Source organism: Anabrus simplex, chromosome 1, assembly GCF_040414725.1.
Source record: "Anabrus simplex isolate iqAnaSimp1 chromosome 1, ASM4041472v1, whole genome shotgun sequence".
NCBI lineage: Eukaryota > Metazoa > Arthropoda > Insecta > Orthoptera > Tettigoniidae > Anabrus > Anabrus simplex.
In genome coordinates this window covers 139,717,378-139,861,556 of record NC_090265.1, presented here as the reverse complement: position 1 = coordinate 139,861,556, position 144,179 = coordinate 139,717,378, and the positions used below count along the sequence as shown (strand labels likewise).

General features: G+C 39.7%; 1 protein-coding gene across 1 annotated transcript; it reads right to left on the bottom strand.

The window, feature by feature from the left end:
- Positions 1-47,409: 47,409 nt before the first annotated feature.
- On the bottom strand, positions 47,410-132,084 carry LOC136863086 (uncharacterized). The gene is made up of 3 exons (XM_067139423.2): positions 131,995-132,084; positions 84,428-84,654; positions 47,410-49,876 (listed from the first exon to the last, which is right to left on the bottom strand). The coding sequence occupies exons 1-3, from the start codon at positions 132,071-132,073 to the stop codon at positions 48,941-48,943; spliced, it is 1,242 nt and encodes a 413-aa protein (XP_066995524.2). The 5' UTR covers positions 132,074-132,084; the 3' UTR covers positions 47,410-48,940.
- Positions 132,085-144,179: the final 12,095 nt, after the last annotated feature.

Here is a 144,179-nt window from a genome sequence, read left to right as displayed (position 1 = left end):
GGCTGTTATCCTGCCGCCCCCATCAATAGGGCATAGTAAACAAAGATTTTGCTAGTCCATCTCAGAGATTTTTAAGAACACATGAAATAAAAAAGTAAAAGGAACAAAGAGGTTATAGTGTGCAAAGGGCTGCGATAGTTGACGCTTTAACTCAATCACTTTCTGCAAAGTAACTTTCTTCTCTCACATTATTTTCACTTCATTTATCCATTTTCACACGTATCTAATTCATAACAAAGAAAATATCAAGTGAGCCTTTTGAACAGGTGGATTAATAGTCGGTTGTAGTCAAGCATTAATCTATCTATCTATCTACTGCGAGGAACAAACCCAAATCAAGAACATATGCAACAGACCGATTCTAACCTCAATCAGCTGACTAATGAACTAATATTATTAGTGACGATATTTTATTAGTCATGTGTAAATCTTTATGAAACAGAATTTGGTTAACTAATAATTATTTTTATGAGTTCTAATATTATTAGTTAGTTTTATGAAACAGGGCCCTGGTCATTCCCCTGTCCACCCATTCACCCCGCCACCTGTGAACCACGGAAACCCCGGGACATGTACACTGACTGACAGAGCAAATGCAACACCAAGAAGGAGTGGTCAGAACTTTATGCCAATTGCAGGGTAGACTGACGTCACTGAGGTATGCTCATGATGTGAAATACGCCGCTGTGCTGCGCACGTAGCGAACGATAAATGGGACACGGCGTTGGCGAATGGCCCACTTCGTACCGTGATTTCTCAGCCGACAGTCATTGTAGAACGTGTTGTCGTGTGCCACAGGACACATGTATAGCTAAGAATGCCAGGCCGCCGTCAACGGAGGCATTTCTAGCAGACAGACGACTTTACGAGGGGTATGGTGATCGGGCTTCTGTTCTGTCAGTGATAGTCACCGCAGACGAGTGTGGCGTCGGCGTGGAGAAAGGTCAAATCCGGCAGTAACTGTGGAGCGCCCTACCGCTAGACAACGCGGCATCATGGTTTGGGGCGCTATTGCGTATGATTCCACGTCACCTCTAGTGCGTATTCAAGGCACGTTAAATGCCCACCGCTACGTGCAGTATGTGCTGCGGCCGGTGGCACGCCCAATGCTCTGTTTCAGCAGGATAATGCCCGCCCACACACTGCTCGCATCTCCCAACAGGCTCTACGAGATGTACAGATGCTTCCGTGGCCAGCGTACTCTCCGGATCTCTCACCAATCGAACACGTGTGGGATCTCATTGGACGCCGTTTGCAAACTCTGCCCCAGCCTCGTACGGACGACCAACTGTGGCAAATGGTTGACAGAGAATGAAGAACCATCCCTCAGGACACCATCCGCACTCTTATTGACTCTGTACCTCGACGTGTTTCTGCGTGCATCGCCGCTCGCGGTGGTCCTACATCCTACTGAGTCGATGCCGTGCGCATTGTGTAACCTGCATATCGGTTTGAAATAAACATCAATTATTCGTCCGTGCCGTCTCTGTTTTTTCCCCAACTTTCATCCCTTTCGAACCACTCCTTCTTGGTGTTGCATTTGCTCTGTCAGTCAGTGTATTATTATGTTCCTTCACGTCCACCTTCGTAGTGTAACGGTTAGCACTACTAGCTGCCTTCCTCGGTGGCCCGGATTTGATTCCCGGTACTGCAAGAAATTTAAGTATGGCAGGAGGGCTGGCATGTGGTTAGAATGGTACATCCAAGCTCATCTCCACTGGGGGTGTGCCTGAAAAAAGCTGCACCACCTCAGGATGAGGACATGAGTTTACTTTATTTTATCGTGAGGACACAAATAAATTGTTCTAAACGTTATTTTGCTAGCTCGTCACGTTTTGTGATGAACTCAAGATACACTTGTGAAACATTGCTCGTCGCAAGTTGAGGAGGAAACCACCTTATCTACACATTTCTTAACATATGACGGCCCCAGGGAGATAACTTGAGGGGAAGGTTTCAAACTTTTTTTCTTAATGTAAAGTCATTTTAAATGTAAATTTTCGGCAAGTGATTTTGAAATGTTGCGTTATTGCACAGTGTGTTTGTATTTTGGCCAAATTAAGTAAATAACATAGGAATTTTAGTGTGTGCTATATTTGTAATCTGATTCTTATATAAATAACGGTTTTAGAACAAAATGACAGGAACTAAAAAGTCAGTGCTAGGCTCCCTCTTAATTTTTTCTAGATCTCCGTCTGTCTGTAGTCAGAAAGAAGTTTCAGAAAGGACACTCCACAAATCATTAACATTTTCACTCCAGTGAAGCAACAAGAAATATTCATTAAGTGAGAAATTGGGTATTTGTGGGTCATTTCCTCGTATTGTAATTGTCAGATTCACAGATTGCTTTAAGAGACTAAGAAGGAAGTGCAGGTTGGGAAGAAATAGAGTTAGAAATGCCCGTGGAAGTAAGGTGAAATTGAAGGAACTTCTATGAAATTGAATCTAGCAAGGAAGTCAGCATGATGGCAAAGACAATTGGCAGCCATAAAATTTTTAGTGAAAATGGAAGTGTATGTATAGGTACTTTAAGGCGGAAACAGATTTCAAGGAGGACATTCCAGGAATCATTAATGAAAAAAGGGAGTGTGTATGCGAGGAACTTCAAAAGTCAGAAGTATTCAGTCAGCAGTATGCAAAGGTTGTTCGTTACAAGGAATGTAGAGATAGAGGAGGTGACTAATGCTAAACATACATACATAAATACATTTTCATCATAGACTGTTATGCCTTTCAGCGTTCAGTCTGCAAGCCTCTGTGAATTTAATAAACGTCGCCACAACCCTCTATTTGTAACTAGTTCTGTGGCCTAATTTAGTTCTATACCTCTTATATTTACATCGTTAGAAAGTGAGTCTAAACATCGTCGTCTTGGTCTACCTCTACTTCTCTTACCCTCCAAACAGAGTCCATTATTCTCCTAGGTAACCTATCCTTCCTTCGCCTCACATGACCCCACCACCGAAGCCGGTTTATGCGTACAGCTTCATCCATCGAGTTCATTCCTAAATTAGCCTTTATCTCCTCATCCGAGTACCCTCCTGCTATTGCTCCCACCTGTTTGTACCAACAATCATTCTCGCTACTTTCATGTCTGTTACTTCTAACTTATGTATAAGATATCCTGAGTCCACCCAGCTTTCGCTCCCGTAAAGCAAAGTTGGTCTGAAAACAGACCAATCTAAAGATAGTTTCGTCTGGGAGTTGACTTCCTTCTTACAACACACTGTTGATCGCAACTGCGAGCTCACTGCATTAGCTTTACTACACCTTGATTCAATCTCACTTATTATATTACCATCCTGGGAGAACACGCAACATAAATACTTGAAATTATCGACCTGTTCTGGCTTTGTATCACCAATCTGACATTCAATTGTGTTGGATTTCTTACCTACTGACATCAATTTGGTCTTCTAAAGGCTAATTTTCATACCATACTCATTGCACCTATTTTCAAATTAAAGATATTAGACTGCAGTCTTTCAGCATTATCTGCCATTAAGACCAAGTCGTCAGCAAAGGCCAAACTGCTTACTACATTTCCACCTAACTCAATCTCTCCCTGCCATTTTATATCATTCAGCAGATGATCCATTAATTAATTTCGTTGGCTATTAGTAGCCGAGTGCAGCCCTTGTAAGGCAGACCCTCCGATGAAGGTGGACGTCATCTGCAATGTGTAGGTAACTCCGTGTTATTGTGGTGGAGCATAGTGTTATGTGTGGTATGTGAGTTGCAGGGATGTTGGGGACAGCACAAGCACCCATCCCCCGGGCCATTGGAACTCACCAATGAAGGTTAAAATCCCCGACCCGGCCGGGAATCGAACCCGGGACCCTCTGAACCGAAGGCCAGTACGCTGACCATTCAGCCAACGAGTCGGACAGATGATCCATGTAAAGTACGAACAGCAAAGGTGAAAGATTACAGCTTTGTCTAAACCCTGTAAGTACCCTGAACCAAGAACTCATTCTACCATCAATTCTCACTGAAGCCCAATTGTCAACATATATGCCTTCGATTGATTTTAATATTCTACCCTTAATCCCATAGTCCCCCAGTATGGTGAACATCTTTTCCCTCGGTACCCTCTCATATGCTTTCTCTAGATCTACGAAACTTAAACACAACTGTCTATTCCTCTTGTAGCATTTTTCAATTACCTGGCCCATAGGCCTACTGAAAATTATATCCTGACAGCCTCTCTGTGGTCTGAAACAACACTGGTTTTCATCCAATTTCCTCTCAACGACTGATCGCACCCTCCCTTCCAATATTCCATTGAATACTTTGCCTGGTACACTAATCAGTGAGATACTTCGATAGGTGTTGCAATCCTTCCTCTTCCCTTGCTTACAGTTAGGTGCAATTACTGCCTTTGTCCAATCTAAAGGTACCTTACCAACACTCCATGCTAATCTTATTATTCTATGAAGTCATTTCATCCCTGCCTTCCCACTATACCTACTTCATCATTTCAGGTCTAATTTGATCTATTCCTGCTGCTTTATGATAATGGTGTTTATTTACCAACCTTTTCAATCCTTCAAGCGTAATTTCACCAACATAATTTTCCTCCTCGCCATGAGCTCCGTTATTCGCTACACCACCATGAATATTTCCTTATACGTTGAGAATGCTAAAGAAGTAATAAAATTTACCTATGATAACAACGGCATCTACAATAAGATACAAAAGTTGAAAACTAGAAAAGCAGTTGGAATTGATAAAATCCTGGGGATATACTAAAGACAATGGGTTGGAATATAGTACCATATCTAAAGTACTTAATTTCGTTGGCTATTAGTAGCCGAGTGCAGCCCTTGTAAGGCAGACCCTCCGATGAAGGTGGACGTCATCTGCAATGTGTAGGTAACTCCGTGTTATTGTAGTGGAGGATAGTGTTATGTGTGGTATGTGAGTTGCAGGGATGTTGGGGACAGCACAAGCACCCATCCCCCGGGCCATTGGTACTTTTTCGAGGAGGCCGGGAAAGTGTTTCTGACAACCCCCGCAGCGGAAGACCGGCGACCGCCGTCAGTGACGAAAACATTGAGAAGGTGAGGACATTAATCACGGACGATCGGCGATGATAGCGGATGAACTGAAGATTAACCGTGAATCCGTGCGACAGATCGTTATCCAGAAGTTGGGGAAGAGGGAAACGTGTTCTCGTCTTGTGCCACATCACCTGACTGACGACCAGAAGCAGGCACGTTTAGAGGCTTCACAGGATTTTGTCGAAACGGCGGATGCGACACCAAATTTCTTGAACTGTATTGTCACTGAGGATGAAACCTGGTGTCTCGGGTATGACCCTGAAACGAAACGGCAAAGCATGGAATGGCGTTCTCCGGGATCCCCTCGTCGGAAAAAGGTCAGAGCCGAAAAGTCATGCATCGAACTCGCTTTGAAAGGAAAAAGACTTGATGATATTCCTGACATCCAACGAAACGTGACAAGGCATTTGAACACCATCCCAAAGGAAGCCTTTTTGCAAAGTTTCCAGGCCATGTACCGCCGATCTCAGCAGTGCATAGTTATGGGGGAGGGGGACTATTTCGAAAGACAGTAAGGTCACTGCCGTGCATTGTTCATCTATATTGATAGTACAGGACTATTCACCGAACTTTATTGTCACAGGTTGTATATAAATGATGTGAGTAAAGAAGTGGAATAATAAATATGGCTTTTTATGGATGATGTTATTTTGTATAGAGTACTAAATAAGTTACAAGATTGTGAGGAACTGCAAAATGACCTCGATAATATTGTGAGATGGACAATAGGCAACAGTATGATGATAAATGGGGTTAAAATTCAGGCTGTGAGTTTCACAAATAGGATAAGTCCTCTCAGTTTCATTTACTGTGTTGATGGGGTGAAAGTTCCTTACAGGAATCATGGTAAGTACTGGAAAAATATATGGTGAAGTTGTCCACCGTTGGGCGTCAAAAAATGCGACAAAATGGTCTTCAAATTTGCCCCGAAGTTGGGCATCAAATATGTAACAAATGTGGTGAAATTGAGCGTCGAAACGTGGCCAAATAATGTTCCACTAATAGTAATTATGCGCAACCAATGTTAATCACACTACGGCTTCCTACCAAACCCGGTTATCATCACAATAAATACTTAGGCCTACATCTTAAATATAATAAAGTCTGAATTATTGTCAAAATAGGAAGTCATCAAACAGCTTTAATTATACAGGTAGTGTTAGCGCATTACCATGTAAATATTATATCATAGCTCCGGCAAAACATAAGATTCATATCTCATAAGGGTAGGTTCTCACGACAGATAATCATCAGAATAATACCTGAGACAGACAGGAGTCTCGTGCAGTGGTATAAATTTAATCTAAATGAATGGATATGAAAGGATTTTCTATCTTCAAATGATAAGATTAAATATGGGATGGCTAGTTTATTTACATTCTTTTGCATTGTTGTCGAGGCGCAACATTACATTGTTGAATAGAAAGAAGATGACGATAATGGCGGTATTGATCTTTAACAATGGCGTACTTTAAACAATGATAATATGTCCGTGAAATACAATGCAATTTATAAATAAATATCCTAGCGTGAGTTCATGTGAAGGTTTCAAATAAATCTTTACATCACATTAAATTCATGAATAATGACAATATTAAAATTGAATATTTAAAAACCTTATAAGAAAAGACTTGAGATGCCATTAGAAATCATGGCTTAAATGTCTATATAAATATACGGCTTGAAACATAAATATATGGGTTGTATGATTTGGTAAATTATTGTTTCCTTCGCCCGCGGTTCTAAAGAGAAATCCTCACGTCAATGTTACTACGCGCCTTCAGGTTGTTTCCACTTAAAACAAATATAAATTAATATTACATCAATGGCAGCAACATCCAGATATTCATTAAAATATGAAAGAGATTTTTCTCTTATACCAAATCACATGATTCAATGAAATGTAGATATCATAAAATTGAAAGGATTCATTTTGAAGGTAAGATATGCAAATATAACATCATCTCAAAGTAAGAAAAGAATTATGCACCAACATGCGAATTCTTCTTCTTCTTCATAGTACCGTATCAGGTCCCCCTGACGTTGGCGATCACTGTGGCGAATGCAGAACGATCTCTAGCTAGGTGGAAAAGTCTTTCAACACTGTGAATTCCAGTCCATTCTTTGATGTTTCAAAGCCATGATGTTCGCCTCCTCCCGACACCTCTTCGACCCTGTATTTTGCCTTGTACAATCCGCTGTAAGATGAGGTAACGGTCATTTCTAAGGATGTGGCCAAGGTAAGAGATCTTCCGGAGTTTTATTGTTTGAACGAGTTCCCGACTTGCTCTTGCCCTTCTGAGTACTTCTTGGTTCGTTAGTCGTGCAACCTACGAAATCCTGAGCATCCTACGGTGGATCCACATTTCAAAGGCTTCCAAGCGTTTCACTGATATGTTCTTGAGAGTCATGTTTCCACACCATATAGCAAGGCTGACCATATATAGCACTTGACCATAATGTGGCATAGGCTCGTTCCTAGAATGTATAAAATATATTCCCAAAATACACTTCAGTCGCATAGCCACACTAGATCGATGATTCTGGATCATTCCATCACGAATGGCTGTAAGAAATTATCATGCACATGCACAATACTAGAATGATGATGATGGTCACAGGTTCAGGTCGGGTTCCCGTAGAAATGTAACCAGGAGAAACAACGAAAGCAGAACTTGACATACGGCTTCTAATACCTATTTTGTTTCATATCGAAGATCGCTATATTCTGTCGCCTTCATATGAATTCATTACTGTAAACGTCCTACTCATTTTCATATGCGAAGATTCTATATTCAACAAATTCCTCTCTATCTCAATAAATACGTAGACTCGTAATAAACACGTAGCTTCACAATGACACGTAGATTCACAATAAACACCCAGCTGACACTGTCTTCGCTCCTCCTATAATAAAATTATCGTACAATTCTACCATAATTCTGTTGCACTACACTGAAATAAAATTCAAGGGGAATAAAATTCCAGTACACAAGTCAAATATGTTCAAATAAACACAGTTTATCTTATTCACGTCACAATTTCTTCTTCCTTCCTAGCGTTTATTCCCTCGTTGGTGCCGGGTCCGCTTTTGAACATGCCATCCTCCACTTTCTGCGATCAAGGGCGTTAGTTTCAATGATGCCCAGAAGAAGCACGTCTTCCTTGATGCAGTCGAGCCATCGCTTCTTGGGACGACCTCGGGATCGGGAACCTCCAAGATCGAATTGGAGGGCTGTATCATTGAGTCAGCAGGGCTTCGTATGACATAAACATACCATCTCTGTCGTGCTTCTCGCATTTTCTCTCATTTCTTCATTTCTGATATGGTCCAGTATTGTAAGACCCGGTGACATACGTAACATTTTCTTCATCTTCTCCTTATTAAGATTATTATCCATATCAGCATACAGGAAGTGTTTACTGGAACAAATTGACCCATCGACAAGAAGTGATGCGCCTCTTATCTTTGTACTACGGTTCCTTCTGATGACAGCACCTCTTCTGATCATGATTGCTGTGAGCTTCAGTGGAATAACCCTTCGTAATCCATAAATGCTTTCTATCGAACCTGTTATTAATTTTGCAAACATGTCCAATATAATAAGAAAGAAGGCTTTCCCAAAGCTTACATACAATCCATGTCAAACTGACTGGCCTGTAATTTTCATCTTTATGTCGGTCACGTTTTCCTTTATACACAGGGGCTACTTTAGCAACTCTCCATACTTTTTGGTATAGCTCCTTCATACAAACAATAATCAAATAAGTATTTCAGATATGGTACTATATCCACACCCATTGTCTTTAGTATATCTCCCAAAACTTCATCAATTCCAGCCGCTTTTCTATTTTCAACTTTTTTATCTTATTGTAAATGTCGTTGTTATCATAGGTAAATTGCAATACTTATTTAGTACTAGTTACCTCCTCTAACTGGACATTATCCTTGTAACCAATAATCTTTACATACTCCTGACTGAATACTTTCTGCCTTCTGAAGATCATCACATACACACTCCCCTTGTTCATTAATGATTCCTGGGAAATCCCTCTTGGAACCAGTTTCTGCCTTAAAGTACCTAGGTATACCCTTCTATTTTTCACTTAAATTTGTATGACTGCCAATTACGCTTGTATCATGTTATCCTTACCTGACTTTTTTGCTAGATTCAATTTCCTAGAGAGTTCCCTCAATTTCTCTTTACTTCCACAGTCATTTATATTTCTTTACAATCTGCACCTCCTTAGTCTATTTACTTCTATTATAATATAGCGGGTCTGTGCCATTCCTTGCGACCTTTAAAGGTACAAACCTGTTTTTACATTCCTCAACAATTGCTTTAAACCAATCCCAGAGTCTGTTTACATCTTTATTTACCGTTTTCCACCGATCATAGTTCGTTTCAAAAACTCCCTCATGCTTGTTTTATCAGCCATATGATACTGCCTTATAGTCCTACTTTTAAGATTTCCTTTCTATCACATTCATTTTTAACTATGACAAAAACAGCTTCGCGGTCGCAAATACCATCTATTACTTCAGTTTCTCTATAGAGCTCATCTGTTATTACGAGCACCACGTCCAGAATATCCTTCCCTCTAGTTAGTTTCATCCCTTTCTGAATCAGCTTTCCTTCCCATAGTAACTTATTTGTCATTTGTTGGTCATGCTTCCTGTCGTTCGCATTACCTTTCGCAATTGACATTTGGTGAATTAAGATCTCCCGCTACAATCACATTCCTTTCGATATCGTTTCCCACATAGCTGATTATCTTACCAATTAATTCTGAATCAGAGTCAGCACAACCCTATCCTGATCTGCACACTCCAAAGATATCAACTTGTCTGTTATCTTTAGAGACGAGTCTTACACCTAGAATTTCATATTTCTCATCTTTAACTTTTTCGTAGCTTACAAATTCTTCATTCACCAGAAAATACTCCCCCTCCTGCCATTCCTGTTCTATCTCTACGATACACACTCCAGTTTCGTGAGAAAATTTTTGCATCCATTATATAATTTCTCAGCTATGATTCAACTCGTGTTACAATATCTGGGAGCCGTGGCTCAGGCGGCAGCGGGCCCGCCTCTTACCGCTGGGTTCCGTGGTTCAAATCCCGGTCACTCCATGTGAGATTTGTGCTGGACAAAGCGGAGGCGGGACAGGATTTTCTCCGGGTACTCCGGTTTTCCCTGTCGTATTTCATTCCAGCAACACTCTCCAATGCCATCTGTCATTCATTAATCATTGCCCCAGAGGAGTGCGACAGGCTTCGGCAGCTGGAACCATTCCTATCCTCGCCGCTAGATGGGGGCTTCATTCATTCCCTTCCCGACCCGGTCGAATGACTGGAAACAGGCTGTGGATTTTCATTTTTTTCATATATAGAGTAGAGTGAATGTGTATATGATTGTACGTTTACTGTGCTTGTTATTTTGTGTCATTCAACTTTTAATTTGTAACGATAGTCTTAAGACAACACTAAGAATATGTATAGTGTTTATGTTATTTGTTTCATATTTTGTTTTTAGTTTGTAATGGTAATTTTAAGATAAGATTCTGAATATTATTCTCTGATATACACTGTTAATGAAGTGTGTTTAAGTGTAAGATAGGACCATGAGTCCTAACTTCGTCACTACAAATAAAGGCAAATATGTATTAAATTACTTAATTCTATTCCTTTCTTTACGATACTTCTGCAATTCAATACTAGCATTATTATGTCATCCCTGCTTGACTTCCCTTATCCCTGTACCCTATCTACGCTCCCTATACCACCCCTTCGCCTGAATATACCTCCCTATAACCCTTCTAAACAAATTTCCTCAGCTCAGTGCCCCGTGTTTGCCACCCCACGCTCCCAAGTTGACAGCCCCTGGGCACCCTTTTAGTTGTCGCTTACGACAGGCAGGGGATACCGCGGATTTTATTCTACCGCCCCTACTAACACGGGGTGATAAACCAAGATGTTGCTAGTCCATCTCAACAGAGATTTTAAGAACACATAAAATAAAAATGTAAAAAGGAAAAGGAGGGTTACAGTGTGCAAAAGTCTGCGAATAGTTGATGCTTTAACTCAATCACTTTCCGCAAAGAAACTTTCTTCTCTCACATCATTTTCACTTCTTTTATCCATTGTCATTATGTATCAAAGTCAGAACAACGAAAATATCAAGTGAGCCTAGCGAACATATGGATTAATAGCCGATTGTAGTCAAGTACTAGCCTCCTGCTAGGAACAAACACAAACCAAGAACATATGCAGGAGACCGATTCTAACCTCCATTTGTATAAGCTGACTAATGAACTAGTATTATGAGTGCAGATATTTTGTTGGTCATGTGTTATTCTTTATGAAACGGAATTTGGTTAACTAATAATTATTTTTATGAGTTCTAATATTATTAGCTAGTTTTATGAAACAGAGCCCTGGTAAGAATTCTTTCAAAAAAGGACATTGAAAAAATCCAGTAACTGGCTACAAGTATCATCATTTAATTTTACTCTAGTGTATCTTAAATTTAGTTATGGATGTTACTTACATTGATAGTTGTAGTTTATTACTAGACTCAAAGGTTTACAATAATTGTGATGAATGGCTACAGATGACAAAGAAACAAGAAAGTTAATTGTGTGTACTTTATATGAATATAAGATCAATCAGAAAAAATTGGGATCAGATGGATATAATATTAAGACACAGCTGGCCACTGGTAGATGTGCTAATATTCGGTGAAGTACCGAGTTCGATAGCTGCAGTCGCTTAAGCACGGCAATTTTCCAGTATTCAGGAGATTGTGGTTTCAAACCCCACTGTCGGCAGCCCTGAAGATGGTTTTACGTAGTTTCCCATTTTCACAACAGGAAAATGCTGGGACTGTACCTTAATTAAGGCCACGGCCGCTCTCTTCCCACTCCTAGCCTTTTCCTGTCCAATCGTCTCCATGAGACCTATCTGTGTCGGTGCGACGTAGAACAACTTGTAAAAAAATTCGGTGAAGTAAGTGTAAATAATGAAATGGAAAACGAGCAGTATGAGTTAGAACAGATTAAGAAGAAGAACTTTCCACAAACACTTCCAGAACAGCTAGAAGAAAACATTATTCAATAAGAAATGTCAATCAATCAATCAATCAAGCAATCAATCAATCAATCAATCAATCAATCAATCAATCAGTCAATCAATCAATCAATCAATCAATCAGTCACTACTGATCTGCACTTAGGGCAGTCGCCCAGGTGGCAGATTCCCCATCTGCTGTTGTCCTAGCCTTTTCTTAAATGATTACAAGAAAACTGGAAATTTATTGAACATCTCCCTTGGTAAGTTATTCCAATCATCAACTCCCCTTCCTATAAATGAATATTTGCCCCAGTTTGTCTTCTTGAATTTCAACTTTATCTTCATATTGTGATATTTCCTACTTTTAAAGACACCCCTCAAACTTATTCGTCTACTGATGTCCTCCCACACCATCTCTCCACTGACAGCTCTGGTGTAGGAATAGTCATTTTTGTTAAGGAAGGGTTCACTTTGAAAGAAGCGAAATTTATATCAAATAATTTTGAAAATTTATCTGGGGAAGTTTGGATTAATGGATCACTATATGGGATCATTATGGCAGTATACAGATCACCTGACTATTATCCAAAAGATTTTGTTGAGGAGTTAGATCTTCATTTACAAAGTAAGAAAGCCAGAAACTTAGTAGTTATTGGGGATATGAACATAGGTATTCTGAAGTACAACAGAGTCATATCCTTGTAAAATAATGTGGTGGCGGGTCATCAGTTAGTTCATTGCATTACAAGCCCACAAGGGAAGAGTATATAAATGGAAATCTAACACAATCCACTATCGACCAAGTATTGATTACGAATGGGAAAAATGTAAAAGATTCTGCTGTAATTCAGACAAAAGTTTCTGATCATTATATAATAAATGTACAGATATCATATGATACTAGGTGTAAAAAGATGTTCCAAATGGAACATACAGGAAAGGGTGCGTAAATCCATGTTAAGAACAGAAATAGAAATTACAGGAAAATAAATAAATGAGAATATAAGTTCAGATAATATGTACATGAAAATTTTCAGTGCAGTTAACAATGCAACTAACAAGACGAAAGACAAAAAAATCCAGTTGCAAAGGAAACATACTCAACCATGGCTAACGGGTGCTATAAGAGAAAAAATCAAAGAAAGGGACAGATTTTTCAAAATATGAAAAAAGCATCAATTTTAAATCCATAAAACGAGGAAAATTTAAGAAGTTTATATGAAAGAATGTGGAATGATATAATAGCTGATATTAATAAAGAAAAAGGAAAGTATTACAGATTGCAATTTGAAAGTTGTAGAGGGGACATGAAGAAAAGTTGGGAAGTATTAAATGATGTGCTAAAGACTTAAAAAGAAACTGACAATATAAAAAATGGTAAAACATTATTTAGGACGGCAAGACTCACTAGAAAATATAGTTTATAACTTTTCAAAAGACCGCCTCGGTGGTGTAGTGGTTAGTGTGATTGACTGCCAACTCCCGAGGTTCGGGTTCGATTCCCGGCTCTGCCACGAAATTTGGAAAGTGGTACGAGGGCTGAAACGGAGTCCACTCAGCCTCGTGAGGTCAACTGGGTAGAGGGGGGTTCGATTCCCTCCTCAGCCATCCTCGAAGTGGTTTTCCGTGGTTTCCCACTCCTCCTCCAGGCAAATGCCGGGATGGTACCATAGTTAAGGTCACGGCCGCTTCCTTCCCTCTTCCTTGTCTATCCCTGCCTATCTTCCCATCCCCGACAGAGCCCCTGTTCAGCATAGCAGGTGAGGCCGCCTGGGCGAGGTATTGGTCATCCACCCCAGTTGTATCCCCTACACAAAGTCTCTCGTTCCAGGACACTGCCCTTGAGGCGGTAGAGGTGGGATCCCTCGGTGAGTCCGAGGGAAAAAGCAACCCTGGAGGATAACAGATTAAGAAGAAGAACTTTTCACAAACATTTCTAGAACAGCTAGAAGAAAATTTTTAAAAAATTAAATAATCGCGTATGAATTTTAGTGCCGGGAGTGTCTGAGGGCAAGTTCGGCTCACCAGATGCAGGTTTTCTGATTTGACTCCCGTAGGCTACCTGCGCATGGTGATGAGGATGAAATGATGGTGAAGACTACACATACACCCAACCCCGTATCAGCGAAATTAACCAATTATGGTTAAAATTCTCGACCCTGCCGTGAATCGAACTCGGGACCCCTGTAACCGAAGGCCATCACACTATACATTTAGCCACGGAGCTGGACAACTAGAAAAGGTAGCACATGAATGTAGGGTACAACGAAAATCAACCTACCACTAGCAACTACAGAAGGTATAGCAAACATAAGTGAAGGAATGGACAAAAATAAATCACCAGGCATGGATAAATTAACAGTTTAACATCTGAAAGATAATATGCACATAATAACACCAATAATACAGTTATTCAATAAAATAATAGAGACAGATATTTTCCCAAAGAATCTGAAGGCTGTCGTAGTGAGACCTATTTACAAGCAAGGTTCACATTTACAGTATGAAAACTATAGACAGATATATATTCCTTAAACTATAGGAAAAGTAATTGAAAGATATATTGCTGATCACCTAATCTTGTATCAAAAAGAATTAAAATTATTTATTAACAGCAATTTGCTTATCAAAAACACAAGGGTACAAGCAATCTTCTCGAGGAATTCTCAAATCTGATCAGTGGGAAGCTAAATCAAGGTATGCAGGTTTTAGATACGTTTATTGGTTTCTCAAAGCCATTTGATTCAACTTAACATGATAAAATTATTGCAGCCTTAAGCAAAATTGGTGTAAGAGGACACCGCTGCAAGGTTTTGAAAGTAATTTGACTGACCGAGCGTATAGGGTAAAAACTGATAATATATATGGAGAAATAAGAGGTGTTCCAGAAGGAATTATCCTAGGAAATATATTATTTTTGTCAATGATATAAACTCATTTTTTTAACTGTAAATAATTAATTTACGCAGATGATAAACTAATTTGTATCAGTACTTGAAAACCCAAAAGTGGCAAAGAAGCATTTACAAGAGGAGTACAACTATTTTCAAGAATGGTGCCATGATAAGAACTTAATAATTAACACTTCAGAAACAAAAGTCTTGTACATTACTACCCCAAAATTTCAGAGAGAAAATATTAGAATAACAGGCCATTCAGTTCGGTGTATTCATGATGGTGAACAGAAACCATGCAATTGTGACTATGTAATAGAGGAAGTAGATAACATGAAATATCTAGGTATAATAATAGACATTTTTCATGGGAACAACATATTAGTAAATTGTGTGAAAGACTGAGGCTAAGCTTGTTTAATATGCAAATCGTTAAGTATATAACACCTCATGATAAAAATGGTTTGTTATTCATTTGTTGACTCACTTATATGATACAGTGTAAGCGTATGGGGATCGGCTTCTGTTACAGATATAAATATAGTACAAATGATACAAAATCGCACTGTCAAGGCGATCTTCTGGTACAAAAAGAGAGGAATACTTAGCTTAAGTGATGATATGTTAACAAGGATGTACCAATTAAAGAAAATTACTGGAAGCCACAATATAGAATTGTAAATGTACATACACATGGAACAAGACTGAGGCATAGAAGTTATTTTCATATCATCATGTACTACGACAAATAAGGATCCAGACCATTACAAGTTGCAGTTCCTAAATATTTGAACAAGTTGCCCTCAGAATTGACACACTTGAAAACAAAGTATCAGCTAAAAAAATGTGAAACTATGGATCATAGAAAAAAAATTACAGTTTAAATATTTGCTCATGTATGAAAAATATACCACACATTTTTCTATTTTGAATGATACCTTCAGGGATTGAAAAAACCCACACCACAGGACAAAATTACCATGATAAGTATGCCAATGTAAATGCGCAAAACCTATTAATGTTGTAAACAGTAAGGATTGCAACAATGTATAAAAATATGAAACAATTTCACTGGCAGATAAGCACATTAAGTGCTTTGATGGTGTAAATAATTCGAAAGATTATGTATAATAACCGACCACACCTTTGCAAATGTATTTTAGATAAGTTACAAATAAATAAATCAATAAATAAATAAATAAATAAATAAATATTACTACAGGCCAGTCCGTTTGACTCGATAGAAGGCAGATCGGCTTTAGGAAAGGTTATTCCACTGAAGCTCAACTTATAGGATTCCAGCGAGATATAGCAGACATCATGAATTCAGGAGGTCAAATGGATTGTATCGCGATTGACCTGTCTAAGGCATTTGCTACGGTGGATCATGGGAGACTACTGGGAAAAATGAATGCAATTGGTCTAAACGAAAGAGTGACTGATTGGGTGGCTACATTTCTAGAAAATATATTTCAGAGAATTAGAGTAGGCGAAGCTTTATCTGACCTTGTAATAATTGGGAATTCCTCAAGGCAGAATTATTGGACCGTTATGTTTCCTTAAATGCGCAAATGATATGAGTAAAGAAGTGCAATCAGAGACAATACTTTTTGAGGGCTATGTTATTCTGTATAGAGTACTAAATATGTTACAGGATTGTGAGAAACTGCAAAATGACCTCGATAATGTTGTGAAATGGACAGTACGAAATGGTATGATGATAAACGGGGTTAAAAGTCAGGTTGTACAGTAAGTTTCACACATAGGAAAAGTCCTCCCAGTTTTAATTACTGCGTTGATGGGGTGAAAGTTCCTTATGGGAATTACTGTAAGTACCGTACTTAGGTGTTACTGTAACTCGTTGGCATACTTTGCCGTCTACTGTACCTGTCGGTCTAGCGCGCCGTGACCATTCATACACAGACGCTTGGCAGGCAGTCTAAGCATAGGCTGCCTTTTGCAACTATTTCAAGGCTTCTGCCCACAGCTGCCCACAGCTGGCACGCCGCAGACAATCAGTCTCAAAGTAGAGTGATTCCCTGCGTGTTAGCTTAACACGTTGACGACGGCGTATTGTTTTCCGAGTTTATTAAGTAGGAACGAAGTGAAAAATCAGAGATACTTGAACTCTAATAGATATATTACATACTATTACACATATTAAGTACAGCCTGTAGGCGTTGGGGTGCACTGTGTGCACTGTGTGCTGAGACCGCCCGGCGGGTCTCATCGTCCACAAGTAACGCACGGGGTTCGCACGTTCTCTGTGACCCACCGGCGACCTCACTGAAATTGGCGGTCTTTACTTGAACTCTGTTAGATATATTACATACTATTACACATCTTAAGTACAGCCTATAGGCGTTAGGGTGCACTGTGTGCACTGTCTGCTGAGACCGCCCGGCGGGTCTCATCGTCCACAAGTAACGCACGGGGTTGGCGCGCACTCTGTGACCCGCCGGCGACCTCACTGAAATTGGCGGTCTTTATGCAGCATTGTTTGTTTTGATCGAACGTAGTGTTGTGAAGCAACATGTTAAGTGTGTGTCTATTCTTATATTTTTGTACATATTTTTTCTTCATATAAAATGATTTGAGTAATGAAACAAGCATATTGAATAATTTCTTAATTATCCTAACTCCTATGTACTCCCTGCATGTCCCACTGTATACGACGTTAGTTTGCGTTATGTAGAGACGAACCAGAAAGGACGAAAGCATAATCTGTGAACGGCGCGCGATACGGCTCCAGTATACATAATGTGTCATGAGACCGCCGGCGAGTCTGACCGTCCAGAAGTAAAGAGTTGGCGTGACCCGCCGGCGGGTCTCATAGTCGCCAAAGTGTTAAATGGCCCGCCGTAGCAAACCTCGTATTACGAGGCATGAAACTGAGCGTATTTTACAGGATAGTGGGAGTGAATCTGGCAGTGAAATAGCTTCATAAAGTGATACAGGTTTATTTACTAGCGGTGAAAGTAATAGCAGCGTGACAAAAAGTTCCATTGAAAGTGAGGTCGTGTTTGAATGTGACAGTGATAATGAAGCCCAGTCTGGAGAAAGGAGACGAACTCTTCGACTGAGTGGTATGTTCTGAGCTGTCAGCGGAGAAATGGCGTGGAATGGAATTAGTAAACGAATAAGTTTGAGCGGTGTCTTTAAAAGTAGAAAAGATCACAATAAGAAGATAAAGTTAGAATTCAAGAGGACAAATTGGGACAAATATTCGTTTATAGGAAGGGGAGTTAGGGATTGGAATAACTTAGCAAGGGAGATGTTCAATACATTTCCAATTCCGTTGAAGTCATTTAAGAAAAGACTAGGTAAACAACAGGTAGGGAATCTGCCACCTGGACGACTGTCCTAAATTCAGATAAGTAGTGATTGATTATATTATTATTATTATTATTATTATTATTATTATTATTATTATTATTATTATCTCATGTTTTTAAAACTATGGCTTGAGTTAGGCAAAGCTTTATCTGTCCCTGTAATAATTAAGAGGGAAATTTCTCAAGGCAGTATTATTGGACCTTTATGTTTTCTTATATACATCAATGATATGTGTAAAGAAGTGGAATCAGAGATAAGGCCTTTTGCAGATTATGATATTCTGTACAGGGTAATAAATAAGTTACAAGATGGTGAGCAACTGCAAAATGGCCTCGATAATGTTGTGAGATGGACAGTAGGCAATGGTATGATGATAAATGGGGTAGAAGTCAGGTTGTGAGTTCCACAAATAGGAAAAGTTCTCTCAGTTTCAATTACCGCCTTGATGGGGTGAAAGTTCCTTTTGGAGATCATTTTAAGTACCTAGGTGTTACTATAAGGAAAGATCTTCATTGGGGTAATCACATAAATGGGATTGTAAATAAAAGATACAGATCTCTGCACATGGTTTATGAGGGTATTTAGGGGTTGTAGTAAGGATGTAAAGGAGTGGCATATAAGTCTCTGGTAAGACCCCAACTAGAGTATGGTTCCAGTGTATCAAACCCTCACCAGGATTACTTGATTCAGGAACTGGAAAAAATTCAAAGAATAGCAGCTCGATTTGTTCTGTGTGATTTGCGACAAAAGAGTAGCGTTACAAAAATGTTGCAAAGTTTGAGCTGGGAAGACTTGGGAGAAAGGATACGAGCTGCTCGACTAAGTGGTATGTTCCAAGGTGTCAGTGGAGAGATGGCGTGGAATGACATCAATAGACGAAAAAGTTTGAGTGGTGTCATTGAAAGTAGAAAAGATCACAATATGAACATAAATTTGGAATTCAAGAGGACAAATTGGGGCAAATATTCGTTTATAGGAAGGAGATTTAGGGATTGGAATAACTTACCAAGGGAGATGTTCAATAAATTTGCAATTTCTTTGCAATCATTTAAGAAAAGGCTAGGAAAACAACAAATAGGAAATCTGCCACCTGGGCGATTGCCCTAAATGCGGATTAGTAGTGACTGATTGATTATACAATCATGTTGGGTTTGTTATTCTTCAGTTCTTTTCATATTCTTAAAATTGATAGTACTGTATGTTTACACTGGTCTCAGTGTCTAATATCTCTACTATGATTCTCAATGCAGGCATACTGTTCAATGATGGAGCTGAATGGTTAGAACAGCGGCGATTTACACTCAGACAACTGAAGGAGTTTGGCTTTGGCAAGACAAGTATGGAAGGTCTCATGGTGGAAGACATACAGGTATTAATAAAAGAGATCAAAGGAGAGACAATGTAGGTTATTTAACTCTAAACTTTTATTACTGGAACTGATTCATCTCTCACTACAACTTTTCAAGGTTTTTAATTAATTCATTTTATTTTTTGTATTTGCATGAACTACCTTTTGGCTAAAAGAGGAGCAATTTTGATATAAAATGATATTTCACGTTCTGGAAATTTCTGATTTTTAAATTTCATGCTGTCATTCATGCTTAATGCCAGTAAGTAACATTGAAGATGAAGTGTTTGGATGTTTGGCCTGCTATAACCATTGCCCTTATTTCTATGCAGCCAACACTGGTGATGCATTAGTGCAGCTAGTGGGGTGGGGGAATCAAAATTCAATTCACAATTGTTTAGGTCCACAAGCATCGCACATATGCACACAACTTTGCAATATAAGTAAATGTAACAATCGCATGGCCTCAACTACCGTGGGCAGGCATTTCAGTTTGACACCATCTAGGCTGCCTCTGTGGTAATTTTGATGTTCTGTTTTACTCCACCAGATAGCAGAGTAGACCGGGTATCTGCTGGGTGGTCTGCAGTATGTCTGAATTTTAATTAATTTTGTTGGGTAAGCACCAAATTTTGTATTAGAGATTTTTAACATGCCAACAATGTACTCTATAACGCGGAGAGCCAAATGGCCTTTTGTTTCATTTCTGTCGTGTCTGAACTGCAATCACGGGGTTCAGACGCCGATACTCTACCATTGACCCACAGAGGGAACATCATTGAAATATGGGAATCTAGTTTCAATGGCCACTTTTGTACTCAACAGACGATAAATTGTTTTGAAAAAAGATACATGATCTGTACATTCAAAGTGGTGGCTGCTTATTGAATGCTACCAGCCTCCAACACGTATTTCAGGACTGTTTGGAAATAACTTTTATCCAATAAAATAGTCATCAATAAAGTCTCGAGGAAAACCATACCATGAGGATGCAGAATACAGTATATCGGAGCACTCTCTGAGAATGCCAAACCTCTGCTTAACTGGTATCAAGATTTCTTTCGTGAATTTTTCCTTTGGCAGGGAACACCATTGAAACCTGGCAAAGATCTGAAGGCTGACTATCACTGAATAATGTCAGATAAAATAGATCAACTTGGTAAAAACCGTGGGTATGAAGAAGAACGTTATGAAGTTCTGGGAAGTCCTGGAAAATCCAAATGGAAATGCTACTTAAACGAAGGATATCATTACAAGCGCCTACAGATCAAGTGACAAATCCAAATTGATTGCTCCTGAATGGCGAAACCCCCAAAAGAAAGACACAGGAGCCTCTGTTGCACAACCTGGGAGGCGAGAACCTCTTTCTCAAGGAACCATATCGCAGATGGAAGTGGATATCTCTAATATGGAGTTAAATAAAGCAGGGGGGGGGTCGATGAACTGAGGGTTTAGAAGGTCAAAAACTCTTGAGGCAATTTTGAACTTGATGAACACATGTCTCCAATATGCAGATTCAGAAGATGTGGCAGGAAACTCATGTCGTAGCGCTGTTCAAAACCAGGAAAATAGTTGAATAATCCCTAATATTTCCATGCAGTGTCTCTGCTTTGCCATTCTTTCAACATCTTTGAACAAATGACATTGATCCAGATCCAAGGCATACTGGAAGGAAACATCATCCCTCATCAAATAGGATTCCAATCTGTCAGGTCATATTTCAGCCAAATTCTCAACCTTACTGATATGAGAAGAAGGAAATCACAGGAGTGGTTTTTATGGAGTTCAGAAGTGTATATAACACCATAATTCACAGGAATCTACTGAAGAAAGTGTACAAGCTGACAAGGGATTACCAATTGACGTTATTTATTGGACCCTCTTTCACCACAGAAGGTTCTACATGTACCTCCAGGGGATGAACAGCAGGTGGAAGATTCAGAAGTATAGTCTGCCCCAAGGATATGTCGTGTCTCCAGCATTATAAAATATTTTTAAAAACTATCAGTCGATTTCATATACTATTAGGCATTTTACCTATACCAATGATAAAGCTGTAGCTGCCCAAGCCTATACATTGTGGAGGTACCGTACAATAGAAGACAAAGTGATCAAGATTCTGGACGAGCTCTCCCTCTACGACAATGCCAACCACTTGAAGGCTAATCTAGGTAAGAGAAAAGTCTGTGCGTTTCATCTGAATAATAGGAAAGCATGTCGAGAACTGGACGTAGCTTGGTGAGGTGACATATTCCCACACTGTCCAACACCGAAATACCTAGGTGTCACATTAGATCTCACTCTCACCTTCAGTCAGCACTATTTCAACACCAAAATAATATCATCAGGAATCTCTTGACAAAGACATAGGGTGCCTGCCCAAAAACACTGAGAACATCAGCCCTGACATTGTGCATCTCTCTCTCAGTGTACATCTCAACAGTATGGAGCACCTCTGTCCATACCAATCAAGCATACACAGCGATTAATGAAAATGCATGGAATGTGGCTGGATACTTAAGACCAACTCCACAGACTGTATATCCTCATTGTGATAATATCTTGCACTGAAGATCGGGAAAGGACTAAGCTGGAAACGAATACCCATCTAATCTACATGGGCACCAGCCTGCAGCGTTACAGGTCCTGGAGGGATCTCCAAAAGAGTACTGTATCACAAGGTCGTGAAGCGAACAGGAGAGCCCAGTTATAGCAGTGAAAGAAAAACTGAATCCCGTAAGTGTCCAAGAGAGTGCACAAGCGCACGAGAGTTGTAGAGGTCAGTCAAATTCTCTCCTCTCCTTTTCTTACTGTACCTTACCCTGTCCTCTAAGTTTTGGCTTAGCTCAGCGGACAAGCTGCGTGGAGCGTTCGATTGAAAAGGGGGTCTCAAAATCTATCTAAAATTAACTTAAATCAATAGGACAAGATCTAGAATACATATTTCGTAAATGATAATCGCGAAATAAAGGGTGGACCAATTCATTTTCAAAAACTCATGATAATTTGGCAAGGTAAAAATTTATAACAATATCAAATTTACAAAAATGTATACAGGAAATTTGACGTCACAAGTGTGAGTCGAAACATGGGTCTCGAACCCAAATCAACACATCGTGAGTGAAAATCACGGTTGTACCTTTGTACTTTTGCGGAATGTACAGATGAGTAAAATCTACGGGGCACGAAGCCTCAAATTAACTATACACTGCAACTGACGTACATGTATACATCTCGCCCCAGTTTAACAAATCCGATCCAGTCGGTAACATATATAAAAAACTGTCTTGGGACTGACACATTTCCCCCAAAAGAACACTGAATTTAATATCACGGGATCCGCCCGGGTAACTGAGAGGACGGAAAACCCGCAACCACAAATCCAGCTCGAGCTGTAATCCCATTATACAACACTGCACACAAATAACAGAGAAAAATGAAATGCACATACATAAAAAACAATATACAATGCAACACATCCTGAAAAAAGAAACACATAAATACAATTGACGTCGTCAACTGACATCCCGGCCACGAACTCGGGATATCGACAGCTGTGTCCTGCACACATTACCAGCTGAGCGGTGAATGTGATTGTGCAACGAAATGGAGCTTTAACTGCGGACGGACCTCCCCTTGCCTCGGTCAGAAACATAACTGTACCGTGTGTACACTCATTCATTTACCACGTGTTGAGTCGCTGACATTGAAACTACGTGAGCTCCTTACAAATATCTATCCTTACGGCTTACAGAAACGAGCTTCACCTGCCACATCGAAAGAAAAGCGATATAAATAAGCCCTCTTCACATTCCAACATTTGTGTCACAATAAACGCCACGTCAGGGCTCACAGTAACCCGTAATCCACACATATATTCATTAGCGCTTCTGGCGTCTCACATCTCGAATATAGAAGTTCGAACCTTGGCTCGCTCTCAGCCCATTATCTAAGCCTTCTCTCGGCTAATCTCAATAACATCTCGGCTTACTCTCCGCCTGTTAACTAAGCCCTCACACGGCTAATTCCACTATTATCTCGTGGCGATATTACACAAATATCCACATCGGCAGAAAAGCGACATAAATAAGCCCTCTTCACACTTCAACATTTGCGTCACAATAAACGCCACGTTAGGGCTCACAGTAACCCGTACTTCACACCTACACTCATTAGCGCTTTTGGCGTCTCGCATCTAGAATATACAGGTTCGAATCTTGGCTCGATCTCGGCCCTTTATCTAAGCCTTCTCTCGGCTAATCTCGATGACATATCGGGTTCGCATCTCACCCTCGGCTATGGATCGGTCTGTTGCATATAATTCTAATGGATCCTCGCTCATCACAACGGTGGACATTGTTTCACTGGTCTGGCTCCAAGCTTAGAAACATACTTCATGCAACTCATGCACATCCTGACATTAACTACACACCGAGCGAGTTGGCCGTGTGATTAGGAGCGCGTAGCTGTGAGCTCGCATCCGGGAGATAGTTGGTTCGAACCCCACTGTCGGCAGCCCTGAAGATGGTTTTCCATGGTTTCCCATTTTCACACCAGGCGAATGCTGGGGCTGCACCTTAATTAATGCCACGGCAACTTCCTCCCCATTCCCAGGCCTTTCCTGTCCATCATCGACATAAGACCTATTTGTGTCGGCGCGACGTAAAGCCACTAGCAATAATAAAAGACATTAACTACATGGTATTCGATACTGGGTTCCCCGCTTGAAACACTAGAGGTGATATTACCTCCGAATCTAATTGAAAACAATGACATCAATAACCCTAGCACCAAAAAATGGCGCTTAAATAAATTACATAAGAAACACATAACAACCACCAAAATAATATCACCCTCAAACCTTCTTAAACAAAGCTAATAAAACACATGGCTGATGCGTATCGTCGGCTCCAAGTTAAATTAATTAAAGTACACTTGAAATGACTATGCTTAAAGCACTGAACTTACGTAATGAAATATTTACATTATTGATAAATTAAAAGGGCCTAAATTGAGTCTATAAGTGTACATCATGCTAAAAATTTGCTGCTTACTCATCTGATATCCTCCGCCATTGCCTCGGGCCATAGTCCGGGGCTCGTGGTAGAATTAAGCCATCCTGGACCTGCGAACGTTAAGTCTGGAAGCCTGGCACTCGACTCCTGGGAACGCCATCACTGCTGCCGTCTGCGTCTTTCTTGTCTTCTCTGTACCTCCTAGTAACTGGCTGCTGCAAGTAAATATTCTTCCTCACTGCCTCGTACGTATATGAGCACAGTGCTGTAACCTAGGCAAGATCGTTTAGCTAAATTCCTACTTATGAAACAGTCCTATCACATGTAGAGCCTATTACGGTAGGAAAACTGGTCACCACAAGTTAATTGGACAGATATAATTCGGCGAACCTCATTAAAAGTGACGAACTTGATCTAGTTCAGCTATCTTCCATTCACAGTACACGCTCAGGCGAGCTAGTTTACATCCTATTAACAACTCTACTATCATTTTGTTTAAGGCACTGTAATTTAGGTAAGCTGTCTCGATGTTTCACACGAGCGATACTCACTTCGCACTGGTCTGTCAGTCACAAGGGCTGAACTCCTCGGCCGGCTTTCCTTTATAGAAAAGGTCTGTTTCCGTTACGGATAGTACATCCCCGTCTTCTCTACAGACTGTCTTTGTGTACTGGCCGTTTGCCATCAACGGTCGTTTGAATTTTGAGTGAGGAAACCCTAAGCTTGCTTGCTTCTCACCGCATTGGTGCAAGTAGCCTTCCATAAATTAAATCAACATGTTCTTGTGTCCTATGAATGATATAACTGGCGCTCATGTGGAAATAGCTTGATGTAATAACATGCTGTCAGGCCTGAAGTGCTCATATTTGGCTATGCGTAGTTGGTATTATTCGCTCCACGTGACAAAGTCAAATATCTCTGTCACTTTCGCGCGCTCTCTTTTCTCTCTCTCCCTGGCTGGATAACGCTATCTTCGGGATATTTACCAGTAAGTTTGAAATAAGGCTTCCTTCCCGTCCGGGGTCTTCACAAGTAATCGCACGGACTGGAAACTGCGCTATGGAGTCACCTCCTCCTAAAGCACGGAGTTCAGGATCTACATTGTGCAATATTTGAATGTAGTGGTTATATAAAATGATGCTTATTGCGCCGTGAACTGGTGATACGGTTCATCCCTCCCGTACTCCGATGAAAAACTTATGAAATGTTTTTCTTTTTCGAAAAGTTGTGAGTAGCCAAAATGTTGTTATGCGCTGCTGTGAAGAATTTCCTCCTTTGAGCGCTCTTTCTGTTGAATAAGCCTGCTGTTCATTTCTAGGAGTTCTTCTTCTTCCTTCCTCGATAACATATGTTCAAAAATGCCATAATTTTTCTCTGGTTGCCGCTGCATTCTTTGCATTCTTCGTCCTTAGCTTTGGGTGCATTTTCATGTTTTTCCACGATTATTTCTTCTTCAAACTCTTCATTTTCTGGAACGACAACCTCATCTTTCGGGTCTTCCTCATCCATGTTGCTACTTCGGCATTCCTATGTACGTTCTTTTGTTTTCATTAGACATGAAATAATACAAACATTCAAAAGGAATTCCTATATGTTTGCAGAATGATATTAAGAGAAAGTATAACAGAGTCCTATCTAAAGGCAGTGTCCTGGAACAGAAGAGTGTCCACTTAAGACAAGTGGACGAGACTAAAGGCGATGTTCACTGTCCGGAATTCAGGGTGTCTCTGCTTAAATGAGGCTTGTTTTACATATGTCTTATGTAAAATAAAATCGGTTCCATGCAAAAATGTCCGTATAGCAGGTTTCTGCTGAAGAAAGGTGTCCTTTAAAGCAGGTTGGACTGTGAAAATATATTATACAGGATTTAATTTCATAGTACGCGTAGGTCGCCTACGGGTGTCAAATAGAAAACCTGAAGGAGTGCACTGAATACAGTCCTAAATTTGGATTCTTCAATAAAGCCTTTGCCTGTTCTACACTGTTGATTCTTCATTGTCTAAGCACCACAAGAACTCTTTAATCTTGTTAAAATTCTCAGTCAGAAAAACAGCCCATGAACCATCTTCCTCATCTGGTTATGGTGGGAAATTTGGGCAGCGGCAAGTCTGTGATCTCTCTGTAATGGTGTGCTCTATTGGGAGCCTTAATCAGAGTCTTCTTGAGTTTGGATATAGAGGAGTTTGATGTTAAGTGTGAACAACACATGTTATAGAGGGAGCATAGTGGTTTCAACTGTCTAAATGCTGAGACCATGTAAGGTGACCGGTCAGTAAAAACTTGCCATAGTTTCTTGTATGCTTTTCCTGAGTGCAGCAGCAGCCATGGCAACTGTAGAGTTGACTATATGCAAATCATACATTGCAAACAACATTGGTTTTTGATTGATTTCCTGACAGGGGCATCACAAGGATATCCAGGACAGCTCTCAAGACAAAATCAAGTGTTCCATCTAAAAAATCAAAGAGGATGCTCTGCTATTATCTCTTTAATATTTTCTACTTTCACTTTGTATATTGTCTGCAAGTAATTCTTTTGCAGAATGTTTTCATTCAGGATAGATCTTTCTGTGTAGGTATTTTTCAAAGAAATGTTTTTGTTAAGAAAAGACATGGCTAACAGAATAATTTTGCAAGTTTTTAATAGCCACAGAATTGCATCATAGTTTTGTTTCTTGAAATAGTAAGCTACTTGCACTGTAGAAATAGTGGAGATTAATGGAATTGATCATACCTTTGAACTAATGCTTAGTTTGTTGGGGTAATTTCTAGCACTAGACGACTTTACCATCAATAAGACTTCTATAAACCAATTGCAGCCATAACCATTACAATGAATAATGAAGTTTCCATTGATGAAGCCATTGTTAAAATAATCAACCCAGCACTAAAAACTCGGGAGGTTAATCGTTATTCTTCGCTCTTAAGTCCGCATGTAACTACTTTTCCGACTGCTTACAAGGAGGTTATCGTGTGGCTGTGTGTACCATTGAGTGCATTGATCGTTATCACAGCTGGCTCACGAGTGAAAGCACATTACTTACATGTCTTGTCACAGCACCTTTTGGCAGTTTTGAGCATTGCAACAAGGTGGACTCACTGTTTGGATAGAGTAACATTTATTTTGTATAATGTATATTAAAGCGATCTATTGTAGGATTACATGCGTAATTTGAGTTTCCTGTCAATAAGCATTGCTTACAGTGTTTAAATACACTCCGTCCCCTTATCTATGATAAAAGCCAAATCTCAGCTTCAATCAACAAAGAGCGTAATTGTTAAAGCGCTAAACAAAAATGCCTTTTCCTATACCTAACTTGCATTTTCCGTACAAGATACACGTTATCTGTTTCATTAACTCGACCATTCTCCATAATGACCTCATAAAAATGGATAATTATATTAATAAAGCAGCATAAAGGAAAACTTACAAATATCCCAGATATTGTACACAATTTTAATATTTACAATTTTATTTTGTATGTGTACAACAAACCCTTCTTCTCTATTTGCAGAAAGTAATTCAGCTACATGAAGAAACGCTTGATGAACAGAATCTCAGAGACTTCATTGATGTATATCTTACAGAAATGCATCATCAACCAAAAGACAGCTCATCATTTTCAGGTACCAGTAGGTACTTATATAGATAAGGTTAGGCCTTTTTTTTATTGAAAATAAGTTTGAGCAAGGCAATGGCATCCTTTTTAAAAAAATTGTATGTCTGTGTTTAGTCAGCCAGAAATAACATATTACTTTCCCTGACTGTGTCTACAGATGAAGATGAAGAGATGAAATTTTAAAATTAGGAATTTCATACTTTAAAAAAATTCCATTTATTTTATTTTGTAAGAACATAATGTCTGACCAGGTTATCCTGCTACATTATGGAGTAGACCGTACAGCTAGCGACTCAACGCCGAGTGTTGGGTGGTGGGAAATAACCTGACACCCTAAAGAAGCCAACGCCTTATGGAGGAGAAGCTCCCTTAGGAGGGTGATGGTCCGTCTACACCAGTGAAGGCAAGGGGAAACAACACTAGTATAAATTCCCAGAAAATCACTATGGCGAGAAATTAGAAAGAAAGGGCCCCTAGTCCCGGGCAGCACTTAAATTGGCGAGGGGTACTATGAATCTCCCGGCTTAAATTAGTGAATTCCGGAATAAGAATGGGGACTTGGAACGTCGGAAGTCTCTATGCAGCTGGCAAGCTTGACAATCTTATCAAGGAAATGGTTAGATTAAGAACACCATTAATGGGAATTAGTGAAGTTCATGATGATGATACATTCTATTACTCTGGTAGTGAAGATAATGATAAAGATCATAGAAATGGAGTCAGAATCTTTATAAAATCTGAACTTACGAAGTATGTCAGCAACTTTGTACCAATTTCTGATTGAATCATGTTAATACAACTTTCATGCTCACTTTTTAGGGTAAACATCTTGCAGATATATGCGCCAACAGCGGACAAAAAGTATGATGACGAAGTAGAAACATTCTATGAACAACTTGGAACTGTTCTTAAAGACCTGAAGAAGGATGAAATAACTGTCATAATAGGCTATTTCAACGCAAAAATTGGTCAAGGACGTTCTGACTTGGTAGGCGAATTTGGGCTTGGTAAATGCAATGACCGGGGAGAAAAGCTGTACGAGTTTGGTGTAGGACATCAAATGATTCTCACCATTACATGGTTCAAACTTCCAAAACATCGTTTATACACATGGAAAGCTCCTAAAAATGATCCTCAGATTCCTGACTCAGCAAGAAACCAAATTGTTTACATTCTGATAAATAAGCGTTTCAGAAATTCCATCAAAAGAGTCTCAGCATATCCAGGTGCAGATATTTCCTCGGATCATAATCCATTGATAGCTAATGTATAGTTGGGCCCACGAGAGTTGAAGTCTGACATATGAGCGGCGAAAACAGTAACTACGAAGTACACTGCGTTATCAGTTACCTCAATCTGCGGCATATCACCCTTTCATACAGGCTGAATATTTAATAAACTATGTTGACCTATAGCAATTCAATGAACTTTGCCCCGTTCCTAAGCTCGTGCTAATAATTCCGACATTGCCGATAAATATAAGATTTCATAATCACTAAACTGACAATAACCTTAACAAATGCACATGTTAAATAGAGAATAGTACAACTAGCCACTGATTAACTTACAAAAAATAGTCTAACAACGAAAATAATATTTAGGAAACAAACCAGTGGCGTATCCTGGAATCTCCACTGAGGCATGCAACTAGTAACCATGCAGTTAACACAATGTATTAAGTAAATTTCAATTCTACTCACCCTAATTACATGTAGGTGAACTCGAGCCAAACAGTTTTACTGTAAGTTTCTGGATTGAACGTGCGTACACAATTCTTGTTTTCTGTTTTTAAATTTACTAGGGTCCGCCTCTGTGGTGTAGTAGTTAGTGTATTTAGCTGCCACCCCCGGAGGCCCGGGTTCGATTCCCGGCTCTGCCACGAAATTTGAAAAGTGGTACGAGGGCTGGAACGGGGTCCACTCAGCCTCGAGAGGTCAACTGAGTAGAGGTGGGTTCGATTCCCACCTCAGCCATCCTCGAAGTGGTTTTCCGTGGTTTCCCACTTCTCCTCCAGGCAAATGCCGCGATGGTACCTAACTTCAGGCCACGGCCACTTCCTTCCCTCTTCCTTGTCTATCCCTTCCAATCTTCCCATCCCCCGCAAGGCCCCTGTTCAGCATAGCAGGTGAGGCAGCCTGGGCGAGGTACTGGTCATCCTCCCCAGTTGTATCCCCCGACCCAGAGTCTGAAGCTCCAGGACACTGCCCTTGAGGCGGTAGAGGAGGGATCCCTCGCTGAGTCCGAGGGAAAGGCCAACCCTGGAGGGTAAGCAGATTAAGAAGAAGAAGAAGAAGAAGAAGTCTACGAGGGAAGGTAGAGGTCTCGCGGCTTTAACTATTTGCATCTTTTCATCAAACGAACGGTCAGTAAATGGATTTTCAAACTGATTTACAATTATATCCGTTTTAGACTCATCCATCGTTAATACCACGTGCGCAAAATATAAAACACCGAAAACGACGAATAGCACAGGAACAGCACACACAGAATGAACTCACTAATCAGCAAAACACACAATGAATTAACTCACTAGTTAGCCACAACTCAAGCACTGGAGGTAAGTCACCCCAATGGCATTGGTCAGTCTCGTCACGTTGGGTTCTCACTGGGGGGTAATCTGTGGGTCCCGTTCGCTGTAAACATGTCGACTTTCTCCAAGTTGCTAACAGATGGCAGAGGGTAGCACGGGTATGGGGTGACAAATTCTGACCAAGTTTCAATTGCAGCGAAATCGTTCGGAGGGTTTCAGAACTACGTCTGCCACTGAATGCAATTTTAAGATTGAATGCCTTACGTCCTTAACTCCTACATTTGCTGTCTCTTTCTTCCGAGAGTGGAGTAGACGGCGAGACTACACCAGCACCACACGTAATCAAGCAACGGAACTAGTACAGTTGCGCGGAACTTTTGAACTTCTGAGAGATGAAATCGTTAATATTTGACCTGAAACAACCTAAAATCGTAAATCAGACAGTTCTTTGTGTTATCATAACGCATGCAATGAATGCCTTCCATTCAAGGAGAATACGCCCCTGAAACAAACACTTAAATTATTACATAAACCAGCAACAACTAACACAGCTAACACAGCACCACTCCGAATAATATCACAAAAGCGACTGAGAGCAAGCCAACTCATGTGGCGATAGCATCCTCAAATGTGGCATCTCTGTTATCGTTGCCATAGCAACAGACCATTTATGTCGAGCAGCGTTAGTCAACTTTTTCTCGCCGGTGGCGCTAAACATCAGAGTTCAACTCTCGTTGGCCCAACTGTAAGAGTTCGTCTGAAAATCATGAAGAATAAGCCTAGAAGAATGATATTTAAATACCGCTAATCTCCAAAATTGTGGAACTCGGCAGAAAATTGCTCAGGATTTGAATAGGGATTTAAAAGAAATCAATACCGTACCAATAACTGTGAAACAGCAAATGATTTGTGGAATCAGTTTAAAAGTCAGGTAGAAGTACTTCTTCAAAACAAAGATCAGAAGATACATCCAATGAAGAAAAAGAAATGGATGACAGATGATATTCTTGAACTAATGGAACAACGAAGATTAGTAAAACAATGGTGCAGAGGAATACAAAAAATTTAATGCCACATAAGGAAAGAAATACGTGCTGCAAAAGAGAACTAGATGAAAGAACAATGTGTGGAAATGGAAATCTTTCAGTCTAAACATGATCTGTTCAATGTACATCGAAAATTAAAGGAAATGGCTGTCATGTACAGAAAATGTAACCTTTCTGTACTGGTTGATGCCACAGACAGGCCTATTATTAATGAACAAGAAGTCTTAAATACTTGGGAAAATTATCTGATGGAACTTTTCTGTGATCAGAGAGGTGAGGAAACTAACCAATGAGCTAATTTTGAAGGTCCTGATTCTTAAATCAGAAGTGCTATATGCTGTGAATGTTTCAAAAAGGAAGAAATCACCAGTTCCAGATAACATCCCTGTAGAACTTCTTAAAATGATTGTCGAAGACAATATCCAATTCTTGGAAAAGTTGTTCAGTACTATATATAATACTGGAGGCATCCCATCTGACTGGCTGTTATCTACGTTCGTCACGTTGCCAAAGAAGCAAAAGGCATGTAAGTGTAATGATTATAGGCTAATAAGCCTCATGAGCCACACACTTAAGATATTCTTTCGTGTAATACATAACAGAATCAAGACTAAGTGTGAACAAGACCTCGACATAACACAGTTTGGGTTCAGAAATTCTTTTGGTACAAGGGAAGCACTGTTTGCGCTAAATATCCTAATTCAGAACAGTCTAGATCAACAGCAAGAAGTGCTTTGCTTGTTTCATTGATTTTGAGTAGGCATTTGACAGAGTACAACATCCAAAACTTGTAGAAGTCCTAAAGGATATAGGAGTTGACAGTAATCCGCATTATTGGAAATGTTTACTGGAGACAAAAGGCCGTTGTCTGAATCGGAAATCAAACTACAAAAGAGATAGCCATCCAAAGAGGAGTTAGACAAGGTTGTATTCTATCTCCACTGTTATTCAACCTTTACTTGGATAAAATTTTCAAAACAGTTTTAGAAAATCACCAATATGGAATAAAAGTAAATGGTGGCATAATTAACAACATACAATATGTGGATGATACAGTCATCTTGTGTAACAATTTTGAATGACTCCAACTCCTGTTCAATAATATTAGTGCAGTTAGTGAGGACATGAGACTAAAAATAAATGTAAACAAGACCAACTTCATGATCTTCAGCAGACGTGCCAATGCTGAGGCAATCTTACAACTAAACAACCAACAGATTGAGAGAGTACCGGTAACCACTTTTAAATATCTGGGTGCCATTGTCACTGAAAAACTCGATCCTGAGAAAGAAGTGAAACAGAGGACAGCAACAGCATGAAGAATATTTACAAAAATGAAATCTTTCTTTTGCAATGACTACCTAAGACAGAGGATGGTCAAATGCTATATATGGTCAGGCTTGCTATATGGTGTGGAAACATGGGCTCTCAAGAACATATCAGTGAAACACTTGGAAGCCTTTGAAATGTGGATCTACCGTAGGATGCTCAGGATTTTGTGGGTTGCACGACTAACGAACCAAGTACTCAGAAGGGCAAGAGCAAGTTGGGAACTTGTTCAAACATTAAAACACTGGAACATCTCTTACCTTGGCCACATCCTTAGAAATGACCGTCAACTCATCTTACAGCTGACTGTACAAGGCAAAATACAGGGTCGAAGAGGTGTCGAGAGGAGGCGAACATCATGGCTTGGAAACATTAAAGAATAGACTGAAATTCACAGTGTTGAAAGACTTTTCCACCTAGCAAGAGATCGTACTGCATTCGCCACAGTGATTGCCAACGTCAGGGGGACCTGATATGGTACTGTGAAGAAGAAGAATAAGAAGAATAGAATGGAATAACACCAAGCAAATTAGTTGCACAGTTTGAGTAACTGTGAGCTTGCATTCAGGAGATGGTAGGTTCGAGGACCACCATTGGCAGCTCTGAAGATGGTTTTCTGTTTTTTCCCAGTATTACATCATGCAAATCCTGGGGCTGCACCTTGCTTAAGGCCACAGATGTTACCTTCCCTTTTCTGTCATTACATTGCCAAAAATCTTCAATGTTTAAGCAAAAATAATAATTTACCATATGCAGACATTTAGATTTGATTCCATTTAGGCTGCTTGCATGTCAATTTTGATGTTCCATTTACATTACCAGATGACAAAGCACTGCAACTCCAAATATGGCCGAGCTTTAATTAATTTTGATGGGAAATCACCGAATATGCCTTCAGACTCCTTTACTCATTATATGATTTGGAGTGCTAATGGATTTTTCCCTTAAAAGATATGACTACCTCTACCACAACTTTGGGATTTGTAGGCTGGTATTCTAGGACTGATCCACAGAAGAACATTTAGCATTTTGCAGCATTTTGTGAAAGAAATGAATGATACATAGTCAACATATCAATTTGAATTTTCTAAATTTGTTAAATTATCTGAAGGACCATACAAAATAAAACTGTAAACATTAAAAAAGTGTGCAAATTGATATGGATCTACAAAAAGTGAGACTTGTTAGACATATGCTGTCAACAGTGTATCATCCTCATCAACTTCATGGTCAGATTCACTGGATGGAGTACCTTCGTGTCCTGTCATACAGCTGTCCCACTCAGTATCGCTGCCATGATCACTTTCATAAACCAAGTCTATATCTGAATTGTCACTTCCATCAACAACATCATCCTTTCTGCCACCAAGTAAATCACCGATAACCTTACCAGTTACTCTGTCCATTGCACAACTTCGGCGAGTCCACGAGAAAATTAGACTTCACTGTAAATTTATGCAAGCATGCATGCTGGATAAAAATTACCCAAGACTGACATCAGCATACAAACGTGTCAATGGTTCGAACAATGCTAGTGATACAAAAATAGCAAGAAATCGGGACAGCATGGGAGAATCCGTTGGTAAAGTAGCAAGGGGTGGAAGGCAGGATACTAGTTACACCAAGAATTATTCACTATTCTGTTTGCCTTGGGTAAAATATACCCTCACACTACCAACTAGAGTAATGATTTTTGAGTCACAAAATACTGTTTTGTAGAATTTATGTGCCTTCTTAAAACCAGTACTGAAGATGACAGAGAAATTTTTCGAAGCTTGCAGAGTTCTACTTGCTCTCACCCAGTATCAATAAATATTCATTCAGAGTTTTGTTTATGGAAATCTAGACCAGTTATAATGAACTTAGTTCCCAGAAGTGCAATTGAGGCCTTTCAGCAGTGTGATCCTGAAATTTATTCCAACATTTCAAAACTACTGCAAATATTGTGCACATTGCCAGGTTCAATTATTATTATTATTATTATTATTATTATTATTATTATTATTATTATTATTATTATTATTATTATTATTATTATTATTATTATTATTATTATTATTATTATTATTATTATTATTATTATTATTATTATTATTATTATTATTATTATTATTATTATTATTATTATTATTATTATTACTTCCTTCAGGCTAGCAACCCGTCGGAAGGACATTTGATTGCTTTCAAGTCTTGCAAAAAGTAAAATGCAAGAGCGTAACGGGTCACATGGCCCAATACTTGGAAGGAAGATGATGATGATGATGATGATTATTATTATTATTATTACCACTGTCACTTGATGGTGTGTGGCGTTTTCAGTGATTTCATCAACATTGTACTTTCCTCAAGTTCAAGAAATCACCAGGTGGGTTGGCCATGCGGTTAGAGGTACACGGCAGTGAGCTTGCATCCGGGAGATAGTGGGTTCGAATCCCACTGTCAGAAGTCCTGAAGATGGTTTTCCATGGTTTCTCCATTTTCACACCAGGCAAATGCTGGGGCTGTACCTTAATTAAGGTCACGGCCGCTTCCTTCCAACTCCTAGGCCTTTCCTATCCCATTGTCGCCATAAGACCTATCTGTGTCGGTGTGACGTAAAGCCACTATCAAAAAAAAAGTTCAAGAAATCAACTTGGTCTCATTCAGAGTGAGATACAATATTTTAAAACCTGTTTAAGTTATATATACTTGTTTTTTCCTTGTAAAAGATAGTCTTGTTGTAATCTGCATGGACCTCTTCACTGCTGGAGCTGAGTCTGTTGGCAACACATTGGGCTTTGCTCTGCTTTACATGGTGCTTTATCCTGAGATGCATGAAGCTATTGACAGTACTACTGGGTGCTCGCATCCTCCACCACTACATGACAGAGCCAGGTATTTGTAAGAGTCCAAACATTATATATGGTCTATGGAAAGGAAAATATACGAGTAGAGAAAACAGCTAATGAGGAAACTGAATAGAGTGAAAAAGGAAGCAAAAGAGAATTATATGAATGGCATACTTCAAGAGGGTAATGACCACAAAGGGAAATGGTAAAAGCTGTATTCATATATCAGGAATCAAAAAGGAAAAGGAATCCAAATTCCTACAACGGTGGGAGAAGGGGGTGAACACTATTTAACAGATACTGAGAAAGCAAATCTATTTAGTAGGGAAATCAGACATTCAGTAGATGATTGTCAGGAGTTGGAAACCGAAACAGAAGACAGAGAGGGAGAGACACAGAGGGAAACAAGAATCTTCTCATTCACAAATGAAGATATTTTCAGAGAAATCCAGCTGCTTCAGCAAGGAAAAGCAGCAGGAAGTGATCAAATTACTGGGGAGGTATTAAAGACAAGGGGGTGGTACATAGTGCCTTATTTAAAATTTCTCTTTGACTGTCATAAATAATAGTGTAATACCAAAGGAATGGAAGGAATCTATAATACCAATTTATAAAAGAAAGGGTGATGAAAGGAAACCAGACAACTACAGACCAATTAGCCTGACCAGTATAGTTTGTAAAATACTAGAGAGTTTAATATCAAAGTACATTAGAGGGATATGTGATGATAAAAATTGGTTCATGAGGAGCCAGTATGGATTTAGAAAGAAATTTTCTTGTGAGGCACAACTGGTGGGATTTCAGCAGGACATATCAGATCAATTGGATTCAGGAGGTCAGTTAGATTGCATAGCCATAGATCTTTCCAAAGCCTTTGAGAGAGTGGACCATGGAATATTATTAAAGAAATTGGAGGGAATAGGTTTGGACATAAGGGTTACATGTTGGATAAAAACATTTCTAAATTCAAGGGTTCAGAAAGTCAAAGTAGGAAATAATGTATCGCAGGAAGAGAAAGTTTGGAAGGGAATTTGCACAGGGCAGTATAATCGGTCCGTTACTTTTCTTAATATACGCAAATGATTTAGGGAACAATATAACATCAAAAATAAGATTGTATGCAGATGACATAATTGTTTATAGGGAAATAAATAACATTGAGGATTGTTCAGAATTACAAAGGGACCTTGAAAGTATCCAACAATGGGTTAAAGAAAATAATATGAAGGTTAATGGAGGCAAATCAACTGTTATAACTTTTACAAACATGAGCTTTAAAACTGAATTTGAATATACTTTGGATGAGGTAGTTATCCCAAAAGATGGCAAGTACAAATACTTAGGTGTGAGTTTTAAAAGTAATTTGCACTGGAAGGATCATGTTCATGACATTGTTGGGAAAGCATATGGACCGTTACATGTCATGAGGCTACTTAAAGGATGCAACAAAGAATTAAAAGAAAAAAGTTACTTAAGTATGGTTCGTCCATTATTGGAATATGCAAACAGTGTTTGGGATCCTCACCAAGAATACCTAATAAAAGAAACAGATAGTGTGCAGAGGAAAGCAGCAAGATTTGTAACAGGGGATTTCAGGAGAAGTAGTGTATCAGAAATGTTAAAGGAACTTGGGGGGAAGGGAGAAAACTAGACTTATAGGATTATACAGAGCCTATACAGGAGAAGAAGCATGGGGAGATATCCGTGAGAGGCTTCAGTTGGAAAATTATTATATCGGCAGGACTGACCATAAATATTAAATTAGAAGGAATTTTAGCAGAAGCGATTGTGGTAAATTTTCATTCATTGAGAAGGGTGTGAAGGAGTGGAATAGTTAATCGGGGTAGTGTTTGATCCTTTTCCAATATCTGTACAGTTATTCAAGAAGAGAATAAAAAGCAACAAAGAAAATAAATGAAGTGTTAGAGGACATTCGACCAGTGCAGGTTATTGTAAATAAAAAATGTGTGTGAATAAATTAATTTCATCCCCTGGTCTAAAGAGTTTGGACAGCCAAAGTAGGGGACTGCCTGTAGGGGTGAAGTACAGTGGGGACTTTGAGGGCCCTGGGACTGCTATGGTAGCTGTGAAGGCCCTTCAGGAACTCCGAAAAGTGGTGGCAAAAGGGGGCTCTGGTTAAGACGCAGCAGGTCATTATGCTACTTAGGTTCCAGAATAGGTAAAAAAAAATTTTTTTAAATAAATGCAATGTAAATTTTAATCTTATACCAGTTGTATAGTATCATTTGAAGTAATTTCACATACTGTATATCAGTTGACTATATTTGTAAGTAGTACAGAAGATATTATAAGTTGAATTTTGTAAACAATATAAATTTATTAAGGATGAGCTGTGTGTTTAATAGAAAAAATTGTTAGCGTAAATTGTATAATATTGTATTATAGGAAAATTTTCTTCTCTTGTTAATTTAATATTTAGTGCTTGACAATTATGTATTTTAGTGTACCATTTGCCACCGAGGTATACACCTCATGTGCAAATAAAGAAATTTGATTTGATTTGATTTGATTTGATTTGATTTGATTTGATTTGATTTGATTTGATTTGATTTGATTTGATTTGATTTGATTTGATTTGATTTGATTTGATTTGATTTGATTTGATTTGATTTGATTTGATTTGATTTGATTTGATTTGATTTGATTTGATTTGATTTGATTTGATTTGATTTGATTTGATTTGATTTGATTTGATTTGATTTGATTTGATTTGATTTGATTTGATTTGATTTGATTTGATTTGATTTGATTTGATTTGATTTGATTTGATTTGATTTGATTTGATTTGATTTGATTTGATTTGATTTGATTTGATTTGATTTGATTTGATTTGATTTGATTTGATTTGATTTGATTTGATTTGATTTGATTTGATTTGATTTGATTTGATTTGATTTGATTTGATTTGATTTGATTTGATTTGATTTGATTTGATTTGATTTGATTTGATTTGATTTGATTTGATTTGATTTGATTTGATTTGATTTGATTTGATTTGATTTGATTTGATTTGATTTGATTTGATTTGATTTGATTTGATTTGATTTGATTTGATTTGATTTGATTTGATTTGATTTGATTTGATTTGATTTGATTTGATTTGATTTGATTTGATTTGATTTGATTTGATTTGATTTGATTTGATTTGATTTGATTTGATTTGATTTGATTTGATTTGATTTGATTTGATTTGATTTGATTTGATTTGATTTGATTTGATTTGATTTGATTTGATTTGATTAAAGAGTTACATCATCGCTTAAGGATTGAGACCTTCTTCTATCTGTAATTTTTCTGAAAACTTTTGTTATTTCATTGTGGCTGTACGAAGTCTCTGAATTGTTCTGTGGGGACCACATTACAATTTTGTTTTAATTGCTTAAAATGAGCCAACACCATGACCCCATATATATTCATTGACATTTGTCTACAGATACTTCATAAGTGCAAAATGAAAATCTTAAAAGAACAAAATGAATTTGTCTTGTAGTAATCAATATATTTCTATCAAATTTAATTCATAATTTGTATTAGCACTGAATATTTTCCATACAACCATGCGATAGCTCTTTCTCTCTCCTGTAAAATCATGCCTTTGTTACACACAAGACCTCATCTTAAGTGACGATGTGTAAAAACAAGGAAAATGAATAGGAACATACAACAGGATGAACATAATGACAAGTCATTGTGAGTATATGGAGCAATGGAAAGAGGAGATAAAAACACACAGGAAAACACAAAACTACAAAGACAAACTCCTCTGTCTTCAAATATAAGGGGCAGTCGAATGAAAACCGAGCATGAAAGGTGGCAACACTGTTCTTACGAATCGATACTGCCATCTCTGTGGTAGGAGAACTGAATAGTGACAACTCACAGGTTCACGCAGTAGTTGAGTTATGTCTTTGTTTGTGCACAGATTGGTCTAGTGTATTCGTCAAGCTGTAGAAATTGAGCCAAGCAAAGAAGAGTAAAGAAGTGTGGTTCGTTTTCTGGTGGTGCAGCACTATGGAAACACTTTGCAGAAACTGTGATGCACCATAAGGTCAAAACACCCTGGAATGCTGTTGGATGAAGTCATCCTGTCGCAAGATAATGTTTATCCGCATACTTTACAATCTGGCGAAGGCCATGCTTCAGCAATTTGGTTGGGAAATGCTTCAACATCCTCCATACAGCTCAGATCTTACACCTTGCAATTTTCATATTTTTGGCGACCCAAAGAAAGACATTCATAGACGTTGGTTTCATTCAGATAAGGAAGTGCAAGAGTGAGTGCAGTTGTAGATCTGTCAGTGACCTACCTCTTTCTATAAAAATGGAATTGATCGTCTTGTCTCCTGGTGGAATAAATGTATTAACACTTTTGTGAACAAAACCATTCCATGATCAAGTTGCAGCAGGTGTTCGGTTTTCATTTGACTGCTCCTTATAGATTGGTTCTCTCCATGTCAGTCCCAATCCTTCTCAGTCTTCCAACAAGCTTGTTTCTGGTTCCCAGCTTCATCCCTACATCTTTACACACTACCATGCTCAAATAGATAGGGTCTCTTCTGATTAATCTCACCACTTCTTCTCAGTCTCTTATGAGCTTGTTTCTGCTTGTCCTTTTGTGATTTTATGTTTGTCCTTGTCTACTTCCCATAATAGCTTGTATTATTAAGAGTAAGGGATATAGTGAACGGGCAGGCCAAGGAAACAATGTGCCATGGTGGTCATCGAGGAGATGTTGGACAATGTGTACCACATACAGTCACAACGGGACACGTACAAGGCCCCAGGCTGGCGATGAAGGTAGGGTAAACCAATAGGCTACAAGACCTCCGTGATGTAATGATTGTTGGTCTGTGTAAAGTGATGCGTACTAATGTGAGCGGGACTGGAATCCTATGGCACCCCATAACTTAACTCTCAATGCCAGGCCAGTATGGCAGTGCACTATGCAGGACTTTTGGTCAGGCATGCACCACAGTGCTACCAGACCCAGAGGCAACCATCATGGAACTGCAAACAGAAGTAGGATTCATCAGAGAAGATTATGATACGTCATTCATCTCCTAGGCCCTATGTTCTATGCACTATTGCAGACACAGGCACTTGTGGTAAGCTGTCATTGGCAACCTCACTAATGTTGTTGTTGTTGTTGTTGTATCTTGTGGCTTGCATTCCAGTATAGTTGAGTGAGACTTCCAGAAGTTCTGGCTGTCACATCAAGTTTGTTGCAATGTAGCATGTGTTCCTTATCCATTTTGCTTCCAGGGCCATGGCAAGGTGTACATTTTTCGGATCTCAGGATGTTGATTCGTTTCTGATGAGCTGCAAGACAGTCGTTGCCAGTGTTGAGTCTGAAGAAGCCTACAGATCCTCTTCTTGGTTTTATTTTATATTGATCCTATTTAGCATAAATAGCCTTCCATAATTTGGCTTCTTCTGTTTTCTTTTCCATTTCTTCACACATGTTTCTAATAGTACTTTTCAGACTCCTTTTTGCTGACATAAAATCAGTCTGACTGACAGTTGTAGTGTGGTACCTTTTATGGCTAATCAGTCAATCACTACTGATCTGCATTTAGGGCAGTCACCCAGGTGGCAGATTCCCTATCTGTTGTTTTCCTAGTCTTACCTTACCTTAAATGACTTCATAAATGGTCCGTTATTGGACATTATAAATTTTCCAACTAACTCATTCCTGGTTGCCAGCGTTTTGCCCCCGTGTACTATGTTGGTATTATAAATTTACTCATTCAGACAAATATTTCAGGTTCCCTATGGGAATCAACATCTATATCATCTAATGGCCAAGCAGGCATCAATTTCTTGGTAATCAGACAAAATCTCTCATAGTACATTGGCAATGCCAGTGGCACCAAGTAGCCTGTGCAGTGGCCTCCACAGTAGGCACTAGCCATGCGTCTTGGTAGGTGTGCTAGGTACCAACTGATGAGCCCAACCTAGCACATGAGGGCGAAATGCTGGCAACCAGGAATGAGTTAGCTGTAAAATTTATAATGTCCAATAACGGACCATTTATATTGGTATTATAAATTTACTCATTTGGGACAAATATTTCAAATTCCCTAAGGGAATCAACATCTATATCATCTGATGGCCAAGCAGGCATCAATTTTTGGTAATGAGACAAAATCTCTCATAGCCCTTTCAGACCTGAAAGAAAATTGGAGGTGTGAATTTTTGTTTGTATGTCAAAAACTGACTAAAATGCTCCTCAATACACATATTGATAGTTTATTTTACAAAATAAAAACTAACATCCGAAAAACAGTACCCACACAATTGTGCATATCAAAATTCAAAACCTCGTTGTATCACATACGATGATGTATCTTCAAAATTTACATTCACTAACCATTGTGCACACTTCATTGAATATATTCCGGTATTCAGTAAAGCTTCTAGATTAATATAAATGCAATAAATAAATAAATACTTTTGGCACTACTGCTTCCCGCCATCTCGCCAATCAACTGTGCTTTTTAAACTCTTCTTCCTTTGCCCTGGCGGTCAAGCGCATACTAAAAGCAATTGAAATACATGCCACATGTCCCGCACAATCACTGCAGTACGGTCTAGTGCCAAAAAACATCAAATACGGTCAGGGATAACTAAAATATGAACCCGCACAATTGTGCGTACACGGTCTGAAAGGGATAGAGCATTGGCACTGCCGGTGGCTCCAAGTAGCCTACTCAGTGGCCTCCACAGTATGCACTAGCCATGCGTCTTGATAGGTGTGCTATGTACCAACTGATGAGCCCAACCTAGCACACGGGGGTGAAACGCTAGCAACCAAGAATGAGTTAGCTGGAAAATTTATAATGTCCAATAACGGACCATTTATATTGGTATGATGCACTAGCCAGCATCTTGGTGGGTGTGCTATGTACCAACTGATGAGCCCAACCTAGCACACGGGGGCAAAACGCTGGCAACCAGGATGAGTTAGCTGGAAATTTTATAATTTCAATAACGGACCATTTATATTGGTATTATGCACTAGCCATGCATCTTGGTGGGTGTGCTATGTACCAACTGATGAGCCCAACATAGCACATGGGAGCAAAATGCTGGGACCAGGAATGAGTAAGCTGGAAAATTTATAATGTCCAATAACGGACCATTTATGTTGGTAGAAGATTATAGACCAATCACTTTGCTGAATTATGGCCACTGTATAACACATCAGGTGAGTAACTTCTAATCAAAAATGGCTGGCAGAGCCTCCATGTTCGGAGACACTTCACAAAACCATAACATAATCAACAGACAAAATATAATGCTTGCAATACATCATTATAACTAATGAGGCCACTGGATGAATATATCGGGTGAGTCAGCAGCGCCTGACGTTTTATGCTGTTAGGCATTCCACCGAATGTCAGTGGGGTGATGATCGATTTTTCTTTGCTGCATATTAAGCTACAGTTACCTATAAAGCACTTACTGCGTAATCACTGCATGACTTTTTCAAAAACATGTATGTGACAGGTATTTACACAATACATCATATCGTCATACGGTTATGTAAAATGCACGTGCCAATTATGAACTTTCGATTAATTATGAAATTATTGCTAAAAGCGATGGCATACTGATAGAAAACATGTGTGAGTTTGTGAAGCGGGATGTAGTTTCACACCAAGTCTTTCTGATGAACTGGAGGCACTACTGGAGCAGTGAAAATCCCCACTGGGTAAGGCAGGCAGCATTTCAGGCACGATGGGAAGTAATGTCTGATGTGGTATACTGGGTGATCACCTAATTGGACCATATTTCTTTGAGGATCATTTGACAGGAGCCCGGTACCTACAGTTTCTTCAAACAAACTACCATTGTTGCTAGAGGACGTGCCCCTGGGTGAGCGTTTAACCCTGTGGTATCAACACGACGAAGCTCTCCCTCACATGTCAGCAGATGTTCGCAAGTACCTGAATGTTACACATCCCAGTCGATGGATAGGAAGGGGAGGACCTGTCACCTGGCCTGCTAGATCGCCTGATTTGATGTCATTGGACTTCTTCCTATGGGGCTATTTGAAGGATGTAGTGTACGCTCAGCAGCCGGAAAATTTTGAAAGTCTTTGAAATCTTATTATGGAAGCCTGTGAATCTGTAACGTCTATAATGCTACAAAGAGCACGAATGGCAGTTCAACGGTGTGCTGAAATGTGCACTACTGTTAAGGCCATCTATTCGAACACTCACTGTGCTAATAGGCTGTTGCTCGGTCAAGCGGATTCAAACCCCCTACCATTCTATCCTCATCCAGCCCTGCTTATAAAACATCCACATAAGCAACCCTAATGGCCTAGAACAGTGCAAAAATAAATTAATTAAATTAATTAATTAATTAATTAATTAATTAATTAAATAACCCACAACGTGAGGGCATTCGGATACATTGGCTCTGTGGGTGATTCTCGAAGTACAAAATGCGAATCAAATTTACAGGCTCAAGTGGGATTCCACCCCACCTACCAAACACAGCTGTATTAACAGCACCACACTTAACCTATGACACCACGGTGACTCCAGTGAGTAGGTTTCCAGAAAGCGTACTAGATAGACTACTACTTCTGCTTCACAAATGCACACATATTTTCTATCAGTATGTTGCCACTTTTAGCATTCATTTCATACCCTACTGAAAGCTCATAATTGGCACATACTTTTTACATAACCGTAAGACAGTTTGATGCATTGTGTAAATGCCTGTTGCATACGGTACATGTTTTTGCAACGGTAATCGTGCCATGAGTGATTAAAAGCAATTTCTGCTTGGTATATGGCAAGGGAGAATAGACCATAAAAACACCAGTGTCGTTCGGTAGGATGCCTAACAGCATAAAACGTCAGGCGCGGTTAACTCATCTGGTATTACATCCCAGGCCGACATAGTAAGCCATGTCTTGTTGCTGTATAAGGAGAATAAAATAGAACAAAACTCAGCAAGGCAAGGTCATGTTTCATGTCCTATCCTTCCACCCGCATGTGTTGCAGGCAACCATACCTTCTAGGGGATGCTCACTTTCTGTGTCTGGAAATATATATGACAACACCCACTTGGGCTGGCCATCTGCAATCGTCTATGATGTGAATGCGGTAGACGGCAACAGATTCCTTTCTTTACCTGAACAGCTGGTTCACAATTTCCACACTGTCATTATAATTTGTTCAAGTTTCAAGGTCATTTCTCTTCAAAATTGTTTCAGAAAACTTGCTCTTCAGGAAGTAAGGCTATTGATTGCTTCCAGAGTGCCTTCCAAGGCATGTGCACACACACACAAATGGTTCAGATCATCACGGGACAAGACATTGGTGTCCCTCATAACCCATGAATTTAAGCAGCAATTGATGGAGTGGTAATAAAGTGAAATATAAACAGAAGACTATAAAAAACAAGACAAACCTAAAATGATTTTGTGTTAAGATAAAGATTAATTAGAGATCAAGTAATCAAAAGGAGCATAAAGGGAAAGACAAGACGAGATAGAATTTGAAAAGAGGAAATAATGAGAAGCATGGGAGTGTGTAAACTTCAAGAAGAGATTGATACAGCAAAACTAAAATTGTTTGGACACATGATGAGAATGCCAGGTGAAAGAATACCATAGTGAACATTCATGGATACAGAGACTGCAAAGAGGCCTATGGGATGGCTTAGAATGAGATGGAGGAGTTCTGTTGTGGTCTGTACTGCAAATAGAGGAGTTGATAGCAATAAAGTACTAGAAGAGGAATGGTGGAAAAACCGAGTAAGGTGGAGGGCTTTGGTACACTACCCTACCCAGAGAATCTGGAAAAGGGAATGGATGAAGAAGAAGAACCAAAAGGAGGTAGTGACATACCATAGGAAATTGCTTGTATCTGAACTAAAACTTATGTTTCCTTTATGTGTGTTGATAGAATTACATATATTAGGCTATACATTGTAAGAATAAGTGATAAATTACTGAATGCTTCTGTATTCTTTTGCAAGATTATTCCTGAAATTTGGATGCACACAGGTATTAATATGTAGCACAGTGAAATCAGTTTTGCTTAAGAATTCAGAACTTTCCATTAAGCCATTAATTAATTTATACAGAAATTCAATGTAATTTTCTGTGTGTTTTTCAGCCTGTTAAATTTGAAATCTATTTTTTTAGGGCTAACTGCCATTTATTTTACAATTCAGAAATCATCTCTGGATAGTTTAATCATCTTGCCAGATGACACTAGCTTAGAAATTCTTAGACATAAATAGAGCAGAGTTATAGCTTTCTTACTCCAGAATGTTGCGACTATCCTCTCTAGAAAACCTAGGTAGTGAAAATCTTCAGCTGAGAGCTTAAGAAAATGTGAAATGAATGACTGCCCCTTGTTAAACTGTACTCTCAGGTAATTTACCTCACTCACTGTCAGTAAACAGAGTGCTCATTTTCACTTCTGGTCAATGGCATTGTAAAATATTTGATCTCTTTTTAACATTTAGATTGATTACATTCCTCAGTAGCAGTACCTTGCCTGTAATAGTTCCCAATCCTGAGGTGAGGATACTGGGTTTAAGAGTTTAAAAGTTCAGAAACTGGAATTTTTAATGCAAGTGGGGAGATCATTAACAAAAATGTAATGTAAAGGCAGACCTAGATTCAAACCATATGCAATCCCAGAATAGACTTCATAAATTATCCACATTTAATTCCCTTGTATGTATATACTGCTTCCTGTCACCAAGATAGTTGCTGATAATTGAGCAAGCATGTTGAAAAATACCTTACTACACAAAGTTTCTGTAATTGAATGTCATGGCTTATGCAGTCAAGAGCTTTGGAAAATTTGTATGATGTCCATTTAGCCTCCCTTTATCTAACTGCTCAGTGATGGTCTGTGTGAGGTGCACTAGGTTTGTTTCTGTTAACTCTGGTGAAATGAAACCATGCTGTTGCTTGACAGTAATATTGGCTTTGTGTGTGCATACATTTTATTTTAGATAATACATTGAAAAATTTTGGCTTTAAACAATAAAATGCAAATGTGACAGTTATTTTAATTGACATTAGCTTCCCAGACTTCAGAATAGGACTTTCTTGAATTAATTTCAGTTCTTTAGGAAAAGTATTGATAGGCTGAAAATGAACTGTAAGGAATTCATTAGAAATTCTGAACATTTTGAAATTTTGGTGACAAATGTAGAAATAAGAAGAGTACATTTTCACTCATAGTCTTTCTCTCCTTTTCTTTCACATTATTCCAGAACTAATACTCCTCAACAAATGTGGAGGACTTGGGTGACAAATTGGCCATCGTAATATTTCCTGTTTTATTTTTACAGCAGGGGTTAAATGACAGTGTAAGTGATTTTTAACACATATTTTATTCATGATTATTAATTATATAATAGACCACTCCATAAACACACTCACTTAACCCTTTGACCGCCAGCCTCATACGCGGTGTCCATATCCTATACCACCAAGGCCTAATGAGCACTTTTTACCTTGCAGTAAATTATTCGTAATAACTTCTGTTCAATTTATGTAAATTGGATGGGCTTATTTTGTTACAAAGCTAATGCTTTGGGCATTTTATTAATGTACCTTAATGCACCTTTATTTTGTAATTTTCTATTTTATGAAGTGATAATTCAAAAAAAAAATTCTTTCTTTGAGAAAAAGTATGTCATGATTAAAAACAATGCTAAGAAAAAAAAAAATTTTTACTATCAAAAACTGCATTATTTTAGAAGGTAATGTTCCCTATGCCACATATAACAAAAATAGAGCTTTATATACAATATTACAGTTACAATACTTTTTAATTATTATTATTACATTAAGGTGAATTTTTCTACTCTTACATTATATGCAAATGCTCCAGTTCGTGGTTTGTTTTAAGTAAAACAGGATTACTAACGTCTATTTCACACATACTTAACATTCAAAAATTCACTTTTTTCCTTAAAAATATGATACAAGAAAAAATTTTACTAATATTTACACATGTTTATGATGTGTTCTAACAAAATGCTTAGGGAGGCACAAAGGGTGTACACCCTTCTTACACAGTTTACAAATGTATCTGGTCTTTTTCCATTTACCACGTTGGCTAGTACTAATCTTTTTGCATACAGAACAGTTGCATTCTTTATTTTTCGGTAAAAGAGTAAGGGGTTCGTTGCCCGCCCGTGGGAGCTGAATTGCCGCTTGGTCATCAAGCCACTCGGCAGCAAGTTCCTCAACTAAACTTGTTGTATATAGTCTTATTTAATCCAATACTAGTCCAAAACTATTAGAATGAATAAATAACTTGGAAAATATTTTTTTCCAGAACGTCCGATCAATCGGACCTTGGCATTTTTGGACTGAACCTCGAACGTGCGATCAATCGGACATTGGCAGTTAAAGGGTTAATATCCCTAAAATGCACAAAACATATTTGCTGTGTTTTGCTTTGTAAAAACCATGTTGTTTCCTTTAGTTTAAGTTTCAGAAGTAACCAAAATAGGCTTCTTGATTCAAAGCATTGAAAAGAAGTGATCTAACGAATTGTAACTAATGGATTTTAAACAAAAGGAAAGCTGTATAACAATGCTGAATTGTGGCCACAAAAGGAAAACCTGTTACATCTTTAAGCACATGGTTTACAATAAATTAATATTCTGTTAAGTTTTGCTAAGGATGTAGGAATGGATTGTTCTTGTCACTTCATCTTTATATTCAGATTTACCTAGCTTTCCTCTCTTCTTCATCAGCTTGGAAATTGTTTTCACTCTTTCTTTAGAGAAGGAATTAATATGCTACCTAAATTATTTAGGTAAAAGTACAGCCTTATTCTATTTTAATTAGGACCTTGAAGAATCCCACTGATATTAAACCTTGGAACATATGATATGGTTTTCCTCAGTGCATTGACCTCACAGCAATACAAGTAGCCATTAGTGAATTTTTGCCAAACTTTGGATGTAGGCATCCACCCTGCCTGTTCACAAATGTTAGTACACAATATGTCATTGAGTGTAACTTTTGTGATAAAAGGATTGTTCAGTGCGACAAATGCTATTCCCTCCTTTGTAGCATTATTGTAAGCAACCTTCCAAAAGTACTTAGGTATTGGTAATTGTGAATTATGGGATGTATTGTAATATAGGTATATTTCTCTTGATCTACCTGAATCAGCCTCCAACTTAAGTACATCATAAGTGCCAGTTGTTATATCTAGATCTACTTCATTGGCCTTGGCCAATTTTCGTATAGTGTTCTCCAGCGATAACCAATTGCCAGCATTTACTGACTGCCACTGTGGAGCAGTATTTACATAAAAATAGGTCAAGCACTGATAGGCATGTAAAACAAAGTCTGCATCAGGAGCAAGATGACCACGGGCTATATACGTTGTGCTCATGTATTTCTGTGCAAGCTCTGTAGAATTCAGAATCTTCTTAAGGGTATTCTTCTGAACTGACTTTCGATAGGCTTGTTCTGGGGAGAAACCAGGATAATAATCCCCTCCTACTTGAAAATATGGCCGTACTGTTGATTGTTTGCCAGCTTCTTTCATTTGTTTACCATGTATAATGTGCTTAGAAAACAAAGTGGTGGAGCGGTTCTTGATGTGACACACAGAAAAAACAGGATACCATTTGTCTTCTATCAAATAGCCAAGCTGCAACATAACTGCATGTTTAGGGCCACAGGTCTTCTCTGTATTGTAGATATCACCACTGACTTTGTTGGTGCAGCCCAAATCCTTCAGAGAATAGTTGGACTGGTTCACCTGTAAAGAGAACCAATAATAATAACTTTAATAATGTCCTAGCAAAATATAAGAACAACTACTTAACTGTTAACTACCATAAAGAAACTAACATTTGACAGAGTCAAGTGCATCAAACCAAAGATTCTGTATCATCAAAATAGGATATACAACAAGCTATCAATGATCTCAAGGAAAGTAAAGCCTAAGATTGGTAGATGCAAAGTGGGTCTTGGCCCACAAGTGGCCCTGACTGGCCCGTGGTCCAACAGCTCTGCACTCTGACCACTCGAGCAGAGAAAGGGTGGCCTCAGCTCTACCATGGCTCTATGCCTCTGTATACGTGAGATGAGAAAGGTCTGGACCTCGTGGCTGCTCCTCACTGTCAGCTGTCCTGAGAATGGTTTTCCATGGTTTTCCATTCTCCTGCTCTAAGGCGAATTCCGGGACAGTTCTTAGTATAGGCCACAGCCGCCAAACCCCTAACCTTCTCCGCACATCTCCTTCACCAAAACAAATCTCCTGGCCTGAGAGACGGTGTTACCATCTAGGAGACCCGCTTCACCCCTCATGGGAGGAATGAAAACATTTTAGTAATAGTAGTAGTAGTATTAGTAGTAGTAGTAGTAGTAGTAGTAGTAAACCTCTAGGGAAGACTTAATATAGTCAGAATTGGGAAGTAATTGAGTTAAAGGTATTGAATTACTTGTAATGATTAACTTTTCAGCAATTTTTACCTTAATCATTACTTTTCACTTTCCCATCTCTCATAATTTACACTTTGAAATAAGATTGTAATTTTTACATTTTAGTAAGCGTTAGATTCTAGTAGACGATATACATCACATTGAGAATCTGGCTACTTTGGAGCCCCAGCATTCACAAGGTGCCACTTCAAGCGTATAAATAAATGAATAAATTTCCAAACCAATGGCCCAATAGCCACACGCTCAGCTGACAGCTTGCCTAACCTATCACATGTGGGAATTGCAATAATTCCTTGATGATGATGATGATGATGATGGTGATGATGCACACTCATTCATTTACTCGCAGCTTGTTATGATTACTGGTTGATATTTACTTATTTGATACAACCAGGAGTGAGTTAATGACAAAATGTTGATTCCCATAGGAAACCTGAAATACTATTTGTTCCGAATGAGTAAATTTATAAAACCAATATAGTTGGTCCGCCATTGGACATTAAAATTTTTCCAGCCAACTCATTCCCAGTTGCCAGCATTTTGCCCCAGTGTGCTAAGTTGGGCTCATCAGTTGGTAAACGGCACACTCACCAAGATGCATGGTTAGTGCATACCATCGAGGCCACTGCACAGGCTACTTGGAGCCACCAGCAGTGCCAATGCAGTATGAGAGATTTTGTCTCATTTTCAAAAATTGATGCATTTCAGGTTCCCTATGAGAATCAACATCATTATCATCTGATGGCCAGGCAGGCATCAATTTTTGAAATTTTTGAAAATGAGACGAAGTCTCTCATAGTGCATTGGCACTTCTGGTGGCTCCAAGTAGCCTGCGCAGTGGCCTCAATGGGATCCTCTGATGAGAGAGCCACGAATGCAATGATCTTATCTTTCACTTGAAACGCTTGTCCAAAGCCAGTACCTACACCCAACTTGGCCACAACGGCATATGCCGTTTGAAAACGTGCACCAACAGGTAGGGATGGGCTGTGAATGGAGTCGCGAAGAATCGAGACTGCTGCCTCTGGAACCGACACTCTTGACTCCAGTGTCGACTCCACTGATGCACTAATGCCATCTAACAACTGTTTTCAGAACTGCTTGGAACTATAGATCCATGCTCTTCCCTTGGTAACTTGTGATACAATGAACACAAGATGATTATGAGCCAGCAAACATTAAATATTGTTTTTGATTATTATCATTGTTATTGTTAATGTTGTAGGTCTATTTTGGTGATGATGATGACAATAATAGTAGTGGTAATAATAATCCAACAGTATACTTTTAAATAACTGCCAACATTAACTTCAATGACGTAAAACAGAAAAAAGGTGAGTGCTTAGAGTATGATTTAACAACAAATATTTTACCAATATTATTGCACATCATATAAGCTGCCTCTGCAGTCTATTGAGGCCCCGGGATTGATTCTGGCCAGGCTAGGGATTTTTACCTGTACATCAGTTTTTATGATGATGGTGAAATATGCGCAAATTATGTAGGGGCATCATTGGTATTGTTCATTTGTGAAACGTTTCTTGTGGACGAATATTATTCAGTGTTCATTGTCGCACTGTATAGCCATCAACATGTGTGAGAGACAACATTGGTGTTGTTTAGTAAGGCTTTGTTCACAGTGTTTATTTAATGGTTTCATCTATGTTCAAAATATGTTAGTAGCTTTAACCATATTAGATTTGTTTTCATCTTTCATGTGCAATTCACAATGATTTACCATCGATATTTGTTTATCAGTTTCCTGATCACGACAAATAAAGACGTGAAATGCCCGTGGTCTACTATGCTAATACTTTCTGACTTGACATGTTTTATTTTAACTACACCTTTACGCTCGTTGTCTTCATTAATGGTACCGTACTTCATTCTACAATATTCTTAAAACACCCAGTGGGAAAATGAGCAGAAACATGTACAATATTTCATGTTATCTTCCGTGCTTTGACGTGCTAGCGGCCCTGCAACGAGAGTCAAGTGAGCTTGGAGTCGCGAAGCTTCATGCAAAGTGACCGTGCGGCCCCACAATGCGCAACAGGTTAACTTGGAGTCACAAGGCTTCATGTGAACCGAGTCCAGTGTTTCGAGTCGATGGCGTCGACACTCTCGATTCCAGGCTTCAGTCGCGCCCATCCCTACCAACAGGTGAACTGAGAAACTACCAACGAGGTTTCGCCTCCGGACACAGCACTACTGTCGGGGTCTCATCCCCAGTCTCTTCGCTCTTCACGGAACTCTGCTGGGTCACTCTCGGTTTACCGGGTTCACCCACCACCGTGATGGGGCTTTGTCCCCAGGAGAACCACCTGCCAATTGACCTTCAGCATGGATTTGACAGGGGTTTATACTCTACACGCTGAACGTTCCTACTTTGCCATGCCTCTCCCGGCAAGCACTATCACTACTACAACTACGACAATTTCAACCTCCAACACCGCAACTACCACCGTTGCATCATCTACTGCATCAACTCTAACCTGTCCTTCGCATTACACAGGGATAATGTGCCCTGAACCTGACCCTACATCGTCAACTTCCATGCAGACACGCCACTTACCAATCCCACCAACACCTCAGCGAGACTACAGCAGAGGAGTAGCATCTAAATGTCCATAAACTCAGCTTCAAGAAGAAGTCACCCTAAAGAAGAAATTCGAGATTGACTCCATTCCTCCTCAGCACCATGCACCGGATGCCATGGACGATTCATTGCAACCATCCCCACCAAACCCTGCCTCCAACACCAAATTCCCACCTCTTTCACAAGCCACCAGACCAGTCACCTCCGTCCATACTATCCAACCCCAACCACAAGGCACGCACAGTTTCCTGCTTGTCAATCCCTCACCTGAGTTTCGTTCCTCTCAACATATCTTCAGAACACTTCATCAATTCCACATGAAACAAGAAGGCCTCGCTAACATTCACCCTACATCTAATGGCTTAATCATAAAGGTTAATGGTGAGGAAGCTGCCTACAAATTGACTCATACCATCGGAGCGGCCCAATTGGGATCTTCAACTCCTTTCAAGCATCTATCCTAACCTGCCATCAAAATACCCCCACCACCCCCTCGGTACAGCCTGTTCAGCTGTGTGATCAGGGGGGTTGACCTGGAAATGCCTGATGATGTCATTCACCAAGAACTTATTGCTGAAAACATCCCTGTGAAGAAAGTATTTCACATTCACAAGTCCGAGCCGACCTTCATGGTCAGAATACTCCTGCCCACCATCGCCGATGTTGATCATCTGTTATTGACTGGAGTGTCGCTGTTTAAACGGCATTACAGAGTAGAACCTTCGAAGGCCCCTCCACCACAGCCCATTTGCTGCGAGCAGTGTCTGTGTTATAACGAGTACAGTACCGCTCAATGCAGAGCTCAACAGCCGGTCTGTGGGCACTGTTCACAATCCCACCCTACCAACAAGTGCCCAAACACTCAGCTCCCACCCATCTGCAAAACCTGTGGTCAGGCCACACCACATATTCCTGACTCAGCAAAGCCCGTCCTCCTCCTCCCGAAAACTGTCCCGATCTTGTAGCCCCATTCAAAACCATCGACCCTCCCACCACTCTCACAAATACCATCTTCCCCCCCACCCTCCATAGAGGACATTGTCAGGTTCTTCACCCTATCACTCCTCAATATCTTCCCGTATCACAGTCAACTCGTCCTCACCCACCTCCAAGCAGCAGCAAACCAAACCTTAAACCTCCACTTTCAGACAACTCACTCCGGCTTCAAAACCCATTTTAAATTCCACTGCCTAGAAACATTTGTTTAATTATGGCTAGTAGACCCAATAGAACCAGATCATCCCCTCCCATCTCTATCATATTCCTCAACATAACAGTCCTTTTCCAAAAAGTCCGACTCGTTGGCTGAATGGTCAGCGTACTGGCCTTCGGTTCAGAGGGTCCCGGGTTCGATTCCCGGCCGGTCGGGGATTTTAATCGCTTCTGATTAATTCTTCTGGCTTGGGGACTAGGTGTATATGTCCGTCCCAACACTCTCCTCATCATATTCAGACAACATACTAAACTACCAACCACCACAGAAACACGCAATAGTGCTTACATCCCTCCATAGAGGGTTGGCGTCAGGAAGGGCATCCGGCCGTAAAACAGGGCCAAATCCACATTGTGCGACGCAGTTCGCACCCGCGACCCCACAGGTGTGGGAACAGTGGCAGGAAAAGAAAAAGAAGACAGTCCTTTTCCAAAAAGCGCCTTCACCTCCTAACCCTCCTTAAGCAATATCCTGCCCACTCCCTTCTTTTAAACAAGACCATGCTCCTCCCTCACCAATTCGCCCACATACCCGGCTATACCCTCCACTGAGCTGATCATCCACTGGACTTTGGATGGGGGAGTGCAGCTATTGCCTTCGCCTCTCTCCCCCACCCGGATCCACATTCCCCCCCATCTCCACTCCTTCTGCAAATCCGTGATCGTTATCATGTACTTCCCAGCCAGGATTCTTCTCCTTGCCACAATTCACACCCGCCAGCACTGCCCCCTTCCCATGGAGTTCATGACATACCTTCATACCACATTCCAGCACTATTTCATCCTATCTCTTCCCATACCTGTAAACCGCACTGCTGTTTACAACTGCTCCTTCATAATCTCTGTGTCCAGGCCATGGAATTTGCATATTGACTCATCTGTAATCCCACTCCCAGGTCCCTTCCGCCCCTCCAGCCAAACCACCCCAACACCGTCATTTCTCACAACTCCCTTATCCACTTGCTAAATGTTTCCTACCTCCCCAGCATCGGCAGTGACCATCTCACCGTCCTACTCAAAATACCCTCACACTCCTCCAGATCAATCCACCTCCTGCTTGTCTAATACCAAACTTTGCAAAAGCTAATTGGTCAGGTTACCGTGAACACATCACCAAGTCCCTTTCATAATAACCTCCCCCCGCTCCCACTGATGCCCAATCTGTAGACATCCTAGCCGACTTCATCCAAACCACCCTAACCCATGCCTCAGAAAAACACATCCCCACCTCACTTCACACGCCATTCAAACCCCACCTCCCCCTCAGGTTTCTCCATCTCCAGAAACTCCTCCAGTCTTACTTGTCTGAATATTCCCGCACACGTGACCACTAATTCCTTCACTTCCATCGTCAAACTCTGCGAACCGTATCCCATTACCTAAAAGCTCACCGTCGCATAACTTGGTCCCAGACCTGTACGATCCTCAACTCCCTACATGCCACACCCTCTCAGCAACCCTTCCTACTCCATCATCCACAACGGACAAGCTCCAACCAACACCCAAGAAATGTTGGAGATATTCTCTTCTCATTTCCGCAAGCGCTTCAGCCCTTCGCCCTACCACTATTCACGACCGTAAGATACCACCCTCTACCTGAACATCCTATCTTCCCCCTCACTCCAACCTTCTCTTACACACACACTCACACCCCACCCCTTAAACTCCCCCATAACTGGCACCAACATAACCAATGCCTTAACCCACACCCGTGACACCCCCCCAGGCCCCAACCAAATCCGATACTGCCATATCCGCCAAGCACCAGTTGAACTCCTCATGCTCCTAGCATCCCTATATACATTCATCTTAACCTCAGGCTTTTATCCCTCCTCCTGGAAAAGAACCACAATGCTCCTGTTCCTCAAACCCAGTAAACATCCCTCCGACCTAAATTCGTATTGCCCCATCTGCCTCATCTCAATCCTGCACAAAATCCTCCTCTGTCGAATACACCCCTACCTGCAATCACTCCACCTTCTACCCTCATCCCAATGTGGTTTCCATCCTGTCCTCTCCACCTCACACCAGCTTCTCCACCTAATCCAGTCAATAGCCAATAACTTCAACCTAGCCCGTCTGTCCCTTCCGATTACCTTCGATTTTAACCTGGCTTTTGATTCTGTATGGCATCCCGCCCTAATTTTCAAGCTCCACTTCTTCACATTCCCTGTCTCCTACATCTGGTTCTTCACTGCCTATCTCACCAACCATCTCACCTGCATATCACTCAATGGCCAGCTCTCTCAGCCATTCCCCATGGTGGTAGAAGTACCCCAAAGTTTGCCCCTATCCCCACTGCTATTTATCCTTTTCGTCGCGGACATCCTTCAACCACCACCGCCCATCCAAATTCTCCAATTTGTCGATGACACTGCCATCCTAGCCCTGCTCCTGCCTGTCCAGAGCATCAACCATTCCCTGCAACCCTTCCTGAACATCTTCTCTTCCTGGTGCGATCAATGGTTCCTCCACCTCAATCCTTCCAAAATGCAGTCTATCCTAATTCGACCTCCCAAAAGGCACTTCTCCATTAACCTGCAATCCGACCAACCTCCGACTCACCCTTGATGAGACCCCACTCCGTACCCAACCATCCCTCAAATACCTAGGCATCACCTTAGACCAGCACCTCACATTCCACCCTCACTTCCTCAACCTTAAATCCAAATCCTCCAAAAGATCTCATCTGGTACATCGGCTCGCTGGCACCAGCTGGGATCTTAACACCAAACTCCTCCTCCTCACCTACAAATCCTTTATCCACTCTGCCATTACCTGCGGTCACTCAGCCTGGGCAACTGTAGCCCATACCAAACCCAACCTATATCATCTCCTCCTGCCCCTAGAACGCCGAATTGTCCATGTTGCCCTCCGACTCCCTCCCTTATTTCATACCAAGGACCTTTATGACATCTTCCCTTTCCCCAAGATTGATACTCACGTCTCCCTACTCTTCCGTAGATTCCTAGCCAAGGCCCTTGATCACAACAACCCGGTCACATTCGAATTCCCACAGACCAACCTAACCCCTCCCACCTACCATACCTTATCACCACTCCAATACCACTGCATCCTCACTCAGCCCACAGACCGCCCACCTCCATGGGAACAGACTGTACTGAGGTAAACCCTTACCTTCAATCCATCCCTATCTTCTACACTATACCTCCCGCATAATCATTCTCGGGAGATACAGTTCTATGTTTACCATAGGCACAACTCACCATTTACCTTACCATATCACCATTTACAATTCATCTTTCAAATATTGTAACATTGAAATCTGTACCATTGCATTTTCATTCATGACTTAACATGTACATATAGCTCAGTCATCTATGAAAATGTATGTAACCATCATCCTCATTCTGTCATTGAAATTCCATCATATCATTGTATGTTGTTTATCTGCTGAACTTATTTATTTATTCTATTTGTTGATTCAGAAAAAATTGCAGTATATCTTCAAAAACATTTTTAAAATACCCACCACCACCATATACCTTTAATAAAGTTACCCCTCTATCACGTCCCATTCAACCACGCACCCCTTAAAATTACCCCAAAAATCATAATACCATTCCGTCCATCTCACCTATCTCTCCTATCCACCACTTCAGGGTGGGGAATGAAAGCATTTGAGGATGATGATACCACCACGGTATGCACTAACCTTGCGCCTTGGCGAGTGTGCTATTTACCAACTGATGAGCCCAACTTAGCACACTGGGGCAAAATGCTGGCAACTGGGAATGAGATAGCTGGAAAATTTATAACGTCCAATGACGGACCAACTATATTGGTATTAGGAATGAGTTAGCTGGAAAATTTATAATGTCCAATGACGGACCAACTATATTGGTATTATTTATTTATTTAGTGTATGATGCATATGACACAATAAGAAATAAATTTTCTAAATACAAATTTACAGCATTAGGACCGCATTTTCATATTTGGATTGAAACGTTTGTAATCTATGTGATTGCTTCAGGGGTAGCTGAGTATTTTCATCCGAGGAACCAGGGTATGAGTATAAAGGCACCTCTGTATGATATGCTTGATAGTCTGCATTTCAAAACCACAGTCACATCGAGAAAAGTCCATCCAACTCTACTGAAGTAGGGCTGTGCCAGTTCGAGCAGTGTCGCACCAAATTCTGTTCAGTCTTGACCAAATTGTCTGAGACATATTGAAACCAGCTAGTCTTGTGATAGAGTCAGAGATTTGAATGAGGCCATGAGGTGATGAGTTTAACCATTTGTTTCTCCAGGCATTTCGGTGGTTGAACTGAGTGGATGTAAGATCCATAACTGTTTTGCATGCTGGTTTTTGGGATTTCAGCCTAGTTGTAGAGAGCTGTTTGATGTTGTGATGGATAGGAAGAGTATCATTCTGCTTAATCCTACATCTCAGGCAGGCAAGGGCTTGCTGTCTCCTGAAGTGAGGGAGTGCAATGTAGAGTACCAGAGATGATCTGCATTGTCTAATGGAGTTGAATATCAACTATTCAGCAATGGGAGCTGTTTAACCACACACTTGCACAGTATTTAGCCAGAAAACACATGATGGCGAGAACCTACTGAGTAGGTTGTTACAACTTTTTAGATTTATAGCCGTTTTTCCAATAAGATACCGGTAAGTCAGCGACCTTCCTAGTGTCACACCAAAGTACTTAGAACAACTGTAGTACTGTACTTTAGATATTGATTCATGAATGTCACTTTAGGATGGTAGTTTGCCTGTAGGTTCCTAAGGTGAAATATGGCTACCTCAGCTTTGAAGGGACTAGGCTGGACCCACCACTTTCTGAAGTAGTCGTCCATCTTCTGAGGATCTTCATTCAAGGTTTCCTCTGATGGATTAAAGGTGGTGTGGTGAACTATAAGACTTATATAGTCTGCATAGATGAATTTTCGGGATATGGTTTCAGGCACACAAGTTAAATAACATAGAAGATAAAACTTATCTCTGCGGCAGACCAATACTGAGTACATGGAACTTGCTCTTGATAATTTCAGTGTGAACTTGGAATACCCTGTTGCCAATGAGGGTGACTGTTTTAAGGTAAGGAACTATCTTTTTTCTTTTTCTCCAAACAGTATCATAGGCCACTGAAAGATCCAGGAAGGCAGAAACACTTTTAAGTTTCTTCTCAAAGCCAGTTTCTAGATATGAAGTTAAGACAAGGACTTGATCACAGCAGTCTCACTTTGGGTGTAAACCAGTTTATTCGACAGGAATCAGGTGCTCAATTGCAGGAGCAATTCTATTCAGTAAGAGCCTTTGAAGTAATTTGTAGATGGCACTAAGTAAGGCTACTGGTGTAACTTTGAGGTACCGGTAACCTTGCGTCTTTTCTTGCTTCAGTAATGCAATACTGTAATTTTGGTGTTCTTGAAAGACGAAAGTAGATGTCCTGAATGTAAAATAGAACTGAAGAAGGTGGCAAGCCATCATTTGGTTGCTGGACCACATTTCTTGAGGAACTCTAGATACATACCATCGAATCCCACTGCTTTGCCAGTTTGTAGAGCATCTAAACCATTATGTATCTCTTCTGAAGAGAATGGTTGTGAATAAAATGATTGTTGTTGGATTTCTCATTTTAACAGGTTGAAATTCGTTCATACCTGTCTGCAAAACTCCTTGTGTCTGGGAATTGGATTCAACATCCACACCCCACAAAAACATTCCTCTATCAATGTAGAATCCATAGCTAACAACCTTGTTATACATCCAGGACTGGTTGAGATGATTGTGTACTACGTCATCGAGAACAGAACCATAATAAACTTGTGATGGTGAAGGGGTTAAGTAATTTCCATTACCCTATTTGAATATATATTTTGAAATTTTGGCTCTGAATATAATTTAAACAAGAATGTGACATGTAAAATTTGCTTGAAAGCAATCATTTTGAAAGTTTCTTTAGTCTCACTTAGTGATCATAGTGACTTAATGTCTCTATGCTAAAATAAAAAAGTGGAGTACTTATCCTTACAAACTTTATTATCATCCAGCTCCATGTGAAAAATAAAAGTCAACAGCTTGTGTTCTGTGCAGTACTTGTAATTTTATTTGTTACTTGTCAGAAAAGTAAGACTCCATGGCTCAGGCAGCAGTGCGCTGGCCTCTCACCCCTGGGTTCTGTGGTTCAAATCCCAGTCACTCCATGTGAGATTTCTGCTGAACAAGCAGAGGCAGAACAGGTTTTCCTCCGCGTACTCCAGTTTTCCCTATCATCTTTCATTCCAGCGACACTCTCTAATATCATGTTGTTTCATCTGTTAGTCATTAATCATTGCCCCAAAGGAGTGTGACAGGCTTCAGTAGTTGGCACAATTTCTATCCTCACCGTTAGATGGGGCCTTCATTCATTCCATTCCTGTCCTGGACGAATGACTGGAAACAGACTGAGGATTTTCCTTTTTTTTTATATATATATTGGAAAAGTAATTAGTAATTGTAACTGAGTAAATTACTTGAGCCCAATTACTTTTATTTTGTACATTACCCATCACTGATTATAGCTGAACTATGGAAAATTCATAGACGATAGAATAATAAGCATCCAAAACAAAAAATTGTACAATATATATGGATTAAAGAGGAAATCTGTGAAGAATGGACCACTGTTCTAAGGCTCCTTTTATACTTTACTTACATGCCACAACTAATGTATTCGCAGCTGCATACCTCTAAGAGATAATGACAAGAAAAAAGACAGAAAGGCGTTTCAGTGTTCATCCTCTGAACATTCAAAGATATATGATAGGAGCTTTTGAAACCCTCTACACTGACCTATGAGAAGACGAAACAAAGTTTTTAATTATTTTAGGACGACCCCAAATTATTTGATGAATTATTTGGAAAAATAGAATGTCAGTTCCATATTATAAGAAAACACTTCATGCCGATTTGTCCAATGGAGCAGCTCTGTGTAACTCTGAGGTATGTATATTTTTCTTTCGGCATACACAGCAAAACTAAATTCTACAATCTACAGACTTACCGTATCAAATACAAAGAACATTATATAAAATACCATATAAACTACTAAATATGAATTATTACTAACATTATGTCTGTAACTTTAGCTTCGAGTAAAGGTCATTATTCTTTGTTGATTCATGTATGTTGCTGACTAGTCATGTCACATTTAAAACTATATTAAAATTTATTAAAAATTATGAAAATTTATATTAAACTTTTTTACATTAATTTATTGAAAACCACCTGTTCATTACTTTAAAGTCTTTAAGACTATGATATAATCATTATATTAAGGTTGTAATGGTACATGTCTCACCTGTCGTTGCGAGCATCATCAGCCATAAATTCTATACACCAAGTCAGAGCTCTGAAGTGGATGTTATATTAAAACTATTCTTAAAATCTAATTGTTTACAATAATTTACATTGATGTATAAGAACATTATGGTCTATTTGGATTGAACTGGTTAATCCTGTTTTAAAGATCTAATGGGATATCATATTTGAGTTCCCATCTAATGGAGATAATATAAAATAATATTAACACTCATAATGTTGATACTGGGTTGGCAATTGAAGTCAAAAGGAAAACAAGATATTTACACAGGGTTTTTCAGTATATACAAGAAATTAATATATTCATCTTAAAATGATTTGTGGATTAGTTAGAATCTTCTATAGATTAAAATCTTTTCGTTATTGAAACGAGAGTCTTTATTAATGATATTCGAAGTGAAGATGCTGGTTAGATGGCAAGATAGCTAGTAGAGAATGTTTGATCAAGTCTAATTCATATAACAAATTATTCCATCTTCTCTTTAAATATGCAGTATGCTGCCTGGGTTGTGAAGCTTATGAAGTTAGCATCCATGCAAGAATTTCAATACGGTCTAATAATAAGATTAATCACTTGTAACATTTAAAACTATTTGGTATTTGCTGATTCCCAAGAATGTGTAGATTCATCTAGGCAAACAGATGATGAACAGGGTTGATGTGGATGATTATAGTGATTTTGGGATTGACCTGGATCAGACAAGATGTAGAAGGTTGGTTTGGGAGGACATAACTCAATTGGCACTGACCCGAATCGGTTTGGTTCCGAGAGTGTGCATTATATGAATCTTTCTTCATACGTAGGGATATCTCTGCAGATTTACACCCGCGCCTTATTCCGAAGGTCTCGGTTTTTGTAGTCTTCGTTACCTGAATCCCATAATACCGATCTACACTGCACTTCGCTAATGAGCACTTCCATATCTAACCCAGCATCCATTGTCCCGGTTAGCACTTGACTAGACCACAAACTATACTGAACCACCCGGCATGACGTGTTAACTATAAACATTCCCATAAGGCTTTGGTCCCATCCGCATGGCGTGATATGTCAGGCGTGGTGGTCACCTGCTCGTCCCAACCTGCCTCAGTCACATGCCTGGCGGGGGGAAGGGACCGCGAGGCATGAACAGGTAAGTGAGGAATGGTCCCATTTAAACAATGTTAATTCACATGCTTGTCATGTAGCGTATAGCATGTGGCATGTAACTATAAAAGGAGCCTAATTCACCCTCTGTACAAAAAGAGATATACTGTAAACAGGATGTGTAAACAACTATAGAGGTATTTGTCTACCCTAGTCATTGTCATCATCATCATCATCATCATCATCATCATCATCATCATCATCATCAATTCTCTGCTCCAGCAAGCTGGGTACGGTTATTTATGAGACTTCTCCAGTTCATCCTATTCATCAACAGCTGATGTTCTACATTTTGCTGCAAATTTACATCACGTTTGGCAAGGTCTTTGAAAATTTGCTTTTCCCAATTATCATGAGACCTACTTCTGGGCCGCTATCAAAAATATTCCTTTCTTAATATGATCTTGGGGTCCTATTTGGAGCCTTAATTCACACATGCATTCATACCATCGTAATCTGCTTAATACTAGGTTTCCAACAGACTCTTGTCCAATCCATGATTTTGCTGGATATTCTCATTCCTTATTTTGTGTCTCCTTGCCATTTGGAGACGAGAATGGAGGAACTTCATTTCAGTGACCTGTAGGTGGCTTTTTGCAGGTCCAGTCAAACTTGCTGCTTTCCAGTCTGTTCAACATTAGAGTTAATGCAATATATGTTTTGTACAGTGTGGTTTTTGAAGCTCGGGGAAATGTATCATCACAAAGTTGACGAATGGACTGGTAGAATTTTGATGCAGCTCGTATCCTATTGTCTATTCCTTGGTTTATGAAATTGTCAGAAGGAACAAAGTTCCCTAAAATTTTGAAGTTAATAATATCTAATTCTTCATTTTTCACTTGCAGATGAACTACTTTGGAATTTTGACTCATCACTAAATCAACTGTTTTAGTTTCTTTCAAATTCTTCTTTCTAAAGATCTAGTTTAGCTTGAAGTTCTGCTTTTGTCTCACCCTATAGCATATCATCATCAGCAAATACAAGCACATTTGTTGTTGAATCCTTTCTTTTCACTGTTTTTATAACCTCATCCATTATAATAATGAAGAGAAGTGGTGAGACAACTTCCTTGTTGGATCTGCTCTTGGTTTCAAAACAACCTGATCTGCCCCCATGAATTAGCACGCAGCACTTTGCTTCTTAATACAGTTACTTAACTTGAGGTATAATCTCATCTGGCTCTTCTTTACTTACGAGGTACATGAGCATATGCCTTCTCATTATCCAAAATACAGCTGTAACATTCTACTATTATTACAATATTTTTCAAAGAGCATTCTTGTTGGAAAAAAGATCTGCCCAGTCTGAATCCATGTTGTTCTTCCTTAAGCTTAAGTTCAACAAATGTTCTGATTTTTATCCCCAGGATTTCTCTCTCTCTCTCTCTCTCTCTCTCCCATGAGGTAGAAGGGTTATACCTCTATAGTTACACTGAAGAAAATGGAAATTGCAACACCCAGAACGAGTGGTGCTACATTGCTGCAATTGAACATGCAGGACGAGTGTTCGGTTATGCTTCGATGATTACACTTTCAGGTCCCTCTGACCGCAAGTTTGGACAACAATTAATACAGGATGTGCCCACCACGAGCTGAAATACATTGATGAATTCGTCGAGCCATGGAGTCAATAAGGCCCTGGATCGCTTCCTGAGGAATTGTGGCCCATGCTTGCTGCACTGCATGGGTCAGGTGTTCCAGAGTTGTGGGTGGCTGAGGACGGTTGGCCAGTCGTCGACCCATCATGTCCCACACATGCTCAATAGGACTGAGGTCCGGGGATCTGGCGGGCCATTCTAAGGTTGTGATGTCATGGAGAGCTTCTCTGGAGATGCGTGCAGTGTGAACCCGGGCATTGTCCTGCTGAAATATCCCATTAGCAATGTTCGCCATCATAGGGACAACCACGGGATTGAGTACCCTATCAACATACTGTCGAGCAGTCATAGTGCCCTCAACAAGCACTAATTGTGATTTCACATTAAAGCCACTAGCTCCCCAGACCATAATGCATAGTGTTGGCCCTGTGTGCCTCTCGACAATAAGATTTGGGCAGCCCCTCTCCCCGGTACGCCGGCGCACACGATTCCGGCGATCACTGCGGGCAAGACAGAAGCGTAATTCATCACTAAAAACAACCCTATGCCATTCGTCGACCCACGTCGATCTTTCTTGACACCAGGTCAGCCTTACATGTCGCTGTTGTGGGGTCAATGGAACACCTTCTGCAGGGACACGGGCTCGTAAGCCAGCTGCACACAGGCGATTACCAACTGTTTGTTGTGTAACGTAGGGTGCCACAGCTGCTCGAATTTGCGCTGCTGTTGCATGGGGTTCCATCCGGGCCATCCGAATGATGCGGTGATCCTCTCTCACAGTTGTCCGCCGCGCTGGGCCTGTGCCAGGTCTACGAGTGTGGGTACCTTCATTTGACCACTGCTGCCATACACGTTGTACCGTAGATGCCTGTCGGCCAACAGGTGCAGCGACAGTCCTTAACGATAATCCATCCTCACACAGCCCAATTATCCGAACCCTCTCAAATGGCGACAGTTATTGATAGCGTGCTCTTCCCTGTCGTCGAGGCATGTTTGACGGGGAACACTTCACTGCACAGACTGCAAGTCAACTACGCTACACCAGAGTCCGTATACTGTAGTTGATTCCTCCGCGACCAATCACGTGGGGAGACCTGTAGCAACAATTCAATGGGTCTGAAACTTTGATCATTTACATACCTACATGTCATCGTTCCATGTCTTGAAAATCAACACAAACGACCAATGCCTTCATGGTGTTGCAATTTTCATTTTCTTAAGAGTATTACACTTCTTTCAGCCACCTTCCCTAAAAACTGGAATGATCATGCCTTTCCTCCAGCGGCTGGGGATTTCATTTTCTTCCAAATTTTATTTAGCGCTCTGTATAACAATTTTATTCCAGGTTCCCCAAGTGCTGTCATCATGCCCATACTGTCCAGCTCTGTGACTAGTTGGTTATTATGCTGGCTTTTGGTCCAAGGGGTTCTGGGTTCAATTCCTGGCTGGGTCGGAGATTTTAACCTTCATTAATTGATTTCTCTAGTTCAGGGGCTGAGTGTTTGTGCCATTTTCAGCATTAGAATTTTTCTTAGGTAGGGGCCCATCTTCATAGATATGGAAGTTGCCCATATGGCATCAACTCAAAAGACCTGGGCCAGGCCTCTCCGGAGGCCACACGCTGCTACTATCATCATCATCATCATCATCATCATCATCATCATCATCATCATCGACGTCGTCGTCGTCGTCGTCATCATCATCATTATTATTATTATTATTATTATTATTATTATTATTATTATTATTATTATTATTATTATTATTATTATTATTATTATTATTATTATTATTATTTCCACACTGAACTCATCCAGTCAAGTCAAACTTCCTGCATTATTTATTTTTTATTTTTTTATGTTACACTGACACAGATAGGTTTTTTTAGGGATGACAATAGGACAGGAAAGGGCTAGAAGTGGGAAGAAATAGATATGGCCTTGATCAAAGTACAGCCCCAGCCTGGTGTGAAAATAGGAGACCACAGAAAACCATCTTCCGGTCTGCCGATGGTGGGATTTGAAACCACCATCTCCCGAAGGCAAGCTCAGAACATCTTGTTGGTCATCATTTATATTACTGTTCAGTAAGTGATTGAAATATCTATTGAACTCCAGTAATACTTCATTTTTCATTGCTAATTGGCTGTCCATTTGAAAGCTCTATTTTCTTTGTGATATTATTAGCATTTTATTTATTTGTTTGTTTGTTTGTTTGTTTGTTTGTTTGTTTGTTTGTTTGTTTATTTATTTATTTATTTATTTATTTATTTATTTATTTATTTATTTATTTATTTATTTATTTATTATGACTTCTTTCATGTGCTGAAGTTAGGGCACATGGCCCTCTCTTACACTTAACCACAATACAACAAATAATATTAAGGTTGCCTATTACTAATTATACTACTTATACTATTTCCTAAATTAAGCTTAAGTTACACACCCACACAATACGCAGCTTATTAGCTTATTAGCTTGTTACTTCAGTCCTCTTTTCTATCTCACACAGACACTTGCACACACACTTACAATGTACACACTTATCAACAATTTTTAATTTTACAATTACCAATCACACGTACACAATACACACCAATACACACTTCAATCGGTAACTCTCAACAGGAAGTCTCGGCAAGATGTTTTAAATTTGAGGAAAGAGTCAGTGCCCCTGACACTTACTGGCAGGGAATTCCAAAGCCTGGAACCGGTTACAATAAAAGATTTATTATACACAGAAGAGTGGTGAAGAGGGATAGTTAAAGTGGAGCTCGAGTGACTGTTATGGTTATGGAAGGAAGAGAGGAAGTGAAGTGTAGATGAAATATACTGGGGGGAGTTACTATGCAGGAGTTTGTGTATGAAGACAAGTATATGATATTCACATCTCTTATGAGGTTTTAACCAGTGCAGTGCTTGATAATAAGGAGTAATATGCACATCATACCTTAGATTAAAAATGAATCTAAGGCAACAATTCATAATAAGCTGCAGTTTCCTAGTTTGTTCTTTAGTAGCGTCTACCAAGATAACATCACAGTAGTCAAGGGTAGGAAGAAGTAGGGTCTGTGTTAATCTTTGCTGCATATTTAGTGGTATAATATCTTTAATTAATTTCAGTGGGTATAGAGTAGCAAACACCTTCTGACTTATGTTTTTGATATGTTCTGTCCAATTTAGAGTTTTAGTCATAGTCACCCCAAGATTTCTCACTGTTTTACTGTACGGGATTGTGCTATTATTTATTTGCAGAGGAGGAATGATCGAATCATTGATCTTGTGTAGGAGCTTCTGGGAACCGACAATGATAGCTTGCGATTTTGATGGATTTATGAGAAGTCTGTTTGCGAGAGTATATTCACTGAGTTTTTCATGTCATCATTTATGCATTTTACTGCATTTGGTAATTCACTTAAGCTGCAATGGTAATAAATTTGGAGACCATCAGCATATAGGTGATAATTACACGTTTTTAGAGAAGATGGAATGTCATTGATATACAATGTAAAAAGCAACGGTCCTAAAATACTACCTTGTGGCGTGCCAACTTTCCTTGTACGCCATTCTGAATTTCTTTTGCGAGTTATCACCCGCTGCCTCCGATCTTCCAAATATGACGTAGAAAACTTCAGTACTAAAGGGTCAAACAAGTAAGATTCCACTTTCTTAATTAGTAGCTGTAAATCTATTGTATCAAATGCACCACTGAAATCCAGTAGCGTTAGTACTGTAACTTGTCGTTGTTCCATAGCTAGTCTGATATCTTCTGTCACTTTAAGGAGAGCCGTGGCAGTGCTGTACCCATTCTTAAAGCCCGATTGTAATGGGTCAAGGAGAGAATAGTTATTTAAATATTTCGATACTTGCTCATACACCAGTCTTTCCAAAGCCTTAGAAAGCACTGGAAGAAAAGAAACTGGATGATAATCAGAGGTCAGTTTAGGATCGTTTATCTTAGGCACTGGGATGACATTAGCTTGTTTCCAGAGTGCAGAGAAAGTTCCATTCCTAAGACAGTAATTGAATATATGTGTGATAATTAGGATGATAGCGCACCTATTATATTATGTATGAAATGTATAGGGATGTCATCTACTCCTACTGCTTTAGATTTAATAGAGTATAGTACTTTTTTTTAATTTGGTTGCTAGTGACCTCTTGGAATGAAAATGAGGACGGTTAAGTGGAGGGATGGCTGGTTGATTCGTATTTAATTCTGCCTGATTGAATGGTTTAAACGCAATTCGTTCTCCAGAGAAATATGTAATAAGTTCGTCTAGGGGAACAGTTGGTTCTTGTTGCTGTTGTTGGCAGAGTACCATAATAAATAAGTTACAAGATTGTGAGCAAGTGAAAAAAAAAAAGAAGAACAAACCTCAACAATGTTGTGAGATGGACAGCAGGCAATGGGATGATGATAAAAAGAGTTAAAAGTCAGGTTGTGAATTTCATTAACAGGAAAAGTTCTCTATTTTAATTACTATGTTGGTGGGGGTGAAAGTTCCTTTTGAGCTATGTGTTAATATAAGGAAAGATCTCCATTGGGCCAATCACATAAATGGGATTATAAATAAAGGGTACAGATCTCTTCACATGGTTATGAGGGTATTTAGGGGTTGTAGTAAGGATGTAAACAAGAGGACATGTAAGTCTCTGGTAAGACCCTGACTAGAGTATGGTTCTAATGTATGGGACCCCTCACCTGGAATACTTGTTTCAAGAACTGGAAAATATCCAAAGAAAAACAGCTCAATTTGTTCTGGGTGATTTATAACAAAATAGTAGTGTTACAAATATGTTGCAAAGTTTGGGCTGGAAAGACTTGGGAGAAAGGAGATGATTTGCTCACGTAAGTGGTATGTTTCGAGCTGCCAGTGGAGAGGGTATCTATTGCTTACCTAGTCTTCTCTTAAATAACTGCTAGGAATTTGGAAATTTATTGAACAACTCCCTTGGTAAATTATTCCAATCCCTAACTCCCCTTCCTATAAATGAATATTTGCCCCATTTTGTCCTCTTCAATTCCAAATTTATCTTCATATTTTGATCTTCTCTACTTTTAAAAAACATCATTCAAACTTATTCGTCTGCTAATGTCATTCCACACCATGTCTCCAGAATTTATCTAGAAGGAATCTGCAGCTCAAGTTTTATTTATTTTGACTACTTAGCAAATAACTACAGAATTTAGTAAGCAATGATGATTCAAGAGAATATATATAATGATGAGAATGAAATCCTCCTCGACGTATCGGTGGACAACATGTAATGACAACAACATCCTGGCATTTTTTATTTTTTTAAATTTTTTTCTGAAGTGTGCACAGATATGACTAGGTAATATAATCTTATTCTTGAATATTTGTTTGCACAGTCCACAGTACAATTATCTACTGACATTATTAGAGTAGGTATATGATGATTTCAGCCTACAAATATGTAGTTACACATAACCTATACAGAAAAACAAAACTTTCAGCATGGAAATGTACTATTTTAATTTTTTATTTAAACTCTTTGGGCCTCAGTTTATAAATATTTTGGCTGTAAGTTTCATCAAAATTTTAATGAAACATGGAAGGGTATGTACATGTTCTTTAATTGAGGAACAGGTTTCTGAAAAATCATTCCAGGAATCAATATTGAACATGGGAAGGAGATGTGAAAATTTACTGAAGACCGAAGTATTTAGTCAGCATTATGTAAAGATATTGGACATAAGGATAATGTCCAGCTAGAAAAGGTGACTAATACTAGCAAAGTACTGAAATTTACTAGTGGTAATAAAGATATTTACAAATAAAGTACAAAAGTTGAAAGCTAAAAAAACAAAAAAACAAAAAAAAACAGCTGGAATAGATAAGTTTTCTAGGGATATTCCAAAAAAAAGGGGTTGCAATATAGTGCCATATCAGAAGTACTGGTACTTATTTGATTACTGTTTACATGAAGGAGCTATGCCAAATGAATGGGAAGTTATTCTAGCAGTCCCAGTGTATAAAGAAAAGGGCAATAAACATCAAGCAGATAATTACAGATCAGTCACTTTGATATGTGTTGCATGTAAGCTTTGGAAAAACGTTGCTTCTGATTATATTAGACATGCCTGAAAAATTACTAACTGGTTTGAGCGAAGGCAGTTTAGGTATAGGAAAGGTTATTCCATTGAGGTTCAACCTGCAGAATTCCAGCAAGATATACCAGTTAGTTTAGATTCAGGAGGTCAAATGGACTGAATTGTTATTGACAAATCCAAGGCTTTTAACAGGGTGGATCATGTGAAATTAGTGATGAAAATGAGTGCTAATGGACTAGACAAAATTGTTGAATGAATGCATGGCTAAATTTCTATAAAATACAAATCAATGAATTAAAATAGGTGCAGCATTATCTGATCCTGTAATGATTAATAGGGGCATTTTGCAAAGCAGTATTATTGGACATTTATGATTTCTTACACATATAAATGATATGAGTAAAGAACTGCAATGAGATAAAGCTTTTTGAGGATGTTAATTACAACATGTATGTGATGATGTCTATTGCATATTCTATGTTTAATGACTGAGTATTGTCGGCTGAACTGAACAAGCGCAGCCTCATAAACACATTTCACTTTACCGACAAGCAAGTCACATGGACAATTCGCCAGAGTGCAGTAACACATGCACATGAGGTCCATAACTTTACAAAGGAAATTTAATATATCCTCCTATTCAATATAATTATACACATCTTCATCATTAGTTGGAGTAATAATGGTCATATATGTTTCAACTCGTTTCAGCCATTTTTCAGTGAAAAAAGTTAGTTATTTACATAATTGATGCTAAAAATGTGTTAAAACATAATGAATACAAGGATAAAAACAAATGAGACATGACAGAATTAAAACAATAACTGATTATGGCGAGGCTGTTGACCTCTTAACCTAAAACTTGCTGTGTGCAATGTTTAAAAATAAGGACGAATTCACTGTGCTAAAATTTAAAATGACAGTCTGACTTCGTTGAGTCACCATCACAAATAGTTAAGAGGGCAGCGAAAACTTGAGAGACTAAATTTGAGAAGAAAACAAGTGCTAGGTAAAATGTATGTGACACATAGTAGAAATTTATTAAGTAGTTGCACTCTCGAAAGGCCTGACCTTCTCAAATTTAGCGGTTCCGTTCTCAATGATCATGTCCAATGTTGGCTCAGCTGTGTTTGCCTTATTTTTAAATAGTCAGGAGGGCAGCAAAAAATTGAGAAACTATGTTTGAGAAGATAACAAACGCCAGGTAAAATGTATGAGACACATAGTGGAAGCCGCCAAAGAAGTTCAAATCTGTAATGGAAAAAATTGAGGTTGTATGAGAAACTTGGGCTAATAAGTAAAAAATAAGTTAAGTGTGAAGAAAACTTTAAACTTACTTATTAAATAGTTGTCCTCTTAAACAGCCTGACCTTCTCAAATTATACGGTCCTGTTTTCACTGATCATGTCCATTGTTGACTCAGCTGTGTTTGCAAGGATGGGAGGAGTGAAGGGGGAGGTGAGAGGGGTTTGGTGCTTGTGGGAAGAGGGGGTGAAAGGGAAGGGTGATGTTGAGTTGGAGAGGTGGAGACAGGGTTTGCTTTTATTATAGAAGTTCTGACAAATATATGGAATAAATGTTTCAAGTAGAATGTCCTTTTTCTTCATTGATTTAATTTAAATCATGAGAGGGGTTCAAAAACTGATCTATATTGATGTGGATGCTCTCAAGAACATTGAGGGAGGTGCCTTTTTGCTCATAATGCAAGATCTTAAGATCTTTATCTATTGTTGTGTATTCGTGACTGGATTCTTTATCACTCATAGCTAAAAATCGATTATATTTGAGAGCGTTGTGATGTTTGGCGTATCTTATGACAAAATTGCAGCCTGTTTGACCGACATTGCCGGAATGACAGGATTGACATTATAATTTGACAACTCCAGATTTCAAGTATGTATTGTTATTGTTGACAGTGTGCAGATTGAAAATAAGTCTGGAGTTGGTGTGGGAGGTTCTAAACGCTATTGTAATGTTGTGTTTTTTAAAAATATTAGAAATATGGTAAATTATATTACTATTGAATGTGAAAGCAGAAAACTTCTCTTTAGGTGCAGAATCTTTTTATAGGAAAGTCTTGGGTCTGCTCTTATTTCTGTTCATGATTCTGTTGATAAAGTTTCCACTGAAACCATTGTATTCTGCAATATTTTAAATAGCATTAATTTCCTTTTTGTAATTCATGCAAGATAAAGGAACAGTTAATGCTCTGAGTATCATGCTATTGTAAGCCACGTCTGGGTACAGAAAAGTTTGTTGAAGAATATAACAAATGCCAGGTAAAATGTATGTGACACATAGTGGAATACACATAAGTGTCTTCAACTTACTTATTAAACAGTTGTCCTCTTGAATGGCCTGATCTCAAATTTAACAGTCCCGTTCTTACTAATCGTATCTATTGTTGGCTCAGCTGTGTTTGCGAGGATGGGAGTAGTGAAGGGGGAAAGGGAGGGGTTTATGATGCTCACTCATAAACCCAAAATATGCCTAACATCGCAACTATCTCAGATGTAATCGTTTATCAGCTCTGAGTGAGCATCATACAGAATCCAGTCACAAATACACAATAATAGATAAAGATCTTAAGATCATGCATTATGAGCCAAAAGGCACCTTGCTCAACATTCTTGAGAGCATCCACATCGATATAGATCAGTTTATGAACCCCTCTCATAATTTAAATGAAATCAATGAAAAAAATAAGAACCTTCTACTTGAAACATTTATTCCATATATTTGTCAGAACTTCTATAATAAAAACAAACCCTGCCTCCATCTCTTCAACTCAACACCACCCCTCCCTCCCCCTTTCCCCACCAGCCCCCACACTCCCTATCCTCCCCCCTTAACTTACCCCATCCTCACAAACACTGCTTAGCCAACAATAGACACGATCAGTAAGAACGTGACCATTAAATTTGAGAAGGTCAGGCCATTCGAGAGGACAACTATTTAATAAGTAAGTTTAAAGTTTTCTTCACACTTTACTTATTTTTTACTTATTAGCCCAAGTTTCTCATACAACCTCATTTTTTCCATTACAGATTTAAACTCCCTCCCCCCTCTCCCCACCAGCCCCAACTCCTCTCCCCCTGCCCCTTCATTCCTCCCATCCTTGCAAACACAGCTGAGCCAACAATACACATGATCAGGAAGAACGGGACTGTTAAATTTGAGAAGGTCTCCAACTCAACACCACCCCTCCTTCCCTCCTCTCTAATTTCTAATACCTTTAAAAAACACAATATTAAAATAGCATTTACAACCTCCCACACCAACTCCAGACTCTTTTCAAAATGCACTGTCAGCGATAACAATAATAATAGATACTTGAACTTCGGAGTTTACAAATTATAATGCCAATCTTGTAATTCCAGCTATTTCGGTCATACAGGCCACAATTTTATCATACAATAAGCTGAACATCACAACACTCTCAAATATAATAGTTTTTCAGCTATGAGTGAGCATCATAAGGAATCCAGTCATGAATACACAACAATAGAGATCTTGAGATCTCACATCATGTGCAAAAAAGGCACCTTGCTCAACGTTCTCAAGAGCATCCACATCGATATAGATTAGCTTATGAACACCTCTCATCATTTAAATGAAATCAACAAAAAAGAAAAATGTACATTCTACTTGAAACATTCATTCCATATATTTGTCAGAACTTCTGTAATAAAAACAAACCCCGCCTCCATCTCTCCAACTCAACACCACCCCTCCCTCCTGCCTCTCCCTACCAGCCCCACACCCCTCTCCCCTTCCCCCTTCACTCCTCCCATCCTCGCAAACACAGCTAAGCCAACAATAAACATGATCAGTAAGTACGGGACCATTACATTTGAGAGGTCAGGCCATTCCAGAGGACAACTATTTAATAAGTAAGTTTGAAGTTTTCTTCACATTTAACTTATTTTTTTACTTACAGTACTAGCCCAAGTTTCTCATACAGCCTCATTTTTTTCATTACAGATTTGAACTTCATTGGCAGTTTCCACTATGTGTCACATGCATTTTACCTGACATTCGTTATCTTCTCAAACATAGTTTCTCAATTTTTCGCTGCCCTCCTGACTATTTAAAAATAAGGCAAACACAGCTGAGCCAACATTGGACATGATCATTGAGAACGGAACCACTAAATTTGAGAAGGTCAGGCCTTTTGAGAGTGCAACTACTTAATAAATTTCCACTACGTGTCACATACATTATACCTGGCACTTGTTTTCTTCTCAAATTTAGTTTCTCAAGTTTTTGCTGCCCTCTTAATTATTCGTGATGGTGACTCAACGAAGACAGACTGTCATTTTAAGTTTTAGGACAGAGAATTTGTCCTTGTTTTTAAATGTTACACACTGCAAGTTTAAGACTAAGAGGTCCACAACCTCTCCATAATCACTTATTGCTTTTTATTCTGTCATATTTCAGTTGTTTTCATTCCTTTCTTCATTATGTTTTAACACATTTTTTAGTATCAATTATCTAAATAACTTTAACCTATTTTTTACTGAATATGACTCAAATGAATTTAAACATGTATGACCATTATTACTCCAGCTAATGATAGAGGTGTGTATGTATTGAATAGGAGGACATATAAATTTCCTTTGTAAAGTAAAAAACCGTCAATATGGAATGATTCTAATATCATGTAATGAGGTCTATAAGTTTCACCAGGAGGAAATAATGTCCCCTCAGTTTTAATAATTGCTGTGGTGATGGAGTGATATTACCTCATGGGGATCACGGTAAGTATCTTCTCAAACATAGTTTCTCAATTTGTCACTGCCTTTCTGACTATTTAAAAATAAGGCAAACATAGCTGAGCCAACATTGGACATGATCATTGAGAACGGAACCACTAAATTTGAGAAGGTCAGGCCTTTTGAGAGTGCAACTACTTAATAAATTTCCACTACGTGTCACATACATTATACCTGGCACTTGTTTTCTTCTCAAATTTAGTTTCTCAAGTTTTTGCTGCTCTCTTAACTATTCGTGATGGTGACTCAACAAAGACAGACTGTCATTTTAAATTTTAGGACAGAGAATTTGTCCTCGTTTTTAAATGTTACACACTGCAATAAGATTAACAAGTTTGTAAAGGAAGGTTACAGATCTCTTCACATGGTTATGAGGGTATTTATGGGTTGTAGTAAGGATGTAAAGGAGAGGGCATTTAAATCTCTGTTAAGACCCAAATTAGAGTATGGTTCCAGTGTATGGGACCCTCACCAGGAAAACTTGATATGGGAATTGGAAATGATACAAAGGTAAGCAGCATGTTTTGTTCTTGGCGATTTCCAACAAAAGAGTAGTATTACAAAAATGTTGTAAAATTTGGACTTGAAGACTTGGGAGTAAGGAGATGAGATGTTCAACTAAATGGTATGTTCCAAGCAGTCAGTGGAGAGATGGCATGGAATGGCATTAGTAGATGAGATGCTCAACTAAGTGGTATGTTCCAAGAAGTCAGTGGAGAGATGGCATGGAATGGCATTAGTAGATGTATAAGCTTGAATGGAGCTTTTAGAAGTAGGAAAGGTCAAAACATTTAAGATAAATTTGGAATTCAAGAGGATAAATTCAGTAATATATTCATGTATAGGACGAGAAGTTATGCCTGCAGTATCTCCTGGGCGGATTGAGTAGCTCAGTAGTTGCTGTTGCCGGTCCCAAGCCTGGAAAAAAGAGGAGGGTCGGCTTGAAGCTGTAAAATTACAGCTAGAAAATAAACATCTTGAGGCAATAAAAGGCACGACGGTTCCACATGTTGGTGGCAGTACCCCAACAGCGTCTGTTTCACATGTTAGTGGCAGCTGAATAAATATCCTCTGCGGCTAACTACCATAGTTGTAAATCGGAGCTTGCTCCACTTAAGGTTGATAGCCTTTGATAGTCAGATATGGAAAAGTTTTTTAGTAAAAGAATTCCACCATCCAACCCCTTAAGGATGGAGAAGACTACATCGGATTCGGTGGGTAGTCGCCTAAAAGACAAGAATGAATATGAACACTCAAAAATACATACATATAACCAAACATACAAACATAGAATCAACTACATTGCGACGGACAATATAAACTCCTTACTGAAAACCGAAAAGCTCAAGAACTTCACAGATGAATCAGATAGGCAAAATATTCTTGTGGTAGGGCTCCAAGAAATAAGAAATTTAACAGAAGATCCAATGGAATCTCAAGGTTATAGAGTGTACAATGGGAAACCAGGCCAAAGGGTCATGAAACATTGTCCCCAATTTGGCACAGGATTTATAGTAAATTTGAAAATAATAGATTCCATAATTGATTTTAAAGCCATCTCACCAAGAATTCCAATTCTAACTTTACAAACCACAAACAAATTTTACACCATCATAAATGCTCATGCCCCTACTAATGAAAAAAATTTCCTAACCAAAACTCTGCAAGGTTGATAACTTCTGGGATCTCCTTGATCAGACAATGAATAACATCAAGATCCTTATAGGGGACTTTAACGCTCAAGTGGGTAAGGAAAAGAAGTATCGAGACATGGTAGGAAAGTGGACTCCTCATTAATATACTAACAGAAATGGCCAAAGACTCAAATTTGCAGAACCCATGGACTAATCTCCAAATCTACATATTTTAAAAGAAAACCACACAAACTTAAAACTTGGAAACATCCTGATTGGACAAAAGGAGAATGGCAGCTAGACCATGTATGCATGGACAAATTCTTTCACAAGGAAATCCACAATGTCAAAGTTCTCAGGGGAACGGACACTGGTTCAGATCATTACTTAATTAAAATCAAAATTAAATTTACTCCATTAAGAAGAAAAAGACAAAGAGTTGGAGAGAAAAGGACATACGACCCTCATCACTTAATCCAGAATGCCCAGTATTGGCAAAGAACAGGAATTACAAGACTAACAGACAGTTTAGATGACCTAATACCAATTCTTAAACAGAATGCAGAAGATGCCTGGTGGACCTCTGATTGTAATAGAATGCATGAAAAAAGTCATCAAGCTTGGTTGAAATTTCAAGCCCACAAAACAGAAGAAAACTCCATGAACCTCAAGAATGTCAGAAAATAATTCACCCAAAACGATTAGAAGAATTAAGAGAAAATATCAAAAATTGATTAAATTCTACTGAGGAAAATTATTACAAAACCAATTCTACAGATTAGATAGATAGATAGATAGATAGATAGATAGATAAAGAACACAACATTTTATTATCGTACGCATCCGTAATACAGTCATATTTTATGATTTCTGTCCAAACTGCTGAGACCAGGGTTCTATTCGATCCTTTTTCTTACATTTTCTTCCTCTAAAATATCTATAACGAATTACCGGCCCCCACTGTTAGAGGAAGATGATTTACAAGTCATGATAAACTAAATGTTGGAATTTAGTGGGCAGAATTGGTGGCGAAGTTAGGGCTCAAGGCCCTCTCTTACACTTAACCACTAGAAGAGTATACATGTACATAACTTATACAGTACTTACAAATACAAATAATATTAATAGCAAAAACAATAGAAATAATATTAAAAATGACAATAAAAGAATCCTTAATTTTAAAATACACAAAGTAAAATACACTTAAGTGATGTAACTGCAATAATCCGTTTGTTCATCCCATTCATTCTTTCATTCACTCAACAATTATCCAGCAAGTCAGCAGGATCTACTCAACAAATACTTGCGGCACGCCACTTTAAACTTGCGATGAGAGGGATTGTCCCTAATGTTCGCAGGTAGCAAATTCCATGCCCTGGATTCAGAGATTATGAAGGAGCAGTTGTAAGCAGCAATGCGGTTTACAGGTATGGTAAGGGAGGAGCCAGATCTCATACTGTGGTCATGATATGAAAAGAGATAAGAAAAAGGTAAAGAAAGATAGTTAGGAGTATTAGTGGAAAGTATTTTGTGCAGAAGTGATAACATGTGAAATTCATGGCGCTGGTGCACTCGAAGCCACGACAATTCCTTATAATATGGTGATATATGAGCATCATATCGCAGATTAAACATATATCTTACGCAGCTATACAGGCTCTGGTCCAGTTTCTCGTTACTGTCGCAGGTAATTTCAGTCAACACAATGTCACAATAGTCAAGTATAGGTAGTATAAGAGAGTGAATTAGTTGTACTTTAAGTCGAACCGAGACTGCATTACAGAATCGCTTCAGAGGATATAAGCATTTGTGTACTTTATTAAATGTGCTTATCACTTGTTGAGTCCAATTAAGGGTCTCAGTCATAATAATTCCTAAGTTAGTCACTGAAGTAGAGTAGGATATGATTTTATTGTTAAAATTATTGGAGAGATGTCCCGTTGCATGAGGGAATATAGGTTTTAACTGGTACCGATAATAATAACTTGAGTTTTATTCGGATTTATTAGTAAACTGTTTTTATTTGCAAAGTCACTAAGATGTTTTAGGTCGGAATTTGTTTTAGTAATTGCAGTATCAATATCACTCGGTTTTGAATAACAGTAAATTTGTACATCATCTGCGTACATTTGCACTTTGCACTTACAAAGCCTTTGGTAAACAATTTCAAAAATACAATTTCCCCACATTATTGTTGAAAAATAAAGATGGAAAAATAGCACATAACAATGAGAAAAATGCAGAAATCCTGGCGGAAGCATTTAACAAGCACTTGAACAGTGATGATCCTGAAAAGCTCTTGTTAACTGATACACATACCCCAATAAAAACTAAACCAGAAAGTGTAAACCCACCTACAGCAAAAGAAGTTGAAACAGTGCTTAACCCGTTCAGTGGGCGATGCGGCAAGATCCGCGGCTACAAGTCGCTTGCTCGGTGGGGAACACAGATATATCTGCCGATTCAAATTATATTTTTTTTCTCAGTTGCCTGCCTGCAGAGGTTTATTTCCTTTTCAGCAGCATACTCCGGATGAGTCTGCCCACTGATGTGAATTTTTTCAACTATGTTCCCCCAATATCAATGTGTCATCCATGAGTTGCAACATAAAGAACGCAACTGAAGTCCGGGCAAGAACGACCTAAGGCCTAATAGCTCCGCGCTGAAGCTTTAGCTTATCACCTAATCGTCCCTCGGATGTAATAATATTGCTGTAGAAGGGATTTCTAGAGATTATGACTCTGAACAGACCTCTCTGATGACATTTTAGAACTGTGACCTGATTTATTATCCCCAGTCTTGAGTTTTTCCTTCACGACTGGAGTGTGTGTTTATCGCGAGTTACACAACATTTTATTATCGTACACATCCGTAATACAGTCATATTTTATGATTTCCATCCAAACTGCTGAGACCAGGGTTCTATTCGATCCTTTTTCTTACATTTTCTTCCGCTAAAATATCTATAACGAATTACCGGCCCCCACTGTTAGAGGAAGATGATTTACGAGTCATGATAAATGAAATGTTGGAATTTAGTGGGCAGAATTGTGATATTAGTGAAGTAAGTTCTGCCCAAGGGGAATTCGTAAGTGATAGGAAATTACCCGGAATAAGTACTGCAGGCTCGAATATACAGGGTATGGGTGTAGCTGATGCGAACGTTCAGCAGTCGCAAAAGAGACAACACATGTTTGATTCCAGTTCAAGTAACGATCATGACAGTGACAGTTGTGACGATAATACTGATTACAATCCAACCATTGCAAGTTCTTCATCAACTTATACTGAAAATGGACAAAGAAATTCCCACTTTGATTCAAATTTCCATTGTGATGTAAAGAGAGTGTTTTTAGGGAAAACAAAATTGAGCAAAATACTTTAATTACTTCTTTATGAGGAGATATGCCAGAACATAGCTGAACACACAAAAGATGCCAAGCAGGAAATCGCACATAAAACCCAGTTTAGTAAGACAAAAGGAAGGAATCGAGATCAAGACCATGTCCGAACAAATAAGGATGAAATTAAGCTTCTTATGGCCATACTGTTGCCGCAGGGGATTGTACAGAAACCTAAATTAGGACACTATTTCTCGTAATCGCTTGTTCATTTTGCCTATTTTCTATGAGCTGATGACACAGAAGAGATTTTTTTCTCGCCAGATTGAGTGGCCTGGCCAGCCTCCTGACCCCAACTTGGCAGGTTCGATTCTGGCTCAGACCGGTGGTATTTGAAGGTGCTCAAATACGTCAGCCTCTTGTAAGTAGATTTACTGGCATGCAAAAGAACTCCTGCGGGACTAAATTCCAGCACTTCAGTGTCTCCGAAAACCTTAAAAGTAGTTAGTGGGACATGAAGCCATTATTATTATTATTATTATTATTATTATTATTATTATTATTATTATTATTATTATTATTATTATTATTATTATTATTATTATTATTATTATTATTATTATTATTATTATTATTATTATTATTATTATTATTATTATTATTATTATTATTATTATTATTATTATTATTATTATTATTATTATTATTATTATTATTATTATTATTATTATTATTATTATTATTATTATTATTATTATTATTATTATTATTATTATTATTATTATTATTATTATTATTATTATTATTATTATTATTATTATTATTATTATTATTATTATTATTATTATTATTATTATTATTATTATTATTATTATTATTATTATTATTATTATTATTATTATTATTATTATTATTATTATTATTATTATTATTATTATTATTATTATTATTATTATTATTATTATTATTATTATTATTATTATTATTATTATTATTATTATTATTATTATTATTATTTTCCTCCACAGCTTTATACATATCTCTGACAATGAGGTGAATAATGCACAACTTCCTCCAAAAATATACGAGATAAATCCAGTAGGTATTTAACCAACTGTTAGCAAAATTTTCGGAAACTTATACCCCTGATGGCAAAATGTCAATTGATGAGAACCTCTTGCTATGGAAAAGGCGGCTAGGGTGGAAAGTTTACATAACAAGAAAACGATCGCGTTTCGGAATGGAATTATACAAATTATGCGAAGGCGAGACAGGTTATATAACATGACCTGCTTCCGTGTGTATCATAATGAACAGCTGTAAAAGACATAACACTGTGAAGACTGTAAATACTGTAAATATTACCTGTATTGTAGTGTAATATAGTCCGTTTATGTCACTTAGTAATTGTAGGAAGGCTATATAAACTTGATCCCTCAAAAGCGCTAAGCAACATAACAGAAAATTTCGGGAGTATTATAATTTATTCCATTGTACATCTTTTAAGTACATGTAAACTTTGTAAATCTACTATTTACATATACAGAAACATTTATTTACAGGCAGAGATTGATAGTAAACTGCCTAAAATATTCAGGTGAAAGTTACTGTATAAACAAAAACCAGAGCTTTGCTGTTAGGAAGAAGCAATCTCAATATCACAGTGTGAAAGCACTTAGTACAGTTTTGCACAAAGTATTGAAAAATTAAAATAATCAATTTTTTCAAAAATACATTATATTCAAGTAAATATTTCTCTTTTGGCCCTTCAATAGTTCATTTTAGTCTAAGATTGTTTTTAATCAAGTAATTAAATATTTTCTTCAATCAGGGAAATTGCTCCCCACCTGAGAGTGAGCTTGTGTGTACTGAGCTCCCTGCTTAAGGGGTTAAGTAAATGAAGAACTACAAAGTGTGTGGAGAAGACCAGGTTTTTGCAGAGATGTGGAAATATGCCAGCAGTGCAACTCAGACATCCCTCCATATAATATTACAGAAGATTTGGATATCAGAAGAATTCCCAGAACAATGGACAACAGCAATAATTAATTCAATTCATAAGAAAGGTGAAAGAAGTAATCCAGACAATTATAGAGGTATTTCCATCCTTGACTGCACGTATAAGATTTTCTCTAAGATACTGTATAGGCCTAATCGGGTTAAAGAACAACTTGATCAAGAGTTAGGTAAATACCAGGGAGGCTTCAGACCTTGGAGAAGCTGCTCTGAACAAATAATAACTTTGAAGCTAGTCATGACATATTACAGAAAACAAAAAAATTTATAGATTTCAAGAAAGCTTACGACTCCATCCACAGACCATCATTATTAAAAATTTTAGGACATTTCGGACTTCACCCAAAGCTAATCAAATTGACTGAACTTACTCTAACTAATACAATTTCTAAAATTAAGTTCAGAGGAGAACTTTCTGAACCATTCTTGGTAACAACTGGTTTAAGACAGAGTGATGGATTGTCACCTCTTCTTTTTAACTGTGCACTAGAGTACGTTATGAGGTAATGGTACAAGAACAACTCGAAAAATATAAAAATTGGAACTTGGAAGGATAACATACATTTGAACTGTTTAGGATTTGCTGATGATCTAACTCTTCTGGCCAATGATATTCAGGAAACAAAACTACAAATAAAATCTTTACAGGAAATAGCTCAAAATATTGGTTTGAAAATTTCATTTGAAAAAACAGAAATTATGCTAACTCAACTTCTGCTTGCAAACAAAATTAAGCTGGGAGACCAAGAAATAAAAACTGTAGAAAAATTTAAATATTTAGGTGAAATAATCACATATAACCTGAACGAGAAACCAGCATGGCAAAATAGAATTGATAAACTGGTTACAGCACACCAAGAATGCATATAACAAAAAGTCTCTCTCAATAGCAACCAAATTGAAACACTACAAAACAGTCACCCAGCCACAAATTACATATGCAAGTGAAACATTATTCAAAACAACAAACACAGTTGCAATATAGAGTACTCAAGTTAGAAAGGAGAATAGTGAGGACCTGTTGAAATAAAAATTATCAAGTAAATGGAGCCTGGAGACTAGCTTTCAATGAGACAGTTTATAAAGAAATAGAACCTGTGACTAGCACAATGAAAAAGAAACGAATATCATTCTTAGGCCATCTAATGCTGTCATCAAAAATAGAATCAGCGGAAAAATAATAGATAAAATATGGAAGAGTAAGAATAATATTAGATGGATCACAGAACTTAAAGAAGACATGAGAGAGTTGCATATTACAATAGAAGATTTAAAATACAAAACCAATACACTCAAAATATTGAAAGATAAACACACTAGTCTACAGACAAAAATCAACAAGCAGAGAATAGGAAGAGTGATCCCAGAAGTAGAAAGAAAATTACACTCTGAAAGGATGAAACAGTATTGGACTGACAAAAAGAAGAAAAACCTCCATAAACCTGACTAAGTAGTCCTATGTTGGCTAAAAAATGTAAATAAATAAATAAATAGGACAAGGAGTAAGGGTTTGTAATAATTTATGAAGGGAAATGTTCAATAAATTTTCAACTTCTTTGGAAACATTTAAGAAAAGGTTAGGTAAACAAGTGATAGGGAATATGTCACCTGTGCGACAGCCCTGAATGCTGATGACTGTCAGGGATTGTGAAGTGGGAACGGGATGACACAACCACAACCACACCATGGCTAAGTATTGACTGACTTGGACTGACAAGTAGTGAAGAAGGTTAAAGGGGAAATTCGCTTTACATTGTGTGATATCATCAGCCATGAATTCTGCACTGTCATTAATTGTGCAGCTAGCACCATGCTGAGCGCTGGTAGATACAGGGACTAGAGTTCAAGGTTCATGAACCTACATATCACTGCGCTGCTTTGGTGGTGTAATGAGTCTCGCTACTGGTCCAATCACCCTATAACATGTGATGGTCAGAGGGGAGAGTTTGGGTGTGGTAAATGACAGGCGAATGTTACATGCCTGTCTGTCCTGTGCCCACATTGACATTTGGTGGAAATGGGATAACAAAGTGAGAGTATTTTTCATGGAAGGGAGTAGTTCTTACTTCTTGATTAATATTAAAAGGATATGTTACTTCATCTCTCTGAAAATTTCAATACAAATCCATACCTTGATATTGCTGTTGCCACAAGTCGCTGACAAAGATATAGGTGTACCCTGCACTTTCTCCATTTTGTTGCTTCGTCCAGGACATGCCAGTACCATCTGTTCACCCTCATTTAGCTGCAACTTCACCGTGTCCTCAATTGAAAGTGCTAAGTGTGGTGACTTACCACTTACAATCAGCATTACAGGTTCATTCTGTGGTAGATCAGTGTTAGTATTAATGGAGCAACCTGAAACAGAGAGTCTTTATCAGCAAAGGGAATGCAAATTTACAATGTATTAACCCTAGTGAAATCTAATTGTATGTATTACACACTTTTCAGAATCTATTGTCTTTGTTTAAATCAGCGGCAGAATGGTATTAGGGGCCAGCGAAGTGTCAGGTTTGTCTAAGAATGATGTTTAATGCATAGTCATTTCTTAATAATTTTATAATTTATTTCCCTTTAATTATTACTTCCAAAGTGACACTAGTTAGTTGAGAAAGTTAAATAAAAATATCCTGTGCATAGTTTGGAATTTAGTCTCTTAATAGCAAAGACTGGGCGATATTTCACCACCTTGAAAATAAAAACTTTCCTTTGGAACAGGAACAGGGCGGTATAGAACGAAACAGGCTGAATTCACTGGCTGTCTGTTGAATTCATGAGGAGGAAATTGGTCAAATTCAAAATTTCAACAACAGATATGTTAATAGTCTGCCAACCAGAATAATGGCTGATGAGTTCATTTCAGCAGTAGTGGTGATTGAAAATTGGAAATGGGGACACAAGCATTTATAGAAAATAAAATAGTACTGGGGACCTGGAGAATATAGTGGGGAGTAGGCAACAAAATTAAAACAAAATAGCAACAAATGGTAAGTTTATGATATTCTCTGAGCGAATTTTGACAGAGAAGTAAAGGTTGATGGTTCACCAACTTAAACTGCTGTAGTAATAGTTTTTTTTGGAGGTTTTTATTCAATATTATACAATAAAATTTTCAACAAAAAGAACAATTAGACCACATGTGCAAAACTAAAGTATTGTGCCAGCAGATACTAATTGCGCTTCTACAAGTTGCTGCGTGGGTCTCCACTACTTGCTGTGGCACTGCGTCGAATGATGTTTGTGCATATTTCCACTAAGTATTTGTTTTAATATTTAACTCTTTATAGGTTTGTGGTCGAATTTTCAACCACACCACTTAAGGTTCAATTTCTCTTACATTATATTATAAATATCAGCCTAACGGTGTTAGGCTACTGGCATGGAATGTTCTGTGGTTGGAAAATCAGCCACAATGTGTTTCCAAGCGCTGGTAAACAGAGAGCAGCACTTTGTAGAACGCAATGCACGTTGTGGTTGAAAACTGAGCCACAATCCATTCAGCTCACCCACTGTGCATGGAAGTAGATCATCTCATGAGGTAAGTTAAATTTATTCAATAATATTTCATTTATTCCTGTACCTATATACTGGTTCTAAGGTAATCTGAAATGTATGTTTTACCGTATTTACGTGGAAATAGCACAACAGATGTTGTAGCATTTTAGTTATATATCCTAGAAAGAGGCCATGCATTCGTAACCTCACTTTGTTCAAATTCATGCCATAATTTTTATGTTCATTCTAAACTCACAGTGACAGATAGGAACATGTGCTTATCAAAATAAATATCAGCGCTATGTTGTCAGTTAGTTCAACAAATATATAGTCGCCATATGTGTTGCGCTGACTTGTTATAGCATTTTGTTTATGGTGGTGTCAAGTGTTCCATTGGCCACCATGATTCCTTGTGAACACAAAATTCTTTATCATTGCGTGCTGTTTCACTCCGCAGCATGTACTTCTGAAACAACAAAACTGTTTATATAATTGTTCACCCGGTTATCAAACTATATCAAACTGTTGATTTTTTGTAGGCTACAGTCATGGCGAGGAGGCCTGATTGCTTGGATGTGGGAGCACTACTCAATATTTTAGATACAATAACAGAAGAACAAGCTTCTGAGTCAGATTTGGAGGGCGGTTCTAATGCTGAGGATTGTCGTCCATTTCCTGCGGCAAAGCAAACATATTCGACAGACAACGAAGTACTAGGCTTGAGTGGAGATAGATCAATGGGTGCAGACTTCGAATCCGATCACGACATCAACATTCACAAGTTGATTTTGTGTTGACAAAGTGCTCACATTATTGTAAAAAGATTTTTTCCTTCTTTTTATATTTTCAAGTAATATATATTGTCCAATTATATCAGAAATATACATGGAAATTACAATAAACATTCAAATTAATTATTTTATTTTTATGGTTTATTTATCAACCACAAAACATGAAAGTCCAAACCACTTCCCTAAATGGATTGTGGTCGATTTTTTGACCTCAGTTTTTTAGGAATAAACGGTGTTTTAAAAACTGTATATATATCTCAAACACATAAACTATATTTGGAGGATAACCGTGAACATATACATTATGCGTCCTATGATATTTTTCATAAAAATAGTTTTGCCCTATAAAGAGTTAAAGAAAAGAATTAGGTAATAGACAACAAGGTTTGTATAAACTGCTTTTTTAAATAATTCTTAATTTTAGGCAGCTAAAATGGAATAAAAATTAAATATTTTCTCCACAAGGTGGGGAGGGGGTTTCGCAAAAAAAATATGATATACAGGGTTCCATATCTCACTTATTATTTTAAAATTTATAGTTATAAATTATATTATATGGTTTTTTACTTTAGTATATTGATAGTACAACTTATATCGGCCATGTTTTAAAAATTGTATACTCCCATTCCCGCTTTCAAGATCATTACCATGATCCGCCACTGGTTTAAATAATATATTCTTCAATGTTGATGTCTATGACACAGTTGTAAAAATAATTATAATGAATTATACCGACTTTGCTGTTACCTTTGATGGTAAGTTAGTAAGCTCATTTGAGAGCTTTGAACAATTTCTGGAACTGGTGTTTTCGGTAACTGATCTGTAGGACAGATATACTTTAAGTCTTGCATTTGTGGTGCTAACATTATACAGTAGTTAGAGTCATTTTAAGCAATGTCAGTTAAGAATGCCAGTGCTTCTGTTGCATGTACTGAGGGCTACCAAGGCTATCGGTGAAGTGCTAATCTCAAATGAGAACGATGGAAATCTAAAGCACATTTTATTGTAAGCATCTGGCACAATGTTTCATTTACAAAACTTGAATGTAATGAGATAAAATGTCACCCATATTTCTGAGTGGGAGGCATCGGAATAAGATATTGCAACGCAGGCACTGCGTCCCTCTTCCCTCGCCTCACGTCACACGGCTTGCTTCTGAATGCCCAATAGGAGTCGGAACTGGGAGGATAGGTGTGCTAGGCTTCGGTCCATCAGATCACCACTGTTAATGAAGGAGCCTCATACTTCTGATTTAATGATATAGATAACAGGGTGCTGGTATTTCACACCTGCTCACTTCTGCATCCTTGTAGAAGGACACTGCAGGACTACTGTTACAGGAGTAATATAGTTTCCTTTTTGTAGGTATATGTTCAGTCTTCAGCCCAAAGGCTGGTTGGATCCTCAACAGCTCTGCAGTCAGCTGTCATAGATGGCCTAGGCATCACTGAAGAGGCATACTAGGGAAATGAGGAGTGAAGTAGTTTCCCGTTGCTTTCCTCACTTTTTTTTTTTTTAGATCTGCTAAAACAAAATATAATCTTTCAGGTTTAGTGTTCTCTTTGGTTGGTGGGAATCAAACCTGTGATCATGGGTCGGATGCCACCACTGATCACCCGAAGAAGCTAATAAACCAGTGAACAATGGGTACGGCTGCTGTTAATGCTGTGAAATTCAAAATTTTAATTTAATAATAATAATAATAATAATAATAATAATAATAATAATAATTATGATGGTGGTGATGATGATGATGATGATGATGATAATAATAATGCCAGGTGAGTTGGCTTTGCGGTTAGAGGCCTGGAGCCGTGAGCTTGCATCCGGGAGATAGTGGATTCGAATCCCACTGTCGCACAGTGCGTAATTTCAGGAATCTAGCCGGCCAAAAATCATATCTCGGAAACTAATGGACCGATTTACATAAAAATTAGTATATAACTGCTATTATTGGAGATAATTAAGTGTATGGTCAATCAAGTACAAAGAACAAATTACTACGCCAGGGATAGAATTAGTAATTTTTGTAATTTTAATCATTTTTTTGTTATAGCTTTAAGAAATTAAATAGATATTAATAGTGGGACATGCTGCTTAGAATGTTTAAAAACAGTCGATTTTTTTTACATCTGCTTCTGTCCTATGCTGCAAATTTGCGCCAGATGCCACTTCAGCCGAGCTATTCTTGCGTATTTCACAATAGAAACCGTCGGCTGTACGCTGCTTATCTTCGAGTGACGCGGCCGGTTGGAGTACGTTTGGATAGCAGTCACAGATTATTTGATGTACCTTCGGTTCCTTGCCTTGTCAGACGACCAATTAGCGTACCTCCTTGGATAATACAACGACCTGAAATTATTCTAGATTTGCAAACCGGTCCGAAGTAAAACACGGACCCCTCAATTTATCGGAGACTCTTCCTGTCCGTTGTTGGCCGGTACCGTGATTCGGTCGTTGTTTTCACGGATGATTCGAGGTCAGAAGCGGGAGTAGGCTGTGCGTTCGTTGTTGACAACAACACGTTTCTTTTCCCTCTTCCAAAAATCTGTAGTGTGTACATAGAAGAGCTCTATGCCATCTCGGAAGCTCTGCGGTACACACTGGCCGATGAGCGCCGGAAATCAATCAATCAATCAATCAATCAATCAATCAATACTGATCTGCATTTAGGGCAGTCGCCCAGGTGGCAGATTTCCTATCTGTTGCTTTCCTAGCCTTTTCCTAAATGATTTCAAAGAAAATGGAAATTTATTGAACATCTCCCTTAGTAAGTTATTCCAATCCCAAACTCCCCTTCCTATAAATGAATATTTGCCCCAGTTTGTTCTCTTGAATTCCAACTTTATCTTCATATTGTGATCTTTCCTACTTTTATAAGAGCCACTCAAACTTATTCGTCTACTAATGTCATTCCACGCCACCTCTCCACTGACAGCTCGGAACATACCACTTAGTCGAGCAGCTCTTCTTCTTTCTCTCAATTCTTCCCAACCCAAACTTTGCAACATTTTTGTAACGCTACTCTTTTGTCGGAAATCACTCAGAACAAATCGAGCTGCTTTTCTTTGGATTTTTTCCAGTTCTTGAATCAGGTAATCCTGGTGAGGGTCCCATACACTGGAACCATACTCTAGTTGGGGTCTTACCAGAGACTTATATGCACTCTCCTTTACATCCTTACTACAACCCCTATACACCCTCATAACCATGTGCAGAGATCTGTATCCTTTAATTACAATCCCATTTATGTGATTACCCCAATGAAGATCTTTCCTTATATTAACACCTAGATACTTACAATGATCCCCAAAAGGAACTTTCACCCCATCAACGCAGTAATTAAAACTGAGAGGACTTTTCCTATTTGTGAAACTCACAACTTGACTTTTAACCCCGTTTATCAACATACCATTGCCTGCTGTCCATCTCACAACATTTTCGAGGTCATATTGCAGTTGCTCACAATCTTGTAACTTATTTATCACTCTATAGAGAATAACATCGTCCCCAAAAAGCCTTACCTCCGATTCCACTCCTTTACTCATATCATTTATATATGTAAGAAAACATACTGCCTTGAGGAATTCCCCTCTTAATTATTACAGGGTCAGATAAAGCTTCACCTACTCTAATTCTCGGAGATCTATTTTCTAGAAATATAGCAACCCATTCAGTCACTCTTTTGCCTAGTCCAATTGCACTCATTTTTTCCAGTAGTCTCCCATGATCCACCCTATCAAATGCTTTAGACAGGTCAATCGCGATACAGTCCATTTGACCTCCAGAATCCAAGATATCTGCTATATCTTGCTGGAATCCCACAAGTTGAGCTTCTGCTGTGTACCGATTCCTTGAGCGCGCTACAATCTATAGATATTTGTACATGCTTCCCTCGGCAACCTCTGGTGCAGCGGATCCAGGACCTGCTGGCCGGGTGTTTGGATGCCGGCACCGGAATTACGTTGATTTGGCCCCCAAGCCACATGGGTGTAGATGAAAACGAATTAGCTGATAAGGCCGCCACGGAGGCTGTTACCTTACTCTCGTGTGACATTCGCTCTCAGCAGGGACATCTGGTTATGTCCTATTGGGATATGGAATGGCAAGCCATCCCTCTTCCAAATAAGCTGAGAGCGATAAAAGGAACTACGAAGGTATGGAAGACTTCACTTCAGGATTCTCGGAGAGAAGCAGAGGTATTATGTCGTCTGCGGATTGGCCATGGCATAGTAACGTACTCCTACCTACTGAAGGGTGAACGCTGCCCAATGTGTACTTGCGGCGGTCATCTAACCGCTGTACACATCCTTACGGAGTGCGTGGACCTGGCCGATCTACGTCATAGTATACAACTTCCGAGTGCCATTTCCGTCATCCTACGGGATAACGAGCAGTCAGTAGACCTCGTCATCGGTTTTGTGGGGGATAGTGTTCCTTTTTATAGTGTGTAATAATGTCCTTTTTATTAGTATATTTCTGTTAACTGGGCTTTTATCCCATTTACTCTATTTTAGCTCGTGTTTGCGTATTTTAATGTGGTATTTTAACTTCTAGCCCTAATTATATATATGTGTCTGTGTACTTCCAGGCAATGCCTTTTTCCATTGTCACCTATATCTTGAAAAACCTACAACCTTTTTTCCAGTCAATAATCGGGTCAGGGATGGGATGAATGAAGCCCCCCAACTTGTGGCGAGGATATGAATTGTACCGGCTGCCGAGGCCTGTCGCACTCCTCTGGGGCAATAATTAATGACTGACAGATGCAATGAAATAATAGTGGAGAGTGTTACTGGAATGAAGATGACAGGGAAACCGGAGTACCGGAGAAAAACCTGCCCCGCCTCCGCTTTGCCCAGCACAAATCGCACATGGAGTGAACGGGATTTGAACCACGGTATTCAACGCTGAGAGGCCGGCGTGTTGCCGCCTGAGTCACGGAGGCTTTTCACCTAAATCTTCTATAATTTTATTAGAAAATAAACCATTGCGAATTAGATCCACTGATTGTTTTAATCTCTTAATCATTTTTCATCACCTTTTATTTTAAATTCTAGGCAGTGGATACATTTTGAAATTTTAAGTGTCGTGTCGTTTTGTTCCTTCTTGTACCATTAGGGGCCGATGACCTTGCTGTTAGGCCCCTTTAAACAACAAACATCATCATTATCAATCCCTTTGTTTATATAACTTGACAATATATTGCATTACTTTTTTTTTTTTTGCTATTTGCTTTACGTCGCACCGACACAGATAGGTCTTATGACGACGATGGGATAGGAAAGGGCTAGGAAGTGGAAGGAAGCGGCCGTGGCCTTAATTAAGTTACAGCCCCGGCATTTGCCTGGTGTGAAAATGGGAAACCACGGAAAACCTTCAGGGCTGCCGACAGTGAAGCTCGAACCCACTATCTCCCGATTACTTGATACTGACCGCACTGCAGCTACCCAGCTCGGTGCATTATTTCTATCTGCTGTAATTATTGTAAATTTATATTAGTTATTCATACGTTTTTATATTTTATTTGAGGGGCCCGAATTTTTTTTTATTTTGGTACGTGGGCCCACACCGCATTCGTTACGCCCCTGACTACCGTAGATAGATAGTCTATTTATATTGACTCATTTTAGAACAATATAAAACATACACAGTGGTGATGGATGTGGTGGTGGTGGTGGTGGTGATTATGTTTTAAGAGGAAGTACAACTAGGCAACCATCCTCTATATAACACTAGTGAGAGGTATCGGCCGAAGAAAGACACGGGCCACGAAGGGCGTGAAAATGAGACTCCCTAGCCATCGCAAACTTAATAGCGTCGGGGTTGGAAAAGAGTTGACCAAGGAAGGCCGGATAGGATAGATGAAAGTGAGGAGCCTGGCACAAGTAAGGGGAAGCAATGTCCAGACTCAGCTCAGGGCCCCGTGGTCGCCAGTCCACGCTCCAAAGTTCAGAGCCCCCGGGGGCTTGAAACATACACACATACTGTGTTATATCTGGATGCACCGACATTTAGGCAGTTTATTTATACAGGCTCTCAGCTGTTGACCTAAACTGTTCATGTTAAAACAGCTCGCCGTAGACTGTTGGAGACAGAAAGAAGTGCGTGCTGGCCAGCAAACAAGCTGCTTCTGATGGATGCTGTGTGCTAAAAGCGATTGATATGGGCTAAATTACATTAAGATTGGACTAAGGAAGATTGGAAGAAAGTCGAATTTTCAGATAAAAGCCATTCCGAAGTTTGTGGTCAGCGTGTTCCTTATATGCGTAAAGAAACATCAGAATTCTGGGTTATACCTACCAGGGGCCAGGACTTCTTTGTCCCCGTTAAAGGTATGTAGGCCTACACAAAAACCCTTCGAGGAGTGTAGTGCTTGATTTACAAAAACTCTCTCCCGAGAGTGAAAGTGTTTTCCAACAAGATCTTGCACCATGTCACACATCCAGAAAAGATCAACAAATTCTTTGAAGACAAAAACATTGAAGTGCTCTCTTGGCTTGGCAACACACCCGATATCAATCCCATCGAAAATCTATGGGCCATTTGTAAGAAGAGAATATAGAAACGGGATAGATGATATGTTCACTCACCAAGATGAAGAGAGAAAGAATATTCGTGCAAAATAGGTGGAATCAATGCCGAAACGTGTTTTGAAGAAGAAAGGAGGTTCCTAAAAATAGTAAGGTATGACTTACTGTAATATTGCAGAACTGATTTTCAGTAGGTTTTACGACTTTTGTTATGAGAACAGATCACTTTCCTGTATCTTGTTCGGGTTAATTTTCACGCTACTGTGTCCATCTATCTATACATTTATTTGTCTAATCAAGGGCAACTCCCACAGTGGTACATTTCTAAGACTGTGGGTTCAGATCCGACAGAGGCAGTTGGATTTTCCACAGACATAGTGAAGTCCATACGGCACTTCATATCGTACGTACGATGTCGGCAGAATTCTTCTACGGTATAGTGGTTACTTACAATATGTGCACTCTACCTTTCAAACTACCCCTCACACAGAAGTAGCGATCTGACCATAAATCTCCCCTAATTATTCTGACCCCCTAAACATCACACACTACATTCAATGAATTACCATACGAGCGTTATGTACTGTAGGCCCGTCTTGCTGGAAATATCGGAGTGACCTTTACTGTTCCATCATCTGAGGAAAAAACTCGTTCAGAATTAATTCTACGTAACCGTCTGAATTAATTGTGTCATTAAAAATGATTCTACAATTAGTTTAACCCTAATAACGCATTAAACTCATATTGCAAGGTACCGTAATGAAGTGAAGTTTCATGAATTGTTATTCTTAGATTCTCACGCGACCGGTACCGGTTATTTTGCGAATTTACATGTCCATAAAAATAAAACTACGCCTTATCAGAAATCAGTACCAATTCAGGCTTTCATTCACCACTGTTGACGGACGGAAGAAACCAATTGCAATAATGTTTTCTTGCGGCCGTATTTCTTGGGCTTAAACGTTGCACTTCTGTGACTTTGTAACGCTTAAATTTCAGATTTCGTGCCGCCCGCCGTGCAGAAGAATATGAAACCCAATTTTTCTGAGCCAATTTCATTGAAGATTTTCGAGGAGATCGCTCAAGTCCTTCACATAAATATCCTGAATTTAATCGTCAGTTAAGACAGCTGGTTGTTTAACTTGTTTTCTTGTTTAGCACTGAAGACAGGGGTTTTAATTTATTCACAACTTCCTTAATTCCTTAACGCGTTGGCACTCGCACTCCAGAAAACTGTTCGTGAAATTCTCTTCTCACACTCCCAGCAGATTCGTTCTTAAAAAATATACAACACATGAAAATACGCTGTTCAACACTTAATTTAGAAGCCACGAAACGCACTAAACCGATCAATTACTGCTGCATAGGATCAATCACAATGTAAAGATGCCGCAGTTTAGCTGAGACCATGACATCACTGGGCGATATTATATAAGTAGAAACTCCATATTTGATCCATATGGACACAGTATTCAGGACAATAGGAGACGAATTATCCACCTTTCAATACAAAAGTAAATAGAATAATTAAAAATTACACCATTTCATATGTAAGGGACCGATTTCGACCCTTGCGTAGGGACATCTTCAGACATGTAATTAATCGGCAAGTTAATAAAAGTATACAAAATATTCAAAACCTAGAAAAAACACTTCTAAAACATAAAAACACGTACATGGGTCGGGTGGCACTTTGTATGGACGCTGCAAACAGCGGTTATACTGGGAGTACCGTGCAGTTTAAGACTTCACACTTTTGCTCACAGGCTGCAAGAATCCCCGAGTGAGAGCCTTATGACTTGTGTCAAGCCTGACGTGATAAGAAGAGCTGACAGCTGAGGCAGCAGATGTTTAGCTGTGTCGCTCAGTTCGCTGGTAATGATTGGATTTTAAAAGTGTGTTCTAAGGTGATTATCGCGATAGTTAACTATACTACAGTGCAGAGAATATGTTTGGTCAGTGTTATTTCCACAAGAAGAATAAACCAGTTAATAGGTGCCTTCAAAAATTCCGTAAACAGTTTCCTGATTCTACAGTTCCATACAAACGTTACGTTCATCAACTCGTTCACAAGTGGCGTTGTATTGCTTCCGTAACTAATAAAAATAAACAGCGAAAGTGAACAGCTTTCACACAGGAGAGGTTAGAAGATGTAAAGGCAACCCACATAAGTCGCTTCGGAGAGTAGCTCAGAAAACTGGTATTTCACATTCATCAGCACTTAATGCAACAAAATGATTGCATTTACGATAGTACTGACTCATTCAGTCCATAGCATACAGCCTACAGATTTCATTGCAAGAATAAGATTTTGCAATTGGCTAATAAATAGTGTCTGGCTCCACGATCTAGGGGCAGCGTGTCTGCCTCTCATCCGGAGTCCACGGGCTCGATTCCTGGCGAGGTCAGGGATTTTTACTTGGTCCTGAAGGTTGGTTCGAGGTCCACTCATACGTGATTACAATCTGACAGCAGTTAGATGGCGACCCCTACATAGAAAATCAAGAATAACGACCGAGAGGATTCGTCACACTCGTCATGCGTTACCTCGTAATCTGCAGGCCTTCGGGCTGAGCAGCGGTTGCTTGATACGCCAAGACCCCACAGGGCTGTAGTGCCATAGGGTGTTTGTTTAATGAATAGGTCCACGATGGTATCGTTGGTTCGAACTTCCTTTTTAGGAGTGACGAAGCATGGTATCATTTGACTAGATATGTCAGTTCACAGAACAATAGGATCTAGAATACAGAGAACCCGCACATTTTACGAGCCGATACCCTCGCACGATGTGAAAGTGGGTGTATGGTACGCTATTAGTGCCCGACAAATTATCGGTCCGATATTTTTTCAGGAAATGATTACTCCCGACCATTACATTCACAACATTCTCGAACCATTCTTTGCTAAACTGCCTGAAGAAGAAGAAAAGGTACGGCTGTTTCCAGTGGGATGGTGCAACGGCCCATGTGGCATATAGCTCTATGCGATAGTTGCAGCAAGTGTTCGATGATCATCGGACCATCATTAAAGTCCTATGGCCCCCCTCGTTTGCGTGATTTAAGCACATGCGACTTTTATCTGTGGGGAAATCTGAAAGGAAAAGTTTACAGGAAAATTCTCGAACCTTTACAAAGGTCAAAAAATGAGTGTATCCTCCTAATTCAATACATCATATATTCCGTCATTAGACGGAGTAATCAAATTCAACATGTTTCGGCTCGTTTGAGCCATCTTCAGTGAAAAAAGGAGGTTGAAATAATTTACATAATACAAGCTAAAAAATGCCATAAAAACATAATGAAGGAACAAATGAAAAAACAAAAGAGAGCCTAGACGGAAACAAAATTAGCATAATATACAATATCTGCGTCATCATGTGGAGCAAGAAAGAACTCACTGCGACAAAATTCAGTGAAACATGGGTTAATACAAAAACATAATTGAAACTAAAAACTATGTTAACCTAAGAAGAAAAGAAATGAAAACAAATGATACCGATGGAAATGAACAATAAGTGCACATAGTGAGGTTGTGGACCTCTTAGTTTACAAAATATTGGTTTAAAATTGCGATGACGTGTAACTCGCGAAATTCTCATGTGTTAAATGTCACACCGCATACTGGAAAGACCCTTGAACAAAAGGGGGTAATTTTCATGCGGAAAGCTGCTGTAAAATTCTTCTGAACTTCGTAACATTAGAAAGCGGTCTTTAAGACGAACATTGCACTGCAGTTCAATCAACTCTAATTGAGATAGCTGTGGAACACTGTCTGCACTAAGAAAAAAATGGTCGAACAAATACATCTAATACCGCATGGAGTTCTGATAATTCTCAAATCTCTTTTCAAACTCTTATTGTAATTGGCGAATTACCTGCAAGTACTCATCGAAGTCGACATATTCATTCACTGTTTCAAGCAATAGAAAATGTCATGTGTTCCTTGCACGCAACTGGTTTTTCCAAAAAGTCAATTTTCTTTTCAACCCTTGAATTTTTCCCCACCAAATCGCAGATATTGCGCTTTTCGCCCTGAAATGAAGTATTCAGATAGGCAGTAATGTCACTTAAAAATACCAAGTCCGCCAGCCACTTAGGATCACGCAAAAGAACTTCAGGCCGCCATTTCATGTCACAAAGATATCTATTGCGTTCCGCAAGCAAGAAACAGGATGAAGCACCTTCGCCTTGCTCAGCTATCTCACTTCTGCACGGTACAGGATATCCGGATACTCCGCTTCGATGTCATCCAAGGACTCTTTGAACTGACGGTGCGTGAGTCCATGGGAGCGAAGATAATTTACCATTCGCACAACTGTTCCCATTACGTCTTTAAGTTTGGCGACTTTTGCACAGATTACCTCCTGGTGTATCAAACAATGGATCGCCGCCATTAGGGCACTACTGCTCTCAGCCATCTTTAATTTTACGTAGCTGAGGAACCCCATGCGTAGACCACGTAAAGCAGAAGCTTCATCCGTCGTTACACTCGTCAACCGCTCCCATTTTAATCCCATTGACTCAAACACACCCTTCACAGCTTGGAAAATATCGAAATCGGTAGTGGTGTCTTTGAGAGCTACCAAGTCTAGGAAATCCTCGGTGACCCGAAGATCGCCATTCACCCCTCGAATGAAAATAACGAGCTGAGGTGTGTCCACAATGTCGGTTGATTCGTCGAGGGCGATGAAAAATTATACAAAATTTACAGCCTTCTCCATTAATTGCTGTTCCATATCAACGGCCATACCGTCTATTCTGGGAGCCACAGTTTGAGGAGAAAGAGAGATTTCTTCAAATTTCTCAACTAGCTCCATAGGACAAATACATGCCACCGCGTCCATTAGACACGCCTTGATCAAATTCCCTTCCGCGAAGGGTTTCCCAGCTTTGGCAATTCGCGGCGAACATTTGTAGCTTGCTCGTAAAATGGGTCCACCAACCTCACTCTCCTCTATCTCCTGTCAGACAAAAATACGGCAAGTCACAATTTTAGTGTTCTTCAGATAATTAAATCGTTTCTTCATTCCTGTTTGTAAACAAGCATTTTAAAATTAAAACTTACTTACAGAATAGTACTGCTTGAAATTGTCTTTCAATTCTTCGAACTTCGATTGGCGACTGGCGTCTGTCAAATCACCGTAATCATCCCTGTGGTTAGCAATGTAGTGTCGTTGCAAATTGTGTTTTTGCAAACACGTTAAAACTCGGTGGTACACTAAACATTTGGCATGCCCTTTATAAGCTGTACAGAAAAATGAAATTTCCCATTCTACTTTAAAGGCTGCTGCTTTACCACTCCTTTTTTGTACGACGTTCAGTCATGACAACTGCGAAATTGATTTCCTGTAATTACACGCTGTCAACAAAGTGCATTGGATTAGACTAGCGACTGATGGATCGGCTGCTCACTTCGGCGCGACGGGCAGACCGCTCGCTCAGCCAGCCAAGCTCCTCCCACCACTACCGAAACTACCTTCCACCAAAGCGCTCGGAGCACTGGCTTAGATCGCGGCCAGAGCGCTGTGTGTATGGCCCTGATCTAAACGGACCATAACAGTCGACAATTGGTTGTTTTCAGTTCCGTTATTCAATAGGATGTTGGAACAAAACAAATTGATTATAGTGGAGATATTCCGAATAAATGAACCTCATATCTCATAGGAAGCTTTGGAAACTAAGTCACGCAAACCACAGACCGCTTTGTTCGCATTTGATCAAAACTGTCTTCTCTCGTACGTGCCAAAAAAGAACAAGATCGTAATTCTCCTTCCTAATAAGGCATCAGGGGTATTCCATGCTACCTCAAATGATTGGACTGTATCATTCCATCAAGGGGGCGTTGAAACTTGTGGTGAGACGAGTTCCACACTTGCAGCAGAAAAACGTGTAAATGGCCCCTTTGCTCGTTCTACGGTGTACTAAACTCGGCTTACTTGAATCTATGCATGACAATCCTTCTACCTGCGGAAAACATGACAAATGTAATATCGTAGGGAAAATCACTTTTTCACATATGGAGACGCTTCGCCAGCAATTACGCACCACATATAATCAATTAGAATCACATATATTCTACTAGAAAAGAGAGCAACAAGCTGATTATTTAGACAGTTCAATTAGTCGAATAACATTTTCTCTTAGAATCCATTTCGCTGGACAGGTGAAAATACATAATAAAACTGTTAAAATGATATTTATAACATCATTTTGAATGTTGAAAAATAAATTAAGGTGCGAAATTCCTCAATTTATTCACTCTCATGAGAACTATGAAACGTAATTTTTGCCTTAGTTTTGAAGTGGTGGATAATTTCTTATATTCAACACTCAATGAAAGGGAAGTACACCCGAACTAATAATGCTTTTGGATTTACGTCCCACTAACTACTTATTTACACCGAAGTGCCGGAATTTAGTCCTTCAGAAGTTCTTTTACGTGCCAGTAAATCTACCGGCACGAGGCTGACGTACTTGAGCACCTTCAGATACCACGGACTGAACCAGGATAGAACCTGCCAACTTGGTGTCAGAAGGCGAGCGCCTTAACCATCTGAGCTACTCAGCCCAAGTACGCCCGAAATGATTGTTAACCCAATGAACGGCCCTAGTAATAACAAACATAATGTTGACATATGGCATAGCAGCACTTCGCACAATGATGGTAACCTTAGTAATGAAACGTTCAGACACAACATTATAATGGTATTTTGCCCATTAGAAAACACGAGTGCAAAAACTCTATTGAATCTAAACATAGATATTTAACCACATGGACGAGCTTCAGATCGGTGTAGTCTGCTTGATAATAGAACAGCATGATTCGGAAGGTGTTGGTAGTGTAAAACCCTGCGTTACAAACAGCTAATCCCTCCAAGTCACTATTTCTTCTGTGCAACAGCATATGATGTAGATTGCTCCATCTATCACATTTATAAGTTTTGTCGTACTCCAGCCAAACATTTCCGCTGACAAGCACAGATTATTGTAAAATACACTTGCATCTAAATCACTCAACACTGAAGCACATAGACACTGAGGGAATATCACAATATCAATTATACCGTATTCTATCTAAATTCATATTTTTCGAGAAAAACTAATAGGTTCACCGTTTGGAATTAGAGAAAAGTCTTCCCTAACCTCAGACTTATTCCCGAAATGATGTATGAACACTACAGTTTTGTCATCGACTTCAAAATAATCACGATATTCCTAATCCATTTTTCTCTTAATGTTTTATTTCGTAGAAAACTTAAGAATAGTTGTGTGAGAGGCATTGCCATAGTTAGACCTAAACCTGGTTTACAACACGATCAAAACAAAACAAAGAGATTCTCACATTACTGCGTATAATTACAGATCCTAAGTGTCCACTGACTCATATAAATACACTCGCACACTTATATTCTACAAGGAAACTAACATTTATCGTCAACTTTCATGAAATTACACCGACTACATACGATAACAACACACCAAAACAAACCCACATACTAAGTTTATTTTCAGTAATCTGTGCTTTGCCTGCGGAAATATTTGGCTGGATCTTGGAGTATAACAAAACTTATAAGTGTGACAGTTGAAGCAATCTCGCAGAAGAAATAGTGACTTAGAGGGATTAGCTGGGTTTGTAACGTAGGGTTTTACACTACCAACACCTTCCGATTCATGCTGTGGTTATCTGTTATCAAGCAGACTGCGCCAAACTGAAGCTCGTGCATGTGGTTAAATATCAATGTTTAGTCAATAGAGTTTTTGCACTCATGTTCTTTAATGGGCGAAAACCTATTATATCTCTAGCATCTGAACGTTTCATTACTAAAGTTACTATCATTGTGTGAAGTGCTGTTATGCCATATGTCAACATTATGTTAATATTACCAGGGCCGTTCATTGGGTTAACATAATCATTTCGGGTGTACTTGGGCTGAGTGACTCAGACGGTTAAGGCGCTGGCCCTCTGACCCCAACTTGGTGGATTCGATCCTGGCTCAGTCCGGTGGTATTTGAAGGTGCTCAAATACGCCAGCCTCGTGTCGGTAGATTTACTGGCATGTAAAAGAACTACTGCAGGACTAAGTTTCGGTACTTCGATGTCTCCGAAAACCGTAACAAATGTAGTTAGTGGGACGTAAAGCCAATAACATTATTATTTCTGGTGTACTTCCTATTCGTTGAGTGCTGAATTTAAGAAATTGTCCACCACTTCAAAACCAAGGCAACGAATTGTGTTTCACAATTCTCATAAGAGCGAATAAATCGAGGAATTTCGTACCTTAATTTGTTATGAAACATTCAAAATGATGTTAAAAGTATCATTTTAACAGAGTTATCGTGTATTTTCATGTATCCAGCGAAGTGAAATCTAAGAAAAAGCGTTATTTGACGAATTGAAATTTCTAAATAATCAGCTTGTTGGTCTCTTTTCTAGTAGAATATATGTGATTCTTTTTGGCGAAGCTTTTTCATACGTGTAAAAGTGATTTTCCCTATGATGTTACATTTATCATGTTAATTTACCGCCGTTTATATAATATGTACGTTATATTTTCGTGTTAGCCAATACCAGCAATCCGGCTACTTCGGCTGCCATGTTTTTTTAATATTACGGTCTGAGGATTGGAGTCGGTCTTGGTGTATACGTCTTCACTCTGGGAAGCCATATTTGTTTATTTACTTACAGTGCTTAGTTACCATAGCACTCGAATGGTCAGCTAGTTATCATGTAAGTGAGGTTAATCGAAGTTCATCTACCTCTGCTGACAGTTCATATATTGAGATGGATGATTCAAATAGAAGTAATGTTTCGGCTAATGACAAAAATAATTAAAACTTCAGTACAGCTCACGCAACATTAGTACCACGGTTACCGCTTGCATCGCCATTATCTACGCGAGGTATGACTGCCCTATGTTTATTTCTCGCAGATGACCCGCAGACGACGTGATCAAGCGAAGCACAACGCTACCAACCATTCTACATAGGAACTAGACCATCAGTAAGCATAGACCCCAAGGAGAGAAGACTGATTGCGCGTGATGTTTAATTGTTCCTTTAGTTGCTATGCTAATCAGCAAGTTACGTGATGTTTAATTATTCTTTTCGTTGCTACGGTAATCAACAAGTATCTTTCTGACAGCTGCTGATCTCCATTAAGGAACGTTCAATGTCGGTATAAATGTTCCTTTTTTTCTATATCCTTCTTTATGTGTGTGTATGAAATAATTTTTCAGCATTTCTTTTCCCTGGACCAGTAAGTACCGCTACCCCTGAACCATTTAAACATGTCATTATCTTGGTAGATTAGGTCCGGCTAGTGACAAAATCATTGATCTGGATTCGTTAGGCCCGGCTAGTGACAAAACCATTGGTCTGTGAAGAAGCAAACATTAGAAGCCACACCTCTTGACAAAGCCATTGGTCTGTGAACAAGCGAACGTTAGAAGCCGTGAAGCGGCTTTAGGCCTCTATTTCTTATTAATATTAAATCACAAGTGGCGTAATCTAAGCTTTACAGTGTTCAGATCCGTTATTAATGCATGGCTAGTGACAAAGCGATTGGAAAATCATTGGTATGGATTCGTTAGATCCCGCTAGAGACAAAACCATTGGTTTGTGAAGAAGCAAATATTAGAAGCCGCTTGCGTAATTACTGCTTGGCTATCTCAACTATTTCAACATGTTCTTATTTCCCTTTGGTGTGTTCATATATAATCGCGGCTGGTGGTGGCACGAATGGACTCTGCCATCGCCTGAAGATTTGTCCTATGAAACATCACTCCCATAATTCAACACAGCCAGATATTGTTATTCTTATTTACTTCATATGCTTATTTTACATTGCCTCATTCTCTTAGGTCTTTTCATCGCATCAGTTGGTCATAACTTCTGGTTGACTTGAACTATGGGAACGACATTTCATTGGCGTAACCTTCAACCAATGGCAGAGTCCATTCCCCCACCGTCAGCCATTATTACTATGTTATAAACTTGCGTGAGTATTACTGAAGTTTTACCCAAATTAATTCCTCTCATTGGGGGCAACTGCTTCATATCTCAAAAGCACATCCGAATGAGCACCGAACACGGTTAGTGAATAAACAGATAGGGGAGCATCAAACCACCAAGTAAGAGCTGAAATAAATTTAGGAACATCTGCAGAACAAGGACATCAATCTAGAAAATAAATAAATAAATACATAAATACATAAATAAATAAATAAATAAATAAATAAATAAATAAATAAATAAATAAACACATATATCTCGTACTATCAAGGGCAAAGGAGGGGAAAACTAAAAGTGACAACAATGATTCTCAATTTTTCTTATGTGTAGAAGACTTTCTAAAGTTTCTCTCCACTGCTATTGAAGTTTTGCCTAGTCGTAGACACCCAGCAAGGAAATTTTACGAGGTGCGTAAAAAGAAATCGTATGTTAATACGGAAAAAAGATATAAACGAAGTTTAAATCCGCAAAGGTCGGCTAATAGGGATAGAGAAAAAAGACGAAGTAAATATTTATATCAATTGACTCAATTTCAGTTCCACAATCAACGTAGGAAAGCAGTTAGAACCGTCAATCAATCAATACTGATCTCCATTTAGGGCAGTCACCCAGGTGGCAGATTCTCTATCTGTTGTTTTCCTAGCCTTTTCTTAACTGATTGCAAAGAAATTAGATTTTTATTGAACATCTTCCTTGGTAAGTTATTCCAGTTCCTAACTCCCTATCCTATAAACGAATATTTGCCCCAATTTGTCCTCTTAAATTCCAACTCTACCTTCATAGTGTGATCTTTCCTACTTTTAAAGACAACACTCAAACGTATTCGTCTACTAATGTCGTTCCACGCTATCTCTCCGTTGACAGTTCGGAGCATACCACTTAGTCGAGCAGCTCGTCTTCTTTCTCCCAAGTCTTCCCAGCCCAAACTTTGTAACATTTTTGTAACGCTACATTTTTTCTTATCGGAAATCACCCAGAACAAATCGAGCTGCTTTCCTTTGGACTTTTCCCAGTTCCTGAATCAAGTAATCCTGCTGAGGGTCCCATACACTGGAACCGTACTCCAGTTGGGGTCTTACCAGAGACTTATACGCCCTCTCCTTTATATCCTTACTACAACCCTTAAATGCCCTCATAACCATGTGCAGAGATCTGTATTCTTTATTTACAATCCCATTTATGTGATTACCCCAACGAAATCTTCCCTCATATTAACACCTAGGTACTTACAGTGATTCCCATAAGGAACTTTCATCTCATCACATTTAATGAAATAAATTCTTCTTACAACAAATAGAATCGCGGTGCATACTTCACCTGGACCTGATTATATCATCGTTAGAGCTATCAAAACTGACATAGTTTCCGAGATAATTGCTATAATAACCACTCGTATGCTTCAAACAGGAGAGGTACCACCATGTTTTAGAAAGGCAAGAACCGTTCTTATATACAAGGGAGGTGCCGTTTGATGACAATGCAAACTGGAGACCAATCACAATCTTTTCTATTGTTAGGAGAGTAATCGAGCGAGCTCTGGATAAACGCCTAAGAGAGTACGTTGCTTTTAGTCCACAACAACGGGGATTTACATCTTCAGTCGTACATATATCAATACTTCTACTCTCGATTCGGTTATAAATTCGGCGAAACTGAACAAAACTGATATAACAGTGACTTTTCTAGACGTCAGAAAGAAATTAATGGAATTAATAGTTAATTTCCAGACAGGAAACACTACAAAAATAGAAACTGTAACTGGAAAGACAGCCACCTTAAGTCTAAAAAAGGGGTGTTATGCAGGGCTTACCTCTTTCTCCCTGTCTCTACAATCTAGCGACAGATCATATTTCAGACGAACTAACTGAAGAATCCCTCACAAGACACTGTGGATATTCTTTAGTACCACATCTTCCACCTTTAATGGTAATGGGTTTCATTGATGACTTCGTTGTCATAGGCAATAGTCGAACACCAGCACTTCAGCTCTGGAAAATAGTCAGAAGGATTTTTAATGAAATAAGACTTTATATCAATCCAATGAAATCTACGGCAATCTGCATCGAATGCGGAAAGTTAATCGAAGACTCAGCTGAATTTAAGAAATATGATATATCAAATTTCCAAAATGTAGAAACAATCCGCTATCTGGGAGTTAACTTTTCGAATGAAATCATCTTTCAACCTACACAGGAACTTAAATTTACAAAATAAAATGAAGAAATTAATTTCTTATCTGCTATTATATGCTGATCAGAAATTTAAAGTAATAAACACATCTCTCATATACCCATTCCAAATTATCAAACAAGAGAAAATTCCGAAAAAGTTCCTTGCTGGTACAGAAATATGAATGCGAAGTGCTCTTAAGGAAATTCTTCAAATACCTGCAGACATTTCTAATGGAACAGTCTACACTGGGAAAAATCTAAGGGGTTTGGACTCTTTTGCGCCACTTGAGAGGCGCATCTTCAGCACATTAACATCTGTAAGGTACTATTAAGCTCAGATGCTAACCTCGAGAAGAGGAATATTTACCTACTAAAAATTCCTTACTACAGGGAGAAATACAGGCTAGAGGAAATCGACATAGTGGATCTGATGATTGGAGCGAGGGGAACAATTTCCGTTTTCGCCACCAATTTCTGGAAAAAGATGTCTCTGCCAGTTACAAAGTTAGAGGAGATTATCATCGTAGCATTAAGGGGTTCATTGATAATTCTAAGAAATCATTGTTATAATTAAGTTACCATCAGCATTTCTCAAGTATATATTTATCTTCTAAAAATCAACGTAAGAGTATACTTTGTAGGAAGGCAGCCTCTTCATGAGAGGAAGTATTTCATAAAATATAAATAAAACATAAAATTAACGCACACAAGAATTTATTTTGAAAAAGTACTGTCCGTTAAGGAGATAACTCAGTGAAGTTTCTAGTGGTTATGGTGTGTCCATGTCCATAAAAGGAGGTGTCTGCATAAGAGAATAAATCACTCATTCACAGCGGATCTTATCACGGACCTAGAGCTAGAAAATCGTCCGCTAAGGATGGTACTCGCTAATGAGCAGAACCGTTACTGTAATTTCTTCGAGGGGTGTCTTATATCAATCGTCTATATTCTGGGGCGCTGGGGATTAATTTTCTCTCCCTACCTTCCCTTGGAATATTCAAACTCGTTTCATTCAAAACACCTATCGCGTGAAACTGAATAATGACTGAAGGTGATGCATCTACTGTTCGTTCTATTTCCTTCATTAACTCTACGCGTCCAATGGTGTGAAACCTTCCCTATTTGATCCATGAACATTATGTTCATATGGGTCCTTGATAATAGATCTCCTGTTAAGAGATATTGAACTCTTGAACGTACCGTTCCATCGTTGGTCGTCTGCCTCGGCTGCTTCGGTAGAGCAATGTCGTACTCTCGGATCTTGTGGTCTTTAAGAGTTTTTTTTCTTTCTGTCACTTCATTGACCAATCGATAGGGTTCAGAAGAGAGCATAACTATTTCAATGAAGTGCAAAAATGTGCTTACTAAAATATTTATTCAATACCGGTATAATCACGATAATTTGTTTACACAACTTGTTATAATGCAGTCACAATGCATAACGTGAGTGGTAAAATTATCTTGAAATTGTTTATATTATTGTCTTCCAAAGAATATAGCGCAATATAAAATTCGTGTACAGCAAAAACCAGAAAAAAATAATAGAAAAACTGAAAAGCAGGCAATATTGATCCAAACGATAACTGAGACTTAACCCACACGATCCGGGGAAAATCTGACCTTCAACAAGTAGAATTCCAGATTTAATTTTAATTAAGGTTATCCACCAGTCGACTATCCTATTGGATGTCGGAACATCACCCGAATGGATCCTTAATCGAACCAAATCGACTATCATTAGCTTTGGATAGGTTGCGAAATATTATTTGTAAGCATGGTGTTCATTACAAGTTAACAGCAATTATCACAATCAAAAATAAAATTCTACCATGTATTGTCATCTCGTGACACCCGTAAGTTACAGAGAAATCCCGACGTTGAAACATGCATCACCCCAAACAGATGTTCAAAAGGAACCAACAGCACTTGACCCGAAGAGATCTTACGTTACATTATTCTGAAGGAGCAAAACTTGGAAATGCAGGAAAACATTAATTCATTATGCTTTTAGAAGAAACGCCGAACACTGAAGTTAGAGAAAAGTGATGAATCACTTGAAAATGTTCTTACTAAACCGACTTTCAGGTTATGAAACAATCCCGTCGTTAAATTCGTTAAAATACAAGTCCACAATATAAAACAAAAAACAGGAACTCTTTCCAATTTTCTAAGACTACGACTACAATTACAAATCTGTCTACCTACTCTTGTCCCATTAAACCAAACTACAATAGATCCATACATCAATATCTCACATAAATAATGTGAACAACGAAATATGAAAATAAAATATACCACAGCTGACGAATCGAAACCTCATTCATAGTGTAAATCCTACAAAAGTTAACTAAGTGTCAACACACGGCACTATCATAATATACCGTACACTCGAACAATAAATCTTAAAGTAAAGAAAAAGAAACAATTAGAAACGAAAGTTCATCGAACTTGAACACACGCGGCTAAGCAGTAAGGATCATTCTCCATTAGCCAGGTTTCCACGTGGGACGACCCTTACATTCATGCCGCTACTGATGCAACGCTATTATGGGAGCACCTTCCGGCCAGTAAGGATTATGCCGAAACATGGCCTAAATAGTACCTGTATCCACTACTGCAAACATTGACATTGTTCAAGTCGATTCGCAAAAATGCCTAACCTACGACTTGGCTATAGGCTATACAGACGGCGTCCTAATCCTGTCGTCGGGGCCGATGTACTTAGATGTTAGGGCCCTTTAAACACCAAGCATCATCATCATCATCATCATCATCATCATCATCAATCCGGTCGTTGAGTCAACGCTACAGTGTCTACTCATATTTAACGATAATTATAATATACGTGGCATCCTAAATCTATCATTGAACCAACGTTATGGTACCTACACATCACTCATACTGCCAGGTGGAGTCGAAACTTTAACACAATGTCCGGATATTTAAATCTGATTCTCGTTGAAACTCAAACACATGAAGTGAAATTCGCTACAGAAATGAAGTTGAATCTGAAAATATTACTGTGTCTATTTCCTACAATAAAGCGTTCTCTGTGTGCATTGGCTCACCATCGAAAAGGTGTAACCTAAATCTAGTGGTAGCCCACGTCTTGATCCCAGCACGTAAATCTTTAAGCGTTTTTAGCTGTAACCAGTAGCCAACGGAGAAGCCTGCTCTCTATATTCCAAAGATAAGGACAGCCTCTGAACGACTACATATAATTTTCAAGAAGCTAGGATGCATGAAGGTCGCATTGTCTGCCATCCCGACTATTGTACTTATCAACTGTTCGCTGCCAGTGCCTGGTCTCATGTTATCAACTCAGCCAGTCATAATCGGTTTTTGCAGTGGACAAGAAAACCATGTCCGCACCACCCACTACTCATGCGCAAACATGGTTCATCGCTGGCAACTTCACGAACCAAGTTTTCCAACGCGACAGAAATCCATGTTCGCCACGAACCTAACAGATAAACACTGAACACACGACTGAAAATATTAACACGAGACTTGAATTCTGAAGGTATGATTTACAATGCTATCTAAACTAATATGTTAATACGGTAGGTAATTTCATCTACTACTTGCATTACAACAGTAATTAACTATTTTACTGCAATGACTTTATACACACACTCATTAACAGGCCTAACAGCTACTGTAATCGCGACTGTTATGACACTGAATTGTTTCACTGATTACAAACGAGAATAACGACATTCATGAAAACAATTAAACAGTGTACGCCCGAATTTCTCTCGTCTTTCTCAAAACATGAAGATGTACCGTACTTAACAATTTGAACAACCTACAAATGGTTGGTCACAGCGGCCTGGGGGTTCACTGCTGTCGAAAATAACGTGTTGAGATTTATTGTTACTTGATGTTTACGTAGATGTAAAATAGTGGCATTGCTGATTAGAAACGCGACTTTCCTTTGAAGGGACACGGCTACAGCTCGAAGAAGTTACCAAAACAATGAAGATGAAAGACAGAGAATATGAGGTGCAATTACTTAAAGCTGATCCAGTTTCCTCTGATTTTGGAGACGTTGCTTGCGTACAAGTAACTTCTTCAAGAACGTGTTAGACGGACTACTGTTGTTTATGTATTGATATATTTTGCCACTTGCTTTTCATGAAACACGTATTAATAATGAAAAGCTCCAGGGACTCTCAACTTGGGAGCGTGGGTTGGCGACCACGGGGCCCTTAGCTGAGTCCTGGCATTGCTTCCACTTACTTGCACCAGGCCTCTCACTTTCATCTATTCTATCTTACCTCCCTTCATCAAGTCTTGTTCTTTTCCGACCCCGACGGTATTAGTAGAGCACTCGAGGCCCAGGGAGGGTTTCATTTTCACAACCTTCGTGGCCTTTGCCTTTCTTTGGCCGACACCTTCATTTTCAAAGTGTAGGATCCCTTCCATTTTTTCTCTATGCTTAGTGTTATATAGAGGATGGTTGCCTAGTTGTACTTCCTCTTAAAACAATAATCACCATCACCACTTACTAATGAAACGTTTCATTAATTACATAAACTTAGGCTATGTACGCCTATTGATGCTATGCAAAACGTAGTTACCAAAATATTCTGGCTCATTGTGGTTAATTACATCAGAATTGCAAAATCGTCAAATTAAAACCCCTCCACAACCTACCATATAAGGCAAACTTAAACCGCGCGCTCTGACAGTGCTTCGGCTAATTTCAGAACTGCTCGATGTAACTCGTGTCTGTCGCTGGTCCAGTCACCAGCGATTCCTGGGCTATGTTTTCTCTGCTCCTCACAGCCCCTCGCCATGTACACCCTCCTTACGTCTCACGGCCCCGCTCCAGCAGTCCTGAAATTGAACCTCTTCGCTGGTTCCGAAGAGCAACAGAGTGTTGATGACAAAATACCGCTACGCGCGTGGATATACAGAGGTTATTAAAGGAATAGGCTGTAATAAACCATTTTAAATAGACTTATCTATTTCTAGGGGGTTCACTGAACCACTGAACATATAGAACGCACCGCCACTGGGCCGTTGGTCATCATGCCACCTTATGGTTACATTTTAAATCTTTATTTTAGCTTCTTTGTAGTAATTAATTATTTCAATGCCCCCACCCCCCTCTAATGGCACTACAACCCTTGAAGGGCCTTAACCTACCAAGCGACACGCTGCTCAGCCCGAATGCCTGCAGATTACGAGGTGTCGTGTGGTCGGCAAGGCGAACCCTCTCAGCCGTTATTCTTGGCTTTCTAGACCGAGGCCGCTATCTCGCCGTCAGAAAGCTCCTTAATTATAATCACGTAGGCTGAGTGGACCTCGAACCTGCCTTCGGATCCAGGTAGAAACAATTCACTATTTTGTAGAATGTTTTGGAATTCTTCTTCTTCTTTTCTTCATGGGGCCTCTAAATATTAGTTCCTAATTAGCGTCGACCTCTAAGATCTTTTGCTACCATATTTTTCCTTCATTCCCACCTAGATATACCTGCTCCCTTCACGAAGCTGCAGGTTGTTCTTATTGGGTCTTCTTGGACTTTTCTCTCTCTTCACCTGGTAGTCCTAGAGTGGAGTGCCTGATTCTACCCAGCGCCTTACATTCGAAAAGTATGTGTTCAGCTGATTCCTTTGCTTCATTGGATTTCCTACATATTATGTTATCTCATATTACTCCAATTCTGTGTAGGTGTTTTTTTTTTCAGATGGCAGTGTCCTGTCAACAATCCTACTACCCATCTTATATTTTCTCTGCTAAGTTTCAACAGTTCTTTAGTAAGCGTCTTGTTTGGTCCTTTTATCAGCTTCCTTGCAAGCCTGCATCCTGGAATATTTTTTCAGTTTTCCATTTGTTCCTTTTGTACCCATTTTCCTATGTAGTATCGGGCTTATCCATAGGATATCCCGCATACAGGTTCTGGGCCTACAAGATGTGTTTCTGCCCCTTTCCTAGCCACTTTATCTGCCTTTTCATTTCCTTCTATACCTGCATGCCCTGGTACCCATATTATTTTGACAATGTTGTACTTTGAGAGCTTCAGGAGAAGTGAGTGGCAATACCAGACAATTCTGGATATTATCCGGACTGCCTCTAGTGCCTTAAAGGCCGCTTGGCTGTCCGTAAAAGTGAAAATGTTCTTATTCCTAGAGCTGATTTTCAGATTTTCTTCAAGACACGTTTTGATAGCTATCATTTCAGCTTGAAAGACTGTAGTGTGTCTGCCCAGGCTGATCTGGATTGATCTCTCAGGTCTTCCCCCGTCGATCTCTCCTCCTGTGCCATCCACAGTCTTTGAGCCATCAGTCCACCACACTATATTTTCTTTTTCAGTATTCCATTTGTTGATATCCCAGTCTTCTTCTTTTATTATCTGGGTCTCAAACGGTTTTTCAAAGTTGTACTTTGGTATCATGTGATCAGAAGGCATGTGTAGAACTTCCTGTTTTATTACTCTGTTAATTGTACAGTGAAATGGGTCTTTGTGCATTCCAGCACTCTGATTGTACCAATCTACATGAACTCATTCTAGCCTGTCCTTTTATGAAATTGCATAGTAATGGAAGGTGTAGTAAAGTATTCAAGGCTTCTGTCGGCGTAGTTCTCATAGCCCAAGTTATTGTTATGCATGCCATTCTCTGTAGGCTGTCCAATCTAATGCCGACTTTTCCTTGACTCACTTTCTGACTGGACTTTCTGCGTCAGCGCCACCCTTGCCAGGTGTGTGTTTTCGGACAGGAATCGTGATAATTAAATGCCAGTTGCCTCCTAATTGCTCTTAATTGCGCTTGAATTGTTTTGAAAGGTACGATAGGCCTATATCTGCTGTCAGCGTTTCATAAAAGAATCGGCACCTTGAACGATGCTCGCGCTCTGTCAGAATATGGTCATAAACAGAGGGCGGAGTTTGGCATATTTGCATGTTTTGTTTGTTTCAAGATATAATATAGGCTACCCATAAGAAATAAAGGTGATTCATACCATTTGAAATCGAATAGCGGATCGAAATGCATATAAATGCATATATACGTAACACGCGCATATTAACATTCGTGCATATAAATGCATAATTACAGTTTGTATTATTATTTTGTATAAAACAACATATATATTGATATTAAAATTGGTGAAAAATGCAAAGAAATGAATATGTAAAAGGAATCCCATTCACCGCCGGAAGCATTTACAATGCATTGCTCTTGACAGCCGACAGTATTAACAAGACTTTGACAATAGGTTTAAAAAAAAAATCGATGGGTTTGGTATTCGATTCGGATGTTGGAATCATAGGAAAATAATGTTTTACGATACATGAAATAGTACAGAGGAGAGATCCTTCCTCGATGCTTGGCAGGGACCAACTTGCTCGTCCTCAAAAAAGTATTCTTATTTATATAGAAGAATTAAAACAGAGACAGCTTGAAACCAAATATTGCCACCATTTTCTTTGTCTTGTCCAGACCAATAGTTAACTCTAATCTAACTTTTACCTTTGCCGTTCATCTTTCGTGTTACCGTAGTCGTATCTGCGGATAATGCGCCGACGTTGGCAAGCCTGCAGTGCATTGCGAGCTCGCCGGAGCCGCCGCTGTGCTGGGTTTCTAACCTACACTTTAATTTCTTCGTAGTATGAGAACCAGTGACTACTAGAAATCATGCCAAAATAAAATAAAAACAACTATACTCCGCACTGCTTTACTTCTAAATTGACGTTTTGGCCGATTTTGACTCTGTCTGGTGGTTATGCGCTGAAACATAGACATCCAACCAATCCCAAACTGCCATTCATTTCGACTTATATCGACAGAGTGCGATCTCGAAATCTAGTTACCAACTCTAATATTTACTTCCACCACGTGGTTAACCTATCTCGCTCAGCGTGTATGGCGTTCTGTACGGTTCGCGATCTTTTGCATTTTTTATCAGCACCTAATTACTGTTTTTCATATTAGTCTTTATCCCCCTAGTATAGTGCAGTATAGCGTAGTTCACAGTTTAGCATACATAAGTCAGTACAATACAGGTTTAGTAGTTCAGTGTATACAAACAGATGTAGTTTTATTTACGTCCGTGTACTGATTAGTGTAGCCTACTTAGTTCGTGAGTGTGTAGAATGTCTCAGTGTAATTCGGGATGGACAAGTGGCAAGAAAGTGAGTCTGAGAACAGTGGAGTGTTCCCTTTGTAGGCCATAACCTCCTTCCTGTGCCAGCCATTAGCGGTGAGTGATGTGATATTTCCTCATTCTCTTTTATTCTTAACAATGTATTCTCTTTTTAGTGTCGGGTATGGTTAGTAAGTGTAGTTTTTGTGATTTTTTTCAAACCCGATTCATTAGCTTTTCTGAGTACGGTATTACACTACTATTTACCACGGTCGATTGCATCAGTTATTCTCGCAGCGGTAGCGCTGGCAACAGAGGTAAGGCGATGCTCATTTGTTTTGCAAAACGTCAGTTTAGAAGTAAACGAGGCCGACGAGAAAGACAGGCCGCTGCGCGCACGTCATACACTGAATGTCACGTGACTCGGCCGGTCTTACTGTAGAGAATGCATCCCCAGGCTCACGCGAGAGACTATCGTATCGTGGTAAATAAAATACATTTCAGCGTATTTCAGCCTACTAAAATAACACTACTGAACTACAGATCAAATGAAACATAGTGTCTCTTACTATCCTTGGTTGAACAAACACTAAAAATCTTACTAAGGTACAGATATGCACACTCAATAATGTTAATGGTTAATGTACAAGTAATTATATATTCCCAATAACATTCATGTAAGAAATATCTTATTGAATCCAGGGTGAAAGGTAGGGCTATTGTAAGCTATTTACATCTCTTGCATTTGTTCCACTCCGTACCTGGCTTCAGCATCATATCTAATACTTAAATTTTGCTACCTTCGTGGAAGTTACCTTGGAACCACCCTATTCAATTAGAAATTAAATGAAATAGAGTGTATCTTACTAGTCTTGGTTGACAAAATCCAAAAATCTTACTGCAGTAAAGAGATGCACACTCAGATAAGAAAAGTGTTACTAATGAAAGTACAATTAAGCCTACATTTACAATAACATTAATGTATGGAATAACTTCTTGAATCAAAGGTGAGAGGTAGGCCTATTGTAAGCTATTTACAAGTCTTACTTTTGTTCAACTCCACACCTGGCTTCAGCATCATATCTAATATTTACATTTTCATTTTCATATATCTGTAATTAAATAGGATATGAATGCATTACCTCTAAATTCTCAGCACTGGTGCTGTAATTTATCCAACTCGTGTACTGCAGCCCAACATTGCTGAATGATGTGAACAACGTTGAGGTTATATACACATTTTTGTAAATTAATACCTACTTACTTACACTTCCGCACACAACACTATGAATGTAAGGAACTGTTGCACAAAACCAACACATTCACATAAACACAAAATCTCCGTTATTTCCTTCCATAATCCACAATAAACTAGCAATAACACCGCAAGAACACATGTAATAACCGGCTTCACTCTACCATTGTTGGGACTGATCCCGTCACGTGACTTTAACGGGCCATGGCCTGTATTTCTCGTCGGCCTCGAGAAATAAAGCCGGGCGGAGTGTAAATGTATTTTAATTCAGCAGTGGATTCTTCTGGCTCGGGGACTGGGTGTTTGTGTCTGTGTCTGTCATATCAGACAACACACCACACTACTAACCACCATAGAAACACACAATAGTGATTACATTCCTCCATATAGAGTTGGCGTCAGGAAGGGCATCCGGTCGTAAAATAGAGCCAAATCCAATTGCGCGACGCAGTTCGCACCCGCGACCCCGCTGTTGGGGGAAAAGCCGTAGAAGAAAAGAAGTGTATAAGAATCCGCCCTCTAGTCATAAAGAATAAGCTCAACCCTGAGGTCGGTTACATATGATCCATATGATGATGGTGGTGGTAATTATTAGAATACATTCACGGTATTCCTTGCCTATCGTCAGACACACTCTTTCTTGGGAGCGTGGATTAGCGTCTGTGGGGCCCTTAGCTGAATCTGGCATTGCTCCTGCTTACTTGCGCCAAGTTCCTCGTTGTCATCCTTCCTATCAGAGCTCCCCTATTAAACTCTTGTCTTCTTCCGATCCCAACGTAATTAGGTTTGCGAGGTCAAAGGGGTCTTTCATTTTCACGCTTTCTTGGCCCTTACCTTTCTTTCGACGATACCTTCATCCTTCGAAAGATCTCACATCTTCCTTTTTTCCCCTTCTGTATACATCTTTAGTAACGATCTGATTGTAATTCACTTATGGTGGACTCTGGTCCGGATCCGGACTCCGATGTCTTTTTTCCGCGCATGCACAGTTATACGATGTCAAGGGTAAGAATGAAAGGGGAATTCTGAAATCAAAAATAGCAAAACTATTTTAGAGAGTGATGTACGATGTATATGGCATAGTAAATCTAGCCGTAAAATAAGAGTTTTTTCTGTACATGGCTCAGAATTTTAAAAGAATGGCATTTCTGTATCGGTCGTGTTCACAGTAACAAGGAAATGCATTTTTTAATTTTCCGTAATTTCTGTTTGTCCATCTGTATGTATGTATGTATGTATGTATGCATGTATGCATGTATGTATGTATAGTCCTCTCCGTGTAACGACGTACCCTAAGGGTGCAACCTTACCCTTTCTCCCCTGTAATATTAAGATATTGATTTATGGTTACTTTTCTTGCTGTTGGGTCTTTTTCAGTGTCGGTAACCATACAGTTTAGGGACCCTACTTGCCGATACGACGTCTTACATTTACCGTTAATCTGGCACGTTGGCAACGTTCAATCACTGCTCTAGCGTGAAGTGCGTGTTGCCACCGCATCGCCGTTAAAGTCACTAGTGATACATTTGCGAGAATATTTAAAGCATATTTTCTTTTTCTGTGGGATTGTAAATCTATTTGGCTAATACCAGGTAAGTAGGATTGTGGCATGTTCGGATAATGCATTTAATAACATAGTTTGTGTGAAATAATGAAAGTGCTCAAATACGTCAGTCTCATGTCTAGATCTACCGGTACATGAAATAACTCTCGCGGGACGAAATTTTGGCAGTAGAACTTATAACATTATTATTTTCAAATCCGCAGTGAACTTGAAAGCTGACCTAAATTCCGTTCACGGAGCTTGGCACATTAGTATTCCTATATGTTTCCTGATAAGCTTGAAGATATAACCAGCCTGCAGGCTGAAAATATGCCCAATAATCTCTCTCCTTACTGGTTTCCGGTATTGAAGACAGAAGGAAATATTCGCGCAAAAGAAAGGGAAGTCATTGGATGTCTGAAACTTTCGAAAATCACACTGCAAAGACTTATTAAATAAATTGCATCGTTTAACACGCCCCTCTTTTCAAGAATATGGTTATAGTACGCCTACTGTATATCAAAATAAAGACAGATAATTTAAGTGAGAAAGTGTGTTTATTTCCTTAATTCCTCATTGAGGAGATATTCATAATTATCTTGATTTATTTCATCTTATCTTATATCATTTACTAGGGTAGGGAAACATTCATTATCGGTGTTTACATTGAGGTTAGTTTGTTATGGTTATGTCTGATGATTTTAATATGTAACCAGGCAGGTTGGCAGCAGTGATCAGCCATTACAAAAAAGAGAAAAGAAGAGCATCGGGCGGCGATATTTACTTTCTGGGGTATTTCCTTACGTGGCAATTACTATATGTATGTATGTATGTATGTATGTATGTACGCTGATGAATGGGATCTCTACCAACTGATTTTCACAGGGGCACTACTGCCATCGGGCAGGTTACGTGAGAATATGAAGAGATAAGGACCGCATTGTCGCTCGCAGCATGTTACTCAGCGCTACCGGTCTAATGCACCCCTTGCATTAGTAAACCTCGTTTTCCACCGCATAGTTCTAGGCTGGTGTATAGTAAAGTCGCACGATATTTGCTGTCTGCATATCGGCAATGACTAGTGCGTTCAGCAGCGACGAATACACAGACATTATGTTAATATGGACAACCTGGTCGGAATGCAGCCGAAGCTCCAAACAGACGTATACCTTCTACACACTTATTTCGCTGAACAATATTAACTTTTGTTTCATACATGCAACTCTTTTATCGAGTGGAATGTCTACACGTGTATAAATTAATAAGTTATTAAATTTCCTTTTCTGCATATTTGGCGTATTAACAAATAGTAGCGGCGATTAGGGGGTGGGGCGAGGAGGGACACTACCCCCACCACCACCACCACTTTGTGGAGTAAACATTACATTTTTATTCCACTTTAGCCAGCTGGAACTAGGAATTATTTTAAAAATACTATTTTTACAAGCCTTGTTGTGTTATCTGCGAATTCTTTCCTTTATTTTCTTTAATTATTATTAACATAATTGTCGGCGGAAATATGCACAAAATGCCGTTCGTCGCGGCTAACCGATTTGTATAGCGCTACGAAAAGTAGTGGAGACTTTGCATGTGCTGTGAGGAAGGGTAGTCGGGGTACATATGTTTTGGCCAAGGTCGTGGACACTGAGTTATAATTCACCCGCTTGTCGCACGCACTCGTCAGTCTGGCAGTCTCTTTAGTGTCCGTTAGTTTCTTAGTGTGTATTCAAATACTAAATGATTTAATTGCGTAATCATGCCGTACTTCTACTTATTTGTACCGGGCGAGCTGGCCGCGGGGTTAGGGGCACGCAGCTGTGAGCTTGCACTCGGGAGTTAGTGGTTTCGAATCCCACTGTCGGCAGCCCTGAAGATGGTTTTCCGTGCGTTTCCATTTTCACACCAGGCATGTGTTGAGACTGAATATTAATTAAGACCACGGCCGCTGCCTTTCCACGCGTAGCCTTTCTTGTCTCATCGCCGCCGTAAGTCCTATGTGTGTCGGTGTGACGTAAAGCAAATTGTAAATAAAATATGCAATTGTAATTGTAATATCAACGGGAGATTATTCCAACGTTCCTTTCACTAGGCTAAATTATTTCTTTTGTGTTATGTTATTTATTAAGCAAATGTATTTAACCTGCCCCGTGGTTTGTTTGTGTGACATTGTGATAATTTTAACATACAGCATTGAATCAAAATCTGAAATAAACTATTATTACAAATAAACCACGGGGCAGGTTAATTACATTTACATAGTAAATAACATAACACAAACGAAATAAATTAGTCCAGTGAAAGCAAAGTTGGTATTATCTCCCGTTGAAATTACAATTTCAATTAAATATATATATATTACAATTGGCTTTACGTCGCCCGACACGGATAGGACTTACGATGACGATGGGACAGGGAAGGGCTAGGCTTGGGAAGGAAGCACCCGTGGCCTTAAATAACGTACAGCCCCAGCATTTGCCTTGTATGAAAATGAGGAACCACGAAAAACCATCTTCAGGGCTGCCGACAGTGGAATTCGAAACCACTATCTCCCGGGTGCAAGCTCACAGCTGCGCGCCCCTAACCCCACGGCCAGCTCGCCCGGTACTGTTAAATAAAAGTACGGCATGATTACGCAATTAAAAACCATTTAGTATTTGAATGCACAATAAGAAACTAACGGACATTAAAGAGGTGGAAAACGAGGTTTACTAATGCAAGGGGTGCATTAGACCTGTAGCGCTGAGTAACATGCTGCGAGTGACAGTGCGGTTCTTATCTCTTCATAATCTGACGTAACCTGCCCGCTGGCAGTAGTGCCCCTGTGAAAATCAGTTGGTAGAAATCCCATTCATCATTTGTGCATGCGGGACATTTATAAGTAGAAAGTACGGCGTTTGGGAGCCACCTGGTATATATAAGGAAGATGTCTGTCTGTCTGTCTGTCTGTCTGTCTGTCTGTCTGTCTGTCTGTCTGTCTGTCTGTCTGTCTGTCTGTCTGTCTGTCTGTCTGTCTGTCCTCCGAAATGTCACGTCTTGATCGCTGGACGGAATTTCATGAAACTTTGCACGAACATTCTCAGAGGAAACTGTTACATGATTAATGTTTTATTTCAAAAGATTGATCCGAAAATATTTTGCAAAAAGGCGCGTACGGCAGTAGCTTAAAATAGTATGGTATCTGCGGTTACGTGAACGAATTGGATCCACGAAATATCACTGTAATATTTGTCCCAAATGGAAAAAAATAATTGCTTTTACTCAAATAAAGTGTAAAATCTGCGGTAAAGTAAGAAATAGTACGAAATACTTTACTTATAGAGAGTAGTATGGATACATACTCTACTACCTTACAACGTTTTTTCTGCTACGTCGCACTGCTTTTCTCGTTCAGTCACGCCAAAACTACAGGGCCAATTGAGATGAAATTCTGTATTGATATTGGCCTATCTCAGTTATTCAGTTCTAACATAGGCTTACTCTGATAATAACACAGCCACACAAAGAAAAAAGTATTAATCTGGTGATTAGGCAGGTATATCCCTATGTATTTTGACCCACCGAGTCCGAATCCGGCCTTAATAATTGGCCCATCGGCTCAGAGTTTCTCATAAAACTAAACAAATTAGATAAAGATTCACTGAAATTATGACTCTCTTGTAAGATTTAATCTATACTAGCTGTCGTCTGCGGGGTAGTGGTTAGCGTGATTGGCTGTCACCCCCGGAGGCCCGGGTTCGATTTCTGGCTCTGCCACGAAATTTGAAAAGTGGTACGAGAGCTGGAACGAGGTCCACTCAGCCTCGGTAGGTCAACTGAGTAGAGAGGGTGTTCGACTCCCTTCTCATCCATCCTCGAAGTGGTTTTCCATAGTTTCCTATTTCTCCTCCAGGTAAATACCGGAATGGTACCTAACTTAAGGCTACGGCTGCTTCCTTCCCTCTTCCTTGTCTATCCCTGCCAATCTTCCCATCTCCCCACAAGGCTCCTGTTCAGCATAGCAGGTGAGGCCGCATGGACGAGATCCTGGTCCTCCTTCCGAGTTGTATCCCCGACCCGAAGTCTGGCACTCCAGAACACTGCCCTTGAGACAGGAGAGGTAGGATCCCTCGCTGAGTCTGTGTGGAAAACCAACCTTGGAGGGTAAACGCATTAAGAAGGAAAGAAAGAAAGAAAGAAAGAAAGAAAGAAAGAAAGAAAGAAAGAAAAAAATGATTTGAAAATGTTTTGAAAAAGTCGCACAATAGCTGAGTAGTGTGGTATCTGCTTTTCTCGTTCAGTCACGTCAGAACTACCGGACCAATTAAGATGAAAAAGTATTGATCTGGTGGTAGACCCACATATCCCTATGTATTTTGATCCACTGAATCCGAATCCGCCATCATAATTTGCCCATCGGCTCAGAGTCTCTCATAAAACTCAAAACATTGGTCAAAATTCACAACAAAAAAAAAAAAAATATGACTATCTTGTAAGATTTGTTCTATTCTAGCTGTCGTACCCGGCTTCGCCCGGTCTAACGATTACGTCCCTCGCCTTAGAAAACAGCACACATTTGTCAAATTATATTGTACAGACTTCAAGATGATAAGTCACAGAGTCATAAGTGGGCCTTTTAGTCATTAAGTTTCCGAAAATCTAGTATTATCCACTCTTATCAGAGAAATTTCACAACGCTCAAAGCCTCGATGTCCAAAGTCTATCAGTGAAGACTACCACTATAGCATCACCTAGATTTCACGTCTATAAAATATAGGGCTGTCTTGGTATCGCTCGTAATAAAAAAAGAAACAATAAGTTTTGATCACCAGTGCCTCATACACTCTTCTTCTTATTATTATTCTAATCTGTTTATCCTCCAGGGTTGGTTTTTCCCTCGGACTCAACGAAGGATCCCACCTCTACCGCCTCAAGGGCAGTGTCCTGGAGCTTCAGACTCTGGGTCGGGGGATATAACTAGGGAGGAGGACAGTATCTCGCCCAGGTGGCCTCACCTGCTATGCTGAACAGTGGCCTTGTCGGGAGATGGGGAGATCGAAAGGGATAGACAAGGAAGAGGGAAGGAAGCGGCCGTGGCCGTAAGTTAGGTACCATCCCGGCATTTTCCTGGAGGAGAAGTGGGAAACCACGGAAAACCATTTCGAGGATGGTTGAAGTAGGAATCAAACCCACCTGTACTAAGTTGACCTCCCGAGGCTGAGTGGACCCCGTTCCAGCCCTCTACCACTTTTCAAATTTCATGGCAGAGCCGGGAATCGAACCCGGACCTCCGGGGGTTGCAGCTAATCATACTAACCAATGTAACCATTTCACCACAGAGGCGGACGTCATACATGTTTACTGTAGTAGAAATTGTTAATCGTTCCGATACTTGAATGTATTGTTTGTCCCATACTGCGAATAGTCGGAGTTATCTCGGCGGATGTAAGTACTGTCAGGGAGGAGAGCTGGGAAGTTAGATAACTCTCTTCTTTTTCTTGCCATTCCTCTCGATCATAAACAATCTGTTAAATTACTGGTCATAGGGTCATCACTGTCCGCATCTGTGGTGTAGTGGTTAGCATGATTAGCTGCCACGTTCGGAGCCCCGGGTTCGATTCTCGGCTCTGCCACGAAATTTGAAAAGTGGTACGAGGGCTGGAACGGGGTCCACTCAGCCTCGGGAGGTCAACTGAGTAGAGAAGGGGGGTTCGATTCCCACCTCAGTCATCCTCTAAGTGGTTTCCCATTTCCCCTCCAGGCAAATGCCAGAATGGTACCTAACTTAAGGCCACGGCTGCTTCCTTCCCTCTTCCTTGCCTATCCCTTCAAATCTTCCAAACCATCCACAAGGCCCCTGTTCAGCATATCAGATGAGACCGCCTGGGCGAGGTACTGGTCTTCCTCTCCAGTTGTATCCCCCGACCCAAAGTCTCACTCTCCAGGACACTGCCCTTGAGGCGGCAGAGGTGGGATTCCTCGTTGAGTCCGAGGGAAAATCCAACCTTGAAGGGTAAACGGATTAAGAAAGATTGAAAGAAAGAAGAGTCATTACTGCATGTCCATCATAGAATTCGAGCTGTTTGATGTGTAATATGGAGGCGCTGATAGCAATGGGGAGTTTACAGCCGCCATTCAGATTGCTTTCCTCCATTTACCTCATCCACCTATATGGCCGACGTTTCGAAGACATGGTAAAATAGCTAGTGTATGTCTACCCCTTAGAGCCGTTCTTGATACGGGGTTGGTGATGAGGTGAGATGCTTTATATGGCATGTTTTTACGGCCGAATACCCTTCCGACACCAGCCTCAGTTGAGGTCTAATGAAGATGAAATCAATGAATGATTGCGAATGAAATCGGGTAAGGAGGTGGTAAGAATCGACTATTGCCTATGAACAAGAAGTGTCCCGGCATTCGCTTGGAAATGAAAGTGGGAAATCACAGAAAACAATTTTCAGGACAGCCAACAGCGGGGTTCGAACCAACGCGTCTGCCGAATTGAAAGCTTGGCTCAGCCACTCAGCTCGATAGGAAATGTTCTTCTTCTGTTTACCTTCCAGGGTCAGTTTTTCCCTCGGACTCAGCGAGGGATTCCACCTTTACCGCCTCAAGGACGTGTCCTGGAGCTTCAGACTCTGGGTCTGGGATACAACTGGGGAGGATGACCAGTACCTCGCGCAGGTGGCCTCACCTGCTATGCTGAACAGGGGCCTTGCACGGGGATGAGAAGACAAGGAAGAGGGGAGGAAGCGACTATGGCCTTAAGTTAGGTATTATAACCTTCCAATGGCCTCCAGATCTGTTAGAGAGCCATTGAAGGTTATGTTAAAGAAGAGGTCAACGAAAATTACACGGAAATATACGTCCAGCCGTCATACGTCCAACTGTGTCTGTCAACCTTGATAACTCACTCATTTGAATAAGAAATTTGATGAAAATAGAATGAGGACGTAAATTCATAAGCTCAAAACCCCGTGGTCATCGGATAACTGTATTCAGAAAATATCATTTAAAATAGAAGCGAAACCAATAAATGAAAGTTTATATGTCAGCGGTAGAACAAAGCAAGTCTTATATGTGACATTCAGGTCCAGCAGTGACATATGCGGTGGAGGCCATGGTTGAATGATGCAAGTTCAGTGATCAAGAAGGCACTGATGAGACAATCGATTGTATACGTCAAGAAGATAAGAGCGAATGGTGGAGTGTTCCTTTGCATAACTTCCTAATTAAGAGAGTAGCATCATAGAAGCCATCAAATGTCAAAAACAGATGGAAGGGAAATTGCAAACTAACGATCTTGTCAGAAATTATGAAATGCGAACCAATATTATGGGATTTTGTTTTATGAACAATGATGTGAAAATTAAGATTAAAGGTTGAGAAAGAACTGGTTGACACATTCTAAGAAAGAGCTAGTTGAAATTGTGGGACTTGAAAGTCACTGAGAGAAAAATATTGAAGGAAATAATAATAATAATAATAATAATAATAATAATAATAATAATAATAATAATAATATCTAACATTTATTATAAGTAACAAGGCGAGTGTTTTGGGTTAATATTGAGATATTGTATGATATAAATATCGTAGGCCTTTGCTGGCAAGATGTAGTGTTTATAGTACACTATGTCTTCTGGTACGGGCTAGAATAAATTTGTTACTTTCATTGACCTGTCTCAGTCTTATACTTGGCTTTGACAATATGAAAGTGGCTGAGGTATGAGTGACGCTAGTAATACCATTGCTTATGCAGCCAGTCCCTGCTATGAATGGTGAGAAAATGTCGTTCATAGGGTCGGTTGGGCTTGGCAGACTGATGTGCAATAGCAACTTCTGGCTCAGTGAGGAAAGCAACGGGAAACTACCTCACTCCTCATTTCCCTAGTACGCCTCTTCAGTGACACCTAGGCCATCTATGACAGCTGATGGCGAACCTGTTGAGGATCCAACCAGCCTTCGTACTGAATACCCAACATACAACATACATAAATATCGTTGTACTAATTCCGATTGTACAAGTTTCAGGCCAGAATGCGTACGATGGTTGAAGATTGTTTCTGTAATGTCATAATCAGATCCATTATGAGGGCTTGAACGGGATTAGTGTCCTGACAGGCCTAGATCTATGGTGAAATGAAATGACAATTTAAATCCAACCAAATGAGAGGATGGAGAATAACTTCAAGAATCCATCAACGATAATTACCCAAGATATTGTCTTTTCTCTATTCTATCATATAGAATGCACAGTAGTAGCGTAGATTTCTCTTTTATTTGTCATGAGGTGACATAATTAAGACACAACTTGAGTAACCTAATGTGATCGTCGCAAATATTCAGTGATATCCATAATTGCGGTTAAGTTTTCAATAAGGAGATATTGGAGTTATTTGTCCCGTATAATATTCAAATTGTAAGCGCTCATTTCGTCGTACTTATCCGGGATTTCTTTATGATTATTCGTGAATATAGAAAATGTTTTCTTCATAATTGAAATGGTATTCTAGCTATTGCGTAGATAATTCTTGTGAGGTGATGTAATTTAAATGTCGATTTTAAGGTCTCCTTATATGATAACTTCGTATACGCGTGCGTTGTGCAGATGCATTTCGTTAGATTAACACCAGGATGCCAACGGCCGTAGCCGTGTTGAAACACCGGATCCCGTGGGATCTCCGAAGTTAAGCAACATTGGGCGAAGTCGAGAAGTGGATGGGTTGCCACGCGCTGTTGGTGGGCGTTAAGGGAATGGTGGAGCGGAAAGGAACTGGCCACCCTACCGTACGTAAACTCCGGCTCAAGAACACCTCTACGGAGGTTCGGACCTGCCTTCGGGCAGAACGCACCCTTACCTTACCTAATACCAGGATGATTATAACATGTTTTTGATGATGAGATGGTTCTTCGGATAAAAATGCTTGTGAATTTTTTTGGGATGGATAATTATGAATAGGCATGGTGCGCATGTACATTACAAAAGCAATCACTACTGATCTGCATTTAGGGCAATCGCCCAGGTGGCAGATTTCCTACTGTTGTTTTCCTAGCCTTTTCTTAAATGATTGCAAAGAAACTGGAAATTTATTGAACATCCCCCCTGGTAAGTTATTCCAATCCCTAACTCCGCTTCCTATAAACGAATATTTGCCCCAATTTGTCCTCTTGAATTCCAACTTTATCTTCATATTGTGATCTTTCCTACTTTTAAAGACACCATCCAAACTTATTCGTCTACTGATGTGAATTATAAATAATAGGATCGTCGATAAAATGTTTATATGATAAAATGAGGTTGCTGTAATATATGATTTGTTGAAAAATAAGCATTACGGGAGTGTAATGTAGCCTTCGAGAGTTTCAATGAATTCAAGGTTGAGAATGATTGATTAAAATATTCATAATGCGAAATTGAAATGGTACCAGAGGTAGGCAAGCAATAAGGTTTGATGTTAATGTTTTCACATAATGTTACTGAAGATTATAAGTATTGAAACGTGTATACGGTCATCAAAGAATTAATTTGTGGCACGACAAGATGCGCTGGTTATACATTTAAACGGATAGTCATTGATCGAGGATCTTCGACAGCAAATGACGTTGATATGAATGTAATGAGGTGTATCATACTTAAGTGAGGTTGTTGTCACCTGAAGCAGCGCATGACTTGTATTCATTTGAGTAGTTGCTTTATAGTGTGGATTTTCGTAGGCAATAGTAGATCTTCACAATTTTCAGTAGGATAGTCTAGGTGAAGCCAGCTGCTGTTGTATCATTTCCAAATCTTCTTATTTATTAATGATGGTATCAGCTAGATATTGTATATTTTAGGTGCGGCGGATATGATTTTCCAGGATATGGTGTTCCTGCTCTGATTAATTTGGTAGACCTAGTTGCAATGTTTTTAAATAATATATGTTTACTCATGTAAGAGATGGCAGCGGTGGATATAGGTTATTAGGAAAACTCAAGTTGTTAGATAGTTAATTCATGCGAGAAGCGGTGGCGTTGATGAAATGTAGAAAAAAAATCTTGGACTAGTGAGTGATAAACACGAGTGAAATATTTAAATATTTTCTCATTTTTAATTCTATGATTGGCGGACAATTAAAATAGAATAATTTATGGATTGTGATAATAAGCCTTCAGCAAGTTCCATGTTGGATTTTATTACAAGTCATTTTTAATTTAAATTAATTTATTATCAACGTGTGATTGGTTATATTATAATATAAACCAACAAAGCATTCAATATTGATTTCATTATTACATTTTCCAATCATGTTGTGATGTGAATATTATTGTTATTTATTTCCACTTACATTTGATTAATTAAACTGAAATATCCTGCCAAGAAACTAAAATTCTCGATATTTTCATTTGTTGAACTAGTAGTTTCCCGCTGGCTCCGCCCGCAATGTAACAAAGTATGGTGTTGTTCGTTACTATCCTCACGGATGTATTTGCAAAGTTTCGAGTTAATGAAATAAAGCACATGATCTGCTGTGGTAATAGAATTTAATATTATGTTAACAAAACGCTTGAAAATACATCACACAAAGGAATTGACTTAAACGTTCCTTGGAACAACACTACCGCCGAACTGTTAAAAAGTCCTTCAAAGATCTTCGTCATGGACACAAATGTACTCATAACTTTTCTCAGAATCTACCAATTTAAGTAGTTATTACCTCAAAACCTCAAAAGAAAGAGCATTATCCACTGAGTGTTTTTAGACCAAAACGAACTGCGTACCTCAATTAGAACCAAAGATATACTTGCTTCAAGAAGACAAAAAAATGAAAAATCAAATTAATTTGAGGAAGGCGGAAGTTAAGCGATTTATAGTACCTGATAACAAATCTGTGCATGAATACCTTTCAGTCTAAAAAAGTGAAGGAAATCGACCGGATAGAATGGCCGGACTGACTGACTTTAGTTATCATATTTTTTTATATATAGATGAGGAATTATATTAGCCTTACATAATTAATTGAGTGAATAATTGCCATAGTGATAAGAGCCTAATGTGAAGTAGAAAATGAGATGTAACCGATGCTCGTCGAATGTCCATGCCATGAGTGGAGACTCGTGTAACTCTGCTGACACCAGCTGAGGCGTATTCACATTACCTTCGAACCCTTAATTGAATCGACCCACGGACGGTTATAGTACCATCCCGGCTTTTGCCTGGAGGAGAAGTGAGAAACCACGGTAAACCACTTCCAGAATGGCTGAGACGGGAATCGAACCCACCTCTACTCAGTTGACCTCCCGAGGCTGAGTGGATCACGTTACACCCCTCGTACCACTTTTCAAATTTCATGGCAGAGCCGGGAATAGAATCCGGGCCTCCGGGGGTGGCAGCTAATCAAACTAACCACTACACCACAGAGGCGGACACGGTAGTTTTTATGAAGTAAAATTATTTTCGCCTGGCGCAAGTTATATTTAACGCAGTGAAAATGTCCGCCCGCCTCTGTGGTGTAGTGGTTAGTGTGATTAGCTGCCACCCCCGGAGGTCCGGGTTCGATTCCCGGCTCTGCCACGAGATTGAAAAGTGGTACGAGGGCTGGAACGGGGTCCACTCATCTTCGGGAGGTCAACTGAGTAGAGGTGGATTCGATTCCCACCTCAGCCATCCTGGAAGTGGTTTTCCGTGGTTTCCCAATTCTCCTCCAGGCAAATGCCGGGATGGTACCTAACTTAAGGCCACGGCCGCTTCCTTCCCTCTTCCTTGTCTATCCCTTCCAATCTTCCCATCCTCACCAAGGCCCCTGTTCGTCATAGCAGGGGAGGCCGCCTGGGCGAGGTACTGGTCATCCTCCCCAGTTGTATCCCCCACTCAATGTCTCATGCTCCAGGACACTGCCCTTGAGGCGGTAGAGGTGCGATCCCTTGCTGAGTCCGAGGGAAAAGCCAACCCTGGAGGGCAAGCAGATTAAGAAAGAAAGAAAGAAAGATAGAAAATGCCCGCGGAGAGTAACGCTTTGAGTGGGTGAGATAACGTGACAACGTCCGTAACAGCCGCATGGTTAGACAAATCTGAGTTGCCTCTTGAGACCTAAATGCTTTCCATTTGACACAGACTACATGGTTCTATGTTGTTACTGTTTCTTTTATTGTATTCACGATGGATTTTTTTCCCTCTTGGTTCTATCTGAGCGGCTATATTAACCTCAATGCAGTTGGCATTTGGGGTTCAGAACATTAGGTAGTCTTCTTCATTTGCCATTGCGTTATTTAAGAGTGGGTTCTTGGTGTGCAATTAGTGCTTATCAGGCCCATTTTATACCAGGAAACTATTACATTCTCATCAAGGCGACCGCGGTTCGAACTCCAGCCAATGAACGTGGGATTCTTGAAATGAAATGTCATGTTCCTGTGATTTACATTTCACTCAGAACCGTAGATTGCTCACTATGAACTTTGAATTCTTCAAGATAGTGCAGAGTCCGCCTCTGTGGTGTAGTGGTTAGTGTGATTAGCTGTCACCCCCGGTGGCCCGGGTTCGATTCCCATCTCAACCATCCTCGAAATGGTTTTCCCTTAATTCCCACTTCTCCATGGAAATGCCGGGATGGTACCTAACTTATAACCACGGCCGCTTCCCTACCTTGTCTATTCCTTCCAAACTTCCCATCTCCGTACAAGGCCCCTGTTCAGGATAGCAGGTGAGGCCGCTTGGACGAGGCACTAGTCCTACTCCCCAGTTGTATCCCCGATCCAAAGTTTCACGCTCCAAGACACTGACCTTGAGGCGGTAGAGGTGGGAAAAGCCAATCTTAGAGGGTAAACAGATTAAGACAGAAAGATAATGCAGAAATACCCCTATACTTTCTTTGTAGGAATTTCCGGCTCCATGGCTAAATGGTTAGCGTGCTGACCTTTGGTCACAGGGGTCCGGGGTTCGAATCCCGACAGGGTCTGGAATTTTAACCTTAATTGGTTCATTTCGCTGGCACGGGGGCTGGGCGTGTCATCTTCATCATCATTTCATCCTCAACACGACGCGCAGGTTGCCTACGGGGATCAAATCAAAGACCTGCATCTGGCGAGCCGAACTTGTCCTCGGACACTCCCGGCACTAAAAACCATACGCCATTTCATTTTTTTAGGAATAAAAATAACGTTCTTTTTTCAATAGGATGGGCTAACAACTCATTCTGGTAGAAATTATCTTCCCATATTTAATGAGGTGTTTCGTGACCGTATAGTTTGCGAAGGCTTGTGGCCAGTTAGAACATTCATTTTAAACTTTTTTTAAAAAAGAGGAGCTTGCCCATTCGAGGCAGAACAGGTGTCTTCACAATCCCTATTCTAAAGCAGTACATAACCCAGGGGTTCACTCAGCTTGTACCACAATATCATAATTCCTGGCGGGGGCAAAGATGGTCGTGCATAGATTTAAACACAGATAGTGGAAGCCTTTATTTTCTTCTCCAGGAGCTTCCATAATTCTCTCTCTATTTTATTATATGTAGACTGTAATGCCTTTCAGAGTTCCGCCTGTGAATAAACTAAACTTTTCCACAATCCTTTATTTGTAACTTGTACAGTACTGTGGTCTCCATCCAGTTCCACGCCTTCTTGCCCTGTGTAAATCTCAACAAAACAATCTAACCAATCGTCGTTTAGGTCACCCTCTACCCTCCTCCATGGCTGAGATCATTATTTTCTGAGGTATTCCAGTCGCCGCATCACCAAAACCGGTTATACCTATTCCTCCATTGATTTCATTTCCTAGTTAGCTCTTCTATCCTCATTCAGAACATCCCCTGCTATTGTTCCCACAATTTTTACCAGTAATCATTCTTGATGGGTTCATGTCTGCTTCCCCCAGCTCATGAATAAGATATCCTGAGTACACCCAGCTTGTAAAGTAAAGTTGGCCTACAAACAGAGTTATATAATTATATTTTCGTCTGTGAACTCATTTCAAGGTGATAATCTCCATCCTCTTTGCGAAGCCCAGCTGGTGTCCATGATCGTTAAAGCGCCAGGCCTACATGGTTTTCTGTGTTTTCCCATTTTCACGCCAGGCAAATGCGGCTGTACCTTAATTAAGGTGGTGGTGGTGATTATTGTTTTAAGAGGAAGTACAACTAGGCAAAAATCCTCTATTAAGACAAATCAGAGGGGGAAAACAGAAGGGGTCCGACACTTCAAAGAATGAAGGTATCGCGAAAGAAAGACAAGGGCCACGAAGGGCTTGAAGATTAAATACTTCCTAGGCCTCGAATGTTATAATACCGTCGGGGTCGGAAAAGAACAAGATTTGGCCAAGGGAGATCGGATAGGATAGATTAAAGTGAGGAACAGTGTACAAGTAGATGGACGCAGTGCCAGGACATAGTTAAGGGACCCGTTGTTCCCAACCCACGCTCCCAAGTTAAGATCCCCTGGGGTCCCTATTAGTCGCCTCTTACGACAGGCTGGTTATACCATGAGTTGGATGTTCTTCTATCGCCCCTAGCTCCTTCCTAACCAACGTCGCCATTACACCTATCTGTACCGGTGCGAAGTAAAGCAAATAGTAAAAATAACAATAACATTTTCGATTACTATCATGCCATTTATATCACGACAAATGAAATAGCGAGGCTGAGTGGCTCAGACGGTTGAGGCGCTGGTCTTCTGACTCCAAAGTGGCAGTTTCGACCCTGGCTCTGTCTGGTGGCATTTTAAGGTGCTCAAATTCGTCAGCCTCGTGTCGGTAGATTTACTGGCACGTCAAGAACTCCTGTGGGACTAAACTCCGGCATCTTGGTGTCTACAAAAACGTCAAAATAGTTAGTGGGACATAAAACCAATAACGTTATTGCAAATGAAATTTACCGAGCTTGATAGCAACAGTCGCTTAGGTGCGGCCAATATCCAGTATTCGGGAGATAGTGGGTTCGAACCCCATTGTCGGCAGCCCTGGAGTACGTGGTTACCCATTTTTTGCTAGTGGCTTTACGTCGCACGGAGACAGATAGGTCTTAGGGCGACGATGGGGTAGGAAAGGCCTAGGAGTGGGAAGGAAGTAGCCGTGGCCTTAATTAAGGTACAGCCCCAGCATTTTCCTGGTGTGAAAATGAGAAACCACGGAAAACCATCTTCAGAGCTGCCGACAGTGGGATTCAAACCCACTATCTCCCGGATGCAAGCTCAGAGCCGCGCGCCCTTGACCGCACTGCCAACTCACCCGGTAGGTTTCCCATTTTCACACCAGGCGAACTTAAGGCTGTACCTTAATTAAGGCCACGGCCGCTTACTTCGCACTCCTAGCCCTTTCCTGTCCCATCGTCGCCATACGACCTACCTGTGTCGGTGCGACGTAAAGCAACTTGTAAAAAAAAAATGAAATTGCTGAAAAATAAGAATGTTACTACTATGTGTTTCTTATCGTTTAGTGGACGTTCTTTACAGACGATGCTTTTCCTTTACAAACTCCACCTTATCACACTTACAATAGTCAGATTTGTAACCGAGTGCCCTAAGACACATTTTACGACAGAACTGAGAAGGTTGAGTGTTTCGATCAAGGAAATGGGCAACTTCCTAAAAATAATATTAATACATACTCACTTTTGTTGTTTATGCTCATTCTAGATAATTACTGAAGTAATACTTCAAGAATTGTAGCACCATCTCGTGCAAAGCCCTAGTAACTAAATCTAATTACATCATAACGTAAGGTAGATCCTACACTCCCTAGCCCACGAGGCTGAAGATTCACGGAATCCTTGGTTCCTAAAACGAGTTAATAACATGTTCACTGCTCTTAGCGGGCATTGATCTCTCTGCCTCTCACCCAGACAACATAGGCGACATGTACTTGCCTCTACTGGCGCTCCGCTTCCTGGCTTGCACGGCTCCTTGAAGGACGTGCAGCAACACCAACGTAACGAACAAGCGCATCTCTGCTAGGACACTGATGATGTGTTGGCCCATTTCGCGATGTGTTGATACATATAGGCTGCATACGTGCCATGCGTGAGCAGGGTTGCCATCTTTAGTACTTCAGTACTAAATCCAGTAATTCATGAAAATTTTTATTATGTTAGTTCTTTTTATGGAAATTTGGTACCTTTTTTCGGAGACATTGCATTGATCAAAATCGCATATACCACACACCATATTGTAGATAGATTCTGAGCGTTCAAATGGTATAAAACACTACGTGTCATCTTACGACGATACACAACTACAGTATATTTAGTAATTCAGCGGCGACTCCCCTTTCTGCCCGTAACGCTTGGCATCATGTGATATTTTATCCTAAGGTTCGAATGTTAAGAAAAAGTCATATTTCAATCCTGAGGTCATTTTACCTGAAATCTGAGAAGTAACTGTGAATGATGGGTTTCTTATCCCGTTTAAAGCAATTCTATGTTGCATATAACTTTATATTTTGGCCATTTTTATTGCTTTGGTCATATTTTGCTCCTTTTTAGTGATATAAAGTCATATTTGGTTACATTTTGAGCATTTTTATTCAAATTGAGGAGTCGTTTTTAACACGGTAAGCTTGCATGCTATCTGCGTTGTTCAAACACAGGATTTCTTTCTTTCCCCAAAAGGGGTAGGTAGCAGGTTTAGGAAACACGATTCCGAGAAAGAGATGTTGTACGAACGTACGCCGACAGATACCAAAAAAAAATTCTAATAACTTACTTCATTTTTGGTTATTTTTTAAGAAAACAGTTGAGAACTTCGCTTCAGGGCTATGTTAATGAATGCATACAGTTTTAATTTACCTACCGTAGCTATGTCATTTTGCATGATTAAATGCGTCTGCTGTATTATTGCTTATCACTTTTTGGCACGTTTGATGTTAGTAATATTCTAATACTTGCTATCCATCCCTAAAATGCCTACGTCATATTTTAATTTGTATAGGTCATATTTAGATAGTTTTTGTTACCGTGTTTTAGCGGTAGGTAGAGGCGTAAGAAGGTGCGGGCGTGAATGGGTTTCAAACTACGGAATCAAAGTTAATGTAAAAGTAATTTAAAATTTAACTAGGTTATATTTTCTTTTCAAAAACAAAGCAATAACAGACATGGCAGGTACAATGTAGCAAAACAAGGGGAGATGATACAATATTTACAGGTTTTGGGCTTCACGCCCTGACTTCTGCGATCAGCTCAGTTTTACCACAAACACAAGTTTTAACAGAGGGGCAGAAAACCCCATTCATCCCTAGGAGCCCCTGGCTCCGAATTACACAGAAAAGCCTCCACGAGGCATATGACACTCCATTTTCAAAAGAGCGATCCGCTCTTAAAATTTAAGCCTCTCAAAGGCCACCCCAAACTCTACCTTCAAGCTGTCCTCTAAGGACGTATTCACAGGGGTAAAATACCCAACCTACAGAGGTCTATTACATGAAAAGAAGGTTGATTACATGACCTCTAAACTAACAATTTGAGAGGAGGCGATCTTGCACCCCTAATACACTTTGTTTTTTAAAACCTAATCTGGCTCTGGGCCGCTAACGCAAGGGCTAATCCCATACTACAGAGGTGACTTAGAGAAGAACACTTTACATTACATAAACGAAGAATAGTTTGAGAAAATAAGTTCACCTCAAAACAAATGTGAGTGGGAGCTCGAGAGGGTTAGCACTCTCTATCCCAATATGTAGCTTTACAAGAAAAAGATGAAAAGAGTAATTACATTTTAGGAAAAGGTTACATGATGGAAATGCTTCGAACCCGCCGCGAGTGTTAAACTGCCGACCTAGCAAGAAAAGAAGTTATTAATAGGCCATTACCTGGTGTTGAACGGCTGAAGAAGAAAGAGGCGCTTCCCGCCTCCTGCTATGTACTTAATACACTGAAAGATGGAACAGAAGTGGCCCGGAGACCCTAAAATCAGCAGTTTATATCCTCTCGCGGAAGATTCTAGGCGTTAGGGGAAATAAAACACCCTCCCACAAAAATTTTATTGGCTAGGGAAAAGAAACCCCTACATAGAGGAAGAAGAAACACATTATTGGTGGAAAATTAATTAAAGAAATTCGGGATTGGCTAGATCCAAAATAAGGGGAAAAAGAGGGGTATACAGCCAACTTAAACCATGACAGAAAGAAATTTAACAAAGAACAAACTCTTGAAATAAAAATTTCTCCAACAAAATAGTTCTTTGATTTCGCACTAGGTTGCACTATTGTAATTCTTCAGTAGTGTCCTCTAGAAGAGAAAGTTCACACTTCTTACTTCAAGCGAAACAAAAACACATCAAAAGTGACACAGTTCAAAAACTCAAAATTTTCCACGTGGTGACATCTTCTGAGAAAGTAGAGAATTAATAGAATAGATAAAGTTCAACCTTCCTCCAGAAGAGGAGTTTCGACTGGCGCAACTTTTAAATAAACGGTGTAGAGGTGTACCGCCCGGTACAGACCTCCCCCCCCAAAAGTTCCTCCAGGGGTGACACATGAAATCAGTTTGAAACAAAGTCCAAGTAATGATGTTGATACGAAGATAGATAGCAGAAGCATTTACAAGATTTCTTAATTCAGTTTCAAAATGTTGTTGTTGCAGGTGAATGAAAGTCTTTATGTTTGTAAAATTTGAATTTCTGAAGATAAACTTTTAATACTTAAAGGTGAAGAAAAATTTTGCAATGTCCACCAAATATTGTAGTTGAATTCCCAAGTGTAGTTATTGCTTATGGTGACTGTCCATGTAGTTGATGTAGATTGAGTCGAATGGCCGGACCGGCCGTTGCCGCTTGCGTCCAACGGAGGCCGCTCGGACTCCTCAAGTACCCTGAGATACCGCTCGCCCGCACTATGAGGGGAGCAGAGGTGTTGGAGTACGCCGCGCCCGCGGTGAACAGATACAGGCTGCGGGCATGTAGCAGGTCGTGCGCCGCACATCAGCCTTGGCCGGGAGGAGAGCTCCGGCTCGCCGTGCACATGTCGTCCTCGCTGGAGAGGAGGGGGCCCATCCCCCTCCCCAGTCGCTGCACGGCGCTGCGCGGCTGCGGGGGCGCTGAAACATTAAAGCTAGGCGGCAGAATTGTGTTGGACAATCCTTTTCTTTGAGGGTACAGGCTTGTGGAGAGGTTGAGGGGCCAGCGGCGTGTAGATATCCATGGCATTTACTATTATGAAGCCACAGTGTAAGGTGGAGCAGGAGACGGGAGCGTGGTAATGGCCGTGGCAAGAACAGGATGGCAGTTTAACGGGTCGGGGCAGGTTTTACACAAGGCTTACATCTAAAACCAAAATATTACAGAAGGGGCAGAATGCCTTAAAGTGAAACTCAAAAAAAAATATAACCTTCATATCCTTTCAAAATAATATGAAGCAAGTTAACACAGAAATTACACCGGTTTCACCTGGGACAGGTGAACTCTAAATATCCTCTCGGTGGCTGGATTACTTAGCAATAAGGTAACCGGCGTAAGAAAATCGAGAATGATACAAGGCCCATGAAATCTGGGGGCAAGCTTGCCCGCGGGAACAAAATTTTTGACCATAACCTGGTCGCCTACCTTCAAAGGGGTGGGTCTCCGTCCACGATCATACCTTTCCCTAACCTTTTCATGAGACACTTTAAGATTGGCTTTAGCCTTCTTCCAAAGATCTTTAATGTTGTCCGGATCTATTGTCTCGGGCAGAATGTCATTCAGAGACCAGAGGTTAGAGAGCGGCGTGTTGGGAACGAACTTAAACATCAAAGAAGCTGGAGTAAATTTGTGAGATTCATGAACCGCCGAATTCAAAGCAAAAGCTAACCAATGCAGGGACGTGTCCCACCTAGAATGATCTTCATGATGATAGGCAATAAGTGCGGACCTGAGATTACGGTTAACCCGTTCAGCCATAGATGGTTGAGGGTAATAAGCGGAAGTAGTTACATGAGAGATGGACAAGTCAAAACAGAATTTACGAAATAAATTCGATGTGAACGCCTTAGCATTATCAGATACAATATATTGGCACGGACCAAAAGAAGCAAAAATAGAATTTAGGCAAGTAATGGTGGACTGAGCGGTAGCCAGCTTCGTCGGAAATAACCAGGAAAATCTTGTAAAACCATCTACACACACAAAGATGAACTTGTTGGCATTACCCTTTGACTGGGGGAAGGGTCCCACATAATCGATATACAGGCGTTCCATGGGGCGCGACGCTTGATGAGAAGACAAAAGGCCTACTTTAGTGGACATGGTGGGTTTACTAAGCAAACAAGATTTACAAGCTTTTACAAGTTCCCGAATTTCACCGTCCATACCTTTCCATATGAACATTTCACGAATCTTTTCACGAGTTTTAAAGATTCCAAGGTGCCCCCCCAATGGGGTCTCATGATAGTATTTGAAGATCATAGGTACAAGAACCGCTGGAACAACAACTTTCATCAACTTATCATGCCTCGAAGGGCAACATAGAACACCATTCCTCAGAACATAAGGGACAGCATGTTCCCCAGAAGAAAGGGTTTCCATTATCGGAGCCAGCGTCGGATCTTCACGTTGGTATTTCTCAATATCCCTAAAAAGCATGGGAGCATCTGTTAAGATGGCATTAACACCAGATAGTATGGACTCGGAAGGTGATGAACTGTCGACCGGTTCGTGGGTCTCTACGTCGTTATGAAACATACGGCTGAGTCCATCGGCAACAACATTTTCAGTACCTCTGATATGCCGTACATCGAATTGGAAGGCAGAAATACGGATGGCCCAACGGGCTATACGACCTGTACGACGCGGCCTACCTAAGACCCAGCTTAAGGCTTGATTATCTGTCTCCAGATCGAATTTGACGTGTTCCAGATAGAGACGGAACTTTTCTAAGGCGAATAAGACTGCCAAACCTTCAAGCTCATATATGGAGTACTTTGCTTCTTGAGCTGACAATGTCCTAGACGCATAGGCGATGGGTCGCCTCCCTAGTTCAGTCTCTTGAAGAAGAACTGCAGCTACTGCTGACGACGATGCGTCGGTTTGGACGATGAATTTCTTCGAGAAATCAGGCATAGCAAGTACAGGGGCATTACAGGGAGCTAAATTCAGATCTTCAAAAGCGGCTTGTTGAGAAGGTCCCCACTCGAATTTGATGCCTTTCCTACGAAGAAGGTTTAAGGGCGCCGCTCTATTAGCAAAGTTAGGAATGAACTTCCTGAAGAAATTCACCATACCAATGAACCTGGCGATACCTTTGATGTCCTTGGGAGGTTTAAAATCACGGATGGCCTGTGTTCTAGAATGATCGACTGCTACTCCATCAGGTGACACAATATGCCCTAGGAATGACATAGAGGGCTTAGCAAAGGCAACCTTGGACAACTTAACAGTTAACCCAGCCTTACGAAGGCGATTGAGAACTTCTCGCAAATGATCTAGATGTTCTTCAAAGGTTTCGGAAAATACGACGACATCATCCAAGTAGTGATATAAGTACTCAAATTTGATGTCGGAAAAGACCCTATCTAGTAGCCTAGTGAGCACAGCTGCCCCCGTGGGGAGCCCGAAAGGCACGCGGTTGTATTCATATAAATTCCAGTCCGTGGCAAACGCTGTAAGATGTTTAGACTCTTCGGCAAGGGGAATTTGATTATAGGCCTGATTCAAGTCCAAGATGGTGAAGAACTTGGCCTTACGAAACCATGAAAAGCAAGAATGAAGGTCGGGAAGGGGCACAGATTGCAACACCACCTTCCGATTGAGAGCCCTGTAATCAATGACAGGCCTGAAGCCTCCTTGGGGTTTCGGGACTAGAAAAATAGGCGAAGAATACGCTGACTTAGAGGGCCTAATAATACCATCCTTCAACATCTGATCGATGATTTCTTTCAGAGCCTTCATTTTAGGTGGAGATAGCCTATACGGTGGAAAACGGACAGGAATTGAATCCGTGACCTCAATTTTGTATTCAATAAGGTCAGTAACACCAAGAGTATCAGAGAACACCTCGGGAAACGACTGACACAGTTTCCGAATACTATCAGCCTGCTCCTCAGGTAGATGTCTAAGGTCTAACAACATCTCATCCTGGGTAGGCGAAATAGATGAACATGATACAGAATTACACTTTAACAAGGGAATTCTATAATTGGACGCAAATTTGAATGTGCACGACCTACTCTGGAGATCGAGCACAAGACCAGTGTGAGAAATGAAGTCCGCTCCCAATATGATGGGGCAAGACAAACGCTTGGCCACAAACAATTTGATCTTCCATGTAAATTTAAAAACCCGAATTTTGACATGTAAGGAACCTAGAATTTCTAATGGAGATGAATTAGCCGAAACATATTTAACAGGAGATGAGTCATAGTCAGGGAGTTTACAAACAGATTTCGATTTAGAATACCAATCAGCCGAAATAATGGAACAAACACTGCCTGAATCTAAGAGAGCTGTTATAGGCTCGTTATTTAACTCAATCTTAAGAAAAGGAACAGGTGCGGGGGTATCCGCCGCAATCCTAAGACATTCTTTAGGGCATTCAAAAGATGAATTTGAAGGCTGACTGTTCTCTGCATTTACAACCTGTTTACTAGGGGCTAAGTCTCGGGAAGATGGATTAGTCGGCTCAGCCGACGCCACTAGTCACTTTTTATTATTGGAATAGCTGGAATTTGCACCAGAAGTTGAGCAGGAGGGGGTGCTATTTGAGTTTGGGCAATTCTTGGCGATATGTGAGAAGGCCCCACACTTAAAACAGCCTTGTGATGACCCTGCTCCATTCCTTGTCCCACTTGACTTGATCAGAGGACACTTATTCCGCAGATGTTCAGGCGACCCGCAAGCATAACATTTACGGGGATTGACTGGTCGGCGAGGTGGAGGCCGAGTGTTACTAAAGGAAGGCGGGGGTTCTTTCGCGACACGCAAAGAATCGGCGTATCTAACTCCTTCCGCTGAGACGGCCAATGCTTCAAGTTCAGAGAAGGTTTGCGGACACGCCGCGAAACACAAATATGACCTGTAGGATGGCGAAATACCTTCTACAATAGCCTGCACAATCTGATCTTCAGGAAAGTGCAGAGCAAACACCCTAGTGTAGAATTTGATATCTTGAATGAAATCAGCCAAGTTTTCATCCAAGCGCTGTACACGGTAATAGTACTTCTGAATCAGGGAGGACCTGGCCCTAGCCGGGATGAAGTTAGCTAGCAAATGGGCATGGAAATCCTCAATAGATGATTGCTCGGCAATGGCTCTTACGATTTTATCAGAGAGAATACCAATAGCATACGGATAGATAATTTGCAAAATTTGACATGGCGAAAGAGAAAAAACCAGAGCATGATCCTGAAATTCCACTAGAAATCTTAAAAATGAAATTACATCACTGGTGGTGTTGACGGAAAACTTAGAGATACCTCTAAGCAACATTGCCAATGGATGAGGCAAGCTACTGAACCCAGGTGACATAGTCGTTAAAGGTTTCAATGGCAAAGAAGTTAATTCAGAGCGGATGTTACCCAATGACGCACGGCGTTCAGATTCGTTGTTCGATGGGGCAGAAATAGTTTGAGCAGCAACGGTTATCCTATTGACTTCTCCCTGAGCAGGTTCTTCCTCACTACTTACATTCACAACGGTGGGCTGATCAGATTTGGGAGGAACTTCCCCAGTTAACAATTGAGTGACTTTACTAGACAATTCAGAGATAGTTTCAAGGAGCGTATTAGCTTGCTTCCTCTGAACGTCATTCACCTTCAGAGACAACAGATCATTAACTCTATTTGAAAAGTGATATAGCCTGCCTTGCACACGCTTAATTTGATTAGGAGACGGATCGTTTTCATCAAAAAAGCTGACTACAGATGCTAGCCCAGTAATATTCTCGACGATCGTGGAAAGAGAGTCATCAATTTCTTTCTCTCCCAAATTGGGGATGGAAATGGGCAAATCAAGGGACTCTCTAAGCTTGTTGGTGTCGATTGCAACCGTGCCTCCAGATTGCACATTTCTGATAGTTAACTCGTATATCAACTCCTCTTTGCGCAAATAGTTAAGGAGGAGAACATCGCGAGGGCCGGGCATGATGACAGAACAATTTTGAAAAACTCAAAAAATTCCAGCAACTGAGACAATTGTTAGAGTTCGAATCAAAGCAATGTTTAGCCGTCAAAAGGGGCTAAATTGAGACCCATTCAACCACGCTCTGCTACCACTTGTTACCGTGTTTTAGCGGTAGGTAGAGGCGTAAGAAGGTGCGGGCGTGAATGGGTTTCAAACTACGGAATCAAAGTTAATGTAAAAGTAATTTAAAATTTAACTAGGTTATATTTTCTTTTCAAAAACAAAGCAATAACAGACATGGCAGGTACAATGTAGCAAAACAAGGGGAGATGATACAATATTTACAGGTTTTGGGCTTCACGCCCTGACTTCTGCGATCAGCTCAGTTTTACCACAAACACAAGTTTTAACAGAGGGGCAGAAAACCCCATTCATCCCTAGGAGCCCCTGGCTCCGAATTACACAGAAAAGCCTCCACGAGGCATATGACACTCCATTTTCAAAAGAGCGATCCGCTCTTAAAATTTAAGCCTCTCAAAGGCCACCCCAAACTCTACCTTCAAGCTGTCCTCTAAGGACGTATTCACAGGGGTAAAATACCCAACCTACAGAGGTCTATTACATGAAAAGAAGGTTGATTACATGACCTCTAAACTAACAATTTGAGAGGAGGCGATCTTGCACCCCTAATACACTTTGTTTTTTAAAACCTAATCTGGCTCTGGGCCGCTAACGCAAGGGCTAATCCCATACTACAGAGGTGACTTAGAGAAGAACACTTTACATTACATAAACGAAGAATAGTTTGAGAAAATAAGTTCACCTCAAAACAAATGTGAGTGGGAGCTCGAGAGGGTTAGCACTCTCTATCCCAATATGTAGCTTTACAAGAAAAAGATGAAAAGAGTAATTACATTTTAGGAAAAGGTTACATGATGGAAATGCTTCGAACCCGCCGCGAGTGTTAAACTGCCGACCTAGCAAGAAAAGAAGTTATTAATAGGCCATTACCTGGTGTTGAACGGCTGAAGAAGAAAGAGGCGCTTCCCGCCTCCTGCTATGTACTTAATACACTGAAAGATGGAACAGAAGTGGCCCGGAGACCCTAAAATCAGCAGTTTATATCCTCTCGCGGAAGATTCTAGGCGTTAGGGGAAATAAAACACCCTCCCACAAAAATTTTATTGGCTAGGGAAAAGAAACCCCTACATAGAGGAAGAAGAAACACATTATTGGTGGAAAATTAATTAAAGAAATTCGGGATTGGCTAGATCCAAAATAAGGGGAAAAAGAGGGGTATACAGCCAACTTAAACCATGACAGAAAGAAACTTAACAAAGAACAAACTCTTGAAATAAAAATTTCTCCAACAAAATAGTTCTTTGATTTCGCACTAGGTTGCACTATTGTAATTCTTCAGTAGTGTCCTCTAGAAGAGAAAGTTCACACTTCTTACTTCAAGCGAAACAAAAACACATCAAAAGTGACACAGTTCAAAAACTCAAAATTTTCCACGTGGTGACATCTTCTGAGAAAGTAGAGAATTAATAGAATAGATAAAGTTCAACCTTCCTCCAGAAGAGGAGTTTCGACTGGCGCAACTTTTAAATAAACGGTGTAGAGGTGTACCGCCCGGTACAGTTTTGATGGCATATTTGCTTGCAGTCGTGCCGACTTAGGAGGAACAGGGCGATTTCTATTCCTCCCCCAAAAAATAGCGTTGGTCTTAGGGGGAAGAGTGCCATTTACACCCTTCACCCCCCGGCCCAGAAATAATTTTTCTCCTAGATGTTGTGTCCTACTCTTAAACGCCGTGGAATTCGGAGCCCCGAGACGAGAATCACGGCCCATAGGATCATGGTATAACAAGATTTATAAAGAAAGTCGCAAGTTCTGTTTTCGCAAGTCTGCTGCGGGATGGATAGAGCTGTGTTGATGAGATTATACCCAGGGTGTTCAATGAAATAAAGTATGGCTTTTAGTGCTGGGAGTGTCCGAGGACAAGTTCGGCTCGCCAGATGCAGGTCTTTTGATTTGCGCCGGTAGGCGACCTGCGCGTCGTGATGCGGATGAAATGATGATGAAGACGACACATACACCCAGCCCCCATGTCAGTGAAATTAACCAATTAAGGTTAAAATTCCCGCCCCTGCCGGGAATCGAACCCGGGACCCCTGTGACCAAAGGCCAGCATGCTAACCATTTAGCCATGGAGCCGGACACGTTGTTCAATGAGTACACACTAACGAATATCGGACAATTCTTACCAAGGGCATTCTGTGCCACCGGATTTTACGCACCACTTGGCCTGCGAAGTGTCAGCTAATGACTTTAAAATATTTAGGGTAGGACATCCGTACCACTTGAAAGAATGGAACGTATTCCGAGTGCATTACGGCCGTGTTTAAGTATTAAATATTAAGTTAGTCATTTATAAGAGAAAATGCCCTATACAATAAAGGTTGTAACGAGTGTATTTACGATTTATCGTTACCGCGGTCCCGGAGATGGTGATTGTAACATAACGTGGCCAGACGTGGAGGCATTCGACCAATGTATGTTCAGCACATTTATTTAACTTCTATTTTGTAGGTCTCAAAATCACGAGCCTTTGTCGTACGTTCAATCAAGAATATATTTTGAACAGGGCCAAAAGAAAGGTGTGTGTCGAGATCTGTGAATAGGCATCGAAGAAGGAAAAACACATCTTTTAAATAGTTGATGTTGCTGTCCCTGTTCTTATTACCAGGATTAATTGCGCAAAAAATTTGGTATACAGGACTTAATTACAATTCTACTTGTTACAGGGCATTATCAATCACTCCAGTGAGTAGTTCTACTTAATGATTTGCTTCCAGAACTGTTCAACTTTAAAAGAATAGTGATGACAATACCCGTGACCACTTCAACAGCTGAGAGGTCCTTATCAGGCCTTAAAAGACTTCAGACTCTTTAGCGTACAACTAATGGACAGCAGAAATTAATTTCATTGAGTCTTCTGCATAATCACAAGGAGACTGCTGAAGCGTTAGACCCGGAGAAGATGGCAGATGGTTTTATATCATGAAATGAGATTATAAAGGGGGAATTCCTTCAGAGAACTGTATTTCCCAATGAAGACTATTTAGACAATACACCTAGTGGTAGAGCTTTACACACTTCATACTGAACCGATCAGTTCATGGTCAAATAGAGATGATCTGCAGATAATTATAATATGCAGATGAGGCCACATAGGAATGACATCAGTTTCTATATTATGGTGCAATAGCACGCAACATTGCGCGCTTTTTTAATATATCAGAGCGTCAGTATCAGGGTGGAGTTTTCAGCATGAACAATAAAGCAAACGAAGCCACGCTAACCACTTAACGTATAGCGTCTGATGCCAGCATCTTTATGAGAAAAAGCGGGAGAATTCAGGATGGAGGGAAATAAATTCGACGGATATTTCTGCCAACAGGAGGAATATCGAGATTCTAAAATGATAGTCAGAATGAGCATAATTTTCTGAACAATTTGATATACCACATGAAATTATTAATAATCTCTACGAATAAATATGCATTTGTCTCGAGCACCGTGAGAGAAATTCCATTTCTGTGAGTGTGCATTTAAGTGGACCACACAGCGAGAACCTCGCGGGCGTGGGTAAGCCTCTTCAATAAATAAGGCATGCGTGGGACGCGAGGAGCATTCTCTGTGCGCATCGCTGACTGCAAGGTATACCTGTGTTACGGAAGATTATCGACAAAAAGACAGCCTTTATCTCCAAGCGTTGCAGTTAGAGGTACTGCATTGTCCCAGTGACAAGTAAGTAGCAATCTTGTGAGAAGTAAATTTGAACTTTGAACATGTGAACTGATTTAATTGATTTCTTTAGAAGTATTCTTTACCACTATTATTCTACGCAGAGTTGTATATTATAGTCTGATGCTAACGTGTTCTAAGTCAGTGTAGGCTTAGAATAACAGCACTACTTCAAGTATTTCAGAATAATCTAGGTCTATTGCAAGTGTATTTGTAAAGC

Bases quoted from the DNA above. Each gene is read 5' to 3' on its own strand.
- LOC136863086 (XM_067139423.2), bottom strand. From the start codon at position 132,073: ATGCGCTTGTTCGTTACGTTGGTGTTGCTGCACGTCCTTCAAGGAGCC. The intron at 84,655-131,994 runs GCAAGTACATGT...TCTCTGTTTCAG, and splicing joins GAAGCGGAGCGCCAGTAGAG to GTTGCTCCATTAATACTAAC. The intron at 49,877-84,427 runs GTATGGATTTGT...TTCTCTTTACAG, and splicing joins GTGGCAACAGCAATATCAAG to GTGAACCAGTCCAACTATTC.